Below are 142,477 nucleotides of genomic sequence, written 5' to 3'. Positions count from 1 at the left end.
GAAAATCTGAAGGAGATGGAGGCTGTAGTCTTCATATGTGCCAAAGATCATCACAAAGAGGGTGGTGGCTGATTTCATTCCCCCGACTTGTATTCTGCCAGAGGCGAACAAGGAGCAAGGAGATTATATTACAGTAGAGGAAATATTGTGTAGATGTTTGGGCTGCAAGGGCGGCAGATCAGTAAGGTACCTCAAGAAACTGAGGAGCTTTAATCCCTGGAAGTTTTTAATAGCAAGGCATTTTCAACCCTATTTTCTACAAAATTGTGATCTTGCCTACTTTATGGTGAATAGCACATATGGCCAAGCGCCTGGAACAATTGTGGGAATACATCAATTTATTAGCAACAGCAGCTCTCCTTGTTGCTCGCTCAAACCAGATCTTATATTCCTATCCCCTCCACACCCACTTTCTTCCACAGTTGCTGGAAAGAGTGATTTGCCCCAGCTCGCAGCCAGCATTTTAGCTTAAAGTGGCTGAGCAGCTGCTCGTGCCATCCATGCGCACACACTGGCCTTGGAACAGAGTCTCGCTGGCGATATGCTCAGCAGTAAGCGCAGCTAGCCCCTCTCCGTCACGGAGCTCAACTTCTCCAAAATAATTCAACTTCTCCAAAATAATTTCATCTCTTCAAACAAAATAAAAGCAGTTCTAGGGGTGGGGGTGGGGGGTTGCTGTAATCTCTCTTTCTTCAATGTAAGCAGCATCTTTATGAGGACATCAAAGTACTACCAGCTGGAGAATTAATATAGAAAATTTCCTTTTATGGAAGAAGTCCTTTTCTAACACAACCGCAGAGGAGCTTTTAAAGAACGGCACTAATTTGAAAAGCTTACTGTTTCCTTTTAGGCCATGGATTCAGTCTAAATAAAGTGCATCTTCTCATTGCACAGCAGACATTTTCAAGTGCAATGACAGCAACAGGGAGATTTTGGTTATCAGCGAATTTGTCTGTATTTCCTTCACGTAACAAAATAATTTTGTTGTTCAACATTAAACATCCGTATCAGACTGGAAGAATCTAATTCTCCTCGTCAGAGCCAGATCCAGCTGTGGATGGAAGAAAGGGGGAAGGGAGAAATGGGGTGAGCTGTGTAATGGAGTGACCACTGCTGCACCATGCAGCTGAAGAGGGCTGAGCAGGCTGTGGTAGCGATGCCAATGTGAGCAGGGGAGATTTCAGCTACCGTAGCTTCTTCCCCATCAGTACATGTGTGCCTGGTCCATCCGTGCCAAGCTCTGCACAGCCCTCCTGCTGTTCACACATAGCCACATGGCTCACGCTGTGCACTTCTATGCTGATGTAGCCATCCTGTTTCAAGGCGCTCATTAGACTTTAGTCTGGATTCTTGTTTTGCCAAGCACAGGTGGTTTGCTTTTGTGATTTTTCTAAAAGCTTCTCATGCCGAGCCACTTCAGCCTGCATTTTTACTTTATCTATGTTTTTCCTTATATTTGCCATTTAGGCTGGAATTTCCACAAACTACGGATTTGGGACCTAGTGACAATTTTAGGAGGTGTTTAGCACCCAGCACTCCAGCTGAAGTCAGCTGCAGCTGACTGCAGCAGAAATTGGGGCTACTCCATTAAAGAAGCTTATAGACTGTCTCAGGTCAGAGCCTCCCTGCATCCTCAATGTCTTGTGTCTCTTCATCCTTAGGTGCTGCTGTCAGCTCCCTCCTAGTTCATAGAAGACCTGCATTCAGGCAGATAAAACATTTCCCTTAGATTGCACTGGAGCAATTTCATGAGGGCTGGTAATGTCGTGGTTCTAACTGCTCAGCCTTAGCCTGATGTTTTAGACATTTTCAACTAGAGCAACAACCGGTTTCAGAGGATAACTCGAGTGTTAGGGTTGGACTCAATTACTGCAGAAGATCAGTGCCCAATTTCCATTCTCCGAAGGAAGGCTTTTTGCCCTTTTTGCATTATGTCAGCAAACCATGAACCTGTCGAATTCCACTGCTTCACTGCAATCACTACATGGGCATGAAAAATGATCCAGAGAGTCAAAGGCAGAGACGTGGCTCCATAAATGCATTCGTCAAACTGACCTCAAGCTGGCAGGCAGCATCAGTGCCAAAAAATATTTAGCAGGTGCAAGCATGCCAGCCACTTGTGGTATGCCGTATGTTTCTTTAACAAGTAGATGGCTCTATGTGCTGGTTTAATATCTGTGGACAATTCCCATGTGCTTCTATTTATTTACCATGGTGCTTTGAATGATGCTATGCAGAGCTGCATTTGACAGCCAGGCACCTCACAACTGCTTTTCCTCTTCCGTTTTTCACCTGTGCCCCACCTTCTGTGCTTGTACTTTTTTCTTTTCCCAGGAGATTGGAGTCCACTTAGACTTCATGGAGTTGAACATTTGACTTGAAGAGGACTGAGTTCATGTTAAAAGGTAGACTACAAATAATGAACAAACAGGCACACCAGGCAAACCTGGTGGAGCCTGGTCAGAGAGCAGAAAGGCAGTGAAGAGTTAGGATAAGGGATACATGAAGGGTAAGTGATTGCAGCAATACATCTTCTATTGTTTAGAAAAATCATTCATGATCATGAAGGGGAAGCTTGATTGATGGCCAGGAGAAAAAAAAAATGAAATTAATACTAATTAACAAGAAAAAAAAAACACAAACACATGCCAAGTTTGCTTGCCAGTATTCTTTACATGTCAGCATCTTTATTTATGCAAGTTGTTTGTGTTTCACTGTTTTTTCAGCTGGGAAGGTGAAGGACAGAGGGGTATTAAAGCACAAGACAGCTGGGGTAGGAAGAGGGGTGTAGAGCCTGCAGAAGACTGGCTTTGAGTGTACTCAAACCTCTGAAGGCTTCACACACACCATGAAGTGCATGTAAAAGGTCTTTTTTTTAATTTTTTTTTTTATTTTTTGAGTGGGTGGGGTGGGAGTAGTTAACACCATTAACTTGCCTGTCTCCATGCAGACCTAAAGGATTTCTGGTAACCTCAAACAAGATTTGCTGCTATTGTGAATGAGAAAAAGGGCAGGAGGCCCAGGAAGTTAGTGTCAGAGAGCGAGTCATGGAGCCAAAGCAAAGGAAGAGGCACAAAACCCTGTAAAACAGAACACGACTAGACAACAGCAACTCCAACTCATCTTAGATGTCCACAGGATACTTCCCAGTAGTTTAATGCTTAGGATGACCGAGGCTGAAATTCACTGGGCTCTTAGACCTGGTGTAAGGTGGCATTGAAAGAAACTGGGATTTTGTTTGTTGGCAGATGCAGTTTCCTTTCTCATGAGAAGCCAGCAAGAATGGAAAAGTGGGAACAGAAAAGGGATAGCTGGAAAACGTGAAAGGTACTTTGTTCAAAATCAATATCTAATTCTGACCAACTTGGGAATGAGAAAATTGCTTCTCCTACACTTTTATCACCCAATAAAAACAGAGCATAAGGGCTTGACAAATTTTGTTTACATTTTCATTATGAAATTGTTTGAAAGAAGCTTTCCTCACAGTTTCCTTGTGTAAAAAGAGTACAGGGCTGCTATGCAGTCCTGTGCCACTGTATCTAAAACTGAAGTCAATGATCCTCACAGAAACAAGGATTAAGGCAGGGCTGAAGGAACATGATTGCAACAAACTGGCAAACAGTGGAAGAGCAGATCTCTTATTATTACTTAAAGTGGATCTCAGAAGTGCCCCGCTGCCTGCCGCACCCCGCTCCCCTCCTCCCCTCCTCCTGCAGCGACAAAAGCACCTCTCAGGCTGCGAGGACAGCACGCCACGGTGGGATTTAGCAGCAGCCCACCCAAGCCATCGTGGATAAATATCAGCTGGATAGCATTGGTCACAGTCAATGAAATGCACAGCAGGTAATTTAATCAGCTCACGGAGAGAAGCACAGAGCAAAGCTTTCCGTCCTGCATGTGAAATGCACAAAAGCCCCTGGAGCCAGGCCTCCTCCTTCTCTCTGCAGCGTGTGGCCATGGGGCAGGGCTCTCCTCCCTCTTCTGCCCCCTCTCAGACTGCTGGCATTTCTCCCTGCCTGGTGGCTCGGGAAGGCCACATGCCCAGCCATCAGCACCCACAGCAGAACCTAAATTTGGCTTCCCACTCCCTGCCCAAAGTCCCTCACCAGCAGGATGCTGTGTGACACTGGATCATGAGTCCTCCTGCCCATGGCTGGCTTGGAGGAACACCAGATGTGCTCATGGTGTCTTGGACGCAGACGCTGGCTGGAGGTTTTCACACACTGCTGTAACACAAAGATGCCTGAATTCCACCCAAACTGCATGCAAGTGCTCTTTGGATCCTGCCCTTATTATCCACATGGTTTTGATAACATCAGGAGCTTATGCCCACCTACCTCAGCCTTCTGTGAACACATAACTAAGATATAGAAGACATTTTTCTACACTATAATTAATGTCATTCATGCCAGTAACTGCAGTGGCATAATTACTGCAATAGAAATCCCGTACTGTTTCTTTCTGATTTTAATATTGCACAATCTCTAACTTTATATTCACATATTGTGATGGAGCATGAATCGCCATTTTTAGACATGTTCACTATTGGCAGTTATAAAGTGTTTCTACACCCTCCCTGTTTTTCTGCCCCACTTAGAAGGCTGCCTGAGAAATGCATTTTTCCTTGTCAACAGTTCAGGCGCAAATGTGTTCCTCTATCCCTAACCCCCCTGTAATGCCTGCTCCAGAAATTCGGTATGTGGAATCTGTTGACTGTTTCGCAGATGTGGAGCAGGACCTCCCCACCAGCCATCAGATCTGACCAGATGAAATTCATAACATCTGCTGCTCCTAGTCCGACACAGCTTTCTGTTATTCCAGCTGTTGCTGAGCATGCATTAAGCAGTATCAAATAGTTAAACCTCCTTCTAACTTTACTGCTGCCTTTTTTATTTTTTTTCTTCTGTGACTGGAGAAATATATTTCAAGCCTTAAAGATTTATTTGTAGCCATGGTGTCAATACACCCTCTAATGGGCTTTCGGTTTTTAGGCCAAAATACCAGAAGCCACTGACTGCCAATAAGAATAACAGATTGCACAGCACCACTCCTCTCTAGGATTCAAAGTCTGCTAGAAATGAGTTGTGAATTCCCTCTTCTACACTTAGGAAGAATGAATTATGGAAAGGCTAAGACTGTAAACAGGCTGCCGTAAATTAAGACAGAGAAACCCAAATCTTTTGCCCTGGGATCTACTGGATAATGCTGCTTATTCTTGGCTGATTTTATCTGATGCATCTTTTGCTTCAGCTACATCCAATTCCTACCTTAATTTGTTGTTGCAAGAAAAACACAGGGCTCATTTTAGCTGTGCTGAGGTACTTTAATTCAGAGGGCTGCGTATCAGTGTGGCTTTGGAGCAGGGGTCACTGCCAGAGCAGACCTTCCAGCGATGTCCCCCAGCTCTAATTCAACGTGACACCTCTGAGAGCATCTCCCAGAGGTGTTGCTGGCTGGAACCTGTGGCCATAAAAACCGTGCTTTTGATTTACAAGAACATGAAGACTTTTAATCAGGTCATTTTTTCTTGTTAGTGTCTCTGTCAAGAGAATGAGGCATCATATTTTAATAGCCAATATATTTTGTTAATTATGGCGTTTCATTATTTTGCTTTGACCTTGTCAACAGTCAGCATTCCGATCATATATATACATTAAATGCATTAATGTCCCTCTTTCTAATGATCCAAGCTGTCACGCAGAGGTTGAATAGTCAGGCAGTGGCTCTGTAGAATAATGAAAAGATCAAAGCAGTGCCATGAACTTCCCCGGTTTGTGGAGTATATGAGGCATTCACTTGCTGATATTTCATTCCCGTGACAACAGCTGGAGGAGAGCACCAGCCTCCTCTCTTCACACAGACCTGCACAAATGGCAATGGAGTCAGCTCCAGCGCTTGTCACTGGCATTGTAGCAAACAAAAGCAGCCAGCAATAAATGGCACAGAGGCATAAGGTCGGAGGATACGGCCTTCTGTGCATTGTCAGGGAAAACAGCCATCTGAAATGGGTTTGCTACAGTTGTAACCTTGTGCCACTCTCCCTTGCTGTGCTCCAGATCCTCCTCTCTATTGTCAAGACCCAAAGCAATGAAAATTCCTGAAAAGCCTCAATAACTATCTCTTTTTTTAAATAGTACTTCTGTGAGAGTGCTCTGTTTTGTCCAATATTTGCATGAGAATATTTTCTGCTGATGATTCTTCCTCATCTTTCTCTCTCTCTCTCTCTTTTTTTTTTTTTTTTTGTATTTTTTCTTAACTCTGGAAAATTAGTGACACTTTGAGAAAGTGTGAAGTTGTAGTGGTTTGTTAATAATCTGTCCTTTGATCCTTTAGTCAGTGTAGTGCATCTGTGTGGGAGAGACACTATTTTTCTGCCTTGTGCGAGTTATTTAGGGGGAAAAAAAAAAATCTAGCATCTGCTATGTTTTTGCTTCCTGGTGTTTGTTATTCTAAATATCTATTAACACACATTTTTTTCTGCATTTTTTTTGTAAGTACAAACAGGAAAATAAATACATAGACCAGACTGTTGGGCTTATTACTTCAGTCTTATTGAACTAATTAAAAAAAGGGGCAATGCAATGATAACATTAAGGTTATAATTAAGCCAGAATCTATAAATCAGTGGGTTCAGATTATCCAGTCAGTAAATTCATCAACCATGTAATGAAATCAAATGGTGAAATTAATCCTAGAAGGAATCAGGTTGTACCAGTTTGTCTCCAGGGTGTTTGTGGCAGAGCTGGCTCCCTTTCCATGTAAGCCCACCAGCAGCGACTGCACATAGGTGCCCTGAGCCAAACCCAGAGAGGGTCTGTTAACATGCCCTGATACATCGACACGAAATGCCCTGAGCAACACAGCACCTGCACAATTTTCTTTAGACCTTTGGGCAAGGATGGTCCCCAGTTTGTGATGACAGTCTCCATCACATATATTTGTCTGTCCTGATCTCCCCCTTTTCACAGAATCATGCAAGTTTACCTCAGCAGTGAGTCATTAAATGTTTGTAGAATCTTTTGAATAATGTTAAATTTTAATCCAGAAGCTAATGACGAGTTTGATGGCACCTCGGTGCTTATTTCTAGGAATGTATTCTCACATAATGCATATGCACATGCAAACTTAAAGAGAAGGAAGCAGAGGAATCTCTTCAAAGTGAGGCAAAGTGATGAGTCTGTGATCCTCCAGCATGGAAACTTGGGACCATTGAACTCTCCTGTAGCAGTCATTTGTTCTCTTGAACAAATAGATAGGGGAGATAGAGGCTGTACAAAGTTTTATGCCTCGGTGAATTGGCTACACCAGAGGACAAAGCCATTCTTCTGACTAGGAAAGGGATGGGTTGCTCAGCTGTATATGTTTTTGATTGACGGTGCAAGTAACTGGGACAACTGTTTCTCTTCTGCACCACTTTTGCTTTTTTAAAGAATGATTCCAGTTCAGTTGAGCCCATTTTTAGAGATGCTTCCCATTTTCAGCATCATCCTCTATGAGCAAGTCATGCTTGGTCACAGCTTTCTCTTAGGTGTCACACATCCCAGAAGTTAATCTCTCCCCTCACCTTGCCACTAGTCAAGAGAACAGATATTTTGGCCCACTACAGTCACCACACCAGGCTGGATGTTATTCCCTGCTTTTAGCAGTGCCCTTTCCATCTAAGCGGGCTCTGCCAACTGCCCAGTGTCTGGGAGCAGCATGGAGGAGAGGGGCTGAGACCACACCGGGCAGTGGGCAGTGCAGTGGGGGCTGTGTTGGTATGGCCAGGTAGCAGGTAAAAATATTGGTAAAAATATTGGTAGGTAAAATATTGGTAGCAGGTAAAAATAAGGTTTAATATTGTTGTGTTTCTGGAACCTCTTTGGGATCTGTAGAGAACAGCTTCCAGAGGATAGAAAAATGTTCATAGGTCTGGAAACCTCAGTCCCTCCTAGCTCATGCTGCACCCTGGCATGAAAAACAGGGATGCTTTCCAAGAATTTGGGGAAGAAACTCCTCTGGGGCCTGGAAGAACCCTCACAGCTCCTCTCAGCTCAAGGTAAACAGCCTTTTGTCCGATGTGCTGCACCACCTGTCCCGTTCTTCAGTACGGTCTGACTCACATTTTATATGCGGTGACGATCCCTTTAGCCCTCTCTAATTTTAGCTTGGTTTATTTTGGTTTGAACCATGATGAAGAAGGATATTTGCCTTGGGAGTGTCCTCCTTCCGCCCCATCATTGCCACTCCTCCAGCAGCTGCCTGCTAATCTCCCTGTTTTGTTTTTCTACTCCCTTTGGGGGTATAGTGGTACTATTTACCACCCTATCAGCAAGGCAGCTAATGCCGATTCAGGGGGGTGTGCTGTTTGCATTCACAATGAGGATGAGCTACGCAAAGCCAAATGCAGGCTTGGGAGAAGCAAAAATAGTTCCAGCCCAACATATGATTCAGGTTATTGCCAGGGGAAATGACGCTTTGCTGATGACAACGGCACATGAAAAATACTCTAGAAATATAACAGAAGTATATCCCTTGTTTGTATTGGTAAAATTTTGGGGATTTGTATGCAAACGTTACCTCTTGAACACAGGAAAATGCCAAGTCCTACACCTGGGGAGGAACAGCCCCAGGCATCACTACATGGTGAGAGTCACCCAGCTCTGCTGAGAAGAGCATTGCTGTTCTGGTGGACAACAAAGTGACCAGGAGCCAGCAAAGTGCTCTTGTAGGAAAAAAGGCCAAGGGTATGCTGGACTCCATTAGAAGGAGTGCTGCCAGCAGGCTGAAGGAGGTGATCCTGCCCCTCTACTCAGGCCTGGTGCGGCCACCTATTCTGGGCTCCCCGGTACCAGAGGGATGTGGGGCTCCTGGAGCGAGTCCAGGGGAGGGCTACGAAGGGGTGGAGTACCTCTCCTGTGAGGAAAGCCTGAGAGAGGTGATGAAGATGAGGGAGATGGGGTTTTCTCAGTAGTGCCCACTGACAGGACAAGAGGCAGTGGACTCAAATTACACATGAAATCCCATGTGAACACAAGAAAACTCTGCAGTGTGTGTGAACAAGCACTGGCACAGGTTGCCCAGAGAGCTGGTGGAGTCTCCCTCTGTGGAGATTTTCAAAACCCTTCTGGGCAACCTGCCCTCAGTGATCGTGTTTGGGCCGGAGTTTGGGCCGGATGATCTCCAGAGGGCCCTTCCAGCCTCAGCCATCCTGTGGCTCTGTGCTTCTGCCTGGTGGCCAGAAGCTTCCTGTAGCACAGCCCCTAGAAGGAGGCTTCACCTTTTTATACGAGTGATCTGTTTTCTTCTGTTCTTCTAAACACTCCCTTCTGTTATGGTTTCTCTAATTTTGCAATCAGCTCAGCTAGGAGAAAGGTACTTTAAAAAATAAAAATAAAACATAGTATAGACCAAACACACCTCACTGACAGCCAGCGTTTCTCAGAACGTGTTCAGGTAAAAACCATGCCAGAACCAGAGGTGTTTTGCTGCAATAAGGTCTCTAGGAGCAGGTCCTTCAGTTATTTTTCAGCTGGAGTCTGCTATTAGGCCTCGCTCATGAAACCAGTCAGGGCTGCCATGTCACTAGATAGTTTGAACTAAAGAAGTAACGTTCATGCAATCAAACTTTATTGACTTCAGTGACCTGGAAAGCAAAATTGCTGGTTTCAGGGGGCTTTGACTTCTCTTTCAGGCTGGAAGAACATAGGCACCGGGGTTTGCTCCATTTTCAGTGCCTGTTAGAGAACGGGCAGTGGTAGGGTCTGAACTAAAAATGTCATTTCTCCTTACCCAGATGAAGCACACCAAGTGCCAGCAGCAACTGCCGTGTTTAGCTTTGCACTTGTATGTGATGTGGTTCCCTCCACCCTCTACCACAAGCTGGTTGTTGAAAGAAGATATGGTTTTTTTAGAAGAAATTTGCAGAAGAAATTTCCCATAAATAAGTGGGAAAAACAAGATTTTAACAACAGGCACAGGGGAAGGGAAGGGAAGGGAAGGGAAGGGAAGGGAAGGGAAGGGAAGGGAAGGGAAGGGAAGGGAAGGGAAGGGAAGGGAAGGGAAGGGAAGGGAAGGGAAGGGAAGGGAAGGGAAGGGAAGGGAAGGGAAGGGAAGGGAATCACCTAGTCTGATATTTTTTTAAAACAAAACACTTTTTAAAGCTTTAACACTCCAATTTAGGGATATGTTTATGCACAGAGTCTGCTGCCACTACAAATGCTGGTGGCATTTTTATAAACTAAAAGTGGGAATGGCCTGAAAAAGAAGAATCTCTTGAATGTCATAAGTTTATGAGTGTAGAAAAAAAATAACTAGGAGAATAAGCTAAGAGAGATTCTTGTTCTGAATTTATTTCCAAATGTGTCAAAGTGCCTAGCTTATACAGTTAATAAAGCTTTTAAACTAAAAAGCAATCAATATCTGTTTTCTCTCAAAGCTAAACAGCTTTCTCTACTGAGAAATAGCAATAAGTATATACATTAAAGAATATTAAAGAATATGTCTGGTATGCCTGAGGTTGGGCAAAAAAATAATATTTTATATGCTGAAGTAATTTGGATGAATATTTGTATATTATTCTTTAATATAACTTAGTATTTTATTATTTATTCTTCAGTTTTATTCTTTTTCTGTGCCCACTGACATCCTCATTACGTCTTCAAAATAATGAAAAAAGTAAAAATGGATGTATGTACATGAAGTTAACCAATGGCTTTTGTTAGCCAATACAAACATCCAGAAATCTGAATATTTATCAGACTCCTAAATCTGGGAAAGGGAATGAGACTCTCCAGAAGAAGTATCTTCCAGGCTCCTGAGCAGTGGGAGCCTCCTGCCATTGATGTCAAACCTCATGCAGTGTTTGCTCTCCAAAACACGAGATTTGTTCCCAGAAGGGCAGGCACGGTCAAGTGACAAGTCCAAGGTCAACTGTGCTGTGAGCAGACAGGGCTAGGAACACAGCTTGTGTGCTACGAAGAGCTGAAATCCATCTTTTTCAGTGTGCACAGAGCATTTGCCCTTTTTCTAGCAGTTATATCAGTCAGAGCACCTATATTAAAATATCTGAAGGATAACAGTAAGACGTTCTGCACAGGGTTCTGCATTCCACTATCTTCATCTGCTTTAAGACAGCAAACGTTTCCCCCCTTCTCCTCTGTCGCTGGTGATGCACAGCCTTCGCTGCAGCTGTTGCCAATGGTGACTGCTGGAGCTGGAGCAGATCAAGGCACCCATAAGGGTGTTGTTGCTGCTGTGCCCCTGGTCCATGGCTCACAGTTCAGTAGCTGCTGGCTTTGAGGTCACTGGGAGAAATATTTGCTTTTCTTCCTTTGTTCTATCAAGTTTATTTTCTGGCTCGTCCAGAGGATAATTTTGTCTTGTGATGGAGTGGAACAAAATAAACCTGTGACTTCAAGTGACTGCAGAGCTTTCTGTATCCTTCTCTGCATTCTTCCAGGGTGATTTAATAAAGGGTATGAGCTCAAAATAACATGACAAAAACTCATTTTCAAAACTTGGGAAAAGGCTAATGGTGGTGCTCCGGGGCAGTCTACTTCCAGGAGAAACAAGCGTCTTTTCTCAGCCCTGGCACTGCTTTCCTCTTTGATCATTGCCCTATATCCACAGCTGCTGTCAGACTAATATTTGTAAAATTGCTTTGGGTTTTTAAATGTATTCCAGAAGCATAAAGCAATATTGCCTCTGTGCTATACATGTAGAAAAACATAATGAAAAGAGGAGGTGGGTGATGCATCCAGCAGCCCAAATACCTTTCTCTGTTGGGCTCAGTACACCCTCAGTTCTGTGTTCTTGTTCTTTACAGTGGATGTCTAAATGTTAGTGACAAAAACATGTCTCTCTACCTTTTAGCACTTACAGGACAAAATTCAAGGCTTGCTTTTACTCAGCCTTTCTTTCCCTGGCACACATAGCTGCAGCATACAGCACTCTGGGTGTGAGGGAGAAGGCATTTGGTGTTACGAGATGTGTTAAGTTTCACGGTGTTGCCGCAGCCCAAGAAACGATGCAGATGTGCTCTATTGACAGGAGAGATTTTTCTTACTTTGCATCAAAGACATTTACATTGGGGCTTACAAAAGGATTTAAGAGAGCTAGGTGCCCAAATCCCTGCGCAGCTTAGGTGGATTTAAGGGCATTGCTGTCTCCGGTTCTCTTGCACAAAACAGTACATGCACACAAGTCTTTCTGCTTCAGTGAGTTCTCCTGATGCACCAGCCTGGCACAAATCACCTATTGCCTTTGCACTGGTTCTTTCAACTTATTTTTGTTGGCTTGCATGTGTGTGAGAGGAAGGGAGAGGCAGCAAGACTGAAGAAGTCACAGAGGGTGGGTGTCAGAGCCCAGATGTGAATTCAGAGGGGCACAGCGTGCTGCCTAAGCACTGCTCCTCAAAGTGAGAATAACCCCTTTTGCTGCTTCAAGAGACACAGGGAGGTGTGTGACAAAGGATGAAGGGTATTTCAGACTGGCACGCTCCTGCAACTACAGTTGTTATAACTGTATTATGGCCTTGTGACTTCTTCAGCCTTTGTATTCTCCATCATGCATGCACAGCACATGGGTTTCTGCTGCTTGCAGGCTGGAGGTCACCTGAAGAGCTGTGAAAGGGGCTCAGAGACACAAATATGGCCCAAAGCTACATTTGCCCCAGTACAAACTTATTCTTAGCTCTGCTTCTAATTGTATCTGTATGTGTGTAAAGCTAAAAGACAAAAGTAACTGATTCAGATCACAGTTTAGACCAACTCTGCTAAACCTTTTCCATTTTACACTGCTCTGCCAATAGTCTTCTAACCTAGTATGTGAAACCTCTCTGTTGTGTGAGTCAGGGTCTTTGGAACAAATTTTGTTACCTGTGCTGATCTGCACCCTGACTGTGGATGTGTTTTCTCTGCCACAAATTGCGTTTGCATTACAAAGCAGACTTTTCATTTGAAAATGTGTCATCTTCCATATCCACAGACTTAGAAGGTATGTTTTCATGAATAATTCAACCCTACAAAGAGGCTGGCAGGAATACACCTTAGTAATGTGTGGAAGCACAGAGCCCTGAAGCACCATGAACATCATTTTTAGTATTAGAAAAGCATCAACTGATTTGACTTTGATTTGATATCAAAAGAACATTTTATTTGTTCAAATACTCAGGAAATCCCAAACTTGTAGAAGCCAAAGCACCTCTCTGCGTGCAGCACTTTGAGCATCAGCCTCATCAGCTCCACGGAGCTTACACCACACTGTCATGTGGGAAGGGTTTGTGCAACTCAGACCGCACTGGGAGAAGTGGCTGGGTGCTGAAATACTTGGAAATACCTGACTTGTGCAGAAGTTGTTGGTTGGTCACAAAGCTTCCCTGTGAAGAATACTTTGACCCCTTAAATATGTGCCATGTCCAGTGAGGTGAAATTGCACCTTACCTGATGAAAGTTTCCAGGACCACATTCTAATTTTTGTTTGCTTTTAAAGCTACAAGTCATCCTTGTAACACCCTTATGTCAAGCTATAAGACGGAAATGTACCTGCATGCTCGTCCTTCCTCAGATAACCACACCAGGTATGTTGAAAACAGTCATGACTGTCACCATTAAAGGAAAAATAGGGCCATAATCCTCCACTTGGAGGGAGCTTCTTCATTGATTGCAAACACTTTAGATACTTCCTAGTACACTTGCTCTCTGTCATAGTTTTGCCAATTTGTAAATACCGGGGAACAAAGGTCAAGAGATGAAAGCCCTTTATGAGCATGAGTCTAGCAGTTTTTTATTTTACCTGCTTGCTACACCCTGGAAGTAGGAATTGTAAAACATTTTAGCAATTCAGAAATATTAATTTTCTCTGTAGCCAGAACATTCAAAGCAACCAGCAGAACAGCAGCAGTCATGCCTTCATGAGCACAATAAATCACTAGGCAAGCAGCTATGTGACCAGAAGCTTTGAGAACACATTTAAGTTTTGACATTGAGTTTAATCACACATCTTATCCAGAGAGTAATGGGTGGAGGATCTGGCTTAGGTAACATGAAAATCAGTGGTTACTCAAAATCTGTATAGGAATGTTTACATCAGAAACCACTTGCTTCTCTAGGCACAGGGTATGGCTGAGTATTTACACAGTTAAATCAGATTTGTCACCCTTCTTGTTGAACAGAGGAAATGTGCTATTAAGTATTTGTTTAGATACTCATAAACATACGTGAAACTGTGTACACAGCCAGTCTGTTGAAACCACGCCTGCCTCGCTCTGCTTCTTCCTTTATCTCAGCTGTGCTTTCTCATCTGTTATTTCTCATCTTAAGCTAAAATTGTAATCTTGTGGGCAGGTGAATACCTTTAACACCTACTGCCTTTTGTACGGTGCTCTTGGCATTGTTCAGGTCTCTAGAACTATTGTAGCACAATTATTTAAGAAAACAAGCACTAGTTGGAGACTAGGAGTGCTCGGAAATTATTTTCTCCCCAAGAAGATAACTATGGGAAGAAACAGAAGGGTTTAGCTCTCTGTAGTTGATCTGCCTGTCAGGGGAGGAGGGTACGCGGTCTGCTCTTCCTGCCACTCTTCTGCTGAAGAAGGTCCTCCAGGTTTTGGAGAAGCAGCTGGTCCCTGGGAACAACAAGCTCAGGCCACCAGCTTCACATCTCTGAGCACAACTGTGATTTGTTATGGTGAGGTTCAGTGCAGCTCTTCTGTATTGCTCAAGGAAAAGGACATATTTGGAGAACAACATTAGGAACCTAAATAATGTGTGATCTTCAAGGCTGCTGGTCACCGGCTGCTCAGAGTAAATGTAGACGGTGTTAGACAGGCCTCGCCATATGTGAAAGTCAAATTTGGGCTCAGAAACGTTGTTTAGGGAACTGGAAGGAGGCTCCATGCCTTAGAAATGTAGTCTTTTTTTCCTAACTGTTGTCTATGAAGCTGCTTCCTGGGACCAAGCAAAGTGAGAGCTGGCTGGAAATGGAGCACATCGGGAAGCGAGGGGAAGTCCAACTGCTCCATACATTTCTTGGCTGTAGGCAATCTGGAGCAAGGAGGCATAGCAAGCATTGTTCTCAATCCAGCAGGGAAACATAACGCCTCCAGAAACTTTCCTAGTGCAGCTTATGCAAGACGAGGCTCTGGAGAATACGCATCAAAGTAAAGGTGCTGTTTCTCTGGTTCCTCGGGCTGCAATAGCAATTAGGCCATCCTGAGTTACGTTACTTATCTCTCAGTTGAGGGAAGGAGCTACAGAAGCCAGATACCAGTTACGTGCAGGGATTAAGGACATGACCCCAAATAGGCCCCATTAATTCTCCCAGCAGCTCAAATGTCATCAGTCTTAAAAATCAATAGGTAACACTGAACTATGAATAGTTTCCAGCTGGAAAGTTTGAGAAATGTTGATGTGGCTGCTGAGCAGTTGGTACCACAATATTAATGTGAGCTATGAATCTAATTAGAGGTACACACAACAGAAAATTGGCGAGGACAAGGTTAAAGTATTGCCTGCTGCCTTTCAGAAAAAATTGTGTTATTTGCCTTAAATTTCAGAATTTGTATTCTCTAGGTAGGTTAAAGAATGGAATTACAACATAAACTAATAAACCCCAAACTAAAAAGCTCTGTGCAGAGCAGGAACTCCTTTGTTGTCCACAAGGACAAAACATTTATATGATTAATTTTTATTTATTTATTTTTTCTCCCTGGGTGATGTCTGTGTCCTTCAATCAACTGAAGTTTTAATTTTTCATGCCTCTGTTCAGACTTCCTCTTGTTCCCCAGTTAGCTTTTCTTTTTCTTTCAGTGCTGAGAGCGTTTATGCTTTCCCAATCTTTTACCGTCTCTATCTTAACCGCAAGTACACATAGCTCCTCTGTTAAAGAACACATACCATGCCTCTCCGCCCTGTTTAAGTACAGGAAAGGAGCTTTTTGTTTAAAGCACTTTATAACAGATAAGAAAATGACAAGTGATTGTTGTGCTGGCTCCTTCCAGTGGCTGGTGGGCAGTGGGAGACGCTTTCCTGGGAGGCACAATTACTGGCACGACTTAGCACGAGTCCCACCAGCTGTGGCGTGGCCCTGGTGCCTGCTGAGAACAAAGATGTGAGCATGCACTGTACTTTCCCCAGCCCATGAATACCTTAGGTTGTTACTGTAAGTGGGATAGGAGGAAATTCAGTTATAAATGGAGGCTTGTATTCTTGCCATTGCCCACAATAAACATATTTTTCATTCAATGTTGTAAGAAGTCATGGATGCTCAAGAAAAGCCTGTCTGTACCTCATGCATAGCGGACAATGGGAGAAATTCAGCCCCATGTTAAACACATTGGAGTCAGTGGAGTTTCTTCTTCTTTGGGCTATTATTTCAGGCCAGTTGTCTCCTCTCTACATCCAGATCACTGCTGCAGGGTGGGTGTGATGCTGGCTTGGTGACCACCCTGGTGCCGCTCTGCCTGATGCAGCAGCACCCACTGCAGCAGGGAGGGATGCTCCTGGGACCCTGATGGCGTCTTCCCTGTGGTACCCCCACCCCACAAGTGCCCTCATGTCTCTGGGACCAGCCTGACCCAGGAGCTGCTAAACATCACATGGAGGTTCAGGCATATGGAAGGGAAGTCCTGTTTTCTGCAACCACTCTGTACCTTGCATCGTGAAGACCCCCTGCCTCCTTCGTTACCTGCACACTTCCTTGAATGCAGCCTCAGGAGCAGTTGCAAACAAACCAAGATGTTCAATTAGATTTCGCTATTTCCTGTTTCCAACACCAGTCTCAACGTTAATGGAGCTCTCTCTGTCCCTCTCTTTTATTTATTTCCCAGCTACAGCATGTAATAGATGTCAGGAAATGTGTTATCCCCTCTCATGGCTGTGGAATCACAAAAGGCTATAACTCTGGGTTTTCTGGTTCACGGACAGTGCAGCTGGTATTTCATAGCTGGCAGCAGCTTGGGAGGTTGGGGAACCGTTGACAGCTACATCGCAAGTCACTACTGAGAATTGTTTTAATGAGGCAGAAATGCAGTGCTTAAAGTCCCATCACATATACAAATATCACCAGATAGAATACAGGGGAAAAAATTAAACAGCAACGCTGTGAGTACAGTTGTGCATCTGCTTTTTTCCCCAGCTCGTGTTTGCCCGAAATGTGATAATATATTTGAAAAATCTTGCCTTTGCAAATGAGAATCCCACATGATTTTGCCTAAGCCAAGCGATGTGAGATGATCTTCACTGCTCAGGCATGCAGCTTTGGTGGGGTTATTACTGAGCTGGCCACGCAGATGGGCAGTCTCGCTACAGACAATAAACGGGAATTGTCTTTGTTGCAGTGTTTAACTGGCCATCCCCAGATAATACAAGTTAGGGCAAGGCATGCTCCTCCATAATAAATGCTGGTGCACAATTATCAAGCTTTCTGAAAGCCTGCCTTTTGTCTGAGGGATAATTCTTCTCTCTCACCCTCTGCCTCTTCAAAGAGAGCAGCATCCCCTCTTCTCCCTCTTCACACCGCACACTTCAGCGTTCAGCAGGCAGCTGTGCTGCAGGTAAATATCTCTGGATATCATTGGCAAACCTGCACAATGCTGAACACAGGCTGTGCGGAAATCCTGCTGTGTCCTGAGCCCCAAATGACCCCTTCCTTCACCAGCCACACGAATAGGGCTTCAGCTGCACTCTGGCATCACATTTTTGGTTGCTCTCAGACAATTTAGCAGTTAGGGACTGTTCTTTCAGGCATATATATGCTTTGTTGTACGTGTCCTTGACTGAAGGAGTGTGTGTAGAGGCAAGAGGGAGCTGCTATCTCAGGGAGATGCTGCTGCTAATTGCCTGCTACTGCTGAATACTGGAGTGCAGCCCGGGCAGAATTAACCTACGAGATCACAAATTATGCCCATTTCAGCTAGGAGTGTAATTGCACTGCTATTATGCATCTGACTTCTGTAAAATACCATTATTTTACTGTTTAGAAATGTGCCCTTAGCAGTAACTATAAATATGCTTGCATTCCACAGCAGGTTAATCAGACATCAATTAAAATATTTATTGAATAAGTTATTAATTGGCTATAACCACCATGTTATATGACAATTGTTTAAAGGGATGTGAAATTTTGTCTTAGACTCTGTGTAGTTACAGCTGATGGCATGGGAATTTTATTAGGTATGTTGAGAAGAAGCACTCATACCCTCTTTTTAAGGTCTCTGATTTTGTCCTTCCTTTTGAAACATGGTTGCTTGTTTGGAGAGTATTGTAAAATGAAGATGACTAAAATGATGCCTAAACATTTTCTAGTTTACTTTTCAAAGTGGCAGAGGTGAAGTGGAAGATGCTCTGTCTTGATCTCTGCAGCATTTTAATTCATCCTTCATCCTTGAGCTTGGGGGAGCGCTTGTTATGCCCAGCACACTAAGGAGCAAATGACAAAGAGTAATCTCTAGCAGAATGAGTTCATAAATTACGTTCCCAGCCCCTCCTCTCGGTGACATCCTCACAAACAAGCTGCCCTGCTTTCCTTGTGGAGGTGGGCAGCATCCTCAGGGTCGCACAGCCTCTGGCTCCCAGCCTCTCCCTCCCCTCCTCTCACCTCAGCATCACTCCAACCTGCCCGTCCCTGCTCTCCTTTCTCCTGCCTTTCACCTTCTTTCTTTTTTCCTGACACGCTAGGCTCTCCTAACCAATCTTACCTCCACACTGGTGATGATAAAATAAAACTAGTGGCCGGTGAGACCCAACAGCCACCTGGGTACTTTCTTGTGTAGCGTTAGACCTTTCCCTTCCCACCCCCAAGCACAGAATCACTCTGCTCTCGGTGCCAGTCCAGGTTCCTAGAGTTCATGCTGAAAGTATTACTGCGGGTTATCTCATGCAAAAGCTGCTGCTTATCAGCTGCCACGCTCGCATGGGGGAGGGCTGCCTGCAGGAACTAACACTGTGCGCGCAGAAGGAGCGTGGGCGCTGCGCCTGCAGCCTGCCGAGCTGCAGCAGATCGCACGTGAGCAGTGATGCCCTCCAGAGACATGGGCACACACACCCTCTCTCTGGTAGAAGATGTCAGGACCTCTTCGCAAAACTCAAACCAGAGCATTTTGCTTGCTTCTGGTTTGCGCTTTTATTTTATTATTATTTTTCCCCCCAGGTAGAGACACAATCAAATGACCTTTATAATGAGGAAAAAATGAGGAGGGAAAATACGATGCTCTTACTGTTTCTCTCTTGTTATGCTTAATAGATTAACTATGGCTGTAATTCAGTAAAAGGCTGTCTGTGGAGGGCATGTGGCAGTGAACAGATGCAGTGAATACTGTTTTTAAATTTGATTCTTTATTCAGTTACTGAGATTGAGACTGTGAAAGAGATTTCCCCCCAGACCACCATGCATTTGATTACTGCATTCTGGTATTTTCACATATTTTAGACTGTAGTCATGCTACCATGCAGCTTTTAGTGAAAATCCCCCTTTTTTCTGGACTTTTCCAGTTACTTAAGGCGAAGGCTTCTTTTCCTGTAATGTTGTGTCACAAGGAAGGAGAGGTTTCCTTATGCTTAGCTTGTACTTCTGTGGGTGCCTTCCTAATATTTAGGAATTGACTTTGGGTAGGTACACATCAAAAAAACAAAACAAAACAAAAAATCTTTTATTGAAAATATGGTGAGAGCAACCCTTGACCTCCTGCATCCCTATTTTCTTTTCAGTGTGGCTTTCCTGTGATGGGCAGTCTGACAGCCTGGGCTGTTCACAGCCCCTCTGGGATTGCCCACCTCCTGCTGGGTGCCAACACTCGAGAAGTCTCTGGGGTCCATGGCACTGCCTCTCACGGCATCACTGCTCTCTCCACTCAGTGCTCCTGAGTTTGCTGCTTCCTCTCAGGTTCTTTCTGCTCTTAGCAGGTTCTCACAGTAAATTAAGAGAAAGGAAAAAGCATTTCCCTTCTTTCCCTGGAATCACCAGGGCAAGGAGGAGAGGGGTGGGCAGCCCACGACAGCAGGGATCTCCCTGTGCTGAACTGAGCATGCCAGTTTTTGCTGGTGGGGTGATGCCAGCTCATTTGTAACATCTGCTGACTGGGGGATTCTGCATGTATATATATACACATATATGCATATATATATAGATACAGATATAGCTTTTGGCTTCTGGGGTGTTTTTCCCAAATAGCTGAACAGACAGAAAAACTCTAACTACAAAAGGGTATTTACACATTCAGATGGGTCCAGCGATGCTTTCCTACTCATTAGCCCAGCGCTCTGCACATTCGTGTGATATTTCTGGATGGGAATCTGCTACATTGTGGGAAAAGGGAGTACTAGAGCAGGAAAAAAACGAGAGGGGGGAACATGACAGGGGAAAAAATAGATGGAAATGCAAACTGCATTTCCCCAGTAACTGACAGCTTTACCACTCTTGCTGCTAAATGTTTAAGAAGGAGAAGAGCCCAGATGCCAGGGAGACCCAATCCCCCAGTTTGTCTTGGATGGGGCTGGGATACAGAACTGAAAATAGCAACAGGTTTTGTCCCAGACATCTGTCTTGTCCTCACGCCCCGTGTCGGGCCATGCCACGTCACCCAGCACAGCAGCGTGTCCCTGCCACATCCTTCCTCCCTGGGCACCCGTCCTAGCCTGCCATCTGCACTACCTTCTGCAACGGGCAGGTGATACTTGGGCTCCTCATCCCACAGGAATTCCTTTCATCCCAGCTTAGGAAAAGTAGCATAACTCACAAAGTGAAGAGGTATTGCACTTAAACGATACTGGTGTGTTTTAAAAGAAAATTCAAAATTCCAGTCTCATTCCTCCTGTCCACGTGTTATGTACATCCTGCGTGATTCATAAACAGCACAAAAGGGCCCCTGTCTCTTTTTCCTTGGCTCTGTCATAACAGAAGGTTAATGAAATCCTTCGTGAAAACCAGTGAAAGCTAAAAATCCTGCTAGCTAATGTCATCTAAGCATTTAGCACGAAAAACAGCAATGCAACTTCCCAAGCAAATGCAAAAAAGCTTGATTAAAACCTCCTGCAGAAGACTGGCATATTTGTCCAGGCCAATGATATTCAAAATATCGCCATAATACCTGCCTTATAAAAATGCATGTATTTCTTCAGCTGTGTGTATTTAGACCTTTTAGCAGTTCTAATGAGCTTTCAGAATGAAGCTACTACAGCAATCAGCTTCTGTGTAACAAGCAACATTTAAATATTAAAAACGTAAATTAGCTAAGCTGGTTAATTACAATTTTCCAAATATTGCAAAAGTGCAAGTAAGACTATTAACTGCTTTGAAATTCAGATATCAGTTCCTCCCACTCAGGGAACATCCAGTTCAGCAGAGAAGATGAAGTTACAGAACAGTCTCCTGAGCTAGCCAAAACAATATCTGCTTACCAGAGCTAAAAGCCCTACATTTCAGCTGCCATTCAGAGATGTTAAAACGACACAGAAGCCTAAAATCAGAATTTACCAGTTTGTGGAAATACAAATGTCTCCCAGAAGAAGTTTCTTGTTGGCTCTCTGAGCCCCTGCCTAAGGATGCTGTGGCTTGGGGTGCTGAGCAGGCTGCATCCCATAGCTGCAGCCCCCTGTGCCCATGAGGACCTTCCCCTTCCTGAGAACCGTTTATGTTGGGTTGATGCCCAGCAAGAAATATGCAGCAGGCAGCGTTTGAGCTGCTCTTGCTTCTGTCCCAGATTCTTGCTAGAAATGACCCTGGCAGCAAACATAACATCAGGAAAATATCTGCACAAGTCAACTGATGAGGACAATCTCTTCATTTTCTCTTAGTGTGGATGATCCTAGGTACTCAAGCCCACGGTGTGACCCTATTTCCTTGAGCAGCACAAAATCCTCTTAAAAGTCACCCACTGGGAATGCCCCAAGGTTTCAGCCTGGCTGCCAGACACCTCTGCTCTTCCTACAGCAGCCAGCTACTGCACACACCTCTGTTGAAATGGGTGCAGTCACAGAGTAAATGGCTTGTCAGGAAGATGATGAACGGATCCAAAATTATAAATGTACGCCTCTTTGAGTATAGCATCTGCCTGTACTGCTTTGTGCTGCAGAACAAAGAAGGAGCAGAGAAAATTCTTCCCTTGGGTCTTTACTGGAGGTGTTCAAAACCATACAGGAGCTGTCCCTGCTAAAAGGGATCTGGGTGGCTTTTAGTTCCAATATTGCTAAAAATTGCATATTATTTCCTTTCTGTTGTTGTTGTGGTGGTGGTGATTTTTTTTTTTTGCTTTTTTGCTTTCTACATGGCTGTAATTCAAAAGCTTATGAGACAGAATGTCTCACAAAAGAAAAGTGAGGAAAATATCTGTTTGATTACACTTCTTCGCAAGCATAAAAGCTTTCTTTGTGGTAGCTCAAGGAAACAGCTTTTCAGAGCCAGTTCTGCAGCAGCTACATAAGCATTTGTATTTCTAAGACATCTCCAGATTTTGCATGTTGCTTTTGTTTATTTTTAAGTAATCTCCAATTTTCCATCTGTCTGTTTGACCTACCCTGGTTAAAATCCCCACTAGCCCCTTCAACTCTACCTAAGGTGGAAATGAAGCTGAAAGCTCTTTCTGGAAGACATTCTGTATTAGAAGCTATCAACACTTGGTGGTATCTTTTCTCTTGGAAATCCCTTGTTGGCCTAATTTAGAGTTCACTCCAGGCAAACTTCTTTCAAAAGTAAGTGAGAGAATGAAAAGGTTTGCTCAGTTGACTTTCAACTGCATGGTAAGAATTGAAACAAATAATGCTTGTTTCTATCAAACACACTGCAGACCACAACAATTTTTATTGATAACATCAAAAAAAAAAAAAAAAAGCATGTAATACTTTGGAACAGCTGACAGAATAGCTGCCTTTAGTAGCCTGAGTAATCTTCCAAGTGAATTAATAGAAAGTTAGTCATTGCAACAATAAACTCTTATTTATATTAGCTCAGTGTCTGTGGGTTCCCAGTCTTGGAAGACCCCTGGTCCTTGGCATTGCACATAGTGTCAGGGACTGTCCTCCCAGTACAGGTTATAAACTGGGACTGGGACGAGTCAAGGAGCTAGTATTGTCTCCTTTTCACAGTTGAGAAAATGAATCATTTTAAACAGAAAGCCCAGGCCTGACCTGGAGACCAAGCAGTCCTCCTGAATCTTACTGTCCATCCAACATTTCTACAGGCCTGGGAGTTATATTGGGAATACATGGAAATGAACAGGTAACTCTATAAAATTTTACTTTGCCTTAACAGTGCTTTGCCCTGATATATTTGTTGCTGTTGTTCTTGGGTGCCTGAGAAGGGAATACGTGGGTTGTAAAAGACCCCTGTTGAGGCAGTGGAGCAGCTTTAATTTCATGTCACGTAGGGTGAGGTTGTTCTGGCCAGGAGCAGGGGATGCAGCTGCAGAGGAGTGATTTTGAAGATTATCTTTGTGGTCACTTCAAACTGTGAGGCAAGAAGGGCTGTTACTGAAGTGAATTTAGTTCAGATGGACTAGGGTCTAAAGGGAAATAATTGGGCTGTATGAAAGCAAGAGCTGCAGCAATGTTGTTGATTTATCTGCAGAACAGATCTTATCAAGTCTTTGCAGTCAGTTCTCTTTAAAAGGATAACTTCGAAAATGCTCTCGATGGTGGCAGTGCTTCAGTGCCAAGCTGCAGCAGCAAGGAGATATCAGCACGATCTCTCTGTGCAGGAGTGGTATTTGTATGAAAGCATCCCCCACTCCATCTCTAATCGAAGTCCTGAATAACAAAAATACCTTATTTGATCATGCTGCTCAAATGTTAGCATCCCAGTGATGTTCTTTGTGCCTTACATCCTGGTAGCAGACATAAAAGCAACAAACCTTAAATAAGCCCATCAGTAGGAGGGAGAAATGCAGTGACAGACCCTTGGTGTCTCTTTGAAGCCATCCACAAGGAAACTAACCTGCCAACCTGAGCAAATTAAAATTTTTGATGTTCTTCTTCCTTTCCCTTCCCCAGTTCCTTTTACTGACTTGACTTTTATCTGTTATTAAATGTTGTTAAATTTATTTTTCTAGGACAAAGAACTGAGTGGATCCACAATTACTTGCAATAAAATTCATGTTTGTCTTTCCTGGCCAAGACCAAAATTGTGGATTCATCCAAAATACCCCTGCGTCTCTTACCAGCCTTATTAGGTTAGATCCTTACTGGAATATCTTCTACTTTCTGTTGCTGTCTGAAAATTATAAATCAATACAAAGTTCTTTGGGACAACTCCTGCATGGTTTTGAGCAGTAAGCAATTTAAGTTCTCTTCTTTGGAGGGGTTGGAGGCAGAGAAGGTGGAGGGGATTATTGCTGGTCCAAAGGCAAGACACTTGCTTTAGTTGCACGTTTGCAGCAAAAGTGCGTGTCCTCTGCCCAGCACGCATATCTGCCTGGGGAAACTCCCTTCCAAGCACATCCCTGTGGCATTTCACTGCCTCAGCAGAGCAACCACTTTTGAAGGATTTTGGCCTTTTGGAGAGGTGACTGTGTGTAACCAGATTTGTTACCAGTTTTGCCTCCAGTACCAGTTCCAAGCCTGTAACCTGCAAGGAGAGCCCTTCGTTCTCCTGAGCCTGGCCCATCCTCCTGCTCCTCCCTGCCTTTGGTGATTGCAGATGTCCAGGTGCTCCTCAGAGGCTGGATTTGGGGATGGAAAAGAGAGGAGAGGGAAGAAGTGATGCTACTGTTATTTTGTTGTTGCAGCTGTTTCTTTAGGACCCAACAGAACTGTGGAGATTTGCAGTAGCAAATGGATCACCGAGGAAATAAATAAGATGCTGTAGAAATATACAGCGAGTAGAGAGAAAAAGGGAACTGGTGTTGCACATTGTAGATAAACTTGAATAATGGGGTCACATACTGCAAGCTTTGTAGTCCAATTTCATTTCCTTCACACATCATTCAGTTGTATAAAAGCAATTCATCCAGTTATCACCTCCTAAATCTCCTTCTACATTGTTGTAGGCATTGATGGCTCTTATCTCATTACCATATGCTGCTGCTGGTCAGGAGCTATTCTTTGTGAGCAGTATTACCCTGGTAACAAAATAAAAACAAATGAAAAAGGAGAAAGATGCATAATTTAATGTGTCTGTTTCAAAGATAATTCTCGATTATTACTTTTTTAGATCAATTTTCAGACTCTGCTGTAAGGAATGAGAAGGTACCTTGCAGTGAGACTTGTTACATCATGTGATTTCCAAACAAATGATCACAGAAAAAGGTATTTTTTAAAGTAAGCACTGGAAACAAAAGCTTGACATTCCTGTTGATTTTTCCTTTCTCCCCATGCATCTTCGTATCAAAGGAATAAAAAGAAATGAGATTCCAACACCAATTCCTGTCACTACATAAAACAGCAATTTAATGCCATAGTCCTTTTTTTTATTATTTTTATTTTATTTTATTTTATTTTTTTTACTGCAGAAGACCTGGCTTTATTATGTCACAGTGTGAGGAATGTTTTTATTAGTAGCAGTTCTCTGCTGAGGGAAAAATATTAGGTCAGTTATAGCCCAGGTAGTAAGTGAAATCGGAATCTGGCCTATGCTTGGCTAAAAATCAAGTATCTTTGAATATAAAATAAAATATTTCCCATTTTTAAGATAGTGAGCTTTTAAAATACAAACTAAGGCGGTGTCCTGGCAATGTCCTTTTAAACAACCTTCAGAATGGAGCGTGCTGATTCTAAAAGTCCATTTAAATTCCTGGGAGCATCTCAGCAGCTGGGGGAGAGCAGGCAGAGGGACAGATAACAGCAATCAATACTGGCTTTAATAAAGGACAGTGGCAAAGGAGAAGAAATGAAAAAAAAAAATAAAAAAGAAAGGTGAATTGCTGTGGGTATAGAGGATTTCAGGTCACTTATTTTGGCTTGACCTGCTGGTTTCTCCCCTAATTGAGCCAGGGATTTGCTAAACCTCTCTCCAGGCAAGGAGAGGAACTGGACGCAGGGGGAGTGAGAGGATGGAAGAAAGCAGCCTGCTTTCTTGTGGGAGGGGTTGGATTTTTTTTTTTTGTTGTTGTTGTTCGTTTGCTTTAAGCTGAGAATAAATACATTAAAACACTCCACAGTATTTTCAAGTCTTGAACAGAGGTTTATCAGGAGTATCTATGGCTCTCTAGCATGTGCAGGCCAGCAGCTAAAAGCTGTGGTCCGCTTGGAGCAATGCACCCATTTTTTTTTTGTCTGTTTGCAGCATCGTGACAGTATCACATGGATATGAATAAATCCACATTATATTCACTGCTACTTAAGAATAGGGGTCATTTTTAAATATTGGGACTGGAACTACACATGCATTAAGCAGGGCTGACAAAAAGAAGGGGAAAGCATGTGTATTATTAGCCCGGCCCTGCGGGCAACATGAAGTGTAAGAGGTTGTGCTTGAAAGTTAGAGACGGGCTCAGCGTGTGCACTTGTCTCCTGCACCCTCAGCCAGGGCTGCTCTCCGCACAGCATGTTCTCCAGTGTTTTCCTCAGCCCAGATTCAGGTCAGGGACTTCAGGCCTGCTGCACCCTACTGAGTTCATCTTTTCCTTTTTTATTTATTTATTTATTTATTTATTGTGGTATGGGATCTGAGATGTTTCACAGCTGTGAATCCTGATTGAAATGCTGCTGTTGTGGTTTGTCACTGCAGGTTGGACCAGAGCAGGCAAGCCCAGAAACGTGAGAGAGGTGCAGAAGTCCTGGCCTCTGAGAGCCACCAGGGATGAGCCCTGGTGCTGTTGGGTGCTGCGGCTGCTGGCTGCTGAAGCCCAGCCAAGCTCTGCTTTGCTCCAGACATCCACAGAGAAGGCCATAAATTGCATTTATGCCACTCCAGCCTCCTCCCCAACTTGGGATCTGCTGGAGACGGCCTTTATCTGGGTGCTCCAGTAAAACAGACCCTTGAACAGCCCAAAGCTGGCCACAGTGTGCCATGCAGAGCAGCCAGTGCTGGCCGTGCACCTCGTCCCTCTGCGCTGGGGTGGGAAGGGGCCGAGCTTTCCACTGATCTTGAGACCAGATGTGTTTTTTCCCTAAGACTGGTAGTTTAAAATACAGAGCAAAATGATGGGGAGGCGGGGCAGGAAGGGTGGTCTACAGGGACGTGGATGTTGTCCGCCTGCGTGAAAAAGAAAAGCCTTTTGCTCCATTAGTCATCCCCTCATGAAACGCCTGGCCTCCAGAGGCCTCTGGGATGTTGTGATCTCATCGGAGCTGCAAGGTGGGTTTCTGTAAAGACAGCTAATGGGATCGGTTAAAGCTTTTACAGCGGCACCAGCTGGAGAAGCCTTGCCCTGGAGCAGACCCAGCGATGCCGGGTGCTGAGCACATTGCAGCCCTGTGGCAGGGAGGGGAGAGCTGAGGCACGGCGGCGGCTCACCAGGGTGTGGTGCACCACTGCTGCCTAAATATGTGAAGGCACTGCCCCAACACCAAGCAGCCGCTCTGCTCGCTCTCAGTCAGCCAAATGGGAAAGCAATATGTGAATCTCAGTGCAGCTTCTTGGTGCTGCCCTTCGCCCTGCCCATGGCATGGCTGCATGGAGTCAGCCTCCCTGTGCCCCTGCTGTGGGGGCTGTGCCCTACCTGTCAGCACCACGCAAGCTTCAGCAGAGACTCCCTTTTGCATGTCAGAGTGAGCTGTGCTTGTCTTACCACTGATGCTGAGTTATTTCTACTGACTTCACTCAGAGCTGTAGCCCACAAGGTCCACCCCATGCCATAAAATCCCCATTGCCTCCAGCTGGTGGGACCACCAATCTCCAGGCATCCCAGTTTGGGGGAACCCAATATGAGGCTCCGGGGACTGCTGGCATGCAGTGGCATGGCACAGGGTGACATCAGGTTGACTGGGGCATCTCTTGTTGGATTCAGCAGGTTCCTGCAGCTTGGTGTCAGCACAGAGATGCTGTGCAGGTCTACAGTGAAATGGATGCACTCAGGCATGAACAGGCACAATTACAGCATCTAGAAGCAAATTACAAGTTTAAAACTGTTCTTTACAGTTTGGAAAGCCCAAATTATAGGGCCCACAGAAGAATGCCAGAAGGATAAGAAGTAACTAGAAGAAAGTAATTATTAATGAGCTTAAACATTCTCATTTGCTGCATTCACGTTGTAGCAGTGCTTCCCTGTGAAATACAAATAAGTGGTCAGCATCCCTTGGGGGAAAAGTGATGCAGTGGTTTTATGCCTTAACCTCCTGGCCAGTGATTGCTAGACACTTCTTGGTGGTTAAGCATTCCCAGTGACTGGAATTGATCCTCTGCAGAACTAAACCTAATTTGGACATAGTCCAGTGCGATTGCTTGATAGGATATAGCTTAATGGCAATGTGCTTGCAGTTAAACAGAAGAGAAAGTGAGAGAGAAAAGATCCCTGAACAAAGAGCCCGTGCTTGTGCCTGTGACAGAAATATGATTCTTTGCTTCAGCGCAATAGGTCTTAAAGCCTTGTCATCTTCCTGAAGGTTGGCAGTGATTTACAGACAGGAGAAAGAAGTGCAGTGGCACGCAGCAGCCTGCATCACTGCTGCTCTGGTTCCTGTTGATCAAGGACTTGCTGCAGCCAAGCTCAAACCCAGACATCCGAGGAGATGGGGCTCAGAGCATCCTTCTGGGGGAACGGCAGTCCTTCCTCCCAGGAAACTGCAGCAGACTGGAAAAGAGGTGGAGGCCACGCTGAATATGAGCTACTAGCCCAGCCCTTCTTCCGAGTGATTAAAGACAGGGGAATATTGAGTGGGAGTGAGCAGGATACGTTACCTCCACGTCTGGCAGCGGCATGCTGGCCAAGTGAGTCCGCTTCTGGTGCCAGTGATTCAAAAGGGTCATTGAGGAGCTGGAGGGTGCTCAAGGAAGAACTATCAGGATGAGAAAAAAATGGAAAACATGAGGAAGACCCAAGGAGAGGAATCTGTTTATCTTATTGAAAACAGGATAATGCAGCCTGCGGCTTCCTACAGAGGAAACATAAGTTTATTAGCAGATAATTCTTTAGCTAACAGATAAATATATAGCATCATCCATCAGGAAGAGCAGAAGACAATAGCACCTTAGAATAAAAATAAGGTGTAAATGTCTAACAGTAACATTAATTGACAATTAACCTCATTAGTGGCCATGGGAGATTACTTTTTTTTTTTTTTTCCTGCTGAAAGAGGTGCTCTGGCTCTGTCAGGGGTTAACATGGAAGTCTGAGCTCTGTGCTCTGCAAAATGTCAACTCGAATGATCTCAGTGATCTCTTCTAGCTCTGTTTTTGAATCTTGTAACATATTTCATTCCTAATTCAATATGGGAAAGAGGTTTCATTTCAGTATCTTTAATTTCTACCAAATGCATTTTGCATTCATCTTGCAGTGGTTTTGATTTCCTGTAATGAAATTCTGGCTGGTCTCTAGCTCCGTGTGCATAAACATTGCTAGCACAGCAGATAATATGTAAGACGTCTCACAGCCAGCCTGCAATATGCAAAGCTTCATAGGAGCACTCCATAACATTGCAGGTAATTATGGCAATAAATGATTAGATTATGCATCTGATTCTGTGTCCTGGGGGTATTTCAGGGGAAATCCCACCCTTTTCTATAAAGAATGGCCAGGCCTTATACCAAGGGCTTGCAAAGTGCACCCATAACTATGTTTTATTGTAGTTGTACATTGCAGATGTGCATGCAGGTGTACCTAATTAAAAAATGAAAATAAAAATAAAAATTTTCATTGTTAGTTTATGTGAGATTTTAATTTTGCATGGCCTTCAACTCCTTTTCTTCCAGTAGCCACTTTGTTACAACGCTGGAAGTTCAAGGCAGCTTTCAGAAGCTGCAGCATCCAGACCTATGGAGGGATTTCTGGGTTAGACCATTCACTACCTCTAGTATATCATTGCCACTGCTTCATTACAATGACATTTTAATAAATATTATTGTTGGTATTACCCCAAAAGTTTACAATGCCATGGTACATGGGCACATAACAAATAGCATTTATATCACCATTAATTTATAAATTGAGCATGTGCACATACTGCAGGAATAATAAAAAAAAGCAGCTGTCTGAGTGTGTTTGAAGAGATAATGTTGGCAAATGCTGCATGGAAAAATTCAGGAAAGAACATTTTTATTAGGGTTAGTTCAAGATGCTCAGTTGGTTTAAGATGTCTGTCTGGATGCCTGGTATAACTCACTTTTCAGCTCCTGACATGGAGCAGACAGAAGTTCTCCTATTTTCTGTTTTTAAATCATCTGCTATGTGCAACACTCACGGGCACCCCATGTGAGGCTGATGAATTTGGTCACTAAATGAACACATTTTTTCTCCATGAAATTGGTCTGCATGGGCATGCTTGTTTGACCAGCTAACTTTGTAATTTTTTTCAGACAAAGTAGAGGAAGCAGAGGGGAAAATCCAATACACACAGCATGGATTGTGTTCTGGACTTTGAAGGCACCCACAAAAGGATTTTATATTTTCATGGTTTTATTCACAGTGTTTCAGTCCTATCAACTCCATTACTAATGTCTAACTTTTTTTTTTTTTTTTTTTTTTGGATTTACCACGTACGAACACCTAGTTAACACAAGCCCTCTGGGTTGAAATAACAATAATTTTAGGCACCAGTAAGCAACAGACAAATTCTACTGAAAAACCTTTAGACACTTTTTCCATGCTTGCTTTAGAAATTACCTAAAAGCCTTGGCTCAGACTTACATTTCTGTTCCTCAGAGGAGTCCAGGGCCTCCAGTGGCCAAAACACACACTCCTCAAAATCAAAATGTGAGGAAAATTATTTCTACTTGGGGGCTGAGATTGAGCCTTCTGCCAGAAAGACAAATCAAATTGTTTTTTTACGTCAACAACAGGTCTGTGTTTCTCAGTCCAGTCATATACAGACATATGACATTTTGTTATTGCTTTTTTTTTTTTTTTTAATTGTATTCCCTTTTTTCTAAATGTTGTTACTGTCTTGTGAGGAAGACAGACAGTAATGTGGAGTTTTAACTAAATGCCTCTTTCAGATGACTGATCTGCCGTGAACTTCAGATACAATAACTAAAACAAACAATTCTGTGCTCTTACAACTTCCTAAGCAAGCCATCTTACTGTAAAACTTTTTCTAGGTCTAATTACTTAAACTTTGGGGATTTTTTAAGATTAAATTAAGGCTAGGCTTTGGATGAGCCAGGGTACACCCCATAATTAACTTTGCTCTTACCTATCTTCTTCTTGGAGGCACTGCCATTTATCTTGAAGGTATCTGAGACAGGTAAGTATTTCACCTGCTTTTACTCACCCATTGCTTCCTAAGACTTGTTAATATTTCATTGGGAGCTAGATGCACACATGATAAAGGTACGACTATTTCATCAGAAGGACTCCCACCCACAAAAACTTCCTCTACAAACTGTGGAAAGGGAACAATGCTCCTTGGAGCTTCAGGAGTACAAGAACCAAAGTAAAGACCTGGTTGAGCATCTGTGTCTGCAAAGCCATGGCTAAGCTGTCACTAAGAGCGTTATGTCTGTTAAGTAGAGACAGAGTTCAGAAGCACGGCTTTGCTCTGTTTTAGCGCTCATGTTGAAGGAGGCTGAGGTCATTCACAAGGAGGCTTTATTTTTCCGGTAATGACTCAAGACAAAAAAGGATCTTTTAATTACACCCCAGTGACGGCAAAGCATGAAAGCACGATTCATGATACCCTGGAGACTGCATGATATCTTGGTGGCATTTGTTTTGTCCAAACAAAATTACGTAAATAAAACTATTTACATTTTTTCTACATATGTTCCTCTGAGGATTAATATTTTCAGAGGATTTTGGAAAAAATCATTTCATGTCCATGCGGATACTTAACCAAGAAACTGTATGTTACAGTAAGGGATACAAGATCCAGAAAAAAACATAAGATGAGCATCCCTGTTTGCTAGGACAAACAAATGCAGGTGCTGGGACTCAGCCCCCAGACCTGATTCTTGGGGACTTAGCTTTAACCAGTCCTGGCCCCGGTGAGGATGCAGGTGTGCTGTAGGCAAAGGAGCCTGGCAGACCAGGGACATGGCTGCCCTCATTGAGAGGGGATGATACTGGTCGTTTTTGTTGTTTTGGGTGTTTTTTTTTTCAGTTGTGAGTAGGGTGGAGCTGCCCCAGCCCTCTGCCTGACAGAAAAGAAGGCATTGTGAGTGCGCATACCTGGGATGCTGGTGCTCAGGATTGCTGCCCCGCTGGCAGGGGGCATCAGCAGCACACAGGGATGGACATTTGCTTTGTCAAGGCAGTTTTGCTCAAATGCAAGGCAGGTTTTCGTACAAAAGGAGAGGGGGCAAATGCTAGGTGTCATTTGTTCTTGTCCTCATTCAGCTTGCATCTACCCCCTGGGGTCCTGCTCTTTCTTCGGGGGGAGCTGGAACTGGCCCTGCTGCAGGCACAGTGCTGAGCTGCAGGGAATAAGGGGCTGAGCTATTCTGGGCATCTCCCACACTCCAAACTGATAGCTTTGTGATGGGATTTTTGTTCTAAAGCCGGAGGAAGAGGGAGAGAAACAACCACAGGCTTTCAAGGGAGGAAGTCCAGAGGGAATTTCTGGTGCGTTCCCAAGTCATTCATTAATATCAGCTGATGAGTCAGAAAAATGTGGCTGTCTGCTGACTTGTAACGCGTCTCAGGAACAAAACAGGTTCCTGTAGCAGCAGTTCACCGTTACTAATGCAGAGCCAAGCCCTTTGTCAGCTTCGGATGATTCCCACATCCAAATCAAGGGCTGCATTTAGCTTCCTGTTTGCTTGTCCGATCTCTTGGTCCCCCTGCTGACATCTGCGTGCAGGCTTACAGAAATAACATCTCTACAAAACTCTGCAGTGTGCTGTGTGTAAATATATATATATTCCAACTAAATCAATAAGAATAGTAGATCATGTCATATTTGGGTATATTAAAGAAGACAGTGTTTTCCATTTTTAAGACCTTTTGCCTCTCAGTGTTGAAGTTTCAGGTCACGCAGAGTCCTCGAGGCATGTGCTGAGGGCGATCCTGACCCCTCGAGCAACGTGCTCACCTCAGCGTGGCGGCAGCACTCATAGCCTGGAGCAGAAAGCGGCTCCGCCACGGGGTTAGGCCGCTGCGAGACCCGGCTGCCTCTGCTGTGAGACAATCTGCTCCTCGGGGCTAGCTGCGAGCGAGCAGATGGCAAACGGGCTGATCCTGCCCTCAGCAGGGGGCTGGGTGGCCGCAAGGACCTGCTGAGGACCCTTCCTACCTGAATTACCTAAAAACCTCTGATCCCAGCCAGCACCGGTCAGGATCACAGGTCACCTCACCCGTTTGCCTGAGTCAAGTATTTGGCTCTCCGGCCCGCTTCCAGCCTTGGCTTTTGGCCACACCTTTGCATCTATATCAGCACCTGGTGACAAAATTGCCCCTCTCCCATCCCTCTTCTGGTTGTGCACACAAAGACAGAGCATTTTAGGTCAGGAAAATTAACCTCACTTCAGACACAACTCAAATCATCACGGGCGGTATGGCCGGTAGTCTATACACCTATATTTCACACTGAGGTTTTGAACTGCAGTGTTCCCAGGCTGTCACGGGCACTGTAAGCCTGTTCACCTCTTTACGCAGGGCTATGATTGCTCATGAGGTACCGGAATTAGTAAATAGCTCTGATCAAACATATTTATCTGCTGATGTAGAAAAAAATTGCTGGACCACCCCATTGTATTGCTAATCACTTACCAAGGGTAGCTAGATAGGTTCCAGGTACCTGCTAATAGTTTTTCAAGACCTAATTATCTAAAAAGTTGTTTGTGGGTCTTTTTTTTAGGACCTAAATGCCTTTTTTTCTCATCCAGTGAAAACTCAAATGCGTCTCAGTTTAATCGCAATCATTGAATCTGCTTTTCAGGAAGAATGCTGCTCGGAATACATAGAATCACGGTGCATGCACTGTTTTCCATAAATATAAGGCAAACCCGGGGAGAGGGTAGGAGGAGCGCAAATGTTTTGACACAAATAGGCAGGAAAAAAAGCATTTTTCTAGTAGTTAATTTTCAAAACAGAAATCCTATGGGATTTCAAAATAGAAATCACTTCTACATAATTAAATCTTTTGAGAGGTTCATCTGCATGCTTGTCCCTGCCTTGGGGCTGGTGTTTCACCACCCGTAATTGCGCACAGTTGGCCACCCCTGACGCCCCACAGAAGGATGGTGGCACGGTCAGAAGTTCCCAGCGATTCATGGGGGATTCGGCTGCAGCTTGAAGCAGTGACGTGCTGGAGAGGGGAAGGGCATTCAGGAGGAATAGCTAGAATAATTAGAGAAATTACCACATCCCCTGGGGGATGGGTTTTCAGAGATAAGCCCCATTTCTAACAGTGTTTCATGTGTAACCAGTATTGTCCGCTGAGTCCTTCAACATGAAAATGCATTACCTGAATGTAAAGAATATGGAAATGATGAGCGATTATGGAGATTTATCCCATCCTCTGCATTGTCTCAGGGTGGAAAAAAAAATGCCTGGAAACATGAGCAGTACTACACCCTAATAATAACAGGGTAGTTTCTGAGTAGACTGCTTTCATACATGGGTGTCTCCTCTTCCTTTCTGCTTCTGTCATTAGGACGCTGGGTTTCTCAGCATCACAGGGAACAACAACCGTTTATCTTCCAGGGTTCCTGCGTGTTTAGGAGCCCAGCTGCAGGTATCTTGGCTATATATTTTCCCCAATGCGCCATGCCCATGCCTGCAGAAGCTATTGAGCCCTGGGCCCCCAAAACAGGTGAGGGCAATCAGGCAGCAGGGGGGTGAGGTGGGAAGCTGGTGGATGTCCCCCACTTTGGGGATGTCCCCAAGCACCCGAGGCTCTCCCAGCCCCCCAGCAGCACCCAGCGAGGCAGGAGCTGCTCGAACACCTCGCACTGGGGCACGGCTGCTGCCCCCATTGCCTCGCCATGCTCTGGGAGCCTCAGAGTGACAGATGGCAGCGTTTATGGCATTGCCGTGGGGTCCCCTGCCAGCCCTGCGCTTATCCCAGCCTGGAAGCGCCAGACAATCCCCCTCATTCATAAAACCCTGAGGTTTCATTGTTACCTTTGCTGCCCCAAGACTCTTGGGTTTCGAATGGCGCTGATTTATGCTCACAGGCATCTTAGCGATTTTGTGAAAAATAACAGGTGGCATGGGGTCAGGGGCAGGGAGGCAAAAGCGTTTTTCTTTTTGCTCCAGTTCTTTCCTGAGCTGTGCGTGAACTGTGTTTTTCAGTTAATGATGAAGTGCTAAGACTGCCGGGACACTCTGCTTATCCAAGGGAAGGAACAAAGCACGTCTTTTAGCAAAAAGCAATATTTTTTGTATCTGAAAGACCAATGGTGCCCACAAACCACTGAGGCTTTGAGGCTGGTGCTCAGGGGAAGGTTAAGTGTGAGTGGCAATAAAGCTCACTGACAGCTTTACAAGTGGGGACACCAAAAACCTTCTCAAATGGAATCACGACGCACGTAAAGTGTCCTGCACGAGGCTTTCATCTCTGCAGGCACTATTTGACAGAGCGACTCTGCTCCTGAGGTTTGTGTCATCACAAAATATGATTTTACCTTTGCATTTGGATGTGAAGCTTAGAAGCAGGAAAATGGCTTCTTAAGCAGAAATTGCTTTTTAAGCAGAAATTAAAGATTATATTAACCACATGTACAAAGTGTGGCGGCCCATTTCAAGCATTTTCTCAGAAACTGCTTGAAAAAAAGACTCCTACAATGCATTCATCTAAGCCCTGCTTGCAGCCAGGGAAGTGGTTACAGCAGAGAGTAAATGACTGTCAGAACAAAATGTTGTTATGGCACGGCGATTACACGACCCCGTATGCAGCTACAGCACAGTTGTAACCTAACGTCCGTGTGAAAAGAGGCTGTAAATGTCAAGACCAAAAGGGGCTATTCAGAGAACATAATACGATTTCTCAGCACTAAAGCTGCAAATCCTCCCCGGATTTCTTAAACATATGAATTGCTATTGTCTGGCAGGGTAATTCAGAAAAATCCTAGGCCATCAGGCTTCTCCGCGGGTAGCCGTAGCCTTGGATGCACCTCGCAGAGAGTGGCCTGCTGCCCGGTGGTGGAGGCAGGAGCACGTCCCTGTCCCTCCTGATGTGCCCGGCTCCAGACGGGGGACAGCTGGGGAGGCTGCTGCCCACCCCAGGGGGATAAACACCCGCACCGTACCCATTCAGCATCCTGCACGTGGCCCCTGCCCTCTTACTTTTATTTATTTATTTTTTTAAAATAACTAATAATTGAAAGTTAATTCAAAATCATGATGGCCTATTTTCAGGTTACCATGGGACATTAAAACAGTATGAATCAAATATACACTGACAGATAATATTCAAACAATAGCTGTTTGCCCTCAAAGTCTGAGGAGATGCACCAGCTTTTGGCTAAAGCCCCCCATTCTCCAGTACAGAAGGAAAATCTGTTTTGTTTGGCTTTAGTTGGCTTCAGCTCAATAATAGGCTCAATCACATTTGGGGAACTGAAGCAGGTTTTTACACATATGCAGAAAAGCCATGTTTTTTTCTTTTCTGTTTTAGGTACAAAAACACTACATAAGAGACGAGGCTTTTAAATTTATCAGGCAACCAAAAAAAGTTTAAATTATTTGACTATGGATAAGGCTAAAAGCCATTTGTTTCTGGTGCAAAATGGAATTTCAAAAGAGTAAATTATACACATGAAAAGAAATTACTACAGTTTTATAATTTCTGCTCTTTTATTAAATCCCACTTTCCATCCAGAAACAGCATGACAAAAAACAAGTTGTTTTTTAGTTTTCATTTGCTGTCCTTTGTCAGACAAAATGAAGAACCTAAGCAGGGTATGCTAAGTTGTGCAGTGGCTTAAATATGTTCATTGTGTGTCCTCCTGGTTAGCAGAAACAAATGCCAAATTCTTTGCAAAGACCATATACAACTTCATACCAACCCACCTGCACAGCTAGCAGTCAAGGATGTCTAACTTGTGTCTTGCGAAAGAATCAAAAAGAAGAAATCCAGAACAAAATTCAAATCAATTATTCAAATGAAGGTGTCCTGCTGCTAAATTTCATTACAATTAAAGCCACTGATTGTAACTGCTTTGCCAAAATGAATCTATTCATATGCCCTGCCCCCTGGGGACACCTCTCACTGTCTCTCGCAGCTGGTAGCCACAGATCTGGGTGGGAAGAAACTTCAAGGAAAAAAGTGATTGCCCTTGAGCGCTGTGCTGAAAGTGGAATAAATCTGTAGGACAAACCTGAAGCACAAGCTGCTGGCTAGGCAGGGAGGCAAAACTGGGCTTCAAGAGAGGAAACGTTCTTGCTGTAGGAGTGGGTGGCCATGGTCATGCTCTCTTTTCCTAGCTTATGAGCCTGGTATATGGGTTCCTGTGTCAAAATATTGTTCAACTGCAATGAATGCTCTGACTTTATTTCTCCAAGGCAGATAAGAGCTGTGGTCCACCCGGAAGGGGAGGTTGAAGGGTTATGTGAAATGTCCTTGCTGCTCTTTCCTGTGTGCCACAGGAATTAATCACGAGGCAGTATCTGCTCTAAGGTTCCTCATTCCCATCAGGGAGGTCAACACCTTTTCGATACCAAACACTGCCTCCTAAATTACAATGGGAGTAGTTTTCTCCTGGATGAAAAGGAAAAAGTGACGCACTGTGGCACTCAAAACATCGTAGGAGTCTTTCTAACATATCCGTGTAGAGCTGCGTTGAATGGGCAGACGTTACCTCACTGAGATTTCATAAAATCCCTTCAGCAACTTGGGATCCCCTCTCTGGCTCACGTACTGTACACAGAAACCTGCCCCATCCTGCTTCTTTCTCCACCAAAAGACCAAGAGATGCCAAAGTATTCTGGATTTTTTTTTTCATAATATTTTTTCAAACATAATTTTCCCTTTAAAAAATGATGAGCTGAAATGGCTGTCACTTACAGCTCCTGCAGAACTGTTCCTTTGGATATTGAGGAAGCAGCAAGGGAGAAAGTGCTGTGTTTTGTGACCTAGTGGGAAGCGCAGCTTGTTTTCTAACAATGAATGAGATTCTTAAGATAATGGCAGAGCATTAACCCTAAATCAGTACAGTACAGAATCACAAAATGGCTTGGGTGGGAAGGGACCTTAAAGACCACCCAGTTCCACCCCCCTGCCATGGGCAGGGACACCTCCCACCAGACCAGGTTGCCCAAAGCCCCATCCAGCCTGGCCTTGAGCACCTCCAGGGATGGGGCATCCACAGCTGCTCTGGGCAGCCTGTGCCAGGGCCTCACCACCATCACAGTAATGAATTTCTTCTGAATATCTAATTTAAATCTACCCTTTTCAGTTTAAAGCCATTCCCCTTTGTCCTATCACTACACTCCCTGACAAAGAGTCCCTCCCCAGCTTTCCTGCTGGCCCCTTTTAGGTACCGGAAGGCTGCTACGAGGTCTCCCAGGAGTTTTCTTTTCTCCAGGCTGAACAACCCCAACTCCCTCAGCGTGTCCCCATAGGAGAGGTGCATCCGTCAACATCCTCGTGACACTCCTCTGGACTCTCTCCAATACCTCCATGTCCTTGTGCTGGAGGCCCCAGAGCTGAACACAGGCTCCAGGTGGGGTCTCACGAGAGCAGAGCAGAGGCGGACAATCCTCTCCTTTGGCCTGCTGGCCACGCTGCTTTTGATGCAGCCCAGGACACTGGCCTTTTTTAAACATGGGAGTTATGTTTCCCTTCTTCCAGTCAGTGGGAACTTCACCAGACTGCCATGATTTCTCACATATGATGGACAGTGGCTTAGCAATTACATCTGCCCGTTCCCTCAGGACTCGTGGATTCATCTCATCATTTTTGTATGTTCCCCAAAGCTACAATTATTTTTGCCCAGGCTTCATCCTGTTCTAAGTATTTTCTGATCTAAATAAATGCTTCAAACACTTTCACAACTTTATCCCATTTCCCATTTGCTCTTTGGTATAAAATATTTTACTCATTCTAAGTATTTTTATCAGCGATGTAGAGGAGTTACTACTTAGCCATTCAGCTCCAATTATCATTTAACCATCACCCAATTATAGTCTTATTATTAGATGCCTGCAGGGCAGATTTTGCTAAACGCTTGACTCTTCTCATTTGAAAAAACAATCCTCTTTGCAATTTTTTTTTTTTTTTTTTAACGTAGAAGCCAGTGGTATCAATACAAATGCTGTGACATTTACAACAGTTCAGCTGGGAACACGCTGCCTGTTCCTTTTATACCTAATTTGCTGATGATTTCCAACTGTGTAGAGCACTATCAAGCTCTCTGATAGCAGCGTGTGCTGGTGCCCTTGTCTTTTTTTTTTTTTTTAACCCTTATCTAATTTTGGCAGGACCACAGTTCCTGCTCTTAAACGTGATAAAAGGATCAGCACACAGCCCAAACCTACAGCCAAAAGCTTTGAGACCATGCAGGCAGGATGTGTCAGCCCAGCACATGCTGGAATTTGGTTGTGTGACCTGTGTCAGGGCAGTGCTCTTGCCCAGTGAGCTTGCTGGGTGCCTACAGATCTAATACTACTGATATAGGCATATCTTGTCTTTCTAACTCCCTTTATTTCCCCTCTCCTCATTTGGAGATGGCCTCAAACCCTAAATAAGAAGCGTTGCTTAACCACAGAGATTTATGAGGATATTTTCTAGCCTATTTGTGGTTTCCACAGTGCAAGCCTTAATATGCAGAGCAATGTGGGGAGAGAACTGGGAGGGTCACAGATCTCAAGGCAGGAAAGTACCAGGAGACGTAGCACAAGTGCCTGCTGGGAACAGAGAGTTAGATTTGGTTTGAGTGTCCATATATTGAATTAAAGAACTTGTGTTAAACTAAAACCTTTCATCCAGCACGGCACCAAATCTTCCAATGAAGCCTTCAAGAAGTGGAAAAACATTTCTATCACAAGCATTTGATAATCATCCTTTTTTTCTGAAAAATGCTTTCATGTAAAAATCGCCATTCTTATTATTGCTACATAAAATTGATACTTATTTGTCCATTGATAATTTGAATATTATCACTGACTCCTCTATCTGAATTAATGCTTTCTTAATACAAGGTATTTTGAGACCCTACAGAGACATTCTCTACAGATTTTGACAAGCAAATGACATTTTCTACTGGAGCTTTTGGCAATTTTGCTGTCTTCCAATTATTTGGAACATTAAGTTTAATTCTGTAAGAAATGTAGTTGTTAACTTGATACAGTTTTGCAGGATCACCTCCCCAGTGCTTCATATAAATATTTGTGTCACAGTGATGTTATTTTCTTGTCCATATACCCATATGTATATGTGTGTGTGGAGATTATATATGTATATATGTGTTTGTCACAGCATTGTTCTGGTCACTTCAGCAATATTGCTTGTGCTCTTTTAATTCCCACATGCTCACACAACCACTTCTTTCCAAGATTTCATTGCTCACTGCACAGGTCCAGCCAGCGCTCCTTCTTCTCAGGGCCATGTTTTACCTTTGTCTTGTGTTCAGATACTTCTTGTTTGGATGACTCAAGCTGAGTGATTGCCCCAGCTCACTCTGCGTGACTGTCATATCATAGCCTCCTTCTCCTTCACAACCTCTTCAATTTCCACTCATTGACTTTGCATTGTTTTTGTAATTGCTTTCAGGTGCTCAGCAAAAAAAACCCTGCCTTGGTCCTACACAGAGTGAATCACAAATCTGGCAGTTCATTTCAGGGCTGCTCTCATTGTTACTCAGGTAGGTCTTAATCCACTGGCTGTGTGATGCAATAGGGTTTTGTTTGTTTGATGTTGGTGAGTCTTTTTGAGATAACACCCAGCTACTGTTATAATCTGTATAGGTTAGAGTGTCTATAGCTGCCTTTCATCAGCCAACCTTATAAACTGGGAAAGTTTATAAGACATGTTAAATAATGCAGGTTTGTTCTTATAAGACACTCGTGTCAGAAATTACATGTACGCCACTCACATCTAGCTTCCCCGTAGTTTCACCTAGGATGGAAATCAACCAGCCAGTCCATAGATGTCAGCCAGTGACATTCTACCTGCCCTCTTCAATTAGCACATCACCATCTTGCTTTAAATTTTCTGTAGTTCTCCTGGTCTTTAAGAAGCTAGTGAAAAATCATTCCCTTCTCAGCCAGTTCTTTTGAGACACGGGATGCACAAGATGCACTCAGCCCCTGCAACAGGAGCCAGTACCATTTTCCAAAAGCAGAGAAAAAGCATTTTACTGAATGTTTTTGCCTTTTTTTTTTTTTTGTATCATAGTAAACATTATTCCATCTCCAGCTATTGAAGGTCCACTTTCAGTTTTTATTTTGAATATATTTGCAGTATGTTCAAAACATACTTACAATACGTTCAGAAACAATTTAATAATTGTCCTTGAACATATGGTGGTAGACTCATGGCTAGAAAACACATCTTTCCTGCACTGACCATGACATGTAGTAGAGTTACCAGGCCCAGCTGTCCTTCCCTGAGTATCTGGAAAGTCCCAGCACGTCACACATGCCACTGGGAGGTGGTGGGACTACGGTGGCCTTGTTTTGGGGTGGCTGGGTGCGATGCTGTGCATGGGGAGCCGCAGGGCTGTGTAAGCTCCCCGCTTTATAACCCAGCAGTGTGCTGAAGGAAGGCCGGGGCTCAGCACCCTCCGCCTGCCCGCTGAGTCTGCTTCTCGCTTTTGTTTGGAAGCTCAACAGCAACTTTGTGCTTTGAAAGCATGAGTCCATTTGAGAGGTTTCCAAAGCGCTCGGCAGCTTTTCCAACCTGATCAGACTCGGCGTCTCCTTGTATGACAGCCTTTTGAAATGCCCACAAATATGTTTTCTCACCCCCTATTCATGTATTAAAAGCTCATCTCAGCGATGAAACGCTTGCCCAGTCTCGCTTAATGAACAACTGTCAGATGTTTAGCACCAGCAGGCTTCGCTCAAAGGCGCGGGCTTCTGAGGTTTCCCCTCAGACATTTCCAGCTCAGTCTGACTGGGAGTACCGGGCAGGGGAAGGAAGAGGCTGTTCCTGTCAATGGGATTCCAGCTGGTTTGGATATAAAATCTTTCCAGGAGACCCGAAACGCCTCATTCACCAGTCAGACGTCACATGCTGAATGAAACCAGCTCGCTGGTTGACATGGACGGCCCCGCTGAGGTACGTGATAATGGCGCCCCTTGTCTGCTCCCCACACCAAGAGCCATGCGGCCCTGCCAGGCTCGGCAGCAGAAGAACTGCCGCGGTCTTTCGAGGCCACGAGAGCACCCTGGCATCACATCCTGGCAAGGACCATCATTTTTACGTTGCTTTTGGGTAAACTTCAATGACTCATCTCGTATTCAAGCTCATCTATGGTCGGCATTTTTTTTTCTTTCTTCTAATGTGCTGATCTGCCAAGCTGCGAGTGGTTTGCTGAACAATGTGCAGCGCTCGGGGAACAGATGGGCGCTTTTCTTCCTCCCGGTGGCATGCAAAAGTGAAATTTTATCATTCAAACTTCCGTCTGCGAAATTTCATCTGAAATGGTTGTTTTAACAGCTACTTTGCAACCCGACAGCTCCGTTGCATTTCCTTCCACATCGGATGTGACTTTACGACAAAACTGGTGTCCAGCAGCTAGCAATCTGTGTTACAGCTGTACCTTGCACAAGCTCATTTCGAATTGCCCTTCTCTACAAACACATACATAGAAAAGCTCCTGCCTTTGAATCTTTACAGCTTCAGCAAGGAAAGGGGGCTGCCAAGATTACCAGCAGAGCAGGTAATGGGTTCCCAGGTCCTTCGCTCACTGTGGAGTTCAGTGCAGGCTAGGAACTGCACTTAAACCCAGACAAAACCTCTGGGGGAAAGAAGGGTTTGCTTTTCCACGTGCCATTTCATGAACAGCTGACCAGAGGATGAGCAGCAGGAGGAGGAAGGTTTCTTGGCTGCTTCTCCACTCATTCAGAGACTGCCTTTCTAGAGGGTTGCCTGGTAGAATTTCTTTCCCTGAAGCTTTGTTTGCTACCATGAGGAAACAAACAGCACAGCACCCAAGTGCACACTGCTCACCTACACCAAACACCGAGGGTAACAGCTAAAATCAGAGGTAGGCTAGGACATCACGACTGCTCAGAGAGTCGGACCTTGGGCTACTGCAGTGATTTTGTTCCACACGCTCAGCCCAAGGTGCTCTGAAAGCCCTTACTGCCACCTCAGAAAGAAGAAAGGGCTCGCTCCTCTGTGGCCTGAAGGACTTGCTACTCTGTAGGTAACAAAAAATGGACTTAACAGCTTGGGTGTTCCTACACGGAGCTGGTGCAGCTCTGCTCCTCAAAGCTGTTGGCGACTGGCTCAATGCTTGCCCAGAGCAAGACCAGCTCATGGACATGCTAGGGCTTTCACAAGCTTCAAAGGTGTGTTTGCTTTAGCAAACTACCCCCAAGGGCTAATTAAGCGACAGCAGCTGCTCTTCTCACCTCTATCTGCGGGCTGTGAAGGGGGAAGCTCCTTGGGAGGGGCTCCGAGGAGCTCCCGAAGCCCTGAATCGCCTCCAGGATGCAGCCCTACATATGCACCTCTCCCCTGTTTCATACCTCATGTCCCCAGCTGTGTCCCCCGGGCTCCACGGTTGTCACTGCGGATCTAGCCAGGGGAAATTGCTGTGAAATCTGTTGTGGTTGGAAGGATATGCGTGTCGTAAATGACTTCATGGATTCATAGCGGGTTTGATCTTTCCAATTATGAAATAAAGCTTGCTAAATTCGGGGGTTTGAAAGTGGCTGCTAATATTCTAAAGTCAGAAAAACAATAACCATACGGGATTTAGTGAGTCACGAGGCAGGTTATGATAAGCAGCTTTGTTTGTCAGGTCCCAGCTGCTACGTTGATAAATCACAGGGGAAGTTCTCACTGGCTGTCCCAGGGGTGAATGCAGCAAATGCAAAGTTTTGTATCAGACTTTATGGGCTGGATCCTTCAGTGTGCTGAGTTCCCTCTGACTCACGTGAACATGAACCAAGGACAAACTGAGCCGCTGAATCACAGATTTTATGGGGAGAGGGCTCCCTGTGGGCACCAGGCCGGTGGGGCCACCACCCCAGCTCAGGATTTCAGACACGCAGCCCTTGGCACAAAGGGGCAGGAGGGATGGAGGTGTGTGGGAACGGGGCTCCCCTGGGTCCGGTCCTTTGCCTGCTGCAGGAGTTAGAGGCTTTTGGCTGCTCCCGGGGACATATAAGCACATTCAGTGATACATCCATTTAACCAGGCCAAGAACTGAGGTCTTACCTGCTTTCTGGCACAGAAAACATGAGTGTTTCGGGGTGAGACCACCCCAAAACACATCGCAGGGGCAGCCGTGTGTTTGGCTGCACGAAGCTCTGTATTGAAATTAATTCATCCGTGCTTCTGCTGACACCTTCTGATTATGCTGCTATCCCAGTGAAACAAAGGGTGTGCTGCAATCAGTTTCCTGCCCCCTACTCCACTGCAGATAAGAGACAAAAGATATATTGCTAATTAAAATGTTCTTATCTGCTGGAAAGCAGTTTGTAGGATTTATTTGAATAAAACTGATGATGCAGCCCACTCAGATCACTGGGAAATGACCTCCTTATTATGAAGCCCCAGAATAACTTAGCAAAGCAATCTTGATTTCCTGAAATCTGTCAAAGGAAGAACTTTGCAGTTAGTTACAGCATATAATATGGACACTCCTGAAATGTCCTCCGCTTAATGAACAGCTGATATTGGCTAACCTCGTAGAAATAAGAGAGAATTAGTACCAGCTGCAAAATGCATTCACTGGATAGTGAAACTGGCAGTTGGTATTATGCCTGCTATAAATATTTTTAATTAAAAATTGTTTTCTGTCTCTTCAATTGGTATAATAGCGATGATGCTTACTGAGAGTTACTGAAGATGTAATAGGATTCCCCTTCGTGTATAGCAGAGCTATTTATTCTGCTGTAATTTTGCTATAGTGGAAATTTGCATAATAATGCCTGGATTCTAGCACAAGAGAAAAATAGACCGAGAGAGCATTTTATCTGTGCTTTGCAGAATAAAACACACCGGTACTGTTGTGAATTCCTAAAAAACTGCAGTGCTCCCAGCCTGGCTGCTCAGGTATGAGGTTAAAATGATTTCAACAACCTTTTGGGGGGAAATTCAGGGAGGAGGGGGATTGAGGGTGCTTCTGTTGCCCTGACCAGGGGAAGAACATCCCCAGCCCTGTGCCCTCAGTGCCGTGTCCCCTGCAGCACTCTCCTGCAGGCTGGCCCCGGTGACAGGGACACCATGGGGAGCCCGGAGCCCTTAGACCAGCTCTGCTTTCTCGTTAGCTGTGACCTGAACAGGGTGGGTGGTGAGAAACCTCTGTTAACAGACCCTGCTGCGTGCACCTTTGGAACGTGTGATTGCTCCCTGCACTACGTGGGAGACATAAAGCAGACAAGTGATCATTTTCCAATCCCCACTTGACTCTTTTCCCCTCTGAGGCTTTGGACGAGTACTCCGATTTAGGCATTTCCTTCCACCGCCTTCCTCACCCCTGCCTTCCTCCTGTCTGCCTCCTGACACATCCATCCCGACCACGCTCAGCTGCACGCTCAAGCCCTGGCATAGTTTCTGTGGTGTGTTGTTTGCTTTCTGACAACACCCAGGGGCTAAAGTCAAGACAAAAGCCCCATCCTGTCCATCACTGTATGATTCATGATCAGACATGTCCCCTGCGCCAGAGACCTTTTGATCTAAACCTGCTGCTTTGACTTCATAATGACACTGAATTCCTTCCCCATTTGGCTCTCATCCCTTTCTTGGTGACAGCAATTTTATTGCAGCAAGGCTTTCCACAGACAAATCTGTCAACTTTTTTATCTGCTGGTTCTTCCTTCTTGTTCTGGGTTCTTCCTTCTGCACCAAATTGTCTTTGCTGTGGTTTTCCAGCTAACCCTTTCAGATGCTCTTATGGTGTGCAGTCCTCTCATCTTCCACCTCCTTGTTCCTCTTCAGGGTTCAGCACATGTTCTTATTTCTGCTCTCCCTCTTTTAAAGGGAAGCCCTCGCTCTCATAAACTCAGCTAGCTCTTAGCTGAGCTGAATTTATGATGACCACCTTCCCCTTTCCCTTATCTCTTTGTGTCTAACTTTGCAAGTGCTAGCTACATCTGAAAGCTTTGCAGTTGAGGCAGTGATATTCCTCTCCACTTCTTGCAAAATCTTCCTCTTGTCTTCCCAGCCTCAAAATATGAATAGATATCTGACTGTGTGAGTGCTTGCTTTTTTCTCAGCTTCAACCCCACCAGCAGTGAAGGTAAGCTGTTATTTGTTTACCGTGTCCTTGTGGCAAGGTGCGGATTTACTCTCTGGTGAAAAGATAGCTCAGAAGAATGGGAATTGCATATGATCCCAAGATGATACACTAAGTCTCCTTTTCTCATCTGAAAGTCATGTTTTCCTCTGCCACTTACAGCCTGCCAGCTGTGATGACCTCTACCTTCCCAGGCATTTCCCCAGCTCTCTGCAGAGCTGGCAGCAGCACGGTGGCAGCGTGGTTTGCAGTGGGCACTGTCACTTTTATCTGTCAGCACCTCTGCAGATCACTGCATTCAGCAGCAAAGACAAGAATTAAACAAAACCAGAAAAATGACTTACACCCCTGCCCAGTGAGAGAAAGCGAGGAGCGGGGAGAGAGGAAAGAGAACCGAGGAGCACAGCCACGCCAGCCTGAGGGTGCAGAGGTCATAGCGGCAGGATAAGGAGTGAATCAAAGGGACTTTTCTGGAGGTGACTGGGCAGGGGGGTTTCTGTTCAACTGTTTTTTTTCTGTCAGTCTATCTGTGAGCATTGGGTCACTTGGAGCCATAATTTTATTCAAATAATGAAAGACCTTGATATTAACACAAAAAGGACAAAATTGCAACTTTTTTTTTTTTTTTTCAGCATCTAATCCAGTTAATATGTTTTGGCAGCTGCTTTGAACAATGTTTTGATCAGTTGGGATGTTTGTATGGAAAAGCTGATGATTTAAGAGCCGGTCACACCCAGAGTAGCTCTCACTTGCCCATGTGGCTGTTCCCTGCCCTGCTGTAACCTAAAAGAAATAAGAACACCCTAAGCCAAGATAAATTTGAAATACAATTCTCCAGTTATTTGAATCAAAAGGCAGTATTGATTATTTAATTACGCAGAAATGATCCAGATGCTGAGCATTTACTACAGATTAATGACCATCCCAGAGCAGTTAATGGCCCTTCTTGCTGCCATCAACACAAGCTGCTTATTAATCCCTGGAAAATGGCTTGCATAACAATCATAACCTGCTGTTAAAAGTTTATAAATAGATAAAAGTGTCACATGGATTTACGAGTGCTGAGGCTGAATGGGATCTGTGTGGCGTTTCTAGTGAATGAATGCCATGTGCATGAGCTCATCTGATTGCTTGAATTATCACAAAATCCCAAGTTGCTCTTTTGGATTTGAAAATGGCATGTAAGAAAGTGCCAAGTGGCTGGAGTCCTATCTACTGACAGGGAAATAATTACTTTGCTGCATAATAAAGAGGCACCTTCAGCCTAACGGCAGCGCTCTGCCCTTTTTATCATACAGCCTGAAGCGCATTTAAGGGAGGCTGTGCGACTGTGCTGTTTCATTCGTTTGCTTTGCTTTTATCAGGGAAACAATGTGCGCACATATACACACATACAGAGCTGGCCCGGGTGCCCCCAGAGCCCAGCAACCATTCAGCAGGCGTAGGGGTCTTGCTAGGCTGGGACCTCTGAGGTCAAAAGAGCCTTTCAGAGCATTTTGCGCCCAAGTCTCTCTATAACACATGGGGAACGTGGTACACGCTCTGTGCTGCCAGTGAAAGCTGCTCTCAGAAAACGTGTTGTCCCACCACAGCACGGCACAGCACAGCCGGAGCTCCCTGCAGCAGCCCCGGTCCCCAGGCGGCTGTCCCCACCTCCTCACCCCGCCAGACACGCTGTGGCTGGTTATTGCATCTGAGCGGTGACTAATAAAAATGCTATAAATATGTTGTCATCTGGAGCCTGAGCAGGCAGCCCGGAGCAGCGGAGGGGTCTGTGGGAGCATCCCATCTGTGCCAGGAATTAGGGAAGTGGCTTCCCCATATCCGACCAGACCACAGGCCCCGAGGTACGAGGCAAGCTGAGAAATTACTGTCTCCTTCAGAGAATCAGACAGGAGGGGACCTGAGGGACCTTCCTGAGTCACAGCTTCCAAGTCTGTTAACGCAACTGCCTGCGGTTCCAATTATTTTTACCAGGCCTGTCTCAACTGGGCAAAGCCACGCTTCAGTGCAGCGCAGCAACACGTCCGCCCTTTGTGTGGGAGAAGCTGGGTCCCACCAGGCACCAGTCCCTTGCACCCTTCCACTGCAGAGCTAAGGGAAAGTTTCCTCTCACAGTGGGCAAGCCCTCAAAAGGCTGGATTTTATTCCCAGTACTGTGACATCCTTTCATCCTCCCGTTGTGCCTGGGCTGAGCAAGCAGTGTTATTGTTTTATATTTCCAGCCGGCGAGCAACAGGGATGCTCTGTTCCCATTTCCTTGGAGACAGACGTACCCGTAGCAGGCGTGCTGCCCGAGAGGCCTGTGAGTTGGGGGAAAATAAGGTGTATTTCACAAGAGAGACTCAAAATTGCACTCATTCCTGTTCGTAGCCAGTCAGAGCAACGCGGCCAAGATCCTGCAGCCTTGGCAGTGCTGCCTCCTCCCCACACCTCAACGTTGGGCTCCCCGTTGCTGCAAGGCCTCAATTTGCCTTTGTGTTCCCCTGCCCCATGGCTCGCCGCCTTCCTGCCCTTCCCCGGCCCTTCCCTGGCCCTTCCAAGGCCCACGCCTGCCATTTTGGGGTGGGCTGCATCTTACTCCCGGGGGGCGTCAGGATGGGACGCGGTTCAGGGGGTGATACTGGGGGCAGGGGCGGTGGGACCGGGTGAACTGGGAGGTCTCTTCCAACCTAGTGGTTCTGTGTCATAGGGACATAAGGCGAATTAGCCTCCTCCGCTCCTCCACCACACCGCATGGGGCCGGAGCTGGCTTTGGGCAGCGCCCAGTGCCACCTAGCGGGGACATTAAAAAAAAAAAAAAAAAAAAAAAAAAAAAAAGGATTTAGGGGGCGGGGAAGGGACTACAGCTCCCGGCACGCAGCGCGGCCCCGGTTCCGTCGCGGGGCGGAAGGTGGCGGTGGGCAGGCCGGCATGGCGGCTCCCGCGGCGGCGGAGCCGAGGCCGCGGCGCCCCGGCAAGAAGAAGGCGGCTGAAGGTGGGCGAGGAGCGGAGGGCGTAGGTGGAGGCGGCACGGGCGGGCTGCTGCTCCCGCTGCTGCTCCCCGCACGTTCTCCTGTGGCGTCCCCTCTGCGAGGCCTGGCGCAGCTGGGGAGATTTTTGTATTTATTTTTGCCTAAGCGGGTTAAATCGGTAACTCCCGTGAGGCCAGGAGCGGTGCGCAGCACGGTGCTGAACAGCAGCTGCGGCCCTGCGCCCGGTTATTGAAGCTGGGTGGTTAAACGCGGAGGGGGTGTAACAAGCATCGGTGAAAGAGGAGAAGCAAAAACATCCTTTTTTTTCTTTCGTTAATCTATAGCAGTTGATGAATCTGAGCTCCTCACCGTGCCAGATGGATGGAAGGAGCCGGCTTTTACAAGGGAAGATAACCCCAGAGGGCTGTTGGAGGAGAGCAGTTTTGCAACGTTATTCCCCAAGTATAGAGAAGCCTACCTGAAGGAGTGCTGGCCGCTGGTCCAGAAAGCCCTGAGTGAGCATGTATGAACGCATTTGTGATAACGTGATTTATTATTTGGGAGCTGGAGGTGTTAGTTATGTTGATCAAAATAGCCCTCCTTGCGTTTCTGATGTTGCGTGTACATATAGTTCTATGCACTTGCACTTAGAACTTATGGTGTCATTTTTCCATTGGAATTAAAAGTTTGGAGGTCCACGTAGCCAGATGTGTAATTCTTTATAGATGTCAGTAAAGCCTGCTGCAGCAGCGAGTATCATCATCCATAAGCTGACAACTTTGTTGTACCTGAGTTGAATGAGTTGAGGGAGGTGCTGTTTCAGGCCTTGTGCTGCACACCATCTGTCAGTCTATTTTTCTTTCTCTCTTTTTTTTTTTTTTGTGAATTTTCTTAAGCTGAGAGTCAGTCTAAGAGTTCCGGAAAAGTGTCTAGTGTTATGTTTCTTAACTTCATACTATCATGAGATTCTTATTTAGAGATCGATTCACTTTTTTTTTTTTTTTTTTTTGCAAATATTGCAGTATGTGAGTGCAACACTGGATCTAATTGAAGGAAGCATGACTGTCACTACTACTAAGAAGACTTTTGATCCATATGCAATCATTAGGGCTCGAGATTTAATAAAACTCCTAGCCAGAAGTGTTCCGTTTGAACAGGTATGTATTAAATCCAGGAACATTGTATCAAGTCACATTGTAATATTTATAAAATAGTACATTTTAAAAATGTGGGATTTTCAAGTGGCGTCAAGGAAAATGAAATGTATTTTAAAAGTAAATATATCTGCCAGCAAAGACAGGAAAAATAAACTGCAGTATTGGTTTGATTCCTGTGAATCCTTTGTATTCAGATGTTATTACCTGCTGCTTGTATCTTCAGGCAGTTCGCATCCTTCAGGATGATGTTGCGTGTGACATCATTAAAATAGGATCTCTGGTGAGAAACAGAGAAAGTTTTATAAAAAGAAGAGGACGACTTCTTGGGCCAAAAGGATCTACTCTGAAGGTATTTCTGATAGGCGTAGTAACCGTAAAAATTTGTGTCAGATCTTCAGCTTAGACTGACTGCATTCCATTTGTTGTTGCTGTAGGCCCTGGAGCTGTTAACCAACTGTTACATTATGGTGCAAGGCAACACTGTTTCAGCACTTGGACCTTTTAGTGGGCTGAAAGAGGTAATGGGAGGCCAAAGTGCAGTTTGTGTAGCGCACTTCTGTGCCCAGCTCTGGGGTGGACTACAGGCAGAATTTGGCAACCGTAAGAGTTAGCCCCTTTACTTTTCAGCTCTGTGTTAGGTATATTTATGTGAATGTTCATAGTCTTAGCTCCTGAATTTTGTTACTCTGACATCTTTCCGTCTTGGAAATAAGGAAATATTTGTAAAATAGTTTTTGTTTGTTTTAAAGCAAGGTTTAGCAAAGGTATCAAAGGGATGCCTTCACATACGAGTAATGTGTGTCTACTTCTGTATCTTTGGCTTTTGCTCCCGTTGCCTACAATACAGAATTTTCATAGTTAAGAGGTGTAAGTGAAAATAATGCAGTGTTAATGATATATAACCTGGAGGAACATGTAGTATATTTTTAGTAATTATGTAGGGAAAAAATACTTGTCAAAAGCAAAAAACACCCTAACATCTTATGGTAGCAAGAAAGTAGTTCTTGGAAGTCATCCTGGAGCATACTGGAAACCTGACAATATAGCTGATGATAACTTGTGAAGTGCTGTGCCTTCCAGATGTCCGCGTGTGTTAGCTTTTCCAATCTATCTGCTTTTGTTTTGTTTCATTTTGGGGGGGGGGGGGAGGGGGGAGGAGGGGGTTTTCTCTTCTTTTTTGAAGAAACTTAGCGTATCTGGTATTCTAATTGATCAGACTATGAAATACCCGCTGAGTCTTCTGTTCATTTTCTTTTTTTTATCAATTACAGGTTAGAAAAGTTGTTCTGGATACAATGAAAAACATACATCCCATATATAACATTAAGGTTAGTATGGTCCAATGTGCACCGTCGTTTACAAGGAAGTATTATGTCTTTCTCATAGAGCAGTATGCTAATAATGACATGTTTATGTATGGTAATCTGCTTTTGAGCATTTCTGTGGTATGATTCTTTAAAAAAAAAAAAATCTGATTTGGTTTTCATCCATTTTACCAAGCTGTATTGTTATATCCTTAACAATATCTGAGAAAACATTAAAAGAAAAGTGTTTATAACTTTCTTCCCTTTGATTGTTTGCTTGATATCTGCTCACTTAAACTGTCCCCATCTGGAGACCTATTTATCTTTCTGTTTTTTCTGGTCATAATTAAATCCCTCAACTCTTAGTGCAGAGAGAGATGGAAGGTTCAGATGTAGAATATTCAATGTAAGAAAGTTCGGTAAAGCCTGTAATTTGAAGCTACTGTAATTCTGTTGTTTTATTAACTTCTTTGTAATATTCTAAAACTACCAAAGACTTTGATGATCAAACGGGAATTATCAAAAGATCCTGAACTGAGGACACAAAATTGGGAAAGATTTTTGCCGAAGTTCAAGCGGAAGAACTTGAAAAAACGCAAGGAGCCAAAGAAGAAAAATATTAAGAAGGAGTACACACCGTTCCCGCCTCCACAGCCAGAAAGCCAGGTCAGCTGAAAATTTATTTGATTATGTAGGAATAAAGCATGATTTGAAATACTGTTCTTGCTAAGAGGTTGGCAGGCTGTTTCTGTCAAGTTCTGATTATGTGGTAGTATATATCTAGCTTATAATACATCATTTTCTAATGCTTGTCAGTACTTTTCTTGTGCAGATTGATAAGGAATTGGCAAGTGGCGAATACTTCTTGAAAGAAAGCCAGAAGAAACGAAAGCGAGTGGAAGAGATAAAGGTAAAGTCGTTACAACCCGCTATTCAGTTAAAGCCAGAAATCAAACACTTCTTGATTTGTCCCTTTTGCCCTGCTCTACACTGACACTTGACTTTTTTTTTCGTTAACTTTAGGCAAAGCAAGCAGAAGCAGTCAAGAAAAGACAAGAAGAAAGAAATAAAGCTTTTATCCCACCGAAGGAAAAGCCAGTTGTGAAAGCAAAGAAAGGTAACCTGGTTTTTTTCCTATTCTGAAACCTTCTACTGTTGATTCCTAGCCTAAGTAATTATGCAGAGTTATAGCCATAGGAAGTAAGAAAGGTCGTGCTGAAAATAAATAAATTCCTAGCAGTTAAATCCAGTTAGGTATGGTTGCTAGAGACAGTAAAAAGATCATGCAGCCCATAATTCCATATCTATGAAATGACAATTTTCCAGAGCGTTCCCCAGATGGAAAATACTGGGGTAGCCATCTCAGTTGATTCTTTTGACTGTATCAATTTTTGGCTTTCAGACTTGTAGTGGAGCTGACATAAATTTTGCACTCAAATGCTTGCTATTTTTTAAGAAAAAGAAACCCAAAAGCAATAAGCAATATGTATCTGAAAACTTATGCCACAAGTATTGGTATAAGATAGGATAAATGGCATTACCAAAAATTAAAGCTGCAACATAGGCAGAGTGAGAACTTGTCTGAGATAATTTGTTTTTTACACACTAGAGAAAAAAGTCTTCAGTTTCCTGGATTCATTGATTTGTAGCATATATTTATTCACTGTATTAGATACACTACGTACATACAGTACTTTTTTGTGATGACAGTAAATTTTCAGTAATCCTGTGACTGACTGTACTGTATCTCACATACTGTGCTCTTCCAGCTGATGTGTGTTTTGAACTGAAATCCTTCAGTCTTCCAAGAATAAATGACAGCAGTAGTTTGTACATAGAGAAGAACAGAGATTCAAAAAGGACACCTGATACCTGCTACTGGGTGTAGGAATTCTCTATATGAGACCGGAGAAGTAGACCCAAACTCATGTCTGCTGCCCAAAGAGAAAATGCCATGACGTAGATGAACAGAGACTAGTTTATTCATGTTGCTCACTATTAAGATTCTTAACTTAATTACTCTGACACTGTCTGTAGAAGTGTCTTCGAAAGGTTTTCATGAGGGGGTCAGATCAAAAGACTTTGTCATATCCTCACCAACCAACACTTTCCCATCCTGTTTCTGACAGCGGTCGTTAATGGATGGCCAGGGGCGGAGTATGAGGATGGTACAGTTACATGCAGAAAGATAAAATGCCATGAATAATTATGCAGCCAAGAACTGAATAATCAAAAACTTCTTTTTGTGCGAGACTAACCAAGCCATAGATATGTCCAAGAGAGCACGTCCATATTAATTTTGGTGGAGTACAGCTGTGGTCTGATGAGTGAGCGATAATAATTTGTATGTATGCAGTGTATGGTATCTGTGTTCAAATGCAGTTGTATAGGATTTTTTTATATGACTGTTTTCCTTCGAATTCCACTGAAAGAGGTTTGTGTATAATGCTAGTTTCAACAAAAATTACTACAATAGTTTATAAAGTCATTAGTGAGTATAAAATGAGTCCTAACCAATGCCACAGGATGCAATTTACTGTGGATACGTATAAAGTCATCTCATAGACTGTTAAAAGTTAGAAAAGTAAAATTCATGTCTGTTATCCTTGTGTTTTTTACTCTGTAGCCCCCACTGAGAAAAAAATTGATATTGAAGCCATCAAGGAAAAAGTAAAGAATGCGAAGAAGAAGAAATTAGGAGCACTTCCTATGGAAGAAGTCAAGTTAAAAATGGCAGCAGATGAAAAGAAAAAAAAGAAAAAGAAGTAATTTACCACTTGAGATGCTCACTTTTCTCCTACATTAATGAATGTTTTCACACTTGGAAGATCCGAGACTTGGAGTAAACCATTTCTTGCTATTAGCATAGTGTGGACAAGAAAATACAAGATAGAAAGATCATTCTCTTTTCATAAGCACATTTTAACTAATGGACCTAATGCGGCTGTGCAAAATTGTCAGGGTTGGTGTAGAAAATTTTCTCTGCTGTATAGTTTGAGGAAGTAAGACAATATTTGTGTAATATCCATCTGCCTAAAGCAAATGTTTCATAATAGAAACATTTAGGAGTATGATGCAGAATGTTAAACATTGAGAGAACTCAGTAGGAGTTTAAGGTAATACTTCTATGAAAGACTACCAGATAAGATTAGGAAAATGACAAAATTTATTACAATATTATGCTTTTGTTTCTGTAAAAGCTATTTTTTAATGTCTTGGTGTTAATAAACTATTGTTCTTAAATCATTTTGTTCTTAAATCATTTACGTGTTCATCTATGACAAAGTCTAGGTCTTATTTTCCAGGAAGCAAGCTCACAGCTTCATATGAAGATTAGACAATTCTAAACATAGTTGAATGCCATTAATAAATTCCTATTTACTAGCATTATCCTGAAGACTGTTTTAGACAGAATGTGATACAAAGCGTCTTTCCACATAAAATATGCTGCGGAGAAAGCATAGAGTGTTGTTACCTTTCTTTAAATATATTCTTTATTTCTCACAAGAAAGTGAGAAATGGAGTTCCTTTTTTTTAAGCTCCTTCCCTTTTTTGGAGGAAGCGTAGACGTTTTTTGTTACCTAGAAATGCAAACTGTGATGAAATAAAGTTCACCAGAAGAGCAGATGTTCCTTAGTTGATACATCTGAGATTAAAGAAGCAAATGTAGCAGTCGGTGGTAGCACCAGACCGCTTTCATGCCTGTGAAATCAGTCAGCGCGTGTAGCGGAGATGATTATGCTAGAACACCGCAGCTCACTGCCTTTAGATTAGTGACCTTTTATTTGAAAGTAGGAACTGAGAACACAGGGATTTCCTTTGCTACACTTATAAATAAGAATTCAGAATATATGCTAAAAAGTTAGTGTGTGTGTGCATTGAGAATGATCCAGAATGCTTGCCCTTTAGGGTAGGGGACGTTAGCCTTAGTGAATGCCACCTCAACTGCTCTCTCACTCCCCCTCCCCAAAGGGAAAGGGGGAGAAAATGCAACAGAAAAGACTCAGGGGTTGAGATAAGGACAGGGACATCACTCAGCAATTATTGTCATGGGCAAAACAGACTCAGAGTAGGGAGATTAATAAAATTTATCTATTTATCACTAGCAGATTAGCACAGTGAGAAAATAAAAGCAAACCAAAAACACCTTCCCTACCCATCCACCATCTTCTGCCTCCTTCCCCCAAGTGGCTCAGGGGAACGGGGGCTGTGGTCAGTTCCTAACTCTTTGTCTCTGACGCTCCTTCTCGATCACTCTCTGCCCCTGCTCCACATGGGGTCCCTCCCACGGGATGCCGTCCTTTCTGAACTGAGCCTGCGGGGGCTGCCCACAGGCAGCAGCTCTTCAAGAACTGCCCCAACATGGGTCCATACCACGGGGTCCATCCATCCCCCAGGAGCAAACTGCTCCAGCACGGGTCCCCCACGGGCGGCAGCTCCCCCCAGACCCCTGCTCCTGCATGGGCTCCTCTCCATGGGCTGCAGCTCCGGCCCGGGGCCTGCTCCTGCGCGGGCTCTCCATGGGCCGCAGCCTCCTCCAGGCCACATCCACCTGCTCCACCGGGGGCTCCTCCACGGACTGCAGCGTGGAGATCTGCTCCGTGTGGGACCCATGGGCTGCAGGGGGACAGCCTGCTCCACCAGGGGCCTCTCCACAGGCCGCAGGGGAACTGCTGCTGCCTGCCTGAAGCACCTCCTGCCCTCCTGCTGCACTGACCTGGGGGGCTGCAGGGTTGATTCTCACTCCTCTCTCCCAGCTGCTGATGCACAGGAGCTTTTTCCCTTTCTTAACTCTGCTCTCCCAGAGGCACAACCAGCATCCCTCATAGGCTCAGCTGTGGCCAGCAGCAGGTCCCTTTTGGAGCCAGCTGGAGCTGGCTCTGATCTGACATGGGGCAGCTGCTGGGCTCTGCTCACAGAGGCCAGTCATGCAGCCCCCTGCTGCCACACCCTTGCCACATAACCCCAATACAGGCTTTCAGTTGTGTGATCACTTCTTGAAACTTACCTCTTGAAGAAGAAACTCAGTCCTTTAAGTTATCCCATCATTCATAAGTGGCAGTTTAATTACTTAGAAAATCAGTCAAGAAAATACTACTTCAGCAGATACTTCAGTGAGAAAATGATAATTCAGTCACATACACCTATCTCAGAAATTATAGGAAGCTGATGTGTTTAGCGATACCAGCAGTATGAAAAGCTTTTAGAAAAGCTAACGGGTGTGTAGCAGTTAATGGTGTAAAGGGGAGACCCGAGTTCAGTCTCAGTCAGGTAGTTCAGACCTCTCATGCAGCAAAAGGACTAACTTCAGCAGGGCACGGGCTACCACAGGAGGCATCACAATGCTTCAGTTTAAATGGCTGTTCTTACACTGTGATCCCACAAATAAGTGCTTCAAGAGAACAATCTTCAGAGCCAGAAGGAGGAGTCAGATGATAGCCAGGGAAGAAGCCTGAATGTATTAGGGGAGGGAGAGTCCTCAGTTACAACCTGGACTGAATGAGGCCCCTTTTCACTGCAGAGGGCCTACACAGATAGCAGCTCCCTGTTTGCTGTTTGAAAGGTTAAAATTAGCAAGTTTAGGAACCTGAAAAAAAAAAAAAATGGCTTGAAGCTGGGACAGGGGAGGGTCAGGCTGGGTGTTAGGGAAAGGTTCTGCACCCAGAGGGTGGTCGGGTACGCGGACAGGCTCCTCAGGGCAGTGGTCACAGCACTGAGCCTGCCAGAATTCAAGAAGTGTTTGGACAATGCTCTCAGACACATGATCTGATTGTATTTATTTATTTATTTTTGGTGTGGTCCTTTGGGGACCCAGGAGTTGGACTCAATGATCCTTGTGGGTCTCTTCCAGCCCAGATACTCTATGCTTCTATGACTCTGTGAACCTGATTTGGCTTAAAATACCCTACAAAAAGAGTGATTGTTTTCCAACTGGGTCAGCTAACTGCATGGCTACCCGAATAGCAGTGCAGGAAAAGGTACTACAGCTTGGTGGCAGCCTGACCTTAAAATATACGTGTATACTTCCATGAAAGTGTGCTTTTTTAATCTTGGACCCATAGCTCAGGCATCTATGTGGATTTTGCACCAAGTCTCTGTAAAACCACAGTAAAACTTAGATTTCTGGGAGTCTTGCCTTACTGTTGTCATGAGATGAAAGTGTTGCACATTGTGTTTAATCTTCTTGTTATGGTTGACAGGCTTCAAGGATTGTTGGGTAGACATTTATTTACTTAACCTGGAAAATCAAGAAAGAGCCTTCATTGTTGTAGGCAAATTAAACTAAAGGATTTATCTACATTTTAATTGTAACTGCCTGCATGGGCTTACTGTTAGTGTGTTTCACACCTATTTTCAGAGAGAATATGGCTGTACGTTTCTAACTCTTGTATAAAAATTAAGAATAGAAAATAAAATGGGTTTGGAAGGTTGAAGTGGTTTTGGTATTTTCAGAAATAGCTTGAACTTTTGCAAATTATCACCTTAAACTGATTTTAGAGTTTACAGACTAACAAAAATGTACTTGGTGGATGAATGTATATGAGTTTTTTGCATTTTTCGTATGGAAGCCATGGGTATATACCATAAGAAAAGTATGAGTGGCTGTAAGGGGTTTGATTATCAGGAGTTAAACACCTGCATTTTTGTATACCATTAAAAATGAGATGCAGTATTTGCTTAGCTTCTTGATTTTAAAGGTGGTGGGTTTTTTTTTTGCTTTTGTTTTTGGAAGTTACCACTTTTGTTTGTTTGTTTGTTTTCCTGAGACCCAGTGATTTACAGGTTTTGTTTTGTTTTGTTTTGTTTTTAATGAAGCCTTTTCTATGGAATTCCCTTAGAGCTGCTAAGGTATGTAGTTCAGTGACAGTGCTGTGAATGTTTTGAACTTTAAGGTCTCTGTGTTCCTTCTGTTTACTCTCCTGGAGACCAAACATAGATTAAACTTAGCAGGGGAGAATTCCCGCTGAGCTCATTTTGCTCCCTGGACACAGCAATGTATGTTCTTTCCTCTCCTGCATTTCTCTTTGCAGTAGTAGGATCTCACTGCATGCAGCTTCAGCGGGGCAGACACTGGTGTGGGAGAAGAGGGCATGCATAGGGTACGCCCTGCTGCCAATATGCCTGTTATTGTCCATGTTGGATTTTTCAGGTGGGACTTTGCAGTACATGAAACTTGAAGTTTGCATATTGCTCAAAAGAAAGTGGCAAAAAGATAAGTCGGAAGGAACACACTTTTTAACAGGTAAACCCACAGCCTTGATTTTTCTGTGTTTTTTTTTTGTTTGTTTGTTTGTTTGTTTGTTTTGAACACTCTGATCCGCTTAGATTGGAAATCAGAGTTACTTGGCTCCCTCGTGGGTAGGCCAGCAGGAGTACTGGGGCACTGGCACTGGACTGAGGAGAAGAAACTGCTCACTGCCTGTCTGTGACTGTGATGTCCCAGCTGCAGATGCTCTGACGCAAACTAAATGTAAAGACAAATCAAGGGCAAGGAAGAGAATTAGGAATTCTGTTCCCAGCCATATTTGCATTTTGAAGAATGATTTATTCAGGAAATACTGTGATGCTGAGATGATTCAAGTGCTAGCTACTAACTGCCTGAAAGAATAACGAGAGAAACTTTGGGTCCCTGTTGCAGTTCTTCCAGCAGTGGCACTGGAAGCAGGTATGCAGCAACACTGACAGAAACTCCAAGGGCAGGACCACGGAAAGGAAAGGAAAAGGGGGGCTTCCTGGAAGTGTATGCCTGGGCCTTGCAGAGTGGTATGGTGCACAGGTGTCTAAGCCTGCCTCTGAAGAGATACAGATTGCTAAGGCTCATCCCCTGCGGCTCTGCTCTGCTGCAACCTCAGCTGCAACCTCAGCCTCAGTGGTTGGCAGCAGAGGTGCCCAGCTGAAGGCTGCTCTCGCCTGCTCCAGAGGCACGGCTTCCAGGAGACTCTTCCCTTGGCAGCCACTATGGCATGGCATGATTTTATTCAGAGACTTGTGCTGTCTTTCCCAGCATCATGTTTCTCAGCGCTGCGCGGGCTGGAGCTGAGTGTATTTTGTTTTGGTTTTGGTCTTGTGCAGAAGCAGTTAAGCTTTAGATCATGTTGCAGATACACAATTGCCATGCATGGGGAGCAGGAAATAATGGTTTATTGTTTGAAGCAGCAGTCAAAAACCCCATGCTCAGAAAAAAAAAAGAAAAGAAAAATAGGTTGAGGTGGTACATAGTCACATTTACACACACGTGTGTCTTGGCACAGGGTCCTAAGCAGAGAGAAATACCAGTGGCCCCAGAGCACTGTGAGATGGGGCAACACACTGCCTGCCACTGGATGCAATGAGCATGGTAAGTGCAAAAATTGTTAGAGAAAAAGGTTTAACTGAAAAAAAATCTCTCCGGGCTACTCAACACCATGCTGCTGCATCTTGCTGGAGGAGGGTTCACAGAGTGTGATAGGCATGAGAGGTGTCTGCTCTGCCCCCTCCTTGGCCAGGCTGGCACACCCTGCAGCCCTCCCTGGGGAGATGGGGTGGGCAGCTGCTCCATGCCCCCCATCCCTCCTACACTGCTCTGCTTTGTAAAAATATGTGGGTAGTTTAAAACCAGTTAGTGCTTATGAACGACGAGAAGGCTCCTTGTCAGCTCTCCTGGCTCCTCCACGAATTGTAGACAGTATTTCTGTATTTCTAAATCAGCCATGGATGCAAACAACGTCTCTATCCATTTTTGTGTGTGTGTGTGTGTGTGCTGCCAGTAGCTTACAAACAGGAAAGGAAAAAATCAACCTAAGTGCTCTTGCAGTCTCCTGTGCGTTACTCGCTGGCAGGTGCTATAGACCAGTACTTGGGCAGGATCCAGGCGGCTGGGATTGTCAGAATAAGGAAGAGCAGCCTTAAAACGATCACAGAAATGCAGTACTCATCACAGGCAGGTCTGTCCCAGGCTGGATACCACTTGGAATCACCTGGAAAGAAAACAGATCACTGGTTTTTAAGTGTAACTGCGCCGAGGGCAACAAATTGAAGCAGAAACATCTGTGGTACTTACTAATGACTTTGTCACGCTCCGTGTTTCCTGGAGAGAGAAAAGAAGTGAATGTAAGCAGGCTTAGACATTGTAAATAATTTGATCTAAACAAAAGAGAAATAGCTATGAGCCTGACAATGGGCAGAGAGAAATACAGCAATGGGAGCTGCATTTCTTACCAGAAACAAGGACCTGTTGACTTAAGGACAGCCTTGCAGCGACTCTTGGGGATTTGCTGCAGAGAGCTTGGTCATGTCTTGCTGACTGCCCCCGCTAGCGACTGGCATAGTGAGGACTCACCTCTCAGGTACACTTCACAATGTCACTTGTTTGTTATTTTTTCCCAGTGATTATGTTTAAGAACCGCAGCCTGTAGCTGATGTCAAACTATCCCTTCAATCAGGAATCCCCTCTCCTTCTTGTGATGCTGGTGTTTTAACACCTTTAATATCCCTGAGCACCACTGCACTCGTGGCTTCTGATTGCATTTTTTTTCAGACTGTATTTGGGACAACAGTATCCCTTCTGCCAGTGTCTTCTGTGTGTTCCTTCTGTGTGTGCGTGTGGAGGAGGGGGGTTTGTCTACTTACGACACAGCCTGTCGGCACACTGATCGCCCTTGCATTTGCTGCATGCTGCTCCGGTCTCGTAGGGGTGCCAGCCGTAATTCCCTCTGTGAAGGAAAGTAACACTGCTCTGAACCTGCCGTTAGGAGGATGCCAATTCCTGCTGCTCATTTGCTTTTCAGCTTGGGTTTTGCTTCACTTGCGTTGATGGGGAACAGTTTTTTGGGCTGCCCTCCCTGACCACCCCGCTCCCCCCTAGCCCTAGGTGTACCCAAGTTCCCAGGATGCTCCCTGCAGATTTCCCCAGGCAGCCAGCACCCATGGCAGGACCTTTGTGCTCTGGCAGTGACCTTCATGCTCTGACCCAGCAGGGCTGGGCAGCTCAGGACCTAGGCAGGATGCTGCCCTCACATGCTGGGAGCTGGGGCTTGGCAGGCGTTTTCACAGCCTCCATGTCTCTCCATGCCCAGGGCAGGATGTGCGGGATGCAGGCAGTGCTGGATGTGACACAGCCCCATTTCTTGTCACACAGCAGCCTGTTTGCAGTGTGCTCACCCAGCTCAAAATCCACTTCTAATGGAAACACCTTGCCCCCAGAGAGCGAGCGGCCTGTCTGCTCTACTTGGTGCTACTGCTGGCCAGGCTCCTGTCCCCTTCCATAAGGTCCATGTCCACACAGGGGGAGCAATCCAGCACCATTTCTGTCTACATTTAAGCTGGTTTTTGACTTTGCTGGCATTAATTAGCCAGAGAAGTGTAGAAAACATCCATCCCAGTTGCAGCCAATATGCATATGAAGGACCTCTGGATAAACTTCTGCCCTGAGCAGCCCCAGCCTTGTGAATCCAAGTGTGCTAAAGCCCAGCCTGCAGCTGCAAGCACTGCACACTTCAATATTTAACCAAACCATTGACCTGGAGGTTTAATTCTGCAGGCAAATGTGTAAATATTTTTAGACTCTGGGCCTGCACCCTGGCAACTGTCTGGGGCCACCTTGGCACTGAGAAGCAAGGGAATAGTTTTCAAATGATCGCTTAGGTAGGCTCATTTCAGTATCTTACATTTTACCCTTTCTACCAGTGCCACTGCTTTTTGGCTACAACACATAGCCCCTGTTTAGTGAAAAAAGACTGCCTGGACAGAGGTGTGCATCTTTCTCTGTTTTGGGGACCCATAAACACGTGAAAAATGGGCTGACCCAATCAAGCTGAACATTGTGGGAGGGAAGAAGGGGCAGAACCCAACCCCTGTGAAGTATTTGTCATGGAAAAGCTTACGCCGGCCCGTAATTGCAGATGAAGTGTGCTGCATTGGTTCCCGAGAAGTATTGCACCGTGGGACAGAAGTGGACAGCACAGCCAACCTTGTAGCTTTGAGCCCAAACAATCTGAAAAGACAGACATGAGCATCGGTGAATGAATATCTGCTTTAACATCTGAAGCATGAGGGAAAAGCCCTGCCCTCCTCTGTGTCACACAGCAAACGGGCTGAGGAGTGCTCCTTGGGCAAATTTTGCAGAGGAGAGCAGTAGTTTATCTCCATGGAAAATACTGAACAGCCTCAGATCAAAATCCAGTCCCTAGAGGCCCGGTTGCGAGCAGCCCTGCTCTCTGATAACCGAGGTTAACAATTGCAGGGTTGCGTGGCAGTGGCACTCCCATTCCTCTCTTTGTCCTTTCTCTTTGGGAATAGTGGTTAGGAAAAAAAAAGGTTAGGAGAAGCGATGCTTTGGGAGCTGCAGCCATCTCATTATGTGTTGGCAGCACTCAGCTGTAGCAGAAGTGCCCCATGTGTCCAAGCTTGATGTGGGCATTTCATCAACCTTGGGCATGGCCCGTAGTGCCACACGGAGGCTGTCTGGCTGACGGGGGACCTCGTCCCACCACACACTGCAGCCCACAGCCACTGCCGCTTCCTGGTTTCTGGCTACTGCTTGGCTAAACCCGGTCATCTGATGGCTGTCCTCTTTTCTTCCTGGAAACAAAACACAACTGGGGTATGTAAAAAAATTAAAAAAATGCAGTGACTCTTTTCCTCCCTAAAGTGGGGACGTAAGAACATCTCATGCATACAGGCACAAAAAATCACTACAGCACTTGGTTCATTGAATCTTGGGGAGAAATCTAGAATTTCTGTGTCCAAATGGCAAGGCTGGTTCTTGGTTCAGGTGGAGAAGTTCAATGCCTACCTGTGTGTAATGGCCGCACACTCTTGTACACCTATTAGTGGTATAACTGTAGTCGTTGACCTCTTTGTACCAGGAGTTGATGGCTCCTTGCACGGAAAATATCGAGAGCGAGCCAGTCCAGATGTTTTCTCCAACAGAGGTAAACCTGGGGGAGTCTGCCCTGGCTCTTTGAGGTACGTGTTATGTTTAAACTGGCATCTCTTTGCCCAAGCTTTCGCAGTCTTTGCCAAATCTGGATCCCAACTCTGCAAGATAAAGACAGGTAAAAATGGCTTGGGTACCTTAGCAATGCGGTAATGCACAGCAGCTTCTGGAGCAGCTGGGGCTCAGCAGTGTATGTGCTGTGGGTTAGTCTGGTTTTTGCTTCTGCTGAGACAATTCTGTATGGTAAATTGGCTTGTAGGTTTGTGTCTATTGAGAATTTTGTCACTCCTTAAATGTGGGGAAGATTTTGGGGTGGCAGGTGAAGCTGACACTTCAAATGTTAGTGCTGAATTTGTATTTGTGGAGTCACTCACTCGCTTGCTATTCAGTCCTACAGAGAGCTGTTATTTAAGCCATTGAATTATAAAAATGTCTTTTGTTTGCACCAGAGGTGTTGTTAGATTCCTCTGGGTTTTCTTGTGCACACAACCTGATTAAGCAAACACAGTGCTGTGCCTGCTAGAAACGCAGTGCCACCACTGTGTGCCTGTAGCTCTAGCTCAACTTTGAGTCATGAAAACTAAGTTGTTCAGTCCTGCTGGGTAATTTTGAATTTTACTTCCAATTTCAATTCCAATACTTTTACTTTCATAATAGATTTGATCATACATTTTACTGCTTTCTCCACATCAAAATACTCCTGGGAGAGGTCATACTCAAGACTTTTTTTTTTTTTTTTTTTCAGTGCTTTAAATGAAAGCTACCATGATTTTAGTTCTTGTTTTATTTGCTCTTTTTTCCCACAAAATTTCAGATCTTCTACTTTTCAAAAAGATAAAGCAATATACACTAGAAAATTGGGGTCAGCACTGTAAAGGCTTCCTAATGCCCCACTAAAGAAATCTGAAATAAAAAACACATCAGAAGAGAAACTAAATTGCTTCCTGCCAGGGTTACTCGAGCTTGCTAGCTGCTTGCTTACACCTCCCTAATGGGCACTTCTGTTTTGGTGTATGACGGCTAGAAATGTAAACGGAACTGTTTTTGAACTTTGTTTTAGGTGTTGCTAACTGTGGATGGGGTTATGTCCTCTTCTGGTGGTGGCCATGTGAGATGATGACAGGGGAGCAAGAGGAGAGGCCAGCATTAGGACAATCATTATGGTCCAGGTGAAAGACCTCTGCCCATTATCCCAAGAAGAAACCTTATATCTCGAGCATTACCCAACCAAAGCACAAAAGGTGGTGGCTGTTACAAGAGGCTGCTCCCAAGCTTCTGGAATTGAACAACGCCTCCCACATCAGACAGAGGTGAGCTTCTCAACCTGTAAGCTAGCTTTGTGCGTGCATTTACAGCTTCCTCCTTCCCACCTTTTTCCAGCACTGGTGCCACAAGCCATCTTAAACACGAGGTGGCTACTTCCAGAGACTGGGCTATGTTTTGAATCATGACAGATTATCTTTTGCACTGTTGGCTGCAGAGACAGATGGGCACTGTGGTGCAGGACCTGATGCCTTCAGCCCCCACCGCTGCTGCACTTATTGCATTTGTTTTGGCTTCCTCTGCACCCCGGTGCCTAGGAACCACTGCTAATAGCTCTCTGCTGGCTCAGGCTGTGAGAGATTTGCAGAGAAAGCTAAAGCAAAACTCTCCAAAGCCATTTGGCAATGTTCTCCTTCCTCGCCAACTCTAGTATGAAAGGTTGTGCTGAGGTCTGCACATAAATCACACCCTGGGCTGTTGAGCTGCGATGCCTTGGAATGAGGAGGCTTTTCACAGAACCAGCTACAGCACCAGGTTGAGGGTTGAAATCTCAAGTTTCAGATAAAGAAACTGAGCCAGGCAAAACTATACACATACCCAACCCTATAAAGCCATCTGATAATCAGAGCCTCATCTGCTTTAAAAAGGAATTGCTGCTATGACTCCAGGAGATTGTTTCTTTTTATTTTTTTTTTCCTTCCTTTTTTTTAAATATTTGATTACAGAAATCATCTTTAAGAACTGCAAACACCACAACGATCAATGTTGCCCGCTTGCACGTAAACTGTGAAGATCCCCTTACCATGTAAAGCATGTTGCTGGCTTGTGGGCTTACTCCAGACCGGAATCTGTTATGCTCTCTCACACATTCCTCAATAAACTCAGCATCTCCAATATCAGGCAACGTCTGTGGTGCATAGGAGCCAGAGGAAAGGCAGAAACGCAGTAAAGCCAGCACGCAAGCGAAAAGTCTGCTTGTCATGATTCTCAGCCTCTGGTCTTCCAGCTTTAAGAGCAGAGTAGTTCAGCTGTGTAAAGTAGATTTGACTCCACTGGCTGAGTTTTGGTTCGAAGGCTTGTGGGCTGGGCTTATCTTAGCCATGGTAATTGAATACGGCGTTTGTCACAGGAAGTGAGTCATATTTCAGAGCGTTGCTATGAGAATAAGGAAATTAAGCTGCAAGTTCACATCAGAGCTGTAGAAACTTTGTCTCTCTCTCTCTTTTTCCTTTTCTATTTCTTTTTCTTTAATTCTGGTGAGCAAGCTTCTTCTCTCCTAACTTTTGGCTTTTCATTGTTTTGAGTTTTGGCCCTTTCCTCCCACCCACAGCAATCAAAACATGTTGCAATAAAGTTTTGGATAATTTTTCTGGTTTTCATTAAAACAGCACTGCTGTTAAGGCTCCTCCCCTGAGCCAAAATGCAATGAGAAATAATTGATGTGAACTGTGAGTTTTACTCTAGCATGAGCAATCATTGTGGTTGGACATTGATTTATTGGAGGGGTAAGTTTGGTTGAGAACGACAACTTAAACATGCTGCACTTGCTGATGGGTTTCTCCTGTGACCACACATTCGTGGTACGTGTTGCTACCAATTTTTCCTTCCAGGCATTAGTAATTCTTTAATCATTCCCTGTGACCTGAGCACCAGGCAGAGTTGGGTGCCATGAAGCTTGGTGCTGCCTTGTGCCTGGTGCCCAGCACCCACACCAGGCTTCACAGCCAGGAGGAGGAAGCTGAAGTCCCAGGCACACCTGCCCAACACTCCCTGTCCAGACTCACCACCCTTTCCTCATGCTGCCTTTAACTATTGCCTCTCCATCAAGTTCAGGCTTTCTCCTGTGGTCCCAAGGCTGCTTAAAGGCAAAAAGGCCTCCTGAGGGAATCACGTGAATGAAACACGGTGCTCAGAGCTCCCCTGCAGACCACGTCTGAGAGCAGAAGGAGGAGGTGAGTTGACCCCGGCCAGCAGCCAAGCACCCACGCCGCCACTTGCTCACTCCCTGTCCCCAGCGGGACAGGAGGAGAAAGCAGGAAGAACAAAAGTGAAAAAACTCATGGGTCAGGATAAAGACAGCTCAGTAGGTGTGCAAAGAAGGGGGGAAAAGTATATAACCAAAAAAACAAGGGATAGAAAGACAATTTACTCATTGCCTCCAAAGGCAGACAGATGCCCAGTCTCCAGGCAGTGGCCACTTTAGAAGCCACTTCTGCCCCCTTCTTCCTCTACTGCTTTTTATTGCTGAGCATGATGTTATATCATGTGCAATATCCCTTCTGACAGTTCAGGTCCTGTCTGTTAAAGGCAAACACAATAATTGTGGTTTTTTTGTTTGTTTGTTTGTTTTGTTTTGTTTTGCTTTGTTTTTAAGGTCTTGATGCATAATTTTGAGAACATTATTTTGTTAAGCAAACTATTTATTCCTTAGTAGCTAGATGTTTAAAACATTACTTATCTCTTAGTATAAAAGATGGCAGCAGACAAGAACTGACAGTGGTGAAATTAAACATGAGTTTTCTTACATTGTGACATTTTGCTGCATATCATGGAATCACAGAATGGCTGAGGTTGGAGGGGACCTCTGAAGATCAGCTAGTCCAACCCACTGCCAAGCAGGATCACCTAGAGCACACTGTGCAGGAAATATGATGAGAGCCTGAAAACTTGGGGCTCATTTTTATTCTGTGTGATGTTATGCACCTTCAGGGCTACATCATGGCTAAGAATTTGAATCACTGTGTTCTCAAAACATTAGGACTGAGATAAAGGAGGAGAAACAGCTTTAAATATTGATGGCACAGTTGTGCTTTGCTAATTTCAGCCAGTATCTCTTAACTTGAAGCATGACATTCACAACAGGGTTTGTTTCCCTTTACTAACAAAAGTGTACAGCAACAATAGGTGGTTGAAGGCTAAAAAGCCTCTAAAACAAACCGAATCCATCAATGGCTTGAGCTTTTTTAATGAGGCTGAGATCTTCATTCCTGAACCAGAATCTCCCCTGAGCCCATCTCATGCTTCCTCCCCCATTTTTCCTCCTTGCTCCCCCCTTCCCCTGCCTGCCAGTTCAGGATGGATGTTACCTACTCTGCATTTCAGGTTTTGTAACCATCTCACATCCTAAAATTAAGCTTTCCCCATCGACATGTCATATTTATCCTTGCTCTGCCAACCTTCTTTGGCATTCTTCTAGCTACAGAGGATAAAGCTTGACTCCAAGAGGAGCACGGAATAGTACAACCGACAATAGCACAACTTTAATGGAGAGTAACACGCACAGTCTAAGTGTAGTAAAGGACAAGCTTTATTCTTTCTGCTCTTAAAAAGGAATGCATACAGTTAAATCTCCACTGTCTATGACAAATTATGGTTGGGATAATTCAAAGTTAACGGAAATGAGTTATTGCTTCTTTTGGATCCAGAGTGCCCCTTCAGACAAGTTTTTGTGAAGCCTTTCCAGAAGGCTTAGTATATAGAGTAATGCGTTGTCTACACAGTGCTCCCAGCAATCTACGCCTGAGCCAGCGCTAAGAGGCTCTTACAGAAATAGAAGCCATCCTAATAAATTACATTAACTCTATGCACTGCCATTTAGTCCTTTACCTGAATGCAGAAGAAGCGCTTTCTACGGTGGATAAACATCACAAATATAATGGAGAAATAACGGAGTGTTTTTTTTAAATGTGTGAAATTCTCTGACAAAGATACAGTGGTGTGATCACTGTCAGTATCTTAAATGATCATTACTCATATATAAACGTGTGTGGAAACCACTGCTGTACTAAAAGAGTACCTACAGCGCTCAGTACCAAAAACAGCAGCCTTAAAATCAAGACAGTAAGACAGTAGTGGTCGCAAGAGGGACGCGGCTGCCCAGCTGGGGGGGTGTGGGCTGGAGGCCTGGGGGGACGGGGTTGCGGTGGCTGGGGCTGCGTGTCCCCGTCCGGGTACCAGTTGGTATAACCTAAAAAACAGCGAAGAAATAGGTGTTAGAACCTGTCCAGCTTAGCCACACTCATAGGAAAGCAACGAAGAGCAATTGGATACGTACTTATCAGCTTCTCACGTTCTGCATTTACTGTGGAGAGATCAGAAAAAGGACATAAATGTGACTGTCACTCATTGATGTTTCTTAACATAAAAAGGTATGCCAGTGCTGCTGCCTGGCTGATGGCAGCAGTGCTGCCAGCCGGTGTCGTAAGCATCTGGCAGGGGGGAACTCGGTCAGCAAGGGGGCTCCCCACTGAGGTGGGGTTAGTGTTTTTTATTGAGCAGGAGGAGAAGCAGAAGAGAAGCAGCTGAAATGGGAAGTATTTGTGGCATGGGGAGGAGGGAAGTAAATAAAAATGAGACACAAAATAAATTTAAGTAGTTAGACAGACAAATCTAACCACAAAATTTGTCAGAGAAACAGACCTTTACTAAGAGCTTTGATGCATTTGCAGGATTGCACATGTGCCCCTACTGAAATTGTGATTTGTCCTATAGGAGAATATGGTAAAACTGGTTCTAGGATCTAGCTCTTAAAAGCTCTCTTCCTCCTCTCCCTCCCCCTAGTCTTTGTGATGCTTCTAGTTTTTCTGTGGTGCATTAGCTTGTGACTTCAAGATGAGTCAGCCGGGATATCACAGAAGGAAATAAGAATACCAAATGCTCAATTATTTCTACAGCTAAAGCTATCTACTGCCTGGCTAGTAGAGAACATCTCTATTAAACCTCTGTGCAAAAGTCATATTTAAGACATTGTTGAATGCTTTTTACTCTCTGATTATTTAAAACACTGTTTCTGACTAATCTGGAACTAGGTGTAAGGACAAAAGTCCACAGCTGCAAACTGTTGTGGAAAAACAGGCTTTCACTGTGTGGTATTTCAAAAAACTGTAGAAGTTAGGTGTCTTTTTCAATACAGCCTGATTAGTGGTTCCAAACTATATATACATATACATATATATATATATAATTTTTTTTTTTTGAAAATGTGATAGAAAATATTAAACAAGAAGGAAAGCAGAAGTTAAATACACTATTTCTTCTGGGGGCGGGGGGAAGAACCAGATGGGAGTATTTGTGGGGGGTATTTTAGCTTTGACTTCTTGGTCAGATAAAAGACAAAAAGTAGTCTGATATTTCTCTTCTTTGGAAACTCTGTTTTCTATCTCTGGGAGCCTTAAAAAATGAAAATATCCCAATTAATTCCTTCTTATACTGTTCTAACCAGGGTTTAGTCCCGTTGGTCTGTGGCGGGCTACAGACCCACTATGTTTTTAGTGCATTTCTCCTCTACTGTATTTCCACTGATAACTGTGATGCTTTTATCTCCTCAGCACTTTGGTCTTACCACAGAGCTTGTTCACACACTTGTCGTTAGTGCATCTACTGCATGGTGGTCCCTCTTCATAAGGTTTTGTTGGGTAATTCCCCCTGCAGAGCAGAAAAGCAATACTTTGTTAGCTCTGTCTTTGGAAAATAATTTAAATACGTGGTTTCATCATATTGCTAGAATAATTTACCATGGGAAGCTATTATCAGGGAAAAATAATTTTATGCAAAAAATTGATCATGATCATTATTTGAAATTCCTCTTGGGTCAGACTAAAGCTTTCACTGACATGGGGAGGCTTCTTGGGTTATACTGTACTATTTAGAATAAGTATACAGGAATCTGCCTCTAGCCCCTCTTTACCCACATGTACTTTAAATTAACCTGTAAAATGTATGTCCAGAAATCACAGGGCATGGAATAAACTAGAGGATTGTCTTCCTTTTATCACAGAATCATTTAGGTTGGAAGAGTCCCTTAAAACCATCTACTCCAACCATCAACCTAACACTACCAAGTCCGTGACTAAACCTTGTCCTTTAGTGCCACCACGTCCACATTTCTCTTAAACACCTCTACGGACGGGGAATCCACTGCTTCCCTGAGGAGCTTGTTTCAGTACCTAGCCATCCTTTCCACGAAGAAATTATTCCTGGTCCTTAGTCTAAACCTCCCCATGGTGCAACTTGAGACCATTTCTTCACATCCTATTACCTGTCACCTGAGAAATGAGACTGACACGCTCCTTGCTACAGCCTTCTTCCAGGCAGTTGTAGAGAGCGATGAGGTCTCCCCTCAGTCTCCTCCAAACTAAACAACGCCAACTCCCTCAGCCTCTCCTCATGAGTCTTGTTTTCTAGTCCCTTCACCAGCATTGTTGCCCTTCCCTGAACATATTCCATCAACTCAGTATCTTACTTGTAGTGAAGGGCCAAAACTGAACACAGTACTTGATGTGCAATTACTTCTGCAATTAATTCAATTGCACCGTTCCTACTATTCCTGCAGAGACTGAACTCAAAACAGATTTAATTTGGCAACGCTTGATGATGGTGAGTGCCCTCAGCCTGAACCTGATCACCTGCTTTTTTAGAAAGGGATTTTCTGCGGCCCAGACTCTGCCCAGCACCTTATGCTCTAAACAGACAGGGGAACCACTAATGTGGACATAGCTTCTTCAGAAATTTGTTACAACTGCTCCTGCCGTTGGTAACATCTGATACCAGGTCAGTTATAGGTTATTTAAAAAGCAGAAAAATGAAACCTCAAATGCCATAATTGACTTACGCTGGCCCATAGTTACAAACAAAATGTGCTGCTCTGTAGAGTCCTGGAAATTTTTCAACTGTATGGCAGAAGTGAACTGCACAGCCAACTTTGTAACTCGTTGCCCAAACGACCTGAAGGGCAAAGTGAAATATGTGATGCACTTGTTCAAGGACTCAAAAAACAACCAGAATTCACAGTATTGAATCAGAAGGAACTAGTGGCTGAACTGAAGGATCTTGTGGAAGTTTAAAACAGCCAATGCAGGAGCAACATCAACAACCCAAAGTGCAGCAGAGACCAATGTCTGACTTGAGACCATTAGGTGGTTTTGCACTTACTACCTGGCTCCCTTGGAAACATGACATTATGAGGGGGATAATCCCTTTTAACCGTTAGTGAACAGAGGGCTCAGACACCTTTGCAGCTCAGAATATATTTCCAATCTCATCCAGCACTAAACTGCAGGGCAAAACAGCTGCCATAATTCCTGTTCCAAAGCAGTCTGGTCTAAGCCTGCACTTTTTCTCTGAAACCATTACACTTATAAACCACTAGGCATATAAAAAACTCACCTGGGTATAGTGACCACATATGCTAGTACAGCTACGGGTGTTGAAATCATAGCTTCTGAATTCATTAAACCAGTCATTCAGAGCTGCACGCACAGAAAAGATGGTGGCTGTGCCAGTCCAGATGTTTTCTCCTACAGAAGTAAAAGTGGGGTGCATCTTCTGTGGTATTTTAAGGTAGCTGTTGTGCTGAAACTTGCACTTCTTTGCCCATGCTTTGGCAGACTTAGCTAAAGCAGGGTCCCAGGACTATACAAAGGAAAGAAAACATAATAGACATAATAACGCTGAAAACAAACACACAAAAAACATAATAACACTGCATTGCAGTGACTTAGTTGGATTCAAACAATTTTAAACAGAAGATTGCAAAGATTTCTTTTCCCCTGACTCCCACTGAACTGCATTCAGTTTCTTTCCCTGTCTTTTCAACTCCCATAGCAAATTTTTTCTTCTTCTTTCTCCCTCAGATATTGCTAGACATGTAGTATCTACCCCTGTCCTGTGGTATCTGACTTGTTACAATACTTAGAGCTGGACTGCAATGTTTAAGCTGCCAGGTCTATGAGGAGACTAGTTTGTGAGACTTACAGAAGGATTTTATGCTGCTGGATAACTAGGCAATAAAATAGCAAGTCAAATTCAGTATACACAAATACAAGTTAAGGCACGTGAGGAGGAAAAAGAATTTTGACTTGGTATTCATGACGGATTTGGAGCTGACTGTTACTACTCGTAAATCAATGCTTAGTAGTAGTATAAAAGGCAAATAAAGTATTACAAATTCCTTGAGAGGGAATGGAGAATGAACCCAAATATATAAGTTCACCACTGAAGAAATCCTGTTAAATACTGTGTGCAGTGCCTCTCCTTAAAAAGGGACACTAGAACTGGAAAGGGCACAGAGAATACGGAGGATCGTCAAATATGAAGGATGCTCTGTAGCTTTCTGCGGAGACAGCTGAATGTCTTGTGTGAAGTATGTAAATAAGCAATGATTACTTGCTCTTTCCAGCACAAAGCTCAGAGACTATCAAATGAAGCTAGCAATTAGCAAGACCAAATCAAATGCAAGGAGATTTTTACATATCATGTAGTTAAGACTGCAACTTTGTTACAAGATATTAAGGGTGATAAAAACTTGCATAGGCTGAAAAAAGTCATGCAAGAAAAACCCATCACAAGCCTTTAAATAAAATGTAGCACCGTTCATTCAAGAGTTTCTGTATATTTGTCCTTCCAGGATTGCACGATCTTTGGTCTGAGCAGTTAAATTTACTCCTGCTTTCTAGCATTCTAAAGCATTTTTTTTTTTAACAAAATGCCAAGAAAGTAACGTTGTGAGTAGTCTGACTTTCACATCATTACTGTGAACTTCCTTTCACAGAAATTATACCAGGCTGCAGTTGTGCATTTAACTTCCTTTCCAGATAAGAGGCACTGCTGGAGGGCTCAAAGTAATGACGTAAACTGACTGGGTTTACATCCCCCGGCTATCTCTCTACCTATTCCTTACATATTCCACTGAGCAAGCTGAGACCTATCCATGGCCTGCTCTGATATCCATTATCTTATATGAAGATCTGTTTTACAACCAAGATACTAGTATCCCTACTCTCCAAACAGCAAATGTTACAGCAAAGGAAGATGAGGTGTCTATATGCGTATCTGGGCAACCCTCTTTCTTCAATACGTATTCTAGATTGGAAGACACAAGGTGAGGTGCTAGATTTTCAATAAGCACTGTTGCCTATCAGGAGCTTTTTAATACCAAGCAGCATCCCTGTATGAAAGCTGGACTAACATAAGGAAGATTACTGTCCCTCTTTGAAAAAGGTAAATGAAATGCAGAGAACTAAACATTATGTATATTTTTTTGTAATACAATCCTTTGCTATGGCTGAAGTTTAGAGCAGCAACCTGTCCCCAAACAATGAATCTCCTTCCAATTAGTAAGACAGAACAGTACTGTGAAAATGAATTGCTTTCCTATTTCCTACGAAGAGCTATCAGATATAGCACAGAAATCATCGACAGAAAGGGAAAGAAAAGCACAGAGCAACTGGAGAGTAAGGTGGGCTAACTCAGCAGCACCATCTATATTAATATTCAAACCGATCACAAACGCCTCCTTACCATGCGAAACATATTGCTGGCTGGTGGATTCGCTTTGGATCGAAAGTTGTTGTGAGCACTCACACAGTCTTCAATGAACTTTGCATCTTCAGTGTCAGGCAAGGGATATTGTGCATATGCACGGCAGCAGGCAAAGAGATCCAGTAAGAACATGGCAGAAAATAAAGACGTGATTTTCATAATTCTTCGATGCTTTCAGTCTTTTTCTCAAGTTTTTAAAAGAAATATCCCTTAGGTGGAGATAATGCTGCTAAGCAGTTTCTCTGTAGTCCTCAAAGTGTCAAAGCAACAGGAAGTGGAATTGCTTCACTAGGTACAAAACCATCTGACATCACTGCTGGCCGTCTGAGGGTAAGCTGTGGAACACGCATCTGCAATGCCTATTGCCAAGGTGTAATGCCACACATAAACTTCTGCCTTCTCTTTGAATGTGTTCCATCCTGGTTGAATGCCAAGCTCTTCTGTGGCTGTAGGTCTTATCTGAAGAGGTGCTGCGCAGCAACTTTGCTAAAACTTCTGTCAACCATAAAAACTGTAGCTATGACACAATACAGATCTGCTGCTCAGGTGCTTTTCCTACAGCACAGCTTAGTCATACCAAGTCAGCTGCAATTATTTTGTAGAACCTTTCTTCCATTTCAGAGTTACTCTAGGAATAAATAGAATTAGGGAAAGTGCATATATTAAACTTCGTGTCCCCCCCAGAAGAAAAAAAAAAAAATTCCTAAGCAGCAGTTTGCTGTGGAACCTTCTAACCCTCTGGTCTGGTGTGTAGCAAAAGTATGACATAGAAATCCCAGGCATGAATGAGTGTGTTGAGTCTCACCTTTACTAGCCACCTGTTTATCTAATAAGCTGAAATTAATGGAAGAGCTTGCAGTGCTCATGTAAGGAAAGCAGCTCTAGGATTACCACTCCTGATGTAAATCTCCAAGACTGATCCCTTTCTGGGGCAGTAGGATGGGCAGTGCTGGGATTTGTATTCTCACCAGCTGTTCTACAAGCTGGTTAATTTAATTTTAGTTTTTCAAACCTGTAGCCCCCCAACACCATCACATTTACATCTATCTATCCCTGTAATGGGAGACATGCAAGTATTTCTCTCTGTGAATGTGTACAGATGTTAATGTATTACTAACTCTCTGCAGCCTCCTCTTAGCCCTGCCATGATTTGTTGGCTGATTTCATGAAGGTAGGACCAGCTGCAGGAGGCAACAGTGTGGGCACCTTCTGAGGTTCTGGATCTTTTGGGAGAGAAACAAAAAAGGGACCTACAATTATTTTTGTTGGACAGGCTTACCACAGCCCTTACAGAGGGGTCCTCACAGCAGAGGCCAATGGGATGCTCAACACGGCTAAGTGCTGGGTCCTGCACTTTGGCCACAACAACCCCATACAGCACTACAGGCTGGGGGAACAGTGGCTGCAAAGCTGTGAAGAGGAAAAGGATATGGGGGTGTTGGTCGATGCTCGCCTGAACATGAACCAGCAGTGTGCCCAGGTGGCCAAGAAGGCCAACGGCATCCTGGCTTGTATCAGGAATAGTGTAGCCAGCAGGACCAGGGAGGTGATTGTCCTCCTGTACTCTGCTCTGGTGAGGCTGCACCTCGAGTACTGTGTTCAGCTTTGGGCCCCTCACTACAGGAGGGACATCGAGGTGCTGGAGCGTGTCCAGAGAAGGGCTACGAAGCTGGTGAAGGGTCTGGAACACAAGTCCTGTGAGGAACGGCTGAGGAAACTGGGGTCATTTAGTCTGGAGAAGAGGAAGCTCAGGGGAGACCTTATCGCTCTCTACAACTACCTGAAAGGAAGGTGTGGGGAGCTGGGAGTCAGCCTCTTCCTTTCGCAGATTAGTAGCGATAGGACTAGTTACTGAGGGACTGGCCTCAATTGCGCCAGGGGAGGTTTAGGTTGGAAATTAGGAGACATTTCTTCTCAGAAAGAGTAATTAGGCATTGGAACGGGTCGCCCAGGGAGGTGGTGGAGTCACCGTCCCTAGGGGTGTTCAAGGAAAGGTTGGACGTGGTGCATAGGGACATGGTTTAGTGGATGATATTGGTGGTAGGGGGATGGTTGGACCAGATGGTCTTGGAGGTCTTTTCCAACCTTAATGATTCTGTGATTCTCACAAATAAGCAGCCCTCAGAGGCACAATAGACTTGGACAGAGAGGGATCAGGACAAGATTTGTCTTTGCTTCCTATTTTCTTTTACAATAGTTTCCAGTGCTTTGAAACCCTCCCAGAAAGATCACAGTGTAGTGGGTTTACACGGCAAGGTTTTGATACTGGGAGGCCATAGGGGTGGCTTCTGTGAGAAGAATCCAGAAGCTGCCCCATACTAGATAAGGGACCCACTGCTGGCCAGAGACAAGCCAATAAGTGATATTGTTTGCGCCTCTGTGAGAGCAGATTGAAGAAAGGAAAACAAACAAACAAACAAACAAAAAAAACCTGCTGCACAACGGCAGATGGGAGAGAGGAGTGAGAAGCAGCCCTGCAGATGTCTGGGTCAGTGCAGCAGGAGGGCAGGAGGTGCTCCAGGCACGCAGCAGAAGTCCCCTGCGGCCTGTGGAGAGGCCCCTGGTGGAGCAGGCTGTCCCCCTGCAGCCCAGGGGTCCCACACGGAGCAGATCTCCACGCTGCAGCCCGTGGAGGAGCCCCTGGTGGAGCAGGTGGATGTGGCCTGGAGGAGGCTGCGGCCCATGGAAAGCCCCCGCAGGAGCAGGCCCCGGGGTTACCTGTTCCCCTATCAGTGGGTGGCTGTGGTTTCATCTGCCTCCAGAACATGTATGTGATGGTCATGACCACACCTACATCTAATAGATCCACCTGTTGCAATTGTCACCTGGTGTGCCACTACCAGAGAGGTAGTGGGTTATTAAGCATTGGGTTATTGGGTTATTGGGTTATATTGGGTTATTAAGCATTGGAACGGGCTGCCCAGGGAGGTGGTGGAGTCGCCATCCCTGGAGGTCTTTAAAAGACGTTTAGATGTACAGCTTAGTGATATGGTTTAGTGGAGTACTTAGTGTTAGGTCGGAGGTTGGACTCGATGATCTTGAGGTCTCTTCCAACCTAGAAATCTGTGTCTGTGTCTGTGTCTGTGTCTACCAGTGCCAAGGTCCCTTATCCAGCAGATGGAGTTTCTATTCTCATCTGCTGTCTAGTTCTATCCCAGAAATGGGGTGTAGGCATTGGCAAGAGTGATGGGACCCTCACCATTATGGTCAATGGTCCCCTCCCCTCCTTCTAAGCTGAACATAGACGAAGGCTCATCACCTGCTTGTCCCTTAGAAGTTATCTTGACTCTTTGCTAAGCCAGGGCTAACTGACTTCAGTTTACTGACAGTTATTAGCTGAAAATGCACAGGAAATCTGTAAGAATCTAAAGCTTTTGCTCAGCTAGACTTAACGTAAAAACATGACTATATTACATTGACAAGCAATTCATACAAAAATTATTAGCAACGTAGTAAAATTGCACCATTAATTTGGCAATCCAGTGATCTAGCAGTTTTATATTTGTGCAGCAGAAATGTTCTGCTTGGAGGCTGAAAATTGAGACCTTTTTGAAGCAGAAAAATTTGACCTATGCAGGATAGTCCAGGTTGTAAGACCATAGAATCATAGACTATCCTGAGTTGGAAGGGACCCACAAAGATCATCGAGTATGAACTCCTGAAGATGCTTTCTTGGAGAAGATGACTCTGGCTCCATCTAGTGATTATGTCTATAATTAAAGTAGAATTGCTGTCTGCCCATAAGCATCTAGAAGTGATGTTTTCATAAAAAAAATTATAATCCTTCACTGGCATTAATCAGCCTTTCTCAGAAACCAGATGAAAATGAAGCCTTGTGATTTGGATATCCACACAGTATTTGTCTGGACAATACAAACATTGCCTGTCCCTGCATAAATCTCAAGTGAGATTTAGCACAATGAGTGAGGCATGGGCAGGAAGCTGTACAGCCCAATTATTTGAAAAAAAATAGATCCCATGGTTAGGTTCCCCTTTCTCACTTTGCACCTTTCATTTTAAAATGGCTAGAAACATAAGAAGAATAGAAACATAAGAAATAAAAGAACAGAAACATAATAAATAGAAACATAATGGATAGAAACATTTATTTATTTATTTATGCAATTATTTTGGTAATAATGAGGGTATAAACAATCTTAGAATTAACAAGGGAGGCCATGAGCATGTGGTTGGACTGCAGGCAGTTTTACTGTTGTTTTTGTTAGGGCACTTAGTACAGTTCTGCTTACTGCAACTATGACCCATAGCATAACTGAGCAGAATTGTAACGCGCTGCTTGCTGACCTCTCTGAACAGTCTGCGGGGATGCCACGTGGACCAAAGTACGAGAGGTTGCTAGTTCTTAACCTTGTGGTGCCTACCTCCTGCCAGTCAAGATGGCCCTTTAGCACATCTTCTTTGGCCTTCAAGCACAGCCTGTTTCACTCCCTCCTTCCAACCAAAGCATAAGGGACGTGTGATACATCCACCAAAGGCTGTCTCCTCCCTTTGGTGATAGCCCTGCTGAAAACCGAAGGAAGGACAAATAGGCAGTGATAATGCTGGGGAAGACAGTGGTCTCCTGAGTGACAGGTACTGACGTACATACACCTGAAGGGAGCGTGAAAGGAAGATGGGGCCAGGCTGTTTTCAGTGATGCCCAGTGACAGGACAAGAGGCAATGGACAGAAATTGAAACACAGGAGGCTACACCTGAACATCAGGAAGGACTTTTGTCTTGTGAGGGTGCCTGAGCATTGGCACAGGCTGCTGAAAGCGGTTGTGAAGTCTTCCTCCTTGGAGATACCAAAAGTCATCTGGACATGGTCCTGGGCAACCTAGGTATCCCTGCTTGAGCAAGGGTGTGGACAAGGTGACCCCCAGAGGTGCCTTCCAACCTCAACCTCTCTGTGATCCTGTCATTCCTTGATGGAGCTGAAGCTCCACTGGCTTGTGCACAATGAGGGATTTTGTATGATCTCAACAACATAGATACAGGAAGCTTGTTATAGAGTACATGTGTATGCCTAGCTGTGCTGCATCTCTGGTTATCTCTTTATTTTTAATTTCAAGGTGCTAAATGAGAAGATTCAAAAAATAAGGCTTTTCTGCTGTCCATTGTACGTCCATTTTCTTAGGATAACACCTGAAATAGTTGGTGCATGGCAGTAGCATGAAAATGCGTACATTCAAGAACCACTACAATACTGTTGGAATATTACTGAAAAATACTCAGGAATCTCCTGACAGAGGATACAGAAAACCATTACAGTCCACCTCCATGCTGTTTTTAGAAAAATGTGATTTGGAATGAACTACCTTCTCAGCCACACCTAGACTTCCTCCCAAAGACATTAGGGAATTAGGCAAATTAGAGAATGGAGCAGCAAAGTATAATAGAAAACTAGGTCATCCATGCACACAATTTTGTATTGCAATCTTTTTCTTACAAAGTTTGAAATTAAGCTTTACAACCATAAGAAGCCATCTAAATAAGGATTTTATCTTCAGAGACCTAACTTTCAGGTAAAGCAATGGGAAGAGCTGCTGCTCAGGAACTTCCATACTGTGCAATTTTGTATGTAGGAGTTGTCTATTTATGGTCTTAGGTATTAGACTCCCAGATTTGAGAATGTAATCCAAATTTTAAATAAAAAGCTCATATATTAAAAGTCTGTTCTGTGTTTGAGTAATTTTAGAATAGAAAACTTACTGAAGAAATAGCTATCATGTCTGATTAAATTAATCTACAACAGAAGTCTAGCTTATTTTCTTTGAGACTCTTTTATAATAAATTTTTTATGCAATCAGTGGAAAACACCAGTATAGATTTAAATAATCAACTGTAATGTTTTAGATCCGAGTTGTCGATCATACACGCAAAGAAAGGAAATATAAAATAAATTTGTTCCAATAGATGAACACATGGAAGATTCCTTTAAGTTCATATTGAGTTCTGAACATTAAGAAAATAGCAGAATTTGACTCTTTTTTGGTCTGTTTTATAATACCGGTGAAACATTACCCAATAATAATGGAATTTTATAGTAATTTTAGCATTTATTAGATAAAACTGATACAATTAAGAAAATCTATTTTATTAAACTGGTAACAAAAACAGCTTCGGATCCTTGTGTAAATATAATTCGCTTTTAAGAGAAAGTGAAATTAAAGCATATGAATTAAAGACTTGCTCTCTTGGATACAGAAGAATAAAATCTGTGTTGTATAAAAGGACTTAAGCAGGTTTCCAAAAAAAAACCAGAAAATTTATTATTAAAACTTTAGAACATTTACAGAACAGGAAATACCTTATGCATAAGTAACAGTACAGGGTAAAACAAAGAAAATAAAAAATTTACAAATGAAACACAAGGTTTGGCATTTTATTTTGAAGGAGGAACGATAAATACATTACTGAATAAAAACCAAATTGTACTAACTTGTCAAACATCAAGACTTCTAAAGAACTGTTTCTACAGAACCTTCTCACTATATATTTTAGTCAGAACATTCTGTCACTCTAGGAAATAGGACTGAGTACATAATACGATGTACTTCCTCTCAGCATCTAAATTCAGCAATTTTCACTTCAAATATTGGCTTAGGATGAATTGTAAGTTATTTAACTGATAAGTAATTTTCTCCTTGAATACCGGGAATATAGTATGTAAATTTGGTAATTAAATGCAGTTGAATATGTAAATTTGGTAATTAAAAACAATGCCTTGGATCTTATCAGATGCCGTCTTTAGCTTAATATTTTCCCAGCATGGGTCTTACCTACAAGTATGTTCAGTTTTATAGCATGTTATCTTTTTATAAACAGCATAAAGTAGTAACAAAATTACTTGAAAAGAAAGCTGTCTTTAAAGTTATGGCAATAAGACTTTTTGCTTAATTCATTAGAGATTATCTTCAGAACGTAGTATGTATTTCAAATACAGTTATGTAGACATATTCATGTTTGTAAAGTGCTTTTTGATAAAATAAACAATTAAAACAACAAGAAACATCAACAATGCTCTCGAAACTATAAGTGTGATACAAGCCTCATCACATATAATTCTGAACTCCCAAGGGGGATGCCATCTTGAGTAATCTATAAATGAACATATAAATATAAGTTTTGTTGGGAATACATACATTTATAGTAAATAAGGAATATATACAACAGTGTGAAATTGTAATACGTACAGATAATTTTATCACGTTCTGCATTTTCTGGAAAAAGGAGAAAAAAAAAGAAACAGTTGTACCAGACAGCCAGTATTTCTCTCTCCTTAAATCTTTACTAGTTAGTTGAAACTAACCAATCAGATTTACAATAAAGAGAATTTGACAAACCTGAGAATTTGCACCAATAAACCTTAAAAATAAAAAAAGCCAAAATGTTTTGATAAAACCTAAACAGCAATACTTTAAAATACTCCATAAAGATATTATTGCTTGTAATAACAACATTGATAGGAAAAAGCCCCATATAAAAATGAAAATAAAGCCCCATACAGTCCCTTTATTTTCAGTTTGAGCCCCCCTCACCTTTGTGCTTCTTAAAATAATGTATCTATCATTTTAATTTCCACAATATATACATGAGTTAGTACATACTACCAAATACAATTTTATGACTGAGAATAGGAGACAGACTGTTTCCTAAGTGGGGCCTAATCCTAATGAAGTATAACCTGATAGTCCATCTACCTGTTCTTCAGATGTGTCTCCAACCTAAAAATTAAGACCTGCAGGATTGCTGAATGCTTTTAAAGCTATACTAACATATACTAAGCAAAGATAGTAACTACCTGTTAAACTACAAGCCTTCCTCCCAGTTACTGAATGAAACTTAAAAAATGTATGTCCTAACTCTAGCCACATGAACTCCCAGCTTGTGACTTCCCAGTAAGTGGAAGCTATAGGTCTGGAACCTTCTGAAGAGAGACACACTACTGTCTGTTACTGTTTCACTCTATTAAAACTTGATGCATATTTAGCAATTCATGACACTAACTTGTTTTCTCATCAATAAAGAGTTAACAGAATTACCCAGTTTAAGGAATAAATACAATTCGTTGCCATGGGGGAAATATTTCATAGCTGAAGAATTAACTAAGTTATGTGCTTACTTCTCACACATATGTAACTATGTGAGAAAGACAACATGCTTTTGAGAAAAAAAAATTACAACTCTGGCATGAATTACAGAAGCAGAACAACTTTCCTGCTGTTACTGTGACCATTTACAGAGTGGTCAGCTATACTCATTACTCATATATAGCATATATACTCATATATCATAGAATCACAGAATCGTTAAGGTTGGAAAAGACCTCCAAGATCATCTGGTCCAACCCTCCCCCTGCCACCACTGTCACCCACTAAACCATGTCCCTAAGCACCACGTCCAACCTTTCCTTAAACACCCCCAGGGATGGTAACTCCACCACCTCCCTGGGTGACCCGTTCCAATGCCTGACTGCTCTTTCTGAGAAGAAATGTCTCCTAACTTCCAACCTAAACCTCCCCTGGTGCAACTTGAGGCCATTCCCTCCCATGTATAGCATCAGCTATACTCATTCTCAAATGTAATTTGGGTATGGCTGCACAAAACGGTCACAACAGATTCAGCAACTGCAACCTCCATATTTTAGTTTTAATACAACTGATTAGTAGCTTTGCAGTCTCTGAAACCTATTAGACTATTCAAGAGTATCTGCTAAATACTACTTGAAAAAGTATGTAGATGCTGATTTCTTTGGTATGACTAATGAAGTCAGCAAAGTATCACAGTGCAAAGTAATACACTTAACTGCAATCATGAGTTATACCTGTCTATAATCAAATGGACACTTCATCATTATCACTGAGACCCAAATTCAGTAACATGAACAATGTATTTGTTCCCTGAATATAAATGGCCCTAGGAATTGTTTACAATTACCTGCAAATTGGACCTGCCAGAGTACCAGCAAGGAGCAAACCACAGTTTGCAAGTCTTTATCAAGTAAGTGGTTCTATTTTTTCCTTTACATATTATGTTTTACATTTGCTTTTACTTACTACACAATTTATATCCACAGGTGTCCCCTTTTGAACATTGGCTGCATGGTACTCCTTCTTTATATGGTCTTCTTGGAAAAATACCACTATAAAGGAAAAATAAAAGTTTCTATGAGACAGGTTGCCTCATATATTTTTAAGTATATCATGTGGTGAAGTAAATACACTGAGAACACGAGTTGCTCACAATTCATTAAAAACCTTGGAATAACTTTGAAATCTTTCTTTTCATTCTCATTATTCTGTCCATGTGGAAGAAAAGAGTCTTAAAAAGATATTATTTTTCTTTCAGACTTTTTATTGAAGTTTTACTCTGGCAGATAAATGACTTTAAAACAGAATGTTCTGAACAGAGCTTGGTTTCAACCAAGGTAAAATGAGAAGGGTTTCAGAGTGGAAAATTTTAAAGCTGACACATTCCCAAATAGCTTATAACAAATTATTTAACATCCCCCCTCAAAAAAAAATATATATTTTTTGGGCTGTTGAATTATAACCGTTAGAAACAAAACCTTCATTCAGCAAAACGCATGTGAATGTCTAAGAGTAAGTATTCAGTCTTAGTGAAAATAGTGGGATCCTTACATGCTTAAGCACTTCATCTAAGTGGAACCTGAAAGTTTAAGCACAAAGATTAGCCTGCAGTACTTACTGATGACACATTCTCATAAAAGGTACTTACACATTTATCTGGGAAAACTGGCAAGACAGATATCATCATTGTGGATGCCCATACTATACTACCAGGGAAGAGAAGCACAGTATCCCATTTATGCTGTATGGTCTGTTCAAAAAGGTGAAGCAATGCTATGCTTATAGCCTAGTCCTGGGAACAAACGGACAGACTGAGATCCCTTACAGGACTGTGGTCTATTGCAATCAGTTTTGTCACCCTCTTCACCTTGACACGACAAGTAATTTTCATCAAAGGAGATCGCCTGCCCCAAGGTTCATGTGTACCCTGTATCATCTATGTTTATATACAGGAGCTAATCTATATACAAGACCTACTGAAGTAAGAGTTGGTATAACGTTGCTGAAGAAGGTGGAGGGAAGAAACTGTTCTCTGGGAAGGTAACTGAGCACTGAGGGTGGTGAGGCATGGAAACAGGTTGCCCAGAGGAGCTGTGGATGCCCCATCCCTGGAGGTGTTCAAGGCCAGGTTGGATGAGGCCCTGGGCAACCTCATCTAGTGGGAGGCATAGGCCCATAGCAAGGGGTTGGAACTGGGTGGTCTTTAAGGGCCCTTCCAGCTTAAACCATTGGATGATTCTATGATTTTAGACAGCTACTCAGCTCAGCTATCGGTTGTCAAGAATCCACAGAATAGCATAGGTTATAACATGACAAGTTGTTACAGGTTAGAAAAGACTCAACTGACAAGGCTTTACAGACTGCTGTTGATATCAGTTAGTCATTATTCTGAATCAGCAACTGGAAACATTTTTGGTTAAGATTTTAAGAAGAAAACAATAACAAAACTCCATAAATCAGCAAGTTTCAAAATAACAATTCAATTACAAGTACAGATAGAGGTACAGGAAGAGATAAGAGCAAAGCTTAATGAAATGTTTAGTTCAGACTAATTGAACTCTGGCATAGTGGCCCAAGTTTGCTAGAGGAAAAAGTTATTGTCTACAATCTACAAACTTTTTTTTAAATGAAAAACAGACTGCATATGTGCATGCTCAATTATAAAATGTGCATTATCATGAGACTTTTTTTAAACTATCTGCCTCTGTGTTTTCAAGCTCCTACTACTTTAGAAACAGTACTGGCTGGACATATTTTTTTTCAGAGTATTGATTTAACTGTAAAATGAGTTAGTGTTTCAGTTTCAGTTAGCAATTTCTTGAATTGATCTTTCAGCGTTTTCTAATGCCTAAATAATACTTGGTACAATTACAGCTATTAAATGGGAAAGAAATGGTAGTATAATTTTATTTTTCTCATTTACACAAAAAGAAAAAGCAACTGATCTAACAAGTGGGCTGCTATCAAGTCATTTCTGAAGATACAAAAAAAAAAAAAGCTGAAACAGCATAAAAAGCTAAACTGCATAAAAAAAAGAGTACAGAACTGCAAGAGGTAATTCCAGCTCCAATTCCAGTTGCTTGCAGCAACTTTCTCATTTCTTCTGGTTCATATTAAAAAAAAAAAAAATCAATGAAGTGGAGCACAAGCTAGCGTTTGGGATTTGCACAGAATGACTTTATCAGTAAAGTTAACAGATTAGAAAAACCAAGCAAACACATGTTCTAGCGGTCATGGCTCTCTTGATAACTAAATCAGACAACCATCACTCTCTCTGATGGCATTTACAAGGATAGCAGTAAATGAAAATCCCAATTTACTTTCAGTGAACTTTTATTGCAATTACTTTCACTTTCTCAATATTTAAAACAGCAACTCACCTTGGTCCATAGTTGCAAACAAAATTTGCTGCATTTCTTATTCCTGCAACTTCCTTACAAAAAACAACAGCACAGCCTAGTTTGTATGAATTGTCCCAAACAACCTAAAAAAAGTTTAAAAATAAATTAAAAACTACACTCGATGCTAACCTAGTCAAATATCTAGGAAATACCAAGTTGTTTTAAGAGACCATACATATTACCCTCATTTTGCAACATCTGATCTGTTTTCTCATAAAAAAAAATGCTGGTAGGAAAGCATTTTAAGATGAACTTTAAAATTTTCACACCTCAAGATTACGTGATCTATGCTGCAAGTTTCCAGAATCTTCTGCAGAACGATCTCAGTAAGCATCACTGACTTCACGGTCCCTGTGTTCCAAAGAAATTAGAGGCAACTACCTGACAGCTCCTTTACATAGGAGCTTTAAGCACTCATAACTTGGGACTGCAAGAAGGGCTTCTCATGTGTGCTAGAAATGGTCTACAAGTAAAGGGTAACTACAAGTCTGAAAGCTTTAGCACTGCACAATTCAGACTAAACAGTGTTATCTGCCCAACTTAAGTGAAGATGGTTTACTATCGCTTCCAATTTGAGCATCCTCTGCCTTTTCTTGGGAGATTCTTCCTGTACCTCCTGCATATGACTAATCAAACCGTACTGAATTCAGTTAAGAACTTTTAACTATATACCTAGAACATCTGGATGATCTTTGTTTTCACTTCTGGAAAGCAAAGACGAAATGGTTTACTCTCACTTTCTCCCCAGCACATAAGAGTACAGGTCTCAGACTGACAAAATGAACATCCCCTGAAGTTCCATCTTGTCAATGTTAACGGCTAGAAGTGGTTATGTTAAGACGACCTAATCTTCCTTAGAAAAGGACTTCAGTGTTTAATGTGGTACTACCTGAGTCCCAGATCACGGACTGAGCGTTCCAGGGCCCTTCGTGTAACAGTCTCATTTTTGCACTGCTGCTTTTGAGATTTTTTTCCGCTGCTTTGAGATTCCTGGATCATGGTTCTCTCAGCAGGTCTACAAAGCCTATCCATTTATGATTTGTAAATTGTACCCGTTTTCAATTTTTTGTCTGAACCTTCCAAGACCATGGTGGCCCCTGGATCATGCAGGGTCTTTGCTCATTGACTTTTAAGAAATGCATACTTTTACATATTTGTTGGTGTTTTACCCATGTAATTTGCTTTTTTTTTTTTTTTTCCAGTGATTAGTTTCCTTCATATTCCTGCCTGAAAGGCATGACCATTTTGTTTGTACTTAACCATGTAGAACAAGCAAGAAGCAATCAATCTGAACTGGGGGAAAGAAAGCTTAGAATCCAGTATCAGTCCAAGAAAAATGTGCAAAAACCTCCAAAATTCTCTGTAGGAAAAGATCAAACAACAAATTTTCAAATGGTAGGATCTACCTTCTTATGTCACTTTTTCTAATTTATTGTGCCAGAGAAACAATGAAAAATACTTTCATGAAATATCATCTAGTTGTAATCTTCTAGAGATTTACTGCCCAATAAAAAGCAAAATGCAAGTTCTCTAGCCACGCTTTAGAAGATGTAGAAGAATGTAGAAGGCAGAACAAAACATTTCAACTCTCATATTACAACTCCCTACAACTTCCTGAGGAGGGAGGGAAGTGCCAGTCTCTTCTCCCTTGTAACTGATGGCAGAGCACGTGGGAATGGCACAAAGCTGCACCAGGGGAGGTTCAGACTGGACAAGGAAAAACTTCTTTACTGTGAGGGTGATCCAACACTGGAACAGGCTTCCCAGTAAGGTGGTTGATGCCCCATGCCTGTTGATGTTCCAGAGGCATTTGGAATAATGCTTTCAATAATGTTTTCACTTTTGGTTAGCCCTGAAGAGGTCATGCAATTGTACTAAATGATCTTTGAAGGACTCTTCTAACTGAACTATTCTATTCTATTCTATTCTATGTTTGGTCATAACTTATACTAGTTTGTTTTTAAATGCTTGTTTTTTAAATACAGCAATAAATAAATCCATTTAAAATATTAAGTGTTCAAAGAAAAGCATTATTTTCTTAACAGAATTAAGTTTCTTGGAATTACCACTGACAGAAATGTATTGCAAATTGCCTCTTTTGTTGCGGATGCTCTTTTTTTTTGTCTTCCTTTCTTACTAGATGTGTAAAGGATACAATTTTCTCCTGTTAACTTTTCTGTTACAGAATTCCCAAAGGCATTCTGCAATTACTCTGTTTACTTCTAACAGCAACTCCAAATTTACAGAATTCAGAAGTGTGCGTTCATGTAGTACTGATACAATTAAATGAGTAGTGAGGCTTTCAGTGATGACAATCCTACAGGAAAGAATTATAGATTATTATTACAGGATTTTATATAAAAGAAAGTGGACCAGTGTAGGGGTAACTTGCACTATTGCCACTGCTTGAGATTGGCAAAGAAGACAGTAAGCTGCCAGTCACTACAAACCCCATACACAATTCTGTATTAGTTACAGTCTCTGATTTATCTGGTAGGTACTATACAAGAACTGTTCACAGCATTTTACTTAAAATGATTCTTACCTGAGCGTAATGACTGCAAGACCTAGCACATGTGTGCACTGAGAAATTGTAGAATCTGTTCTCGTTATACCATGTTCTAATGGCAGTCTGAACATCAAATATTTGATAACTTCCAATCCAAATATTCTCTCCAACAGATGCAAAAGTAGGATGACATTGATATCTCTCACTTAAATATGTGTTATGTTTAAAAAGGCATTTATTTGCCCACGCCCTGGCCGTCCTTGCCAAAGCTGCATCCCAGGTCTGCAAAACATTAAAGTAGAAATAGTTGTGCAATGTCAAGTTACAGGAGAATCTCAAACAGTCAGATAAAACCAGTCAGGTGATAAAGTAGGCACATACAGATCATGATATACCAATGACAGACATTATATATTGGAGTTACATAAACAATGCTTTTGCTTGATTAAGGCATATACCCATGTTTTGTTTTGATGTTTCCTACGGCAGCACAGAAATAGGAATGTATTTCATTAGGATTTTCTTCCCTTCACTGTTGAAAATTAACTTTGTACAAGCACTTGCTAGCACCAAAAAAGATGTTTGGAATGCACTTTTATCTTCAGGTAAGAAATTAGTCATTAAGCATGAAACTTTTGGGGTATTTTTTCTTATTGAACAGATCATTAAGGATTTCCATTATTTACATAAAAGTTAATTCAAAGTAAAAAACGGACACCTCCCCTAGATTCAGATGTAAAAATATTTGATATATTTTTAAGAGATCCTTTAGCAACAAATACTTACTTATCCTACAGTAATGTTTTACATACACATAAGAGCATTTTACAAAGTTAGTGTGATAAAATAAATGTTTGTTTGGTCAATAATTCTTTCTGCTAGTTATTATTTCTTTGCAGTCTATCACCAGTCTATAATGTAACTTCTGATTATTTAACAAATACCTTTTTTATTTGTGTTCCACTCATGACTGTTTTTCAGCAGGTTTCCTCTATCCTTAAAGTACCTAGTTTTATGTCTTATATACAAGATCTTGGGTTTCAATGCCTAGGCTGGGCTTTGCACATACGTTTTGGTTCACTCTTCATCTCCACTTGGTTGCCAATACAGTTTTCTCCCTAAGGCCTGTTGCTTTTTCTAACAATGTTTCTAAATCCTTCTTTCTTTTTTTTTTCATCATTTTTTTCTGGTATTTCTTTTTTCTTTTTTTTCCCCATCATATTTTTCTGGTTTTCCTATTCCTGAACACTAAGCACAGGCGCAGTGTCTTTAACAATCCTCTTAACCTCCACGGTTATATCCTCCCTACCTGCCATTCTGGCTTCACACCCATGCCTGCAAAGATATTATTTGCCATCAGCATCTGATCCCAAGCCTTCCTCAGAACAGTAACCCTTCAGCTGTCACAGTTTACCACATTTACCTCTTCTTGCTGCATAGAACTACCCTAAACACCAAACGCTCCCATTGTCAGCATCTTCAGTTTTGTTTAACCCTGCCCCAGCGTAGTTTGGTTCAGTAGGAGAGGCAGAGGTTCTCCCTCGCCACCAGGAACCTCCTCCAGCGGGTACTCCAGTTGGAGCTCTTGCTTTGGGCAGACAGCAGAGCCGTCTGCTTCTTCCTAATGAGAAACTCTTTGGGGGTAACGCCAACCTCGTCACTTCGGCTGTTCTCACCACGACCTCACGCTTGATGCCCATCCGGTTCCCACCCCAACCCAGGTTCCTAAAAATCCTTCTCTTCAACGAAACGAGGCGGCGGTTGAGCGCCAGCCTCGCCTCCCCGGGCCCTTCCCTACCATGTGCCGCATGTTGCTGGCGGCGGGCAGGACCCTGCGGCGGTATTCGTTGTGGGCCTGCACGCAGTCCCTGACGAAAGCCTTGTCGGCGATGCCGGGGAAGACGGGCTGAATCCAGGCCGCCCCCAGCACCGGCCCCAGGGCCAGCACCGCCGCCCACAGCCCCAGCCCCATGGCTCCGCAGCCGCCCCAACGCTCCGCGCCCCGCGAGGCGCCCGAGCCCTCTCCAGAACCTTCGCGGACCCCCCACCCCCAAATCCCTCCGGAGCCGCGCCGAGCCCCGCAACAGTTCCCGCTCCCTGGGGGCGGTGCGGGGGGCCGGCAAGCCGCGCCGAGCCCGCCGGGGGGCGGTGCGGGGCCGGCCGGCGGATCGCAACTCCTCCGGCGTCAGGAAGGCGGCGCGGCCGCGGCCATGGCGCTGTCGGTGGTGCAGCAGGCGGTGGTGTCGGCGGTGCTGGTGCTCTGCGCGCTCCTCGCCGCCCCTAGGATGCTCGGGGGAGGCGGCGGCAGGGCCGGCAGGGCTCCGCGGGGCGCCAGGGCCGGCCCCGGCCCTCACGATCCCCGGGCGCAGCACGGAGGTACCGCGGGCAGCTGCCGGGCCGGCTCCGCCCGGGGGAGCCAGGAGGGAGCCGCCGCGAAATGGCGGGCGGCGTGGGCGTGCTGGGGGGAGCGGCTTGGGACGGCTCTTGGGTCTTAGGGCATCGATTTACTGAATGTAGCTGGCGCTCTGTTACTATAATATATATATACATATGGGGTATATGTATCGCTGCAGCGAGTGGGTAGGTGGCGTGGCGTTGCCGGTGGCTCTGACAGGTTACTGACTGAGTTGGAACTTCAGCCAGGACACCAGGTGGGACGTGTTATCACCGGGTCTTACCAAATTTGTCAAGTAACGTATTGAAAAGGGCCCAGGATCCTTTCTTTAGGAAAGATAGCACTGAATGGGTCAGGCTGCTGTTTGCTGTTGCATAGCGTTTTCTGGCTGAATATTTGATTTGCAGAAGTACAGCCTGTGAGGGTAGGTACATAACACTGAATTTATTGCTCAGACAACCAAAGCAACAACACAGCATGTGTATTTCAACTATTTATTTATTTATTTATTTAAAACTTGTATCTTAAAGGAAGATAGAAACTTAATCTGAGAGTCTTTTCTTCCTAGACTTAACTTTACATTCTGTGTACAAAAGAGTATTGTAGGTAACTTTATTTTGATGTAGGGCTGATCACACCATTTAGAAGAGTGAAGAACAAAGGTCATCACAAGAGGGGGGAAAAAAACTCAGTTGTGGAACTAATTCCACCTTTGATTTCACTTTTTATTTTGTCTTCTTTCTCTCAATTAAATTTTTAAGGTAGTCCTCAGGCAGTTCATCAAGTTCACCTGAATCCAGGAAATTCTGAGGGTCATACTTACCAGAGTATTCAGCAGATGAGAAATGCAATGGAAAAAGAGATAAAGAGTGAGAGGACAAGAGGAAATGGCAGAGACTTAGCATTCACCCTCATGCCGTTGTATGCTCTTGGAGTGGGAGTGTTTGCAGCATACAAATTCCTAAAGGTAAGCCTTAAAGCATTCAGTTATTGAAATTTAGAAAGAAATGTAATCCTTGCTCCCCGCCCCTCCCCCCCAATTCTGCTCCCATGTATATGGCTGTCTGAATGACATTTTGTGCTTGGTTTGAATTTGAACATAAACCCCTTACTTAAAATTGTAGCATACATGATTCTTCCTGATGAACAAGGCTTCTGACTTATGTATTTTCAGACACTTAATGAGAATCTTATGCTTCTCCCCCAGTCTCAAATAAGAATCTAAGAATACAAACAGTGCTGTTACCTGAGGCTGTAACTGAAGTCTCATTAGTGTTTCATTTCTTTTTCATACTTGAGAATGACCTCAAGTATGGGAAGGAGGTGATTCCTGTAGAATAATAGCCTTAGGTTAGCAATTGGATAGAATAATGAGCAGCCAAGACACACACACACACCCTGCCAGCCCCTCTTTTAAGGGAGGAAAGGGGGGAATAAATAAAAGTCAAGCTTAAACATGAAAAGCAGGAGAGAGAGTATCTTCATGTCCATAGTCGGTTTCATATCATCTCCTGTGTGAGAAGAATACAACTGCTTAGCAAGGTGAAGATAAAGGTTGAACAGTTTGGTTCTAATAATCATTGTAATTAGGCTGTATGTAAAATTTAACATCATTAAAAATTGTACTTTGTATATTACAACTCTATACACTTGTGCTTGTGGAACAGAAAAGTAAGTATTTTTATAATAGCGGCTTTATTAGTTTAAGAAAAGGGGCTTTATCTCCGAATTAATGGTAGGAGATTGGATCCAGTAATGTAGAAGGTTCCTTCAGTTCATTTTTGTAAACTGGAGATGAAGAAGCAACCAGTTCCTTTATAACTTTTGTCTGTTATATTTTTGTTGCTTGAAATCAGAAGTGTTACTTTAATATTGCAAGAAGGCATAACAGAAATAGTTTCATTAATTGAGTGCAAATGTTTATGGTTGCTACTTACTGTCACTGAATTTGTAAATGTATTTTTATTCTTAATATAAGAGTAGTTAACGTAGCCTTTACACAATTTTATTTATCGAAGATGAAGGCACATGAAGAAAATCTCTCTAAGAAGGAAAAAAGCACAGAAGACAAAGCAAAAGAAACTGGTAAGATACCGTTTAGTATGGAAACGTTCACCAGATCTATATTTCCTACTGAAACAAAGCTACATATTTCAATTAATGTGGTCTAGCTCAACAGGAACAGTCTTTACACTTAAGTGCTATTAAAAACCTAAAAAAAACCCACTTTGTTGTTCTGTATATTTCAAACGCTCATTAGGTTTGTTTGAAAGCTCCAGATGGTAGTATTCTTTAAAACAGATACACTAATACGTACGGTTCTCTACCTTGTAATATGTGATGTTTTTGTCACTTGAGACCTGCTGAATTTTTCTTCAATAGAATAGGTTGTTTAAATAGGATATAATACTCTATAAAATCAATAGGATTTTGAACTAGAATATATTAGAATTGAACTGTATTGATAACAGAACTGTATGGATAATTTGATACAGACTTGTATTGCTAGGCCAAATTAGAGATCTGTCAAAACTGTGAAAGGTTTATAGAGGTGACAAAGTAAGAAAGTAAGTGATGACATCTTACTCTTCATGATACAGAGTGCTCTTGGCTGTCTGATTTAGACTATTTTGGACACGCCAAAAAGTGGGCTTTCCTTTGGAGAAAAAGTTAGGGCACATAGAAGTTATATTATTCTCATACTTTTTTTTGTCCCTTTTATAGACAGTTAATTAAACAATTGTAAGCCTCATTTGGTGTCCCCATATGCCAGATCTCTAATTGGTTTAAACAGTGGTTTGTTACACTCCTTACTTACCACTCCTATGTATTGTGTTTTTCTTTCTTCCAAGTTTAATAGTATTTTAGAAAGAGTTACTCCTCTCAGCTGTAGTGCCTGAAGCATTGAATGTTGTTGCAAGGTATGAGTGAACAAATTCATGACAGGGTATCAAGTGTGAAGGCACTACTGTTGGCTCAGGAAGTCTTGGAACTAAACAATATCAGAGGCTGGGAAGGTGACAGTAACAGTCTCAATTTCTACCAGCGTATCCTGTTAGACACTACTAGAGACATTACTGGATGAGAAGTATTTCAGTCATACATTGTAAAGCTTCTGTTTTTAAAGCTACAACCTCCTTTTCACATTCTAGAGTTTTATAGAGGAAAAAAAGCTTTCTGTGTTTTGAACCTGTCCAGCCACTGATGTAAAGTAATATCCTTTTGGTATTGTAAATAAATTTCCTAACATAGTGTGTTCCCCTTTGTCCCTCCCTCCCTCCCTCCTTTTTTTTTTTTTTTTTTTTGGCTAGAACATCAGCTTTTAGAACTGGAGCAGCACCTAGCACAGACAGAGAAAATGTTAAATTCTTTATTGACTCAGTTGGATCCACTATCAAACTGGTGAGTGATTTGGAAACATTTTAGTTAGTATCATTGTCTGTAAATTGAAATTTTGCAAAATGTTAACAAAAAGTTCAAAAATTTTCTTATAGGTAGAGAACGTTGTTTAGCAACCGTTTTTAATTGCTCACTATGTTTGTAGCCTTTTACAGGTAGTACCTGTTCTGCCGTTTAAGGCATTTTCTAGAGACATCTGTCTTGTTTACCAACATAAATGCAAAAGCTCAGACTTACGATCAAGTTACCGTGGCTTAACAAGTTAACCTTTAATGTGGACCGAAGAGAATAATACCAGCAAAATACTTAGGCTCAACAGTGTTTGGAAAGCCTTGTGAGGATTAGATTTCTGGTGGCAAAATGAATGTCTTCAACATCATTAGAAGATGAAAGTGGTTATCAATGTATAGCTGTTTATTTCTGTTTCTTGAAAGGAACCTGATAAATGAATGCGTGTGTTTTAGGGAACCATAACTAGTCTTTAGTAGTAGTAAACAAGGGAATAAATAATATATATTACCTCCTTGTATTTTTGAAGATGTTCTTTCCTTAAGAAGGTAGGGCCTTATGCATGTACCACAAATAAAAAGTGTCCATGCTGTATGTTCTGTGTAGACTGACAGCTTTCATGAAGCCTAGTTTAAAACATACAGAATTTCGTGATTGTTCCTTAAGTGTTCTTCTGAACTTACTATGTGCTGAGACTATTAAACAGTAAATTCACTGACCAATTTGCTTAAGAAATTTCTAGTAGTCATGGGGAGGAGAGCTGAGAGAGAGCAAACAAAGCCTAAAGTAAGTGAGAAAAGCCTCTGAACCGAATAGCTCTATATTAGGCATTGTTGTCCTAAAAATAGAATCACTTGGGTTGTTGTTTCTTTCTGTAGTCATTACTAAACCTTAGTAGCCATTGGAGCTCCAGCATTTGAATTCAGCAACTAAATTACTCAGCAGGTGTGTGTGATTACAGAATCACGGAATATCCTGAGTTGGAAGGGACCCACAAGGATCTTTGAGCACAACTCCTCGCTCCACACAGGGCTACCTAAAAATCAATACCGTGTGTCTGAGAGCATTGTTCGAATGCTGCTTGAACTCTGGCAGGCTCGGTGCCGTGACCACTTCCTTGGGAAACCTGTCTCAGTGCCCGACAGCCCTCTCAGTAAAAAAAAAAAAACCCTTTTCCTAACATCCAAACTGAACCTCCCCTGACGCAGCTTCATGCCATTCCTTTGGGCCCTATCGCTGGCCGCCAGATCCCTTCCACGAGGCTGCTCTTCAGTCTCTCATCCCCAGGACTGTACATATATACAGGATTGCCCTGTCCCAGGTGCAGATTATGGTACGTTCTCTTTTTAAACTTCACACAGTTGGTAATTGCCCTGCCCTCTAGTCTGTCAAGATCTTTCTACTTCATGGGAGACATTCTCATTGACCTAAAAGTGTTTGCTAAGTTAAGTATGGCATTTATCTACTAAAAGAAATACTGCAATCCTACCCGTTGTTATCAAGCACTCACTTCCAAGGTAATCTTTCAGCTGTTGACATCTCTCTTTTCCAGTGTTAATGCTTTAGCTTGCGAGCAGAAAGATGAAATAATGACACAGATCCAATCAATTAGACGACTGATGAAAGAAAGTGGATTGGATAAATCAGAAAACAAGATGACAGGTACTTGAATTTTCAGTAGTATAGGTACCCAAGTAGTTTATATTTTAAAAGAATAAACAGATCTTTCTGTAATAATGTTCAGCTCCTGCATCTTTGGTTAAATGTGCATGGGATTAATTTATTCCTGAGGTGTACCATTCTTCCTGATTGAAGTATATCTGATATCACGTCTTGATGCATTGTTTTTTGTTTGTTTGTTTTGTAAGAATAAATGCTAAAGTACATTGAACTAGGTCAGCTAGCAGTCACGTTTTGTTAAAACGTTTCTTGAATGTGAGTTCCTGAGCAGTCTGTTAGTATTGGTCTAACTTCAGTCCAGGGATTCCCAAATGGGGACCTTTGGGGATGTGGGCAATACTTGCATGATTGCATTGAACAGTAAATTGTATTTTTGTTTCCTCTGGAGGCTTCCAAAAGGCGAATAGAGTCCAAGAGAAATCTTCAATGTTAAGAATGGTTCATTAGAAATTTGGGGAATTTCTGCATTAGTTGAGTTTCTAAAATGAAAGAGAAAACCAGAAATGAATATGCTGCTTCTAAATTGCCTCTGAAACTTGGAACCTGTCCAGTAATTTAAACCTTTTTTTGTACATTTTAAGATGTCAACCACATTTGTAATGAGAAACTTGAAGATCTCATTCAGTCATTTGCGGAACATCCTCAAGAGAAAGAACTAGATGACAGAGAAGATGACAGTAATGAAGATTTGCATGAGGATGTTGATGATGATTACAAAATAGAAGAGCATGAATTATATGATGAATGTGAAGTACATCGGTTTGAGCCAGATGTGGTAGAAGACCAAGAAATGATGAACAAAAACGTCATAGAATCAGAGATGGGATTGAGGAGACGTAATAGATATGAGTGAAATCTGCATGTAAAAAACTTACAAAAGCTAATGATTTTGTTTTTCCACAATGTTGTATGCACTTTAAACTGTTTCCAATGAAGTTCCATGCACTGCTATATGCTTTAAAAAGAGGGGTGAAAACTGCCTGTACTCCTATCTGTAATGGTTCTGTAAGTGGCATCAATGGCAGCAAAGTTTCACTGAGGATGTTTACGTATTTTTTTCTATTTATTTTTTCCTATGAAAGTATTTCTGTACTCTGTATATAATGCACTGTAATTATACCTGATGCTTCACCAAAATATTGAAATATCTTGTAATTTAGACTGTAAAGAATAGGTGCTTCGTAAATGTTTTATAACTAGTGAGCTTAGTGCCACGAACTGTGACTTGAGTTCATTAAAGAGCATGCACTGTTGAATTCAGCTCTTTGTGGAAAACTTCTGGGGCTGGGGAGGAATGAAAACCGGTATGGGTTAAGTCTTAGAGATGCGTTCATAGACAAGTTTCTTTATTTGGAGAGAAATTTAGCCACGAACACCGTTAAAATAATTCTCATTTGTCTGTCTCCTCAGGAATGATTTATAGTTTTGTATGTCAATTTAAACCTTACTGCATTACACTGGATAACTTCGTTTATTCCCCAACCATCAGTGGTTAAACTTGGCAGCTGCCTAATAATTGCTGATACCTATTAGTACTAGTGTCCCTGATTCATACTTATTTTAACACTGTAGAATCTGGCCTTCTGATTCATTGTAATACACTTTTCTTAAGACAGTATCAATAGATGTATTACTACATATCATTCAAGAACTGTAGGGCTTGGGTGTAAATTTTTTTGCGTTAAGTGGCATTTTTAGGTCAGTGTTTAGAAAAGCCTTTTTTTTTTTTTTTTCTCTTTGCTACAGTCAGTTCTGTCCAGACCTTAGTTATTTTCTATTCATTTTGTGTTCACTTAGCACAGGTGCCTATGAAACTGCCGTCCTTCAACAGCAGGAATTACTGAAGAGGTAGGTTTGCCTGTAGAATGATGTTTTTTTGTTTTGTTTTGTTTTTTAAGTGCATAGCTTTTAAGTAGGATAGTATAATTCCTTAACTTTTTCCATTTTTTTTTCTAAATTCTTAAAGGAAAATAAAGATTTCTTTCTGTGGAGGAAGTACACTTTAGTGAAAGGGACCAACACTTGGTGTTTCACTCACTGAAACTGAAGGAATAGTTCATTTTTGTGTAGAACCGCAGCATGTCTTTGCTTCTGAAAACAGACCGGAGGTTTGAAATTAATAGCCTCCAGAAATACATCTCTACCGTAGTCAGTGTATTACTAGTTTTGCAATAACCGACAGCTTTTGCCTAACTTCGGAAGCACCCCTGGAAGCCAGGCGCGGACAACCGCGGGCGGCCCGGCACCGAGCTCCGCCGCCGGCCGGGGCCGGGAACGGGGCGCAGGCGCGGGGCGGGCCGGGCCGCTCCCTGCCCGCAGCGGGAACCCCCGGCACGGAGCCGGGAGCGCCGCCGCCCCCCGCCCGGGCGGGTGCGGGAGGTGGGCCGGAGGAGGCAGGCTGCGAGAGGCGAGGGGCCGTGCGCCCGGCCGGCCTGCCCCTCGGCTCCGCTTCCTGCCTGGTAACGGGTGCTGGGGAGTTGAAAGCCCCGCAGTGGGTAGCAACGGGGCCGGCCTTTGTTAATGGTGATTTAAAAACGACAGGCTTTGGGTTCATAACCGGCTGGGGGGAAGGAAAAACCAGCCCTGTTGGGGAGAGCACCGGGAAAAAATGTCGGCGTGGGGCGGCTGGGTGCCAGCGGGGCCTGCCTGCAGGCACCTGGGCCAGGGCGGTAACACGGCCTCACCTTCCCGAGGGGTAACAAACACTAATGCTGCAACGGGAGTGCCAAAAGAAGCATGTGGGAAAGGCGGGTAAGGCTTGAGACAGAGAGGTAAATTGGAAAAAGAATCTGGTAAAGCATTAGTAAGGAAAAACTGAACTTAAGAAGTGGAAAAAGGGAACCTGGCAACGTTTGGGAGGTTGCTGATGAAAATACCCAAATTATCAGTGAAGGAAGCATTCTTTCTAAAACAATTTCTTGTTTGCAGAAGTACTCCCACAGAAAGTGTGTGGATTTCTAATACTCTGTTCTGTTTTCTAGTTTATTCTGAAGGCTGCTATTGAATTTGCATGGATTTGAAAGTGGAAGGAGTTGCTGCATCCCCTCGAAGGCAGACTGAGCTGTCATCGAGGGGGAAAAAACGTAGTCAAGTATGTTAATGGAAGGCTTGTGGTTGTTTTCCATCCCTACTTTGAATCTTTTACAAAACTTTAATCATAGTTAAAGTCGTGTGCTTCTAGTTCAAAGCTTTTTAAGACATGCTGTAGAGAAGGAAACTTTTAAAGAAATTACTTTTGTCAGAAAGCGATAGTTTAGTATGACAGCTCAGTATGTCAGTTTCTCAAATAAAGGAAAGGATTGCAAAAAGAAACACACGTCCTAAAATAACTAATCATCTGCATACATAGGTAGGATGCAGGGAACTCAAGAACAAACTAGGGTTTTCAATAGAGACACTTTGTGCTTTTTCAGATTCCTGCTGAAACTAGCAACAGGTGTGATTACGTTTTTGTTTTCCAAGAAAGCAATAAAGTAAAGCAACCCCCAAAACATGATTTCGCAAGGCATTATTTCAAACTGTCATGGTGTGAAATAAATCGCAGTGCTCAGCGCTCATTATGAAAGGGATTTTTTTTTTTTTTTCAGGTAATAGCCAACATTTTGAGATAAGATAGGTAGACAACACCCACAAGATTACTGTAGCAGAAACTCAGACTAACTTTTGAAAGCCTGGTTAGTGCAAATATGAACTTGAACTATGAGAGTCACTGGTTTTATTATAGCTAGGGTAAATATTAATATTTTTATATCAATTGATTTTTCCCACAGATACTGAATTCTTTATGCCCGCAAAATAAACTTCTTCTCTAATACTCCCTTAGCCTGCAAGCACCCATTTGGCTTCCATATATGTCAGATGATCTTGGTCATTTATCATAGGTTGTAAAAGAAATGTCCATTTTTTGCTAATCCCTCACCCATTCTTTCCTTTTGTTTTTCATGCCCATCAGTTTCCCAAATTCAGACTTCCTACTACATGTGACTCTTGGTGGTTTGGAAAAGTAAATCATAAATAAAAGTGAGGCTGAAACGATGTCCTTCACCTAGTAAATATGGACAGTCTTCAGGATGATTTTGTTTGCTTTCTTCCTGATTTGATGACTTCCAGGAAAGGAATTACATGAAGACTAAAAGATTAACATTAAAATCTAGAATATAGTGTGTTCTTTTCCTTAAGGAAGTTGAAATAGTTAAGAAAAAACGTGCACTTGTGATTTAATGCATTGAAAAAATACACGTGACTTGGTGCACTGTGTATGCATAGAAAGCAAGACTTTGGTTAGTTTAGTCCAAGAAATAAAAGTAAATTGCACTTGATCTCTTAAAAAGCTTTTTACAAATTTGACCACAAGGTGGTGGTGTTTATTATGTGCGACCTGCCTGGAGAGACGCTTTTCTCTGAATACCCTTTTCTGAAGGCACAAGAGGGTGGTGTTGCTCAGCTCTGAACCTGTTTTTTCAGGAATATGCTACTATTCAGGAATATGCTGCTATTTGTGGGGAAGAAAGCAGTTAGAGTACTGTGACAGCTCTCAAATCATGAAAGGTATTAGGCCACAGCTGGAAACAGGCTATCTGCGCAGTTCAGACTGTCATCTTGAGATCTCTGTGCTGTTAATAATAATAAAAAAAAAAAAGTTAAAAACCAAGATGCTAGCAGGACATGCACAAAGCACAGTTTCTTTCCTGACTGGAAGGCTAGCTGGGGGGATTGTTATAATATGCTAGCTCCGGTCACAGGTCATACAGTCTTCTCTAAGGATTTGCTGTTGGCTGTTTTCAGAAATGCAATAGCGAGGGAGATGAAGCTTTGACTTGAGTCTTCCTCTCCCCATGTTCATGCCTAGTTGAGTTTGAAGATCCATGTGCTACAGAGTCGTGCAAAATTAGCAGTGTGAGTATAGACGCTGCCTAGGCAGCATCATGCGCTGTTGCACTAAAGCTGAGAAGATAGAGCTATACCAAATACCTGTGCTACTTCGGAGTCTGAGCTACCACCGTGTGAGCCAGCTGACCATCTGTACTGTGGTTTTGGTTTATGGGCTGGCTGAGGGGTTGCTTAAGAAACATCCCAACCAGTTAGGACCACGTGACCTGGTGAACAGTGATACAATCAAAATCCTAGGAAAAAGGATAATTTTGAATGTATTGTTGATAGCTGGCATGGACAGTATCTGGATTCTTAACGACTAGAAATCTTTGTCTTGATGAATATCAAGTCTTTTTGTCTCATGATCTGTAAGAATCAACTTTCATTGCAAAGTTTTTGTTTTGCACTTTCCTGAGTGGCATCTCAGTCAAGGATAGATACTTTACGGCATTGTTTCTAAATACTCCAAGGGAAGCTGAAAGGGAGAGCTGTGTATTTTAATCCTGATCCTTGTCAGCATGTAATAATGCTGTGTCCTTTTAGGGGTGGAGACCAGATACACGGGCTTCTCGTGGTCCTCGCCCACCAGAGTAAGTCTGCTTCTAGTTTTCATCTGACTTGTTTAATTGCTTTATTAACACCCTGCATGTGCGTGTATTGGTATGTAAATCACTGTTACTTGAAATTTATCATCTTAGGTTTGTTCTCTATGAATTATATTTAAAGTTCTCAATTACGCATTTATGTTAGTGAAGTGCCTTAAAGACGGTGTATCTTTCTACATTATTTTGCAAGCATGTGTCACCATGACCTTGGATTGTTCGTATTTTCCTCAAAGAACTTCAATTTCTGTATATTGTCAGTCATTCTCTAATGAAAAATGACTGGGAATTAAGAGCTCTTTCATTTGAAGAAGCAATCTCGTTATAAAAGGGTTCTTTGGAAATACTGGCAGTAAAATGCAAAAATAAATGCAGTTGTGGTGCTCCAGAGGATACCTAAAGCGAGGACAGAAGGTACAGAGATGCATTAATAATTTGGAGATGTTTTCATTTCTTTAAGCAAAATGAAATACTGAAGTATAGTTTACTTCCACTGCATAGCTGGCTTCCATTATATTAATCTCGTCCAAATAATTTGAAAGGTTTACATCCCAAGGAGCTATTGCTTCACTGTTGGCTCTCTGGTGACTAATTAGAGAGGGATGTTGCTACAGACCTGCTGTGGAAGACAGGGATAAGGAGTCCTTGATTTATGATTTTGTTGCAGCAGCTCCTGGTGGGGATTGAAGAGGAGCCAGGATGGCCTTCCTGGACTGTCTGAGGCTGGGAGTGAAGAAGGGCCTTGCAGGGCCTTTCGCAGCTGCTGGTGTACTCCGCAGCTGGGAGAGAGGAAAAGCTCAGTGTCCAGTTCCTGAGCTGTTGAAGAGGCACTAATAGGCATTTGCAGAATAGGCTGTTTCCAGTTGTAATGAAACTGTTCAGAGTAGGGAAACGTTTGTGAAGGAGCTAATATTTATGTATAATATAATAACTATAATAATGTACATGATATAATAACTAATAGGCAGCTTGCTTTTACTGTAATTGAAAAATAAGAGAACATACAGCTCTTAAAATCATTTTAACTTCCTGCAGGGTGCCATGCCTAGATCTAAGGAGGCTGGGAGATTCTGATGAAGAGGTAATTATAAATCAGTTTTGTCTTAAATAGTTTTTAGAATTCATGTGTTGCAGGAGTTTATAAAAATACGACTGAATATAAAACAATTATGGTTGCTATCCTTTGTAATTTTAGGATGGGAACTCTTACATACCATACAGTAGGGGTTATCCTCATACTTGCCCTCTAGATTCATCTTCAGGTTGGAGAACATCATTACAAATGCCGCCTGCACAGCATCTTCCATCTCAACAGGTAGGTCTGTCACTACAAATCTTTTCAAAATTTGCCCTTTCAGTAGTATTTTAGAAAAGTGACCTTAGCATTATCATACAAGTTCTTTTTTTTTTTTTTTGTTATTAAATTCTCATCTCCTAATGCTACTGGTTCAAAATATTTTTGGCAAAATACTTTTTACTGAGAAGCCTCTAGAATATTTCAAAAATCCAATGTCTTTGCTCTTCTTCATTGGTAGATGAATTTGTTCTTTGCATTGTACTCAATTTGAAGAGATATTTTAATAACTAACTTTATTTATTATTTGTGAAAACAACTGAAACAATAGTTTTGAGATAGAAAATGTGGAACTTTTGTTTATCTAGGCAAAGTGTAACTTACAAAAATAATAAAGATCAATAGTGGTCATTAAGCATACAATTGAGGAAAACAACCTAAGTTTGCAAAGAATAAGTATTATTTCTGTGGCAGAATAGTTACTTTTGATGAAAAGGAAACTTTGGAGTTAAATGCAACAATTTCTTAAGAGTTTTGTTTAGTCTCTTGTCCTTAAAACACAACTGTGATTTTAACTTTGGAATTATGTTTAATTGGTCTAAACACTTTTATTGTTAAAATTTCCTGAACAAATACCAACATTTTTTTTCCTGGATGACTAAGAAACTTAATTACCACTAGTCTTAGATACTTTGTAAGGGAAACCAGTAGTCCAGATGTTAATATTCTGATTTATAGATTGATAGCACTGTTCAGGATTCAATATCCAGTATAATAGATTTAAGAATTAATTTAATTACTCGGTTATTACAATTGTTCCCTGAATGCAAGAAAAGTTTCCCTTTGAACTTTTATGTCTGAATTAAGTTTGGAAAAAATGAATTTGACAACTTTTTATTTGTCTATTCACACAGCTGAGATTTTGCTAATTACTATTTAATTGCTTTTTTAAACAGATTTCTAGAAGGCCTTGTCAGAAGAAAACAGAGGTAAAGTAGCTGAAAAAATATACACTGACAAAATTAGCAACCGAATAGCAGAGTACTGTGGTACATGGTCTGAAAGTGTTTGTTTTAACTTCTTTTGTTTAAGAGGAACTAGCTTATTTAAGAGACTTCTTAATCTGTCATTTCTGCATCAGTTAGTATTTTGAAAATGTTTCAAAAATTAACTAGAGGGAAAAGGTTGTAGTATTAAAAACTGTAGTCTTCTGTTAGTAGTTGCTAAATGTTTGAGAGATCAGATATTCCTGAATTAGTTTAAAAATTTTAGATGATACTGCCAACATAATTTTCTGTCATAGTCATAATCTTTTTAACATTTTACCGTACGTTTTTATTTGGTTAGGATGCAGTAAATATCCTAACTTATCAATGTTACTAATTGATGGAAGAATTGGAAAATACAATGCTTAGAAATCCATTATTTCAGAATAAACAAACAGACAAAAAAAAAACACCCATACATAAACCTAAGAAATACTGGATGAGTTTGTCTAGAACAGCAGTGTTGCCAGAGGGAAAACAATTATTAATACAATTACATATAATCTGTACTCCTTGAAGTAAATAATATATTGACTGGCATGGCAGGACTACGAATCAGCTGGAGCTATTAAGGTGAATGTGACAGGATTATCCTTTTATATGTATCCCTATATGAGCAAATGTTTTCTCAACTTGAAACAAAATGTATTTAAATAAAAATTTATGTATTTATTTTTTAAAATAGAGAAAATGTAGAGCAATGAGGTAGAATAGCGGAGAATGAAGTTTATGGGTAGCTTAATTCCTACACGTTGTATCTTGCATCTACACATGGATGCTGTAAAGTCAAAGACTTTCTGAGTTGCTGCATACTCAGAGGTTGGGGGAAAGAGGTTTCCTTACCCCTGCTGAATGCAAACAACCAGATCCTTGCGGTTTCTCAGTATGAGCTCTAGCCTCTGGTCTGAATGTGTGCTGCTCAAGGCCGTGCCTCCCTGTCCTCCACACCTTGTACTCAGTAGAAGAGTCTCCTAAGAGTCTCCTTCCTGATCAGTCTTGGTATCTCCGATCAGTCTTGGTATCTCCTCCAGGGAAGGCACAGTGTCCTCTTTTGTTTTTTTTCTTTCCCTCCTTCAGGTTGTTTCACTTCTTCCAGTGTTACGGAAGGTAATTAGTAAAATTGTGAATAAAAACAGAGAAGTACAAAACATACCCGTCACAAGGACAAATAGAAGTAGTTTTCTGAAAAGGTGATTTGAACATAAATAATTAATTTGCTGTGGCTTCTCACCTGTTCATTCGTATTGTTTAAACTTCTCCATACTACCAGAAGCATAACAATTTTATTGTTTCTTAAAGTTCCAAGCTAATGAGAACATACCAACTCACATTCATTAGTTTAGGCTGTCTGTATGGATTGTACAACCTGAGAGTACTAGACTAGTAGTGCAGTAGTTCTCAGAATATCTACATACCCAATGTAGGTATTTATACACATCTTAAGATGCAACTGTAGATGTTTAACTGCAGATGGCTAATTTTCCTCTGAATGGCATTATAAGTGCAGTGTGTACATATTTGAGTTGCTATACTCTTCTCAGCTCTGGATGCCTATAATTTCACATCTTGTTATACTTTTTTTTTAAATATTAAGTTCATACATATAAATCTGTCTAGCTGCAGGAGTGTTAACAAAAGGTTGTTAAGGCTTTGGCTGTTTCAAGGCCTTTCTTTTGTTCTCTGCTTTCCTTTATCTCGTCTACTTCCTTTTTGCCTTCATTATGTTTTAAATACTGTAGTGCTGAATTTGCAGTAATGCATCTTCTATTCATTTACCCTCTTTTTGCCATCTCTCTTGTCTTTTTTTTTTTTTTTGCTTGACTTTTACTTTTGGGGAGAAGATTTTCAAGCAGTTCTGAAATATTTTAATATATTCCTCTGAGTGGCCTTTATTTCTGCATTGCTTGCTTCTGGGTCCTGACTGAGCGTTTCTTTAGCAAGATATATTCCGACTTCCTCGATAACAGACTATGTAAGTAAATCTTCCCAAAATAGGTCACTTTTGGAGGAGTAATTTGAACACTGTCTTATCACTCAGGAATTAACCAGTGAAGGGATGTAGATCCTCTTTTGAAAGAGAAAGCTGCCCTTTCAAGAACATAAATCTTTTTTTTTTTTTTTTTTTGAACAACGATTTTGTAGAACAGGACTGTTCACTGCTGGTTCAAGATGAGATGTGCCAAGCAGAGTTGCTAGATAAGGCCATCTTATTTTTGTTAGCATTGAAGGGATATCACTTAAACATTGAAGGTGTTATTCAGGGAGGAGAGAAAGAAGAATGGAGTCCTGGGCTTCTCACATTGCTGTTGTTCCTACTGATCAGCCTCCACTGCATGGAGCACTAAAAGGAACATAAAGTTAGGAAGCTACTTAGTTGGCTTCACAGCCTTTCTGACTGGTGTTGTTGTAGGGAAGGGCATGTAGGGACTAATACTCATCTGCCATCCAAGTTTATTAGAAACTGTGATTGGAAAAAAACACTCATTAGCCCATTTTCAGCCATCCAAAATCAAATGTCAGAATTCCTGTTTTAGTCATCTGTAACATTGTCTTGTAGGACAGCACCACAGAGTCTTGACTTTGTGTAAAGTTACTTGGCTGTTTACTACTTAGATTACAAAAAAAAAAAAAGTCAGAATGTGAAGAACTCCATGAAAATGAAGCCTGAATGTGCAGTCATATTTGTATTTTTTTCCTTAATGTGAAGCATAGTGTCAAGTAGTTTCATAAGTTTTAGTATATGGGAATTACAAAAATGGTGTTCTCTTTCAATGTATCAACCAGAGGCATTTATATCGATTGTTCTTTGCTCTAGCATTCTGTTTTAGAGCAGAAGATAATACCGGAAGATCTGCCATCCCCAACAGACAAATATAAATTGAAGTATCGTCAGTATGAAGCAGATGTGAAGGAAGAATATAAGCAGTATTCTGAGAGAATTGCAGAAAAGAAAAAAAGGCCACCAACAGTGTCCAGAAACTTCAATAAAGGTAGCTGGCAAAGTAAAAATTGCATTTTTAAGTAGTAAATTTGAGGGGGTAATTCATTACAGTGTATAGAGTGATTTGAATGTGCATGTAAAGAGTGATTTGAATGTGCGTGTAAATGATTTCTTCCATGTATTTATTGTAAAGACATTTCCCTGTATGGTTTCAACATTTAACGTTGAGTAGGATATAAAATAAAGTTTGCTTCAGTTCCTCTAGAACGAGAAACTGGTGCTCTGAGAATCAAAAGTGCGCTTTTGTTTTCTGATGAGAGATGTATCATTTGCCCTTATAGTGTACATCTATCCTAAGTGTCAAGATTAGCATAATTGACAGGAATAAGTTTTCTGCTGAAGAGGATGAGAGTAAAAAGAACTTGGTAAAATGTTATTTATGTTATTTCCAAATACTGAGATGTGTTCCATCTTTTTATTTCTTTTTTAATATTATATTAAATTATGATTCTACCTAGGATTTAGAAAAGAAGGGGTGAAATATGCGGTCTGTACCTTTGAGAGCTACTAACACTGAAAATCGAAAGAATTTTTAAAATAATGGAAGATGATATCTGTACTTTTTGCTTTGGCCTTTCTTAAGATCCAGTACAGCTAGTCTGCAAAGTTGGACTGCAAGCTATATTGATTCTTCCAGTTTCTTTGTTTGTTTGTTTTTAAATTAAGACTAAGGTGCAAACAAGGGAAGATCAGTGGAGGAAAAATGTGAAAACAAAGATGGGAATAACTGACCTGTTCTGGAAGAGACAGTAGAAAAAAGTGTCTGCATGGAGCAAAATATGTTATTTCAGGTATAAAGAGGTCCACGAGAAAAGGCTCCTAGCTAGGAACAGGAAACAAAAATGAGCGACATCTGTGAGGACTGGTCAAATGCTACGTTGTGTCGAGGGTGGATGACCACTTAAGAATCTTAATGAAAGGCTAAATATGCAGGTGCTGAGCTTCCTTAAGCTGAGATTCCAAGATGTAAATCCTTTATATGTTGTACTGCAAGCCCATCAAAAGGGTATTTACAGGAGTAGCCAAGTTAGTCTGAAACTGAAGAAATAGCTGGCAAACTGTATTGGATTTACATGGCACGGGCTTGGTAGCAGGGAGCTACAGGAGTGGCCTCTGCGAGCAGAGCCCAGCAGCTGCCCCATGTCAGATCAGAGCCAGCTCCAGCCAGCTGCAAAAGGGACCTGCTGCTGGCCAGAGCCAAGCCAGTGAGCAATGCTGGTTGGGCCTCTGGGAGAGCAGAGTTAAGGAAGGGAAAAAAACTGCTGCACTACAGCAGCTGGGAGAGAGGAGTGAGAAGCAGCCCTGCAGGCCCCAAGGTCAGTGCAGCAGGAGGGCAGGAGGTGCTTCAGGCAGGCAGCAGCAGTTCCCCTGCGGCCTGTGGAGAGGCCCCTGGTGGAGCAGGCTGTCCCCCTGCAGCCCAGGGGTCCCACACGGAGCAGATCTCCACGCTGCAGCCCGTGGAGGAGCCCCCGGTGGAGCAGGTGGATGTGGCCTGGAGGAGGCTGCGGCCCATGGAAAGCCCCCGCAGGAGCAGGCCCCGGGCCGGAGCTGCAGCCTGTGGAGAGGAGCCCACGCAGGAGCAGGGGGTCTGGGGGGAGCTGCTGCCCGTGGGGGACCCGTGCTGGAGCAGTTTGCTCCTGGGGGATGGATGGACCCCGTGGTACGGAGCCATGTGGGAGCAGTTCTTGAAGAGCTGCTGCCTGTGGGCAGCCCCTGCAGGCTCAGTTCGGGAAGGATGGCATCCCGTGGGAGAGACCCCACGTGGAGCAGGAGCAGAGAGTGACCGAGAAAGAGCGGCGGAGACGAAGAGTTAGGGACTGACCACAGCCCCCATTCCCCTTTCCCCTGCAGCACTAGGGGGGAGGAGGTGGAAGAGGGTGGATGGGGGGAAAGTGTTTTTAGTTTGCTTTTGGTTTCTCACTGCTCTAGTCTGTTATTGATAGGCAATAAATTACATTAATCTCCCTACTCTGAGTCTGTTTTGTCCATGACGATAATTGTTGAGTGATCCTCCTGTCCTCTTCTCAACCCTTGAGCCCTATCCATCGTATTTTCTCTCCCTTTTCATTTGGGGAGGGTGAGTGAGAGAGCGGTTGTGCTAGCAGGGTAAAACCACCACACAAGCATAAACTGAGAGAGAAGAAGCAGAACTGTCTCATTCCTAGTGCTTTTGGGTTCCAGAAAGATGCATGCTAAGTGCTAGAAGCTGTGCGTGTCAGTTTTTATGACAGATTTTAATATATCTAACAACGACTACTCTGCTAGACATTATTGCTATCTGATTAAATAATAAATTTCAATAGATTTCAAGATATTTATCATCTGATTTGTGGAACTTGCAATAACTTCTCTGAAAAGAAGCTGCTCCTAAAGCAGAATAGGTAATGAAGCTTACATTACTGATTTGTGTCCTGTGTTTCCTCCTTCCGAACTTCTGTAAATGCAGTCTCCTTTGTTCATACAGTCTCCTTGCTTCATATCCTCCATGTGGGAAATATTTCTGTAATATATTCAGACTGATTTACAAGTCTCTTAGACCCAGTTCAGCAATATACTTCAGCTGTTCCTTATCCAGCCTTTATTTAACTTCTTTGCTGGTCAAGAAATGGCACTTCTGTGATGGTGAACTTTGCATGCGATTGCAAATCTGCTACTTTCTCTTGTCCGTTCTTGAATTCAACAGAGAAAGAATGAGCTCTTTCCTTCAGAGAGGTACTAACAGTCTACCTTCTATGACTTGCTGATGGTTTTTAAGAAAGCATTGATACTTTGGACCATGGTACTTCTGATGTTTTTATTTTTTTATTTATTTTTTTAATATGGTTGAAAGTTGTAAGGGTTCAAAAGCTTTAAGGCAAGACTTGAGAGCAAGATTTATGAGTTCAATTTTCATAGAAATCTGGGCTTAAAATTTCTTTGCTTTTTCTAATTAGCATGAAGAAGGAGAAAGACTTTCTCAAATGACACTTTTTAATAAATTGTTGAGGAAAATGTTTTGTTTTTAATAATTAAATTTGATTTCTGAAAATAATGTGTTTTTCTATAGGGTACACAGCTTGAAGTTGGGCACAAGGATGATCTTACAGCTCTTGATGAGAAAGCTCTCCTGCAACAGTGCTACACAAGCAAGCCCTACAATATGCAGCACAGTGTGAGGAAATCAGAAGCTGTAAGTGTTTTGGCTGGTATTAGGCTGTTAACTGTCTAGACTTGCAGAATGACTTCCCAGATGTTCAATGGAAGTTAGGCTTTTGATGATTTGGTCCTAGTCTGTAACTGCAACCATGGGGGTTTGAACATCTGTTTTAATGGGAGTTGAACTGAGCAATCCAGTGAGCAATTTTTTAATCTTATCTGCAATGCTTGTATTATATGCAGTAATATGTATAAATAAGAATGCAAATTAAATATAAATAAATACAGCTAAGAAGATCAACTGAGTGACTCGTGTGAACCTGACCATACTATTACGTTTCTTCTGGTCTGTAGCTTGTACCTGAGACTGTATTCCACGATTCATGGATTTCATGATTCCATCAGCTTTTACTCTGACTAGTTTCTAGAGTAAATAAGCTGTTTTCCCTCATTATCTCTTGAAATGGAGTATGTGATGAGACCCCACTTTGCAAGCAGTATGGGCTCTGCTGCTAGTATTAGATCAGGTCAGCTATGGCTTTGGCTGAGTCTTCAAGATCCCAGGATGGAGTTCTACAGCATCTCTAAGCAACATATTCCTCTGCTGTGCTACTCTCCTTGTGAAGATGTTCTTCCTATTATCCTTACTGAGCCTCCCAAGGCTCCATTTGTGACATTGACCTCCTTTTATAATGTTGGCCACTGTTGCAAAAGTAAAAACAAGAAAAAAACCCCTTTGTAACTGTCTTTTGGTTTTAGGAAGGTTTTAGAACTCTTCATAGCTGCTTCCTCTGCAAACTAAACAAAGCCAAACTCCCTTAGCCTCTCCTTTCAGTTGCTTCATCTCCAACGCTCTGTTGGTTCCCCTCTAGTTTCATCTCATCCCTATTGATTCTGGGGGAGAGAGAGGCCCCCAAAGTGGAAACAGGCATGGCTTCACTATAATGAGTAGAGAGGAAATAATAACTTTTCTTATATTGATATACCCAGTAAGTTTCTTTAATTTCTTACATAGATACAGATTTTTACTCTCCTTAGGACTGTGCAAAAGGGGTATTGTACATTTAAGGCTAAATCTTGATTTTGGGATTATTTACAATGATGAAGAACCTTGAGACTTGGTACTGTGTGCTTCACTATTTGCATATGCAGAGTGATGGCTTTCATAAGTGAATTTTATAGGTATTGTTGAGCAGAGTTAGCATTCTAACGTTCTGGTGGAATACTAAGCCATAACAAATTTTATGAGACTATAAAAGTAAATAATTTTTCATTTATTTTGTTTGCTCATCATTATGCACTGAAGTTCACCTTGCAAACATCTATTTGATTTCTAGTCTCGTTAAAGTGTGACTCGTCTCATGTGAAGTCTAATTATTTGCTTAATAATAGTGAATGTTGCACTATTGAGGTTACTAATCATTTTCACGATCAGAAAATCTTTTCAAAAAGTAATCTTATGAAGAACTTCCTGTTTGTTATTTTTAGAATTATTTTAAAAATCTGTATTGTAGGGTGAGGCTAGTGGGGAAAACTGTTTTGAACTATCATTAGAGTAACTACTTAATGCTAAATCAAATAACCTGAAAAGACTGAGAAAAGGAGCAGTGCCAGACCACAAATGACAGGTACACTGCAGCTGGCATGTTTTAAAAGGAAGCCAGCAGGTGTCTCAGCAGCGTGTCACAGGGACCTTTGGAAATCCTTCTGTTACTGATTAGCACTCGTGGTTGCACAGACTCTCTGTCTTTCTAGGAGCCTCTTTAGGGTTCTCTCAGGTTCAAGATTCTGACAGAAGTAGGAATAATGGAAAAATCAGAAGTAGCTACTGCTTATATAATAATGCAATTAGATATATGTTGTCTCAGTTATATGCATTTGATTTAAAGTGCTTTAAAAATTTGCTTAAGATGACAATATTTTTAACATTTCCTTTTACTGTAATCACAGCTAAAACCTCTAATATTAAAATAGATTTTCTTTTAAATTTTCTCTAGCTTGGGTTGAGAATTACCTTATCCAAGATGGATTACAGTAAATGTATGATTGCCAAAGAACACTATATATGATAAAAATATTTTTTTTGGAAGAAGGTTTGTTTTCTGTAAATAATTCTTTTGTGGACAAAAGAGTTGCATCTTATTAACAATTGAGAGCTGCTGTAAGCTCAATGTCTACCTCAGCAGTTTTGTAAATTCATAGTAGAGTTTTTGTCTAAGAGGTGAATGGAAGATTTTCTTCTGAGAGTACTTTTAGTGACCTTCTAGTATTCAACTGAAATACAAAGTGTAAAGTTGAATTTTCAAAATCAGTTTTTATCATGTAGCTGTTTTGGATCTATAAGATCGATTTCTGGAATACATTGAGTTTTAACAAACACTGCTGTGTACTGTCACTGTGTACATAATGCGCCTTTACATAATGCTTCTTAACATCAAAGATTCAGTAATTTGGAATAAAGTACCAGTAGATCTGATAGATGCAAAATGAAATATGAAAGCAAAATAAAAAGTCCCCAATCTGCTATAATTTAGAAGTGTTTTAAGGCTTAAAATCACTTCAGTATAAACACTAGTTGGTCTGGTGTTAAATTTTTCATTCTTCTGTTTTGTTTTGTTTTTGGCTAGTGCTAATCAGTATTTACCTGAAGATTTGTGAACAATATCTATAGCACCTCTGGGGATTTTTGGTTTATCCATTAGTTACCTTCCGTTTGGAAACCAACTTTTAATTCTTCTTCAGCCATGGGAAGACTTGATGTATCTAGAATTTGGTTGGTGCATGATAATCTATGTGGGGGAAAAAAGTAATCAATCATAAAAATATCGTAATTCTTCAGATTCAGAATAGCTAACAAGTCATCAAAGAGGTCTAAACCCCTCAGAAACAATAATCTCTATTTTCTCGTAAATAAAAATAAATCTGGGGGGAGAAAAAGCAAATGTAAGTGCAGTGAAAAAGTTTGGAGATTTGGAAGATGAAGTGAGATGGTGGGGCATAACTGTTGCTATTAGCCTCTGTTCTGACCTTGGACATCCTCTTGTGCCTTGGGTTTTCTTTCTATGAAACCAATGATGATCAACAACCAAGCACTTTACAGTGAACGGCACAAGGTTGTGGTTGGCTGTTACTCTAAAGTAAAAATGCCAGTAAGATCCTGTTAAATCTCCTGCCCCCTCACGATGATCTCTCTTTTATAAGGAAAGGTTTTTCAGGTTGGTCTGTTTCAGTAGAACATTATTCTGGAATGCTGAAAATAGAAATTGGGAGCAGAGACTAACGTTTTTTTTGACTAACTATTGCTGGAGTCGCATTCTTTCAATGGGGATCTGTGTCAGCCATGGTACTTGGAATAGTGTGAGTTTCCTCAGGCTCTAATGTACTTAGAAAATTTATTGGAAACAAAAGATAAGGAAAGCTGTCTGTCAGCAGAAATACTATAAATCTCATATTTATTGACATCTAATATGCATAGACAAGTTGAGTGTGTAGCAGAGAGTATTATTTGTCATGCAAATAGAACTCTAACTGAAAAGATGAAGAAAACCCTTGAAAATTCCAAATTAATTATGACATTTGTAAGATGGTGATCTCTGTACGCTGTCCTAAGAGCTCTTTTAGTATTTGATGTGCTTGTGTAATTTCATTTTCTCTCAGTCAGTTTTTCTTTACAGGAGGATGTTGCTGCAGAGCGGAGAAAACAAGCTGTGGTAGAACAAGTGATGGTGGATCAGTTATCCAGGTAAGTGAATTTACAGTGTAAAACTACAGTGTTCCCTACAGAAGAATTTAGGTCAGTGAGTGTTTGACTTCTCTTGCTAGGAAGATGTTTTGATGACCTCATTGCAACTCTTATGTAGTCTTACATAGTGCTATTTCTAAAATCCCTTTAAATGAAAAACTTTTTAAATTTAAAATCACTTTCAAGTGCTATGTTTAAATTCATTTTTCTTTGAGAAGAAGTGTTGATTTTTGTATCTGAATCTAATTTATGGGTTTTACAGTAACAGTACTTTTCAGAAATAACCTTTTACATCTGCAAAATATATGGATAACTGTTGTTACAAATTACAAATCTTTAGTATTTATTTTCTGTTCTAAGACTGTCACTTTTACTAATATTCCATTATTAATATTGACACAACATCTCTCTGAAGTAAAGGAGTATATCAGTGTTAATCAGGAAGGAAAAAAAAGGAGCACATTAATCAAATTGATCTAGGTTGTACAGGAAAGCTCTCAACTTCATTGCTATCCCTTTAGCTCCAAGAAAGCATTGGTTCTATGTAGAAAGATCCCATCATAGGTTAAGGAGGAAAAAAAAAGTAACAAATAGGTAAAGTTGAGTATATTAAAATTATTTTTCTTATTATTGTTCCCATAAACTTGTTCTGAACAAAGCCAAGTGCAAAGGCCTGCATCTGGGTCAGGGCAATCCCAAGCACAAATACAGGCTGGGCAGAGAATGAACTGAGAGCAGCCCTGAGGAGAAGGACCTGGGGGTGTTGGTTGATGAGAAGCTCGGCATGAGGCAGCAATGTGTGCTTGCAGCCCAGAAAGCCAGCAGTATCTTTAAGTGCAGAAATCACCAATTAAAACAAAGTAAACAACTAAGAAATGCTTGTCCCATATCAAATCTTTACAATGGTGTAGTTAGAGGAGATGATTACAGTGTGTGTTAAAAAGATGCTAGTTGTGCTGAAGTGTTTCAGTGCTGCTGGTGTTGGATTAGTTTTATGCGTCTTGTGTCATTGACGTTCATTCTGTTCTTAACCTTCTTCAGCTGCTTCTCCTTATTTTTGCACGTATCTATGCATCTCCTGCTCTGAACCATTCTGTTGACAAAGTCAAAACGATATCCAGTAGTGCTGCAGCTACATCAGGATGAACTTCTAATTGAAAAAATCTCTCTGTTTATTTTCCAAATATAACTGTGCCAGTACTGCCAAACAAATTGGTATCAGAGAGCAGGATGTTAATTGGGGAAGATTAGTTCAAAACTGTCACATGGAAGATCTATTAAAGGAAACACAAAAGGTTTTTTTGATTGTTTAATAGAGCCAGTCTTGTGGTTAAATTATTATAACTGATGTGTACAAAGTTGGATCTGCATAGATCAGAGAGAAAGTTTATAAATTCACATCAGCTATGCAAAATAGTTTTTTCCTTCTGATTATTAATCATTTCAATAACATGTATTTTTAAGGGGTCTTCTCTTTTGTTTATTTGTTAAACTGATACTAAGAGTATCAGTTTAATATCTTAATATCAGCTGATTATCTTAATAATCTTGATATTTTAATATCACTTCCATAACTCTAAGAAAATATACTTAAAATAATTTGCCTACATGCAAAGTTATTACATAGTAGTGCACTACCAGACTATTCTTTCATGTATTTGATTTAGAGTAATAGATTTCAGAATTTGTAAAAACAAAAAACAAACAAAACCTAAAAGAACAACCACCAACCAAATAAACAAGAAACCCTCCCTCAAATTTATGCAGGTGTAATGGCTAACTTCAACGTGTTATTGTTGAATTATTCACATGGCATTTTTATTTATTTTGTTTGTTTTTCTTCCTTGAGTAAGAATATGTAAGAACTAAAATTTAAACTTAGTGTCAGTCAGAGGGCTTCTCCCTGCTCTTTTTGGTCAGAGCTGTTATAAGTGACCCAGAACAATCCACACGTGCTGATGTTTCCAAGGAAGCTCATGGACTTCTGGGACTTGGGAACACACCCGTGCGTTTTAGAAAAAGAACACTGCATGAAACAAAGTAAGTTTTCTCTAGTGGTCATTCTTTAGAAATATTTTTTTGTTATTTTGGGCTCTGTGCTCCCTCTTTGCCTTTCCAGGTGTTTTATTCCTCACTTGGAACAAAAAACTTCAACTGAGGTCTTATTGTTTGCCTCCCCCATTTGTATAATTGCCTAGTGGGACCTATTTGGGGATTCTCTGTGTATAATGATTCACAGTATTAATAAAACATGGAAGAACCATCTTAAGCTCATACTGATACTGTTCATCACAGGGTTTTGTCAGACTTTGAGTTGGTTGAATCCTTGCAATGCTGTTGTATCCTTTTAGAGATTCCCATCCCGAGGTGCTTAAAATTGCATAAATATGCATCCATAAATGCTAATGTAGATCTTAACAATATAATCATACTTTTCCTTCATGTTTTGATTTCTGCTGAAAAATTGGCATTTAAATGTAATTTCTGAACTGTGAGCATTAAAACAGTAACTCCAACAGCTTAAGAAAAAATGAGAAAATATTTTGATTTTCATCAATGCATGCTGAAAACAACATGAATCTGCAGTTCCTGTTTTTATTATGTTAATCTTTCTCAACATGCAGGCAAATATCTCTGCTTTGTACATTTTAACATCATCTTCTGAAGTCTTTTTCAACAAATGTCTTCTTTTTATTTAAAAGAAAAAAGGCAACAAAACCTGTGTCAAGAACAATCTCTCAGTCACAATCTCTTACACTCATCACATGAACAAATCTCTGTTTTGGGAACTAGTTATAGTCAATATAAAGTATCTAAGTGGGGAAAGAAGCCCCCACATGGGTATTTTGCAAGAAAATTGATTCAGTGATGGAAGCATAATGATTGGTAGAGATTTAATTCTTGACATAAGTGCATATAAACAAAATATCCCATTCATGTCTATGCTTTCTGTAGATGTAATCTCATATGATGTAATTACAGAGTGCTTTCCACATTGCAACTCTGAGTTGCTTTCTAATTCAACCACAAGAATCATCTCCTCAGCCAGTTGCCAAGGATACCGTATTTTACATGTTTTGAAATGGTTATTTTCATATACACCATTGCTCTGTGAGCATATAGATATCATTAATTTGCTGCATTATTTTCTCAGAATAAGGACCAAATCAGGATTGACTGAAAGCGTTCTCTCTAACAAGCTACGCTTTGATAGTAGGATTATATCAAGGTAATCACACATTTTGTAAAGCTTTTCAATTCTGTGAATTTATGAATGATGATTGTTATCTTGTTGAAATATTTAATTGCACTGAACTTTTCCTTCTCTGTTACATATATAGAAAAAAGTATATATTACCTAGGTAGGTAGACCTGCGCATATAATACACCTGACATGGCTGATACAGTGTCTTTACTGTCCTATTGTACAGCATTAAGATACATAAATAATGTTACGTTACCATCATGTCAGTCATAGCTCTGTGCAGGACAGTTGGCACAGGGATGTAGAAGAGTGCTCTTAACCATAGCATGTCACTTAATTTTAACTTCTTTTAGCCTTCTCTTGGTATGTGGCAACCATTGTGGATGGAAAGAATGGCTTTATGTCTTTTTTGTAGCTCCTTACATACTAAGCTTACAGGCTGAGGGCATCTTTGTTCTGAATTGAGTAGTGGTGACATATTCTTCAACTCTGAAGCAGTGAGCTGTATAGACATAGTCAAGGATTCAGCCCCATAGCTTCATCTACCATAATGAATGCAGTAGTCCAGGTTTACGTCATCGTTTAGCGAATGAAAATTGTATTGGCATTCTAAAACATGAAGCTTTGAAAGACGTTCTTAATGTTATGGAGAACAGAATATTGCATTAAGATGTGTTTCCAAATCCAGAAGATGGATTCCACAGTGGTTTAGTGCAAATAGATGGCTCTTTCAAAGAAAAAGATTGTGCAATATGCAAGATTGGATATAAAATGTGTATTTCAAAATATAAGTGTTATTTGTGTTTGGGTTAAATCAGGTTTGTATAGATGCAAAAATATAAAGGTGCTTTTCAATTTTCCTTTTAGAAATGGTCGCGATGCTTGTAGAGAGTTGATTGGATTCTTTTTTGCATATGACCTATCCCTTACTGTGTATGAATTCCGACAGTTTGGAAAAAATAGGTAGGTTAAGTTACTTTAAAAAAAAAATTATAAAACATCTTTCACTGTACCTATCAAACATAAATAAGTGTAATTGTTTTAAGATTAGTTTTGAATTATTTCACAGAACAAATGCCTTGCCTTTCATTCAGAGGGGAATTTATCAACATCAGCGAGGACAAAAGAAGGGAAAAGCTTATGATCTTAGTGACTTCTATATTGTAAGTATTCTATTGAATGCAAGGCAGTTTTATTGGTGATTTGAAAATAATATTTAGATATTCGAACTGAAAATTGTTATCTAGCATTCAGGGGAAGACATTTGGTCTTCCCTTCAGTAATGTTGTCAAATTAAGGTTTTTTTCAGGAGTCTGGATTACTTTGCTGTCCCATGATTTAGGGATTCCACTTTTGGCTTCAGTTTGTAGATTTTCCACTAGAGGGCACAAGACTGCAGACAATGTAGAGCTTTTTGTAGATAAAATGAACTATTTGGGAAGGAGAGTCTTGAAGTAGAAGACTTAAGTACTTGTTAACAAATTAATGATCTTTGTGAGGTTTGCAGACGTTTTGATGAAGGCATTGACTGAATATTTTTTAAGCATGAGGGAATTAACTTAAAGTTTGAAAATATTTACCACCAGCTTTATAGAGAGAGCTTTTGTTACAGTTTTTTTTTGTTTGTTTCTTTTATTTAAAAAGGTGATTGTTTGAAACATCATTTGAATAAATAGCATGTATAGTCAAGTTTCTACTTAACCGAGCATTTGAAACTATGGTAGACGTGATACACCAGATAATCTGATCATTGACTATGGATCATATTGTGTTTTCTGTGCTGCTGTACATCTGTACTTGGAGAAGCGTTCATTGTTTTTAAATACAAGCATTTTCATAAATATTCGTAAATTTTGAAATACAGGATGGTTTTGCTGCATCCTCCTGTAAATCTTAAGTTTAGAGCAAACAATGCATTTGAATGAAGTATTGTAAATAAAGGCAACAACATCAGCTTTTAGTATTTTGTCTAATCACTTGAGTAATCCTAGCAGTTTACATGTAGCTACCATATAGGAGTTTCCAAGATGAAATAGATGACTTTGTTTATGGTATGGAGATTGAAGCTAACTCGTCTGTATGAAGTTCAACAAGGCCAAGTGCCGGGTCCTGCACCTGGGGCGCAACAACCCCAAGCAGAGCTACAGGCTGGGAGATGAGTGGTTGGAAAGCTGCCTGGCAGAGAAGGACCTGGGAGTATTGGTTGATAGTCGGCTGAATATGAGCCAGCAGTGTGCTCAGGTGGCCAAGAAGGCCAACAGCATCCTGGCCTGTATAAGAAGCAGCGTGGCCAGCAGGTCTAGGGAAGTGATTGTGCCCCTGTACTCGGCTCTGGTGAGGCTGCACCTCGAGTACTGTGTTCAGTTTTGGGCCCCTCGCTACAGGAAGGACATGGAGGTGCTCGAGCGAGTCCAGAGAAGGGTGACCAAGCTGGTGAGGGGTCTGGAGAACAAGTCTTACGAGGAGCGGCTGAGGGAGCTGGGCTTGTTCAGCCTGGAGAAGAGGAGGCTCAGGGGCGACCTTATCGCTCTCTACAGTTACCTTAAAGGAGGCTGTAGAGAGGTGGGGGTTGGTCTGTTCTCCCACGTGCCTGGTGACAGGACGAGGGGGAATGGGCGAAAGTTGCGACAGGGGAGTTTTAGGTTGGATGTTAGGAAGTACTTCTTTACCGAAAGGGTTATTAAGCATTGGAACGGGCTGCCCAGGGAGGTGGTGGAGTCACCATCCCTGGAGGTCTTTAAAAGACGTTTAGATGTAGAGCTTAGCGATATGGTTTAGTGGAGTACTTAGTGTTAGGTCGGAGGTTGGACTAGGTGATCTTGAGGTCTCTTCCAACCTAGAAATCTGTGTCTGTGTGTCTGTGTCTTTTTTTAGATTTTTTTTTTGGTTGTCATTTGTATCTTTGCAACCTGCAAATGGAATTATGGGAATGTGTTTTAAACAAAGGTGTGTCTTAAAGACATCCAGAAAATGTGCTGTCCCTGAGTTCATTATCTCTTTGGAATGATGTCATGTTTTTGAATCTCCATATCTTCAAGCTCAGTTTCTCGGATGACATTAAGATACACAAATCTCTCACAAAGTCCAAGTGGTTGACACACTTGCACAGCAGCAGTATCTTCCTACTTTATGGGTGTTGGAATCTTTATAATCCAAGCCTGCATGGATATTATAGTTAGAGCTACTGCTTTTTTGATTCTTGTCAATGTTCTTTGTTTCTAGTTTACTTCTGTTCTTTTCCTCCCTCTCCTTCTCACAAACCGGATACCTCACGTATTTTCTGAAGTTAAAGAAGCTATGTCCCTTGTCCCCAGCTTGGAGGGAAGAGGAATTTTAATACTCAGAAGGGACAGTATTGAATAGAACTTTTTACTAGTATTAGTGTGTTTTTATTCAATATTTATTACTGAAATACAGTAATTTTAAAGAATAACTACATATTTAAGCATTGCAAGGATTATTTGAACTTTGGGATGTCTACCTTTTGGTTGTTTGTTTATCTTAAGTATGATCGTAGGTTATTGAGTGTAACTGTGGAGGGTTTCTTCTAGTCTGAAAACTTGGCTCTCAGAGAATCATTGTGGCACCTTCTGTGACCATCTGTTATGTGGTCCAGTGAGTTTTGGATTCCATAAGAATGAAAGGATAAGAAAAATACAAAAGTAGAGCCTGGCTGAGGGAACAACAATCTATAGTATCACATTACTCAATTGTGAATTAGGGTAGAGCAGATGCTCTTACTAGACAAGCCTCCATGTAGAAGATAAAGTTTCATTTTGAAGTCTGTTTTTGTTTAATATTAGAAAAGCTCTGTTAAGAAGGTTAACTGACCTTAGTTACACTTTTCCGATCATTTCATAGCAAGACTTTGACGATCATACTTCTGAAAGTCTTGCAAAACATATTCTATGAACTATGTGACCTGTTTGTAAACCATTCTATGTTTTGCCAACAGGGAGCTAACCTAACTTTCCGAAGTGTTGATCATAATCTTCCAGAAAGTGTCAAGCAGAACCCAGTCCTCACCCTTCGTGTGATAAGTATTGATGAAACAGCTATGGATTTTCTCAAGTAAGTGCAGCTAACTTTTTCAAATTAGTCTTCCTTAAGCAAAAAATACTTTTTTATAAGAGCTTCTAATGTGTTATTTATCCTGTTAAAAAAAATCTGTATTTAGGCTGTTGTTAGGAGAAATTAGTAATAGATGTGAGTGGATGTTGTATAATTCAATAACTTCCTAGAATGATAAGGAGTAATTTGAAAAAAGGAATTAATTAAATATGAAGCTATCTTACTTGCTTTGTTTGAAGTCTTTTTAACACAAATCATATTCTGAAACTTTTCTGATGTGATGAACTAATGTACTATGGTCAGGGCAAAAATCATTTTTTTGTGATCAACATTACCATTGAATCTTTCATGAAGCTTATATTAAATGCTTATATCAGTTATGCCAATACAAGTGTTTGAACACAGGCAGGGGAGGGATTGATGGCTTCTTTTTTTTTTTTTTTTTTTTTCCCATCTTCTTTACTTCCTTTTTGTATGCCTTCCTTCTTCAGTCTTTGAGATACTGCTACACATCGAAGACTGCAGGCATTGGGGCATCTAATATCTCAACACATTTGTTTTCTCATCCACTTGCTGTATTCCCTCCAGTCAGGTATTGATACACATTGGTAAGATCACCCTGAGCATTCTCTTCTCCAGGCTAAACGTTCCCAGTTCTCACAGCCTCTCCTTGTACATCAGATACTACAATCTCTTCTTGACTGGGAACAACAGAGCCTCAAATATATTTACTATCTGAAAACTACTTTCATCAGAACAACTTAATTAACCATTATTTTTCTTTCTGCAAGTGTTGAGATACATGAAGCTTGTTCTCAGTTACAGTAATATTCACTTTAAGGTCCCTTTACACTGAAAGCTCTGCAAAGAGGCCCTAGTGAGCTAACAGTCCATAAAATTGTAAATTCAAATTTAATTGGTTGTAGAAACATAGAGCTGTATGATGCTTACTTCTAATTGTTCCCTGTCTGCAGGGTCTTCATGAAATAATATAGTTTAATATTGGTTGGCTTGTGTAGGACATTTTACATCTCAGAAGCATATTGTTTTTGATAAATATCTTTTTTTTTTTTTTTTCATTTGTTGATAATTTTCTACCTGTGGAATTTGGAGGTGATCCAGTGTTATTTCTGAAAGCTTGAAAATGAAGACCTGTTCATTGGGTTTTAAATTCATATTTTCTGCTGCTTCTTTTCTGCTATTTCTTTTTTATACTCTCTCAAGCTGAGGTGTGGGTTTTTTTTCAGGTAGTAAATTGAAGTCTTTCTCATTCTTCTGAACGCTGTGTCTGGGTGGGGGTGTTATTGAACCGTAACTCGGTCTTCTCTGGTGGAAAACTCATGATTTGAGTCCTTTTATCCCCATTAATGTACTCGCAGAGAATCCCACTCAGGAGTGTAGAGTCAAAAAGGTCTGTTGCAGATTTTCAGGAGGAGCTATGCCCTTCTGTCACAAGCTATCTTTTGTGCTTTATGCTTGTTCTAGTGAGAATATGTTGTCCTCTGTAGGTGGTTGACTTTACAGTTTAGGTAGTTTGATATGGACAGGCTCATAGGGACTTCATAATGGGAAGTACCCAAACTGGAGATGAAAATTCTTAATAGCAGAGAGGTAAGTCTTCGGCCTCCGAAATAAGGAGTAGTCCTTCATGACAAGGCACTGGTGAACACGCAGTTTCAAGTTGGCAGTAGTTTTTACATCTGTCTTCCTACTCTGATTAAAAGATTAAAATAACTATAGCACATTTTAAATTTTTTTTTTAAATCTTCCAGTAGGTTCTTCCACAGTATTTTTTCTATCAAGCTTTATACTAACTTATTTGGATTACTGGGAAGCCCTTCTGAGAACACAAAATACAGAATTTCACTATAATTTTTAGTGAAGGAACCTGAGATGCGCTGATCCAGCTTTTGGTCTAAACCCTTGCCATAGTTTGTTGCCTTAGTAGTTAACTTCTTTAACTACTGTGAGTTTACATTGTTTTCGTTTGGCAGACATATAGTTAGCATGTAGCAATGAAAATAGAAACAAATGACCTTAGAAACTCACTCTTTATTAAGTCAGATTTCATGTCAAATACATGTAGCTAATCGTGCTTTCTCCAGAAGATGCAAAACAACACATTGTGGAAAGATAAGGTGTTTTCTTGTGTTTGTTAATGGTTAGCTTGTATTTGAAATGAGAAGGCCTATGCATTTCCCAACAGAAAACTTATGTGCTTTACTGGCAATTTAACCTTGGTAGTTAAGACTCCTATTTGGTCCCAGTACTAGGTGACTCCCTTCATAGTTTATAACTCATACCTGAACTAGAAGCATTTCTTTCTTCTGGATGTGTATAACCTACAGTTAGCAGTGTAAGCATAGATAAAAAAAAGATATAAAAGTAATTTAGAATGGTGTTAACATTTCCATCATCAATATCTGTCATTACTGCTTTTTAATTATCTGGACATATTTCAAGAAATTGATTCCTTGATTTGAGAGAGATTTTATTTTCCCTGAGAGTGTATGTTTATCTATTCAACATTCAAATAAAAATGCATCAATATCCATAAACATGTTTTCCTGGAGATTTGAACTTTGCTGGCGTTCTTTGAAGAAGGCTGATCTGAATACTGCGACAAATAGGAAGCCATACAATAGGCCTATTGGCATTCTTTTGTTACCCTGCTAGTGATGCTTTTAACACTCGGTGCCTTGTGCTTCTTGGATGTTATCAGTCAGATGTTGAAAGTAAACAGGATCTGGACAGTCTAGTACCCTCCAACAGGTATCTAAAGATCTAAACAGAGTTATTCTTTTGTCTCCATTGTTTCTCCAGATTGCTAACAATAAAGCCATGTGAGTGCAGAAGCCTTTTAGTTAATTCTTTTCTTGAGCGATCACCTCACCACTACTTTGTTCTAGTAATTAAAATTAAATTCAAAATCTATGGGGGACGCAAGTTTCTCAAGAATATATGTTGGGAAATATATGGGATATTTCATAAGCATATACAGCAACTTCTACCTCTTGAAGTTTCTCTGAGCTGTCTCACAAGATATTTTTTTGTGTGATTGCCATTTATTGTGTCCTGTTTATTAGCTTTTTTTTTTTTTCCCAAGCATTTCTGTGGAGCGTTTTTAGAAATCCATGACTTACTTATTAGAGCCCTCTTAAATGGATTACTTTATGTAGTGCTGCAAGAACCAAGCAAAGAAAGCAGGTTTTTAAACAATAATTAGCATACATGCGTATTTGTCTTCCTTGAAATCTTCAATGGAAAACTCTTCAGGTTCCTCAAAGCTTCTATTAATACCATGTCCATTTCTTTTATGAAAAATATCTATCCGTTAGCTTGCAAATTTTTCATTATCTCTTTGTTTAGTAAATTCTGGCCATTGCTCTTTGGAGCTGCTTGTAGGTTGCATGGAGAATGCATGGTCACTGCAGTTACAAGGTCTGGAATTCTCTCTTACTGCTCTCAGGTGTCCTTGATGGACCATGTCCATGGCAATTCTTCCTTGGTTCAGGACATATATTGTCATATACTGTCAGTTGAATGAATACAGTCATATGGAACCCATTCTTATGGTAAGGGACTCGGTGATAGTGTGTGAAATACCTGAATACTGTCAGGTAGAAATCTTTTAAATAGTTCTGTTCCTCTGCAGAAGTATTCCTTTGTTGCTGTGTTGGTCCCCAGTGCCTCCTTAAGTGATACTGTTCTTGATCTGCATCATGAAAGATAATCTCTTCTGCCTTTTTTCTGGTTAGTTAATAACAATGTTAGTCTTTTTGCCCTTGTGTGCCATTCATCACAAGTGCAAGACATAAAACAGGTGGAAAATTGCTCACTAATTTTGGTCTTATAATTTTGACATTTTTCTAGGAAAATAATGATTCAAGATATAACTTGTATAGTTTTGATTTTTTTCTTTTAAAGAGAGATTTGTAGCTACTTCATGTTATTTTCCTGGTTACTAAGTGTTGCTGCTTTAACAAACTTTTCCACTGGTCTAAGCTGAAGATTAGGACTGTTCAGATATGCTTCTGGAGATTGTACAAACAGGAGGAATTATGCATGAGTTATAAATTGGAAGAGGAGCTGCTAATGGAATAGTGTCAGACAAGAGTTTCTGTATATCTGCAACTATTCAGCAAGGACTTTTTTGTATGCCATGTCAAACTCGAGCACTTGGACACAGTGCTTATAAGGGCAGTATAAGAACTAAATACAAAGTTCATTTTTTTTTTTACTACAGCTATTTTGAATTCAGTAACATTACATATGATTTTCCCCAGTCAACTTTAAATTGTTACTATTTTAGAGCTCCCTCTGAGGAATTCAAGCAAGAATGTTCCGAGCAAGTGACCAATGACAGCAGAGTTTTCAAGAAGATTCAAGGTTTGTGTCTACCAGAACCCACTTAATTTTAATTTCTGTATCTCTGTCTTTACAGCTCAGTACAAAGAAGAGTGGTGACGCTTCAAAGATTTTATTCGAATAAATGAAGCTAACCAGGAGTTAGATATTTATCAGAATATTACAAAAATCTGATACTGGAATAAACTGTTCATAAGAATACTTTCTACTCTTAACTTTCCTTCTTTAAATAAACAGTCTGGCTAAAGATCAGGGAAACAGTACAGAATAATTGTGAATGTAACCAATAAAATATCACTCTCTGTGACAACAAAATCTTAAAAAAAAAAAAAAAAAAAAAAAAGGCTAAATCATAACACTGATCCTATGTTAAACTGGCATCAAATTAAAAAAAAACCTGGGGAAATATGCAAACATAATCTTATTTATTCACTTAATTCTGTTTTAGATAGTTCTTTGGCCATCATTTCTATGCACTGAAAAGTAGTTTTTTCATATTCTTCAACGTTATCCTTACTAAATATGTGAGTACAATTTAATAGTATATTCTAGAATATGTAATTGTATTTTGCCAATTTCCTACCTATAGTCTTTTGGACAAGAGCATAGCTTTGTGTTTAAAACTATAGAAGGATGTTTATGCGCTTGCTGTGTAACATGAGTCCACAAAAACTGTTGAATTGAACAGTTTTTAGTTTGTAGAATCTCCAGTATAACTTTTAATAGCAAACCTGCTTTAAGTAGGCACTCTTTGGTCACTACAATCTACTTGAGCACTTACTTTTGGAATAATACGTTAGGGATATTTTTTATCTTCTAGTTCTCCTTCCTCTCTTTTTTTTTGTCCTGGTGTTTCTGAATTATCTGACTAGTGTTTCTGAATTATCTGACTATATCTAAAGCTTGCTGGTGTGGCTTGGAAGAAGGCTTAGTGTATATACTTCAAGACATATTTTAATGTACTTCTGAGTTTGATCTTTACTGGAAAAAAAATTGTCCCTCATCCTCTTCCCCTCATCCTCTTCCCCTCCATTTTGCTTTTTAATAGTAGATGCCAGTAATTTGAAGATGTAATATGGTAATAGTAGATGACTTCTGTTAGCAGGGTATGCTGGGAAACTCGTACAGCCCTAAAGAGAAACTGCTGCACAGAGATTTTGATAAGGCCATCATTTTTACTGTAGAAATAGTTCTTTGCCTATCAGTTTGGAACGATTTTGCAGAATTACTGATACTTGTTCTTGTTTCCACATGTATTTAACACCTCTGTACAGAAAAGGAGTGAATCTGTGTCCCTTAATGGATGTTTGTATTAGCAAAGTACAGTGTTGCTGAATTGCTTTGGGCGTTGAATAATAGTGCATATGTATTCGATTCCAGTGGAAGTTAGCAGTTTCATAATCTGAGCATATATAGGACAGCAGACATTCTTTCCTTCTGTGATCTTTTTAATGTTTTATTAGATGTTGCTGCTGCTTTATGTGATTTCTGTTACATGTTAAGTAACTGATAGTTTCATTTTGAACTCACATCTGGTCATTAAAGGTATGAGAGCTTAGGTGCGTGGATGTGCCTTTTAAGCAGCAGTGCCAGTGGCCTTGTTTACTTTTGTAACAGCTCCATAGCATGCGGTCAACTTCAGGTAATTGTTATGCCCTTTCCTTCTGTAAATCCTCAGGTATGCTCAGAGGGACACTAAGTAAAAGAGGAGTTCGAGTTATAACAGGCCTAGGAAAGTATTTCCGACATATAGACAAGAACAGAAATGGTTTTCTCTCTCAGGCAGACTTTAAAGAAGCTCTGAAAGTATTCCATCTGGAAGTGCCTGAAGGGGTAAGTCTAGCTGAAATTGTAAGCTTGGGCAGTATTTCACTTTAATTTATGGAATTATTTCTTTGCTTAAATCTACTACAGCTTAATACCTATTTTTTCCATGGCTTTATTTCCTTGTGTTATATTGGCATTTCTACATTCAGTCCTATGTGAAATTCTTGAATAAATAAAAAAAATAAGTGTGCAATCCTTTTGTGTTATGAAGAGGGGCAAGTGCGAGTGCAATCCATTTTTCTTTTTCAGCCTTTTGAAGATATTCTGTAGGGTACTATTTACTTATTGCTCTTCTTTTTAAATACTATGTTACAAGAAAAGCACACAACTATCAAAACGGTTAATAATGTGAATTATGGTCATCAGTGACCAATGATGACTTGCGTTATTTTGAGAAATGTTTGAGTCAGTTTGGATGGGGACATTGTTCTTTGTGAAAGTATTTTAATTTCCTATTGTAGCAATTGTTTTTTTCTAGGACATAGTGAAATTTTTTGGCAAAATATTTTTAAATTACAGGACTTTGAATCCTTGTGGCTTATTCTTGATGATAGCAAGAGTGATAAAGTTGACTATGGAGAATTTATTCATGCCGTAGTTGGAGAAATGAATGAATATCGGAAAGCATTTGTAAGAAAAGTAAGTTTCACTGCAGATAGTATAGATATTTTGCAGCCTAACTTTGGAGTTAGTTATTGTGTTTTGAATTTTTTACTTAAATTTTGCATCTGGTAATTGACTTTTTAAACTGTCAGATTAGTGTGTTAAAATAAATGTAAATTAGAAGACTGCATGCTGTTCCATTGTTGAGTTAGTTAATTTTGAACTGCAACCTAGAATCAAGTCCTTTATTATTTTAGGTTTGAGTATGCATGCTATTCTTACAGTGCACTCCAGTGTGGAAAGCATCTGGCACTCCAAAGCTCTGTCTTCCAGAAATCTCTCTCTGTATTTTGGCAGATCACTATATTTGTTATCCATATGCACTGTGTGCATTTTTTTCTCAATGTCTAAAATAAAGGCAATAATACTTGCCTTCTTTGAGACATCCAATTCGAGGCATTGCATTAGTGAGAGTTTTTTATATTTGAAATGTCATTTTGTTATTTGTCTATCTAGAAACTGGAAAGACAGAGGGATTGGAAATGTATTGTGACTGTTTCCAGTGTGAAACACTGGTTACAAACCAGCCAGTATCATAGTGACAGGATATCATAAAGATCAAGAAATGGGACATGCTTTTGTTCTTTTAATAATGGAGGATCTGACTCTCCCAGCCCTATATATTGGGTATGTGTATTAGAGTAAGCTGTTGAAATTAAAATGAAGCTGCTCTTAGTAGTGCTGTAGAGGCACACTGGAATGACGCTGTAATCTTAGTAATTGGAGGAGACAGAAAGCAAGCAGCTTAACTGCTGATTCTAAGGATGAGCTAGAAATTTTGGAGAGAAGACAATTTTTTTTTTTTGAGTTTGTGAAGGGACCACATTTGAAGTGAAACTTGTCAAGATAAAACAATTGTGAAATTTCATAATGTTGAATTCTTTACTGGTATCTGGTGACTATGATAGCAGATTCAATTTACTTAAATAAAATATGTAAATCAGAATAATCCACAGAACAAATCTGAAAATATGTGCTAGGTAGCTAAGTATGTTTGGACTTTAATTTTTTCTGCCTTTTTTTCCCCCTTGTTTAGGCTTACATGAAACTAGACTTCAACAAAACTGGAAGCGTTCCTATGGTAGACATCAGAAAATGTTACTGTGCAAAGAAACATCCTCTAGTATTGGCAGGTAATTAATTAATATTAACAACAAAAAAATGAAAAAAAAATAAAATCTACAATTAAAGTAGTGAACTTGTTAGCAGATATATGAGATCCAGAAACTGATACTAATATAAACTGTTTTCATTTCATCTGTTAACAAGAACTTTTTTCCCTCTGATTACCTATGATGTGTCTATCTGGAACTTGGCTATAAATAGTAATGGAGTTTATATACACAATTTTAATAGTTGCTTTTTATCATGCTGCAAATACTTCACACATATAGGTTAGATTGTTTTCCTTACCTGTGTAGGACTACATTTAAGTAGTTATATATCGGCTCTTATGTGCAAGAAATCACTGACCCCTATGATATCAGTAATTTAAAATTAAGAGAATACTCTCCTTTTCATATTACTGTTTTCCCTCAACTTCTGTAAGGCTTCCAAGTGACACTAGATGTACTCATCACTTGGGGTTCCTTCAGAATAAATTATTAATTTATTTCTAGGACATGGATTGTCATTCTTTACAGAGAAAATGTTGGTATCTTCGTTATTTTTCAGGCTTCACAAAAATGTTTAAACTCTGCCATTGGAAAGATAGGAATTTAAATCTTTGTATGTCAGTTTCTAAAATAGTATCTCCAGATACCAAACTAGTTACTATGAAAGTCTCTTTAGTGTCTTGAACCTTTCTGTTTTACCAGTAGAAGAAAAGATGTTTTCTGTATTGCCAGTGACCTTAATAGTAATATACGTGAGGATACTTTGTGGATTAAGAATGGTGGACATTCCATTTTTTTTTCCATTGCTATAATGCTATATTTTCTCCATTTTTTTCCTCAATGCAATAAAAGTCATCTAAAGTATAATCTTTATTAAGTTGCTAGAACACACATGTCAATTCCAGAACATTTTTGAATGAAAACTTGCATCTTAATGTGTTCCTAGAGCTTTGAACTCATATTACATTAAACACCTGATTTATCACAAGTTTACTTCTGATTTACCAGAATTTTAATTAAGGAATGTGCCATTTAGTTTTAGCAGTCATTTGAAGAAAAATCTTCCTGATCTTATAATCTATTAAAATCGACTTTGGCCTCATGTTTCCAATGATATTTAATGCTATCATAAGCTATTAAAGGAAGGTAATTTCTGCAACTGGTGTTAAGTGAGCAAGTGACTTCATTGCCTCTTGTGAAATACTGAATTTGTTCAAGAAAAATATTTGCAAGCCAAAATCTTAGATTTTCTTTCCTAACATATTAACTGTCATATATTCATTGGTCTTGAAAATGTAATTAATGGAAAAAAATACACTTTCACAGGCAAAGCTACAGAAGAAGAAATTACAGCATCATTTTTAGAAACATTAGGAGAGTCCTGCAGCAATCCCAATGAAGTGTCCTATTCTGAGTTTGAAGATTACTATGAAGGATTAAGTATTGGAATCATGGATGATGATGATTTTGTTAACATCTTAAGGAACCCTTGGGGAATTTAGAGTGGAAGAAAACAAATGAAAAAGAAAGACCTTCTGAACAAGGAGTGAACTAAACAAGGAAGAGTTTAGTCGTGACATGCGTTACTTCATAATTAGTGTCTTAAATTGATTTCAAGGACTGAAAATTGTAGATGCTTTCAGAATAATACAAAATAAGTTTCTTACAGAGTCTGTTGAGCAATGCTAACCACTTTTTCAGTATAAATGTTGTTCATGCATTTTCATTGGCTGTTCACCATACCAGAAGGCAGCATTTACTTGATATTAGAATAAAGTGTCATTTTCGAATTCCCTCTTATTTTAAAATACTAAAATGTGTGAGAGTATGTGCAAGAGAAATTTTAGTTTTATGATTGTGGAAAGCTTTAGATATGATGATGTAAATATCTGTGGTAGCTTTTCTTCAGTTTTCTTTTTATAAAAATGCCATATTTTTTCTTATAACATTCTTTTCTTTGTTTCTCATTATTTATGCTGGTGGTCAGCCTGAGAGAGAGCAGGCCATCCCCATTCAATTTGGAGGAAGACCATAGTACTGAAAATGCAGAGAATTTCACACCAATTAGCCTTTAAACTAGTATCCAGACCATCTCTGCTGCTTTTTTTTTTTATGTCTTGTTCAGGGATCTTCAGAGATGAATCCCAAAGGCTTTAATAAGCACAAATATATTTTTCAGTGTCCTTCTTTTTCTCTATTTTGCTAAATTGTTTTCAAAACAAATTTCTGTTTAAGTATCTGGCTTCTCTACTTTCTATTGCTGTGATTTTTTTAAACTAATCAATGATATCCTTTGTCAAATTGATATACATCATTTTATGTCTATTCTGAAAGTATAAAACAGAAAAGTATATATTAAAAAAACACCTTGTTTCAACAAAAATTAAGCTTTGAATTAAAATATTCCTTGCTACTTCAACTACTCAGCCAGGTATGCTTTTCAATGTAATACATCCCGTTAATTCTGTAAGGTTAATTGTGTTAGGAAATAAAAAATGTATTATTAATTAGTTTTATATATATATGTATGTATGTATGTAGATAGCACTTGGTTTCAATATACCTTTCAAAATTAACTGTATGTTGAACTGCATGTTTTAAGCCCGTGCAATTAAAGTATATTAGCTTTCTCCATGCATGTCTGACTAGTTTTGAATTTAGTCCGTGGTTAATAAAACCCTCCTCTGAGACAGAATTTGCGCTTCGTAGGAATTTAAGTGCAGTGCTGAAAATGAATGCTAAAATGAGGGCCTTTGGTCCCTCTGTGGCTGACTGGTTTATTCTAGATATAGCACTTCCTTGTTCTAATAGCTTGTACATTGTTATCTTTTGTTTGTACCATGTCTGCGTGTGTATCTAGAATTGCAATTTCTCCTCTAAACACTCAAATGAGATTTTTTTTTTTTTTTTCAGTTCAGTTTGGGGCTGCAGAAGTCTGTCTGTGTTCGTTTACAGAGAAAGACAGATTCTGTCAATTCTTATTCTAAAGCAAGAATTCTGATGTGGCTCATTACATATATGTGTGCGTATATATATATATATATATATATATATATATATATATAATTCCCCTTTCCTCCTGGAATTTCTCTTGCTGGTAAGGTTTTGTCAAGTAGTATTTGTGGAATTGGTGATTCTGAGAAAGGCGTCCTCAGGTTTTGCAGTGATCTCCTTGTTGATGTGTCTGTTCAAATAACAGAAAAAAATCAAGTGGCATTTTTGTCAGTCTTTTAAAGAATCACCTACTCTGTTAGACTTGTTCACTTAGGAGGGCTGTACCAACATATCAAATTGAGTTACAACTTTTTAAGTGTGACAGTGATTGGGAAATGACGTATTAACATAATTTTTTTTTTTTTTTTGCAAGAAAACCTCCCTGGTGATGCTTTTAGGAAGGTTATTCCACATTATTCTACGGAGTAGAAAAACTGATCACAACTGGATGCTTCCTTAGTGAGTCGTCTTATCAGCACAAACTGCAAAGGTCATACCTGCTGCAAATTAAATGGTGTTTATTGTTCTTATCACTAAAGTTAGGTGAATGATAGGCATGAATGATATTTCCATAACTTTGGTAGTAATGCATTTTTTTCTTCATCTGAAGTTAGATCCTTAACAGGGTAATCTACAATAAATTCTAAAGGTCAGAAATTACCTAAAAAATACAAGCCCGTACTTTGGTAATTCTCTAAAACCTGGTAGGTATTAAATTTCTGTTAAATACAAGGTCAGTTATACATCAGTGGCTGCCTCAAAACACCAGCTGTGATGTCTCTGGTGAATTTATAACGGAGTTCACAAAAGTTCCTTTTAAAAAGTCACTTTCTATCTGCCTGCTGTTATTTGTTCTCTAAAAATGGTGGCAAAGAATTGACACAAACTTCTACCAAGGCTGGCACACCATGCTTGCAGTTAGCAGAAAAACTAGCAGAACAGAAACTGTATTCAGACCAGGGTCTGTGGTGTGGGATTCTTTTTATTATCAGTATTGAAAAGCAGCGTCTGAAAATGCTGGGGAATCGTAGCCTGTACGGTTCCTCTTTGGAAATCAAACATCATAGCATACACTCTGGGTAAGGAAGTAATGCGAGTCTGTAAACTCCAATGGGTTGTTTCTCTGAGTATCTAATACTTTAGTAATTTTTTGTTTGTTTGTTTGAATATACTTGAAATCTACTTGTATGGTTGAGATAAGAATAACCAACTGTTGTGATCTATATTTCTGTGTTCGAGTACTTGGAAAAGCTGTCAAAAGACTCTTTTCAGTAACAGTGGTCTCAATGCTCAGTTTAATTGCATTCTGATTTGCTTATATTTACTTGTAAATGAACCCTGAAGCCTTTTCTTTGATCAACATTTTGTAGCTTTGAAACTTTCTGGAGGTATCTGCTGGAGCTTGCTGCCTTTAAATGTGTTCAAACAAAATGTTTTCTGTATTCGGTACCTTTCTCAGAATTGCTCATGTTTTCTGAATTACAGGGTGGGTGTTCTTAGATGGGGTGTTCTTGTTCTTAGATGTGGTTTTCTCAGGCACAGAAGCTGTCTGGCTTCTTTCCTGAAAGTTAGTGCTTAATACAACTAGGGGTCTTCATGACAGCCCTAATTTAAACTTATGCTAAAAAGTCTGAGCAATCTGCTGTAATTGAGGAAAGCAGAAGTGCGTTATGCTGCCAATATTTTGCCCTGATAAATGAATGTACTCCCAGAAGACAAGTGGAAATGAATGAAGTGGTGCAACTCCTCATTTTTGAGGTCTATGGCCACTTCATCAAATGAACGTGCACTGGCAACGCTAGCTGGAATGTTTAAGAACGTTTTTAAGAAGCAAAACACAAGTACGGGTACAAACATTCAGAAGCTTCACTTTGTCATAATGGAAATATGACATCTGACATCCTCACCTGGGACGGTTTTGATGGCAAGAGGAGGTATTACTACTGATTCAGATGCACAAATTCATTTTTCTTCCATAAAAGTCACTGCCACCTGCTCAAATTTTATGGGTCTTAGGGGACTGGAAAAAAAAAATAAAATGTGTGCGTAGAGAGGTGCTGTTTAGTTTTTGTTTGTTTTTAAGCATGCTGTATCTAGTGTAAAAGAGAGAGCCTAGAGCTGATTTCTTGTGGGTTGGTCTAGTTAAGTCCATAGGAAAACAAGACAAGTATCCTTCTGTGGCAGAAAAAAGTAAGGATAGTAGAAAATACTTTTTTCTGCATATTACTCCAGCACCTTATACTCTATCCTTCCTCTCCTGCATAGTAATGAATTTAGAGACTGAGACAGTTCTGTGTGTGCTTCTCATGTTAATGTTCTCGTCTTTGAGTAGCTGAGTCGGGTTTGATTTTTTTCTACAGACAGCTTTTCAAAATATTACCTGACCTGCAAAGTACTTAGGAAGGAAACGTGGCAAGAAGGTGCCAGTTGATGACCCTAGGAGTTGTTTTGTTGTGTGGCTCTTATACTGCTGTTACATACCTTTGTGACTGTGGAGAAGCAGAGGCTTAAAGAGGGATCTTAGAGGAAAAATACCCTTCGGGGGGGGGGGGGGGGGACGGGACACAAAAAAAGCCATCTTTTTATTACAGATTTCTTATTGTTACAGTATCTGTTGTATTGGAATTTGCAGTATCTGCTACATGTTTTATGACCTCTTTTTCTCCTCACTCGTTATAGTTGGATGGGATTAGTTGGATTCTCATGAAAGAGGTTTAGTATTTTTGAATCTTTAGTTGGCTCATGTCTTTTGACCTCTTGCTGTCATTCCCCTCCACCCCTGGTTTGGGGAGAAGAAAAGAACCTGGAAAAGAGTGCGTTTTATTTATTTATTTATTTATTTATTTTTCTCTAGGTTCTCCTCTTGGACAGCTGAGACCAGCAGGCAGAGCCTCCCTAGGGCTGGGAGAAGGGCTGACCTGGTGGCTGGGAGATGTGCAGTGCAGGGCAGTTGTCTGCCTACCTTTCTGCTCGGTTCCTTTCGTAAGGCTTGTCAGATGGGGATGACTTCTAGACGTTTAAATACCTGCCAGTTTGTCTTGGCCAGGCTGGAACAGAAGGAACGACCATCTCATGGCAAGGCTGCTCTTTGCTGTAATCTTTCAAAATATCAACCACTTACTATGGTCTGGCTGCAGTCAGGTATAATGGAAAGGGTAGAAACTGGACAGAGATGAACTAAACAGAAGACAAAAAAAAAAAAAAAGAATATATAATGGTAGCACTTTCAGGGACAATGGGGTAGATGAAACAGCAGGGAATTGCAAAGAGCTCCTTGCAGGAAGGCAGCAGGGATGCGTAGGGCTTCTTCCCTTCGGTTCTAAGCTGGGAGTGAAACTCAGCAGGAACGGATTAATTTAGGTTCCAAATGTCTCTGTTCCAAGGATACCTCTTGCTGTTCTGGTGTCCTTTTTTTTTTTTAATCAATCCAATTTTGATAATTCTGCTTATGCTCTTATTTTGAGCTTTGGCTAAGGCCCTCACAGGATTTGCTTTGGAAGCAGAATGCTGTGGGTGATACCCGTTTTACCCTGAGTTACACTTCATGTGGGGAAATCCCAGGCCATTATCGGAATGTGCAAGTTAAAATCAGGGGAAGCTAAAATAGCAGGTTTGGTGATCTATCTTAAGCAATACTCCCTTTTCTTACAACCTGTGTTAAGTAAGTGAACGTTTAATGACTCCTATGACTAATTCTGAGATCCTATGATTTGTCTTGGCATGAATTAGATCCTGTACTCAAGCTGGTAAAATTACTCCCCCGAAGTCATTTCCTTTGACAATAGTATTTGCCTTGCAGATGTTAGTGATTAACCGCGAGTTTCATTTGTGAGTATTGCCGTTGTTTTCATGTAATAGACGTTCTTGAATTCTTCTCCTTTTTCAGTATTTCAGGACCAAAAGGAACAGTAGCAGAGGTCAAACCAATGCTACAATTTCACTCTTTTTTTATTTTTTTAAATCAGCATTTTGGAAGTGTCTGATACAGCAGCACGGTTCAAACCAAGTTATAATATTCTGCTTTTTGTGGGTGTAATGTGCTTTTAAGAAATATGCTTCTAGATATTACTGTTGCATAGTTTCAGGTAACCATAGGGAAATTGACTGTCTTAATTGCTAATTCTTAATATCCTGATACGAAATGTTGAGAAGCATCAAACAAAAATCATTATAAATTAACAAAAATGCAAGGGGAGGCTGGTGACATGCCTCTGGAATTGTGCTCTGTCAGTTCTGTACTGTGAAGCTGAATGTGCTTTTGATGAATCAGGGCACAATGATGCTCCTCCTTTAAGAAAGCCTATGACTGTAGACCTTTTCATGCGTCTGAGTTCTTGAACACATTTTGCATAGAGAAGGGGCTGGGTGGCTGTAGGATGGGAGCTGACACAGGAAACATCCTAAGCAATTTTCAAAATTAACATTAAAATTAATTAATGTTAAAAGTCAAAGTCAAAGAGTTATTAAAAAATGTAAATGAGCCTGATAACTGGTGGCAATTTTTTTTTTTTCCCCAGATGAGCATAATATTCACTTTTTCTGATTCTCCTAGCTTTTAAACTAGAGCTGCCCTTTCTGGAGCAGGGTAGCAATCTTTCAGTCACAGCATTGGAGGAGCTTGAAGGTACACTCAGGATGGCAGCTCTGCTCTCGGAGCATCTCTTTGTATTTGGGCATCCACCATACTTCTCCTTTTGATCAGGAAGCTTATTGAGCTGGGTCATATGTCAGTTACTATTTCATTAAATTTTATTTTTTTTGTAGCTTTGAAGCTCCTAAAACCAAACTGAGCCACAAGCTGAGCTGGGCACTATGCAAACAATTACTTTGGGATACAATCCTTGCCTCAGAAAGTGTAACATCTATATTGGAAAAGGGTAGAAGGGGAAAAGAGAGGGAGAAAGACAGGAGACAGGGAATATTATCTTAATGATGTAAGCAGCTGAAGTGTAATGTAAGCACAAACATCTCATCTTGCCTCTTGCTTAACAAATACCAATGATAATTTGTACAATAAAAAGATAATTTAAAAGTCAGAGCAAATCTTCTCTGCATAGGTTAGCAGGAACTCTAAACTAAATAGCTAGGCAGCTAGGGTTTTAAAATACAATGATGATGATTTTCTTTGTTTAGGCAACTCCCAAAGAGATGATCTTTAGAATTTATATATATATATATATATATATATATATATATATATATATATATTTAGTAGGGTACTTTTAATCTTCTTTCATGTGACATTTCTGACTTTTAAAAGGAGAATTATTACATGATATGGGAGCACTTCTTCCATTTTTGATAGTAAATACTTACTAATAAGTATAGTAGGGAAGATGTTGATTGTGTGTGTGTGTGTGTGTTTGTTTTTGTCAGCCTCCATCTTGAGGGAGAAGAAAGCAGATGAGAACATGAGCGGAACAAAGTGGCAGTAAGGGACTTCCTCATGCATGCCTTGCCATTAGCTGTCTTGCATACCTAAACAGCTTTCCTCGGTACAGCAATGGCAGACTGACTTCTGTCTCTTTGCCAGTGTTGCTGGCTGTCAAATTGCAAGCTAAGTCGAATGGTGCAGGTTGTAAACCTGACACCTTGGGTCTCAGCTGGAGACTGCCAGGGAGCCAGTGCCGATGCTGCAGTGGGCCTTGTGTCCTTGAAGGGAAATTATACTTACCAAGAGGGGTATAACACTCAGCTCAGTTTTGCTTGCATGTGTTAAAGGTTGGGGGCGGTGTGTGTGTGTGTGTGTGTGTGTGAAGAAGGCACTGCAGCAAAGGTATTCCTACCTTTGAAAGCACTGCTACCTGTACTTTGGCAGGTCACATCAGTCCAGGGCCCAGCAACTGTCTCTGTTCTTGGTTTGTACTGCAAGAGGTACTCGGGGCCTCGGGCAAGGATGCTGATGCCCCTGCTGCTCACTTTCCTCTGGTTTGGAGATGTCTCATCCGTGCTCCACTCACACCACGTGTGCACAGGACAGGTTCATGGCAAGGGGCTGGTGTCCTGTTGACTTTGTTGTGACAGCTTTGCCCTAATCAGGTGTGGAGAGCCACTTAGTGCCAACGTCTGCAGCAGCCCCTGGCCCTGCAACTTCCTCCCGTGGCTCCAGGTCAATCCCTTTTTTCCTGTAAGGAAGGCATAGAGCAAAGAGAGCACTGCAGGTCAAAACAGATTGGGAAAAGCTGTCAAGGATATCAAATGGTGCTGTAACACTTGCAAGATTAGCACGGATGGAGCATGTTCTTTGGCAACCAAGTATAACAGTCAATGTACCGATCTGCTCTGCACTTAAGTATGTAAGGCAACTTCTTCAAAGACAGGCAGAGACCAAGAAAACCTGCAGCTTCACAACTTCCTCATACTGGGATGGGCTACTAACTGAGAGCTAGCTATGCTCTTTCTGCCAGGACTTCTCTGCCCGAGCACGACCCTGCATGGCTCTTCAGGACTCACTGGCGCCTTGCCTCTGAGGAGGAAGCGCTGCTGATGCTGCCCATGGTGGATGTGGCATTTCCCATCTGGTTCTCCCCTGCCAGGTAAGGTAATGGCCGAGCTTACAGGTTGCAGCAGAAATCTCTGTCGGCACCTCTAACTTTTGTGAGCATGGCTGAAGCACTAGAGGAGGAGATGCAGTGTTTATCTCTTGAGAATACTGTTCTGTTTCCATGGCAGTAGACGGCTCAGTCCAGATTTGGGCAATCCTGTCTGCAAAGTGGTATGGAAAAAAAAAATTAGAGAGAAAAACTTGACTGCAACTGAATGAAGGCAGTCATAATTAATCAAGCTTGCATACACTGAGGTTGTGTCTGCTCTATGAGACTGCAGACACTATGAAGAAACCTCTTTTCTTCCTGCATAGCTAAGGTTTATTAAATTTATTTATTTATTTAAAATCAGTCCCAGTGAGATTCTGCATGAGACTTCTGCCACTTGCACTCTAGGGGGTTGTCTTCTGACAGGTAAACTATAACTACATGCAATGAGAAGAAAAAAAACACGTTGCAAAACATAATTATTAATTAGAGAATGAGCTAGCTATTGTTACAAAATCTCTACAGTGACAGAATGGTCAATGAAATGGCTATTTCTTCAGGGAATGCCTCAAAGATCATCAGTGCACGCACCTTTGGAAGATAACTCATCAAAGTGGATCACTTGCCTTGTTGGGGCAGACATATTATGATCTCTTACTACAAATTGATGAAAGTAATGGAGTTTGTTAGTCACAGAAAGGAGGAAAATGATATGAGGTAGGTTTCCAGTTGAGCTGTGATGGAACTCAGCTGGAGCAATACTGGCCTCATCTGAAAATGGTGGTAGTCCTTTAGTGTGTTTCCACTGATTTTGATGGCATCTGAAGGACAGTTGTTTGACTTCCTCAGATAAATCATCATCATATGCAGTTTATATATCAGATTTGAACTAATTTTAGGAGAAGATCCCTCAAAGCTAACTTCCAGTGAAACAAAACTGCTCCTAGAGAATTTTAGTAAATGTTTCTATTCTTTTAAAAATATAGAATAGCTGTTCTGTATTGATAGATGGTAAGCAGTGTGAGTGCTGGATGATAGATATATGTTTATTTTTGTAAATTATGTTAAAGTGTTAAGGGTGTGTGTGTCCGAGTCAAATTATATCCAACTCAGACTTAAAAATGAAAGATTGCTTTAAGTTTCTTTATTAGGTTGCTTGATGGTCCTTCTGGACTATCCCTGCAAATAGGCTATTTCTTCATACAGTCTTTGCCAATGAAACAAAAATGACAGATGTTTCAGAGCAAACTATGTTATAGATTTTTTTTCTCTTTTCTTCCCTGTGGAGGCTGTACCAAAATAGATAATAAGGTATCTCTTCTGTTTAGACAGATTTAGATCTTTCCGCCATGCTTTTCTGTAGCTGAAGAAAGCTCTCTGGCCTGTATCTTCTAGGGGACTGTGATTTTATTATTTATATCATAGCACTGCTTAAAATGTGCAACAAGATGAGTCCATCATTATGCTGAATGCAAGCGTAATAACAAAGTTTTATTAGTGATCTGTTCTTCAAAAGCTTCAGTCAAGAAGAATGAGATGGGTAAAGAACAGAAAATTGCAGAAATGCTTGCATTTCCCAAAATTTTCATGAAGCTTGCATTCATGCCAGAAAACAAAAGTGAGACCCAGTGGAGGCCAGCATATCTCTGTTGGCTCATATAGCAATACTTCAGAAGAAGATGCTTGGGCATTTCCCTGTCTCTCTGGGCTTTCTGGTTACAAATGGAAAGATCATCAACCCCCTTTGAATGATGGAAGCTTGTATCCAAGAGCTAAAACTAGTTTGGAGATGCTGTATTCATTTCCCTGTCCCTCTGGACTCTACATGTTTGACTAGATCATTCTAAGACCTTTTTTTTTTTTCCTGTCTCTGTGAATACATAGAGCATGTGGCAGAAGCTCAGTACATGTATTAACATTCTACATGAAATAAAGAGTAAATGCCTGTTGAGGAGCAACACTGTTGTGAAAGCATTGCTGTCGTTGTTTAACTGGTCTTTAGAAAACCACTATTTTGTTGGCATGTGACAGTCCCTCAGAAGTGGCACTGTGTTCTGACAGGTTATGGATGAGAGAAATCACTGACCGTTAGCTGGAATTGAAGCAAAATTTCAGGACAGATCAAAAATTCATTTTTGCTATTTCGGCTTTTGGTCACCAAAAGATGTAAATATGGACAGAGCCTCAGGCAATGCCTCCTTCATGAGCAGAATGCAATATCCCGTGTTGCCAGAGAGAAACGTGCATCCCACAAATATGAATCAGCACTGACAAAGCTACTTGAGTTACAGCAGAAACAGGTGACTAATATTTCTTTCCACCATCTTGCATTACTAATACCTCTGACATTTGTAATCAAGGGGAGCCAAAGGGCATGAATGAAAAAGCTAGTGGGTTGAAGAGGATTCTGGCACGAGTGACATTTGGCCAAAGGGCATGTGGGATCCACTTTTGCTTTGGAGGAATGGTGCCCACTCTGTCATCAAAAGTGAAGGGTCACGGTTTCTAAGGGTCAAAGAAATGGTGCAGCTTGTGGTATGACTTGCTTACAAAGAGGGATGTTGCTTTGAAATCCTTGGAACACCTGTGGAAGGACTAGAGAAGAGGATGGGGATGTGCAAGTTGGGGTGCTCCAGGGTCTCAATCTGCAGCAGAAGGGAAGAGGAGCACTTTTGAGGGACAGCACGTGTGGCTCACAGCTGTGCCAGGAGCCATGACTAACGTGTGGCTGGAGCTGGAGCTGCACAAGGCAGAATGGGCCACATCGCTTCCCAACACCCCTTTCTTCCGACAGGAGAAATCTGAAGCCTACCTTAACGTATGGAAAACTGCAGACTTTACACCCCCACCTGCAGGGAGCATAGGCTGTGCATTGCCAATTAGGTGATGCAATTAGTGCTCACCTGTTTTTCCAATGTGTCGTGTGGCTTCTCAGCAGACCCCAATCCGGTTCCTCTAGCTTTTTCTTTCCTTAATAAACATAATGCAAAAATGATGACAACTTCCTGTTGGCTTTGTTTCCTTGTGGACTTTAATTACCCCATGGCTTTCTAATTGTCGTTTCACAGACATTTACTTAACCTAAGCTTGTCCCCCTTACTCCCCCCTAAATTCTGAGCAGTGATTCTGACTTATCAGCAGTATATTTGAGTATAACATGGCTGTCACATTCTGCAAGATCTGGAATGAATTAGTATGTGTAATTGTAAATAATAGGGATGATTATAAATAATAAGAGAAAATAGAAAAATAAGTAAAAGAAGCAAGGAGAAGCTTAATAAAAACTTAATGATGGTGAATATTTAAAATAATTAGTTCATTTACTTAATCATCAACTAAACTGATATAAATTGATTGTATTTTGGCTGTGTTGCACTGTCTTCATTATAATTCTCAATTATAAAATTGATTTCTTTGTTTCCCAATTACAACATCATATGAAAAATAGGAAGTGGTGGCTTCTGCCTCATGTCCTCCTCCAGAAGATAGCTGGGCAGGCTGACCTTCCTGGGCACCCCCTAGTCAACAGAGCTCCCCCAGAAGGTGGTTCAGAGCATGGCTGTGACTGGGGTATGCTCTATTTGCCCTCAAATCTATTTTTCTTTTCCATGTGTCTTTTTTTTTCCCTGCCTTTGCCTTCCTTCCATTTACTCTTTTATTGTTAGACAGCTGGTAATTCAATGACTTTGCTTTGCAGCACTCAAGCTTGCATGAATGACGATCGCTACTAGTAACTAAAATGCTCATTTGGCTTGGGTTTCTGATAGCAGTCTTCACAGCTAATTTTATTGCTTTGTCAGTTAAAACAATAACATAGGACCTTTCCTTTCATAACACCTATCAAGCAGGGAAAATTGGTTGTATATTGCTCAGTGTCACCCTGTTCTTCAAATAAAGTTCCAAATTTGGAGCTACAGAAACGTTTCCACTAAACTTTTACATAAAAATGTTTGAGAGTTTGCTAATACATGCACTTATTGTCCCTCCATTTGCAGATATATTTCATGGTAATCCTAAATCAGGAGGCACATTTTTTCTTACATATGTTTCATACATTTCCACTTTTATTGGAAACTGAGGGGTGCCAAAATTCAGGTCAGTGTCTTGTGGGGTGTGAAATTAATTCGTAAATGTTACTATTATTGCTGATGTAGAATATTATCTTCTTATTCCATTATATCACTCAAGAAAATTTTGGCTCTGAAAAGTCAATGTCTGACATAATTTCATACTTCATTGAGAAATCTGCCACATGCTGAAAATACAAGGAAGAGTGACACAGAGAAATTAATAGCGTTATGTTTAGAAAA

General features: G+C 41.4%; 6 protein-coding genes across 9 annotated transcripts; 3 read left to right on the top strand and 3 right to left on the bottom strand.

Annotated features, from left to right (window-relative positions):
- The first annotated feature begins 49,146 nt into the window (after nucleotides 1-49,146).
- KRR1 (KRR1 small subunit processome component homolog) lies at nucleotides 49,147-54,954 on the top strand. Of its 2 annotated transcripts, none has more exons than XM_035544234.2 (10): nucleotides 49,147-49,276; nucleotides 49,601-49,776; nucleotides 50,276-50,410; nucleotides 50,634-50,759; nucleotides 50,845-50,928; nucleotides 51,682-51,738; nucleotides 52,210-52,380; nucleotides 52,547-52,624; nucleotides 52,738-52,831; nucleotides 54,341-54,954. In XM_035544234.2, the coding sequence occupies exons 1-10, from the start codon at nucleotides 49,213-49,215 to the stop codon at nucleotides 54,481-54,483; spliced, it is 1,128 nt and encodes a 375-aa protein (XP_035400127.1). In that variant the 5' UTR covers nucleotides 49,147-49,212; the 3' UTR covers nucleotides 54,484-54,954. The 2 variants fall into 2 exon arrangements, with proteins under 2 accessions (XP_035400127.1, XP_035400125.1); XM_035544232.2 differs by having other exon boundaries at nucleotides 49,598-49,776.
- A 4,880-nt stretch (nucleotides 54,955-59,834) lies between these two features.
- On the bottom strand, nucleotides 59,835-66,001 carry LOC118246764 (glioma pathogenesis-related protein 1-like). Its single transcript, XM_035544176.2, is given in 7 exon segments — nucleotides 59,835-60,671; nucleotides 60,755-60,781; nucleotides 61,324-61,406; nucleotides 62,577-62,686; nucleotides 63,488-63,639; nucleotides 63,642-63,732; nucleotides 65,697-66,001. Coding segments are annotated over 7 exon segments (795 nt in total). The 5' UTR covers nucleotides 65,877-66,001; the 3' UTR covers nucleotides 59,835-60,519.
- Nucleotides 66,002-68,640: 2,639 nt separating this feature from the next.
- Nucleotides 68,641-74,371, bottom strand: LOC118246867 (glioma pathogenesis-related protein 1-like). Its single transcript, XM_035544345.2, has 6 exons — nucleotides 74,192-74,371; nucleotides 72,059-72,304; nucleotides 71,505-71,617; nucleotides 70,236-70,318; nucleotides 68,949-68,975; nucleotides 68,641-68,861 (listed from the first exon to the last, which is right to left on the bottom strand). Exons 1-6 carry the CDS (start codon nucleotides 74,369-74,371, stop codon nucleotides 68,641-68,643), a joined length of 870 nt encoding a protein of 289 aa, XP_035400238.2.
- Nucleotides 74,372-80,281: 5,910 nt separating this feature from the next.
- Nucleotides 80,282-90,188, bottom strand: GLIPR1L2 (GLIPR1 like 2). 3 transcript variants are annotated; one of them, XM_035544175.2, is made up of 6 exons: nucleotides 89,161-89,380; nucleotides 88,253-88,498; nucleotides 85,687-85,790; nucleotides 83,273-83,358; nucleotides 81,410-81,436; nucleotides 80,283-81,314 (listed from the first exon to the last, which is right to left on the bottom strand). In XM_035544175.2, the coding sequence occupies exons 1-6, from the start codon at nucleotides 89,182-89,184 to the stop codon at nucleotides 81,160-81,162; spliced, it is 642 nt and encodes a 213-aa protein (XP_035400068.1). In that variant the 5' UTR covers nucleotides 89,185-89,380; the 3' UTR covers nucleotides 80,283-81,159. The 3 variants fall into 3 exon arrangements, with proteins under 3 accessions (XP_035400067.1, XP_035400068.1, XP_035400066.1); XM_035544173.2 differs by lacking the exon at nucleotides 89,161-89,380 and adding an exon at nucleotides 90,015-90,188 and having other exon boundaries at nucleotides 80,286-81,314; XM_035544174.2 differs by lacking the exons at nucleotides 81,410-81,436; nucleotides 89,161-89,380 and adding an exon at nucleotides 90,015-90,188 and having other exon boundaries at nucleotides 80,282-81,314.
- CCDC107 (coiled-coil domain containing 107) lies at nucleotides 90,187-96,959 on the top strand. Its single transcript, XM_035544172.2, has 6 exons — nucleotides 90,187-90,592; nucleotides 91,373-91,578; nucleotides 92,630-92,696; nucleotides 93,923-94,013; nucleotides 95,572-95,681; nucleotides 96,281-96,959. Exons 1-6 carry the CDS (start codon nucleotides 90,187-90,189, stop codon nucleotides 96,550-96,552), a joined length of 1,152 nt encoding a protein of 383 aa, XP_035400065.2. The 3' UTR covers nucleotides 96,553-96,959.
- Nucleotides 96,960-97,994: 1,035 nt separating this feature from the next.
- CAPS2 (calcyphosine 2) lies at nucleotides 97,995-131,278 on the top strand. The gene is given in 20 exon segments (XM_035544268.2): nucleotides 97,995-98,222; nucleotides 98,681-98,790; nucleotides 101,115-101,161; nucleotides 102,209-102,254; nucleotides 102,369-102,488; nucleotides 103,424-103,456; nucleotides 106,329-106,463; nucleotides 106,465-106,503; nucleotides 109,561-109,683; nucleotides 113,324-113,391; nucleotides 115,312-115,431; nucleotides 116,546-116,620; nucleotides 117,464-117,559; nucleotides 117,666-117,759; nucleotides 120,552-120,667; nucleotides 124,980-125,056; nucleotides 126,714-126,868; nucleotides 127,382-127,501; nucleotides 128,562-128,658; nucleotides 129,967-131,278. Coding segments are annotated over 19 exon segments (1,818 nt in total). The 5' UTR covers nucleotides 97,995-98,222; nucleotides 98,681-98,709; the 3' UTR covers nucleotides 130,143-131,278.
- Nucleotides 131,279-142,477: the final 11,199 nt, after the last annotated feature.

The sequence above is a fragment of the Cygnus atratus genome, chromosome 1, assembly GCF_013377495.2.
Source record: "Cygnus atratus isolate AKBS03 ecotype Queensland, Australia chromosome 1, CAtr_DNAZoo_HiC_assembly, whole genome shotgun sequence".
NCBI classification, from domain to species: domain Eukaryota; kingdom Metazoa; phylum Chordata; class Aves; order Anseriformes; family Anatidae; genus Cygnus; species Cygnus atratus.
Note: the sequence above shows the minus strand (reverse complement) of the source record. Positions and strands in the feature narration are given on the sequence as shown.

Bases quoted from the DNA above. Each gene is read 5' to 3' on its own strand.
- KRR1 (XM_035544232.2), top strand. From the start codon at position 49,213: ATGGCGGCTCCCGCGGCGGCGGAGCCGAGGCCGCGGCGCCCCGGCAAG. The intron at 50,760-50,844 runs GTATTTCTGATA...TTGTTGCTGTAG, and splicing joins CAAAAGGATCTACTCTGAAG to GCCCTGGAGCTGTTAACCAA. The intron at 52,832-54,340 runs GTAACCTGGTTT...TTTACTCTGTAG, and splicing joins AGTTGTGAAAGCAAAGAAAG to CCCCCACTGAGAAAAAAATT.
- LOC118246867 (XM_035544345.2), bottom strand. From the start codon at position 74,371: ATGAAAATCACGTCTTTATTTTCTGCCATGTTCTTACTGGATCTCTTT. The intron at 71,618-72,058 runs GTGAGTTTTTTA...TTTGCCCTTCAG, and splicing joins TATGTGGTCACTATACCCAG to GTCGTTTGGGCAACGAGTTA. The intron at 70,319-71,504 runs GTAAGTCAATTA...TCTGCTCTGCAG, and splicing joins GTTTGTAACTATGGGCCAGC to GGGGAATTACCCAACAAAAC.
- CCDC107 (XM_035544172.2), top strand. From the start codon at position 90,187: ATGGCTCCGCAGCCGCCCCAACGCTCCGCGCCCCGCGAGGCGCCCGAG. The intron at 90,593-91,372 runs GTACCGCGGGCA...TAAATTTTTAAG, and splicing joins TCCCCGGGCGCAGCACGGAG to GTAGTCCTCAGGCAGTTCAT. The intron at 92,697-93,922 runs GTAAGATACCGT...TTTTTTGGCTAG, and splicing joins AGACAAAGCAAAAGAAACTG to AACATCAGCTTTTAGAACTG.
- GLIPR1L2 (XM_035544173.2), bottom strand. From the start codon at position 90,188: ATGGGGCTGGGGCTGTGGGCGGCGGTGCTGGCCCTGGGGCCGGTGCTG. The intron at 83,359-85,686 runs GTGAGTTGCTGT...TTTCCTTTATAG, and splicing joins GTTTGCAACTATGGACCAAG to TGGTATTTTTCCAAGAAGAC. The intron at 81,437-83,272 runs GTAAGTAAAAGC...TCCTTTTTCCAG, and splicing joins CTGTGGATATAAATTGTGTA to AAAATGCAGAACGTGATAAA.